Source organism: Chrysemys picta, chromosome 22 (genome assembly GCF_011386835.1).
Source record: "Chrysemys picta bellii isolate R12L10 chromosome 22, ASM1138683v2, whole genome shotgun sequence".
NCBI lineage: Eukaryota > Metazoa > Chordata > Testudines > Emydidae > Chrysemys > Chrysemys picta.
Genome location: NC_088812.1, coordinates 19,954,515 through 20,096,787, shown reverse-complemented (window position 1 = coordinate 20,096,787; position 142,273 = coordinate 19,954,515). Strand labels below are relative to the sequence as shown.

At 52.8% G+C, this 142,273-nt stretch overlaps 1 protein-coding gene and 1 long non-coding RNA gene across 3 annotated transcripts; one reads left to right on the top strand and one right to left on the bottom strand.

Moving 5' to 3' along the window:
• Positions 1–49,067: 49,067 nt before the first annotated feature.
• On the bottom strand, positions 49,068–64,853 carry LOC135977081 (uncharacterized). The gene is made up of 2 exons (XR_010594435.1): positions 64,375–64,853; positions 49,068–50,362 (listed from the first exon to the last, which is right to left on the bottom strand). It is a non-coding gene; the product is annotated as an uncharacterized LOC135977081 (long non-coding RNA).
• A 66-nt stretch (positions 64,854–64,919) lies between these two features.
• On the top strand, positions 64,920–134,203 carry PPP1R1A (protein phosphatase 1 regulatory inhibitor subunit 1A). Of its 2 annotated transcripts, XM_005296034.5 has the most exons (7): positions 64,920–65,201; positions 96,635–96,695; positions 118,663–118,700; positions 119,876–119,939; positions 122,049–122,255; positions 131,879–132,006; positions 133,247–134,203. In XM_005296034.5, the coding sequence occupies exons 1-6, from the start codon at positions 65,121–65,123 to the stop codon at positions 132,004–132,006; spliced, it is 579 nt and encodes a 192-aa protein (XP_005296091.1). In that variant the 5' UTR covers positions 64,920–65,120; the 3' UTR covers positions 133,247–134,203. The 2 variants fall into 2 exon arrangements, with proteins under 2 accessions (XP_005296091.1, XP_042714867.1); XM_042858933.2 differs by lacking the exons at positions 118,663–118,700; positions 119,876–119,939 and having other exon boundaries at positions 64,981–65,201.
• The last annotated feature ends 8,070 nt before the right edge of the window (positions 134,204–142,273 follow it).

Genomic DNA, 142,273 nt, shown 5'->3' with positions numbered 1-142,273 from the left:
ACCTGCTTCCTGGCTGCTTGTCTGGCCCCTCTGGCTCTGGTTGCTACAGCTCTGCTCCCAGGGCGGCTCTGCTCTCTCTGGGCTGTGCTCTGGCTTTGGGGCTGCAGCTCTGCTCCCAGCAGCTCAGCTCGGGCCCCTGCTCTCTCCTTAGCTCGGCCCCACTCTATCTGACTCAGGCCATTCCAGTTCACACTGAGGACGGGACCCCCTGGCCTCCTGACTCCCTGATTAGCTGCCCGCCCTGTCCATCAGGCTGATCTGGAGCATTGGCCTCTCCCCATTGTTCCTGGGGACTGTCAGTCTCAGGCTCCTGATTTGCCATCGACCCTTCCCCTTTTAGTGCTGGGAGCAGCCAACCCAAACACCCCACTGAGTGTTAGTAAGGGGGCAACAGTCCCCTTACATATGCAAATGAATTTTAGTTCTGCTGTTTCTCTTTGAAGTCTGTTTCTGAAGTTTTTTTGTTCAATGATAGTGACTTTTAAATCTGTAATAGAATGACCAAGGAGACTGAAGTGTTCACTTACTGGCTTTTGTATGCTACCATTCCTGATGTCCGATTTGTGTCCATTTATTCTTTTGCGGAGGGACTGCCCGGTTTGGCCAATGTACATGGCAGAGGGGCATTGCTGGCACATGATGGCATATATAACATTAGTAGATGTGCAGGTGAATGAGCCCTTGATGGTGTGGCTGATGTGGTTGGGTCCTCTGATGGTGTCGCCAGAGTAGATATGGGGACAGAGAAGGCAACGAGGTTGGCTACAAGGATTGGTTCCTGGGTTGGTGTTTCTGTGGTGTGGTGTGTAGTTGCTGGTGAGTATTTGCTTCAGGTTGGGGGGTTGTCTGTAAGCGAGAACTGGCCTGCCTCCCAAGGTCTGTGAGAGTGAGGGATCATTTTCCAGGATAGGTTGTAGATCAAAGCAAGAATCTCTATCAAACTTCAAGACTCCTTATAAGAAATGGAAAGGGAGGTGGATATTTTTTGCTGTTTTTAAAATTAAATAGGCAGCTAGTCTAATATGTGTTGTTTGCCTGGACTGCTCAAGGCCCGAATGCTTGTGTAGGAGGAACTCTTTGAGTTGGCTCTTAAATACCTTCCTGCTGTTTCACATCTGATACTCCTTGATGAAACATAGGAGCCTTGTCTTATAACAGGCTTATTCAAAGAGATACAAGCTACAAAAGTGAGATCTCAGAAGAGTGTTGCCATTTTCATAATGTAATAAAAATACTGTAATGATAAATAATAATTAATAATAAATAGTGTGTAATAAGTATGTCATAAAAACAAATGTTATATTTCCCAGATCACTGCTTTTATAATTTCTACTCGGGTAAAGGAGAAAATCCCTGGAAATATTCATTTTTAGGAGGGGTATCGCGAGACTTGACATTTTAGTGAAAGGGGTTCACAGGTTGTTAAAGTTTGGGAACCACTGGCTTACACACTTCCTTGAAGGCCTGGAGCTAACAGAGGGGCCCAGTTCACCGCTGCTGCCTTTAAGGCCATGAAGTCATTTCCCAGAAGCAAAGGAAACAGAGTGTCTGCTTGATAACACGCCAACACCAGCACCCCAGCCCTTCCTGCGCTGGAGGCAGAGCAAGGGCATTTGCACCAGATTTCACACTCTGGGAGCATTTGACAGGGTTTCATGACATGGGGTTTAATTACAGTCTTACCTGTCCCAGTATGTTTCCCCATTAACTACCCCCTTCTGCCCCCACTGGGTGCCCAATGGATCTGCACCCAGGAGGGTGGTGGTTGGGAGTGTGGATGGCTTGGCATGAACATTGAATAGCATTGGCACAGTGGTGTGTGGTTCCCTCTCCCCTACAGGAGATTCCGTCTCGCAGGTAACTCTGGGAGGCTGGGTGGAAATTTGGGTGGGCCCTGACTTTCGGGTGGGTGGCAATGACAGACTGTGCTAGCTCAGCTTCTCCCCAGACGCCACGCCCTCTTCCTAGCCCTGGTGCCCCCAGACACAGGGCTTCACCTGCCGCGCTGGGCATGTGCATGGGGCTGCTCAGGAATTGGCAAGGCAGAGATGCCGGAGCGTAGTTTTCTGAAGGGCGGGCACAGAGTTCCAGCCTGGATTTCAGATGCCAGAGTGACGCTCCGGGCCCTACACCCCTGCTGAGATTTGGGTGGGCCTGGATGCTAAGTGTGTGGGCCGTGGCCCACCAAGGCTCACCCATGGCTATGCCCCTGCTTCTGACTGGGGTTTTAAGGCTGCACAGCTGCCTGCCTTACACTGTGATAGCTCCAGCAAGCCCGTCTGCCTAACAGCCAGCACCCTCTCCGAGGGTTAGGAACAGCGTATTGCCAGCGGTTACAGTTACCACCCAGCTCTTCTAAGCAAGCACCTTTATTCTTAGATAAATGCATTTCAGAGAAACCATATGAAAAACAAACATATTTAAACACACCCTACAAATCCCAGGCACCACCATTCAGTCTTATGGAGCCCTAGTAAGCCAAAGTCTTTCCAATCTTCTGCAAGGACCTTGGTCAGAAGGTCCTGTCCATTTGCTGTATCAGAAGGAAGGCCCTGAGTCCGTTTAAATACAATCTTTTTATATCAAAAGCCCTTTCTTTATCTCAGAAAAACTCAGTTTGAACCAGTATAAATAGGCCTCCCCCGGGATGGTACCTCTCTGAAGGTGTTTAAAACCCAAGTGATTTCTTGGTAAACCTTAGTCTCCCCTTCCCTCCCCCATTGTTGGTTCCTGGAAGAGCTGTGAGAATCTTCCCCTCTGGAGTTGCATAAAATCCCTGGTCCACAGTGATACATAAACTTAATACAATGTGCTCCCAAAGATATTTCAATATCTGTCCCAGGCTGTGTGGCAGAGGGTTCTACTTGCAGATGGATCTCTGCCTTGCTAGAGGAAGCTGGCCACAGACTTGCATGCTGTTAGTCTGTTCTTACTGCAGGTCTTTACACTGTCAGATGCACCACAAACTGACATCTCCTGCCACTAGAAACCAGAGACCAGGGCCTGGCATTTCTGTGGTCCCCTCATGGTACAAGCTGTAGGGCATGTCAAAAGTTGTTTGAATTCTGGTGAAATCTGATTTTGCAATTTCAAATTTTGATCAAGAACAACAAAATATTGACAATTTCCCCCTTGTTCTTCAGTCTGCGATTTAGTTGGTGTTGGCCCTGCTTTGAGCAGGGGGTTGGACTAGATGATCTCCTGAGGTCCCTTCCAACCCTGATATTCTATGATTCTATGATAGAGCGGTTCATCATTTCTCAATTTCAAGTCTTTGATGAAATTTTGATTTTTGACAAATAAAAAAAACAAACAAACAAGAAAAAAACATGTTTCAGCAAAAGGCTGTGAAGTCTTCCTGTGTTTCAAGCAGCCCTTAGTCATACGACGACTTTCTGGTCTTTTATGAAGCACAGTTTAAAAGTGATACTGTTCTGAAAAGCACCTCTGTCAAATGCCCCTCTCACTCGCCGCACGTATCTTACTTCTCACCGGCTCGTCAGTGACAATGTACATTCTCTTTGCTTTATACACCTGCAGGGGGCAGCCCAGCTTTGGCACTGGGAGACAGATTCTGTTCTGGCTCACACATCAGCAACGGAGCTGCTAGCTATTTCAGTTGCAGGGACAGATCCTCCTCTGGCACCCCCTTTGCATCCATGGACAGATAGTGAGTAACTGCAATTTGCAAAATATTTACAACACTGCTCTAAGCCACTTCCTAGGAACTGGAACTGGAAGTGGCTTAGACTGCACATGCATCTGACAAAGTGGGTATTCACCCACAAAAGCTTATGCTCCAATACGTCTGTTAGTCTATAAGGTGCCACAGGACTCTGTTGCTTTTTACAGATCCAAACTAACAAGGCTACCCCTCTGCTACTTCCTAGGAACCGTCCCCCAGCCCCATAAGGGGCTGCCAGATGGAGCCAGCTCAAGTCGGGGGGAGCTTTGTAATCCCCCAGGTTCCTGCCATGCTGGCCTGCAGAGAAAGCAGTCGGTGAGGTGATCGTTCTGAGCACCAGCCAGTTAGATGCTGCTGCCCTGAAGAGCGTGTGTGTGCCTGTGCATGTGGGTGTGTCTATAAAAACAGAATGGCCCAGCACAGCTGCCTGAACCCTCACTCTTGTTTGTCTCATAATTCATTCATGGACAGTGGTCACGATCCCAGAGTGGAAGCTGGTAAACAAGCCATCTGGAATGATTTAGTTGGAGTTGGTCCTGCTTTGAGCAGGGGGTTGGACTAGATGACCTCCTGAGGTTCCTTCCAACTCTAATCTTCTATGATTCTATGAAACAAGCTGTCACAAACCGGCTCCATCTACTTGCTCCTGTTCCCAGTGCAGTGATAAAGCATGATGTGATGAACCTGGTGAGGATAACCAGAAGTGTAGACACTGACGGTGATTTAGGGATTGCCCTCCCAAGCATACGAAGACTGTTCTGGTAGCCAAGGTGGAAGAGACCATATCTTGGTCCAATGGCTAGAAAAGCAGTGCAGCAACGTATTGTGGAAGGCAAAAGGCGTGATGGGGAACTACAGAAGTCCTGGCTATCCACTACAGCTAAAGAAGCCTCCAGTTGTAACAGCCGTTGTGCCACTGGGCCAAGCTTCAGCAGTCGAGAGAATGGGATTGTCCTAGTGCAACGACTCTCCCGTTTTAATCAACCTCATGCACATGAGTGCCCAGGCCCGGAGTCCTCCCTCAGGGTTAAACGTTCTTCCTTTCATTCGAAAGGCGAAGTTGGTTTTGAAAATCTGGGCTGGAGAACAGAGTTCCACTGTTTACACCGTTACCAATGGATCAAGCACCAGCTAGTGCCGGGAAGAGGATGGGCACAGGCACTAACCACAGCACTTGAGCTGGTAAATACAGTGAGGAGCCTTTCAGTGGGTGTCAATGCATCAATGCTAAGCTATGGAATGACACCAATTTACACACGCTCAGGATCTAGCCCATTATGCTTCTCTGTGCTAAACGGGGGAAGTTCACTCCACTTGCATTGAGACTCTGTGCAGGTAAAAGCACTCCCCAGCCGAGGTGCTGGGTAGCTCTGGGCTGGAATATCAGGCTCAGCCCTGATGCAACAGCTGCATGGGACCACTGGATCTACCTAACTGCAGAGCTGCCCCCTCTCTCTCCCCACAATGCCACTCTCTGCCCCCGGGGAATTTCACCAGTGCAAGTTATTGGGAAATGTTAATATCAAAATCTCAGGGCTGGAGCCTCAGCTGCTGTAAATCAACCTGCTGGAGCTTTGATGACTGACACCAGCTGAGCGATGTGTAAGTAGGGCTCTAGGGCTCTTTGGATCTGCAAGCTCAAATCCTTCTGTTTGTGGCACCAGTTTGCTGAGGGAGACACGGGAGTGAGCACCAACATGAGCAATGCCCTTGAAGCAGCTCGCAGTGTTCGTGCAGACTTTCCTAATGATAACAAAGAGCAACTTCCGACAGCCAGAGGCAGTATGTTCCTAACGATAACGAAAAGCAACTTCCGACAGCCGATGGCAGTGTGTACCAGATGCGACTGAGTCTCACAGGGAGAAAAAGCCAGATAGAGGCAGAACCCTCTGTCAAGGGTGTCGGATACACCTGCTTCCTGGTGCCACCAGATAGATGCAGCTTCACCAGTGGCGCAGGAACAGTTCTGAGCAGGAAACAGGCAGTCCCCTCGGCAGTTGGTTGAGCTGGGGACTGACGATTTAAAGGGAAAGCCACTCCTGTGCTCAGATGAAGGGGAGGCAGAGGCCTGAGCTGTGCACTTTGCAGAGAGCGCCCCTGAACCTCACAAGCAGGGCCGGCTTTAGACCAATTCAACCAATTCCCCTGAATCGGGCCCCGTGCCTAAGAGGGCCCCGCGCCCAAGCCCCGGTACGGCGTACCGGCGTGGCCCAGCTTCCCCAGGGGGCAATTTAAAGGGCCTGGGGCTCCTTGCAGGGGCTGGAGCCCCAGGCCCTTTAAATTGCCATCAGAGCCCCACTGCTGGAGCCCTGGGGTAGGGCTGCGGGGCTCTGGGGGCTATTTAAAAAATCTGGGGCTCCCACTGCCTCTACTGTCCCGGCCCTTTAAATAGCCGCTGGAGCCCCACCGCTTCCCCAGGGCTCCCTTGGCTATTTAAAGGGGCGGGGCGGTAGAAGCAGGGGAGCCCCGGGGCCTTTAAATAGCCCCCAGAGCCCTGGGGTAGCGGGAGGTTCCGGGGGCTATTTAAAGGGCCGGGGCTCCAGCTGCCTCTGCTGCACCCCCTGCCCGCACCAGCCCCGCACCCCCTGCCCTGCCCACAGCCAGCCCCTGTCTCCAGCCAGCCCTGCACCCCCTGCCCGCAGCCAGCCCCTGCTGCACCCCCTGTCCTGCCCGCACCAGCCCCGCCCCCCCTGCCCTGCCTGCAGCCCTGCCCACAGCCAACCCTTGCTGCACCCCCTGCCCAGTCTCCAGCCAACCCCTGCTGCATCCCCCTGCCTGAAGCCAGCCAGTCCCGCACTCCTCTGTCTCCAGCCCTGCCAACCCCTGCCACACACCCCTGTGACCCTGCCTGAAGCCAGCCAGCCCGCCCCACACACCCCTGTCTCCAGCCAGCCCTGCACCCCTTGCCCTGCCTGCAGCCAGACCCTACCTCCAGTCAGCCCCTACCCTGCCTCCAGCCAGCCCCATATCCACTGGTCACCTGCAGTTCCCAGAGCAGTAACCCTGCACACCTGCTTCAATGAGGGGGACAGGGAGCAGCTGGGACCCACACATGTGCACCCCCCCCAGGGAGTGGCGGGGACCCACACATGTAAAACGGAGCTCATTAATAACCGATCAACAGCATCTATGATACAATGTACATAATATATAATTTTATTATTTATATAGTTATGGATACTTGGAAGAAATGAAAGGCTTTTTTTTACATTTTTTTTTTTTTAGTCATCCCTGCCGGGGCCCCGCCGAAAATGTTCGAATTGGCCCCCGCACTTCCTAAAGCTGGCCCTGCTCACAAGGCTCTTACAGCTCCAGAGAACATAAGGCCAGAATGGACAATCACAGCATTCAGGTTTCAGAGTAACAGCCGTGTTAGTCTGTATCTGTATAGCACAGGCCAGAGAAGGTCCCCCAGTCCCCCATGTACTGAGCCCAGTGATGTGTGTTTGGCTAAAGCCCCTTTCAGAAAGGCCTGGATCTAAGCACAGCAGTGGCTTCCCCTTTAAATCCCCAGCGTGTTTGTTCCTATGGTTAATCCCCCTCCCTGTTAAACAGTTGTGCCTTATTTCTAATCTGAATCTGCCTGGCTTCAGCTGCCAGCCATTGGCGCTTGTTCTGCCTTTCTCCGCTAGATCAAAGAGCCCATTAGTACCTGCTGTTTTCTCCCTATGAAGGGGCCTACATGGTGATCAAGTCACTGCCCAGCTAGCTTCTGTGGGATAAACTCAACAGATCGAGCTCTTTAAGTTTCTCACTGTGTCAAGCGTTTTCTCCAGCCCTCAGCTTATTTTTGTGGGTCTTCTCTGCCCCCTCACCAATTTCTCAACACCCTTTTAAAACTCTCCTGGGAATCCTGCTGGGCAGCTGCTGTCACTGTCACTCCAGGGCTGGCAAAGCCCCATCCCCGCAGTGCCCCTCCACACCCATGCTGGCCGGGGCTGGGAGCAGAGGCGAAGCCCCTGGAGCGTGTAAAAGATGCCAGGTTAGGAGTTTCAGTGGGGCTTGCACTCAGGTGCCACAAAGACACACATTTCAGTGGAGCCAACGGCAGCTACACAGGGATTCAGCCAGGACCCAGAGCCCAGGAGATGGTCCCAGCAGGTGGGGACAGAAGTGGGGGCAAGGAAGAAGGAGCTCAAAGTCCCACATTTTATGCTCCAGAAACATCCAGCAAGGTGTGTGCTGTGGGCACAATCCTGTGCACACCTTTAATGCATCCCATAATCATACCAAAGCAAGGGCCTTCATGAGCCCCCACAGCTATGTGCTCTGGGGCTGAAATTGGGTCTGGGCCTTGCAGTACAAAATCTTTCCCCAGAAGCCCTTTCCCTCTTGCTTGACCCAATCCGACTCACCTAGACTGGCCCCCGCTTTGAGTGGCTGGGCCTGGCCTACACTTTCACCAAGGGCCAAGGCTCCTCCTCTCTGCCCACCAGACCCTCTCCCATTGGTCCCAGCAGGTCTCATAAGACATAGAAGGAACCAGGCTCCCCGGCTCTCTGCACGTCCTTTCACATTGCTTTGAATCTGGAGGAGCCGCTGCCTTCAGCTTGGCGACAATGAAAGTCTTTGGGCCTGGCACTGTCAGGCACCTTCTCCAGCTAAGTCTCTGGGGGTGAGTAGGGACGGTTGTGACCCTAATGGACCCTCAGTGCAAACTGGCAGAGAGCCACTGCTCTGTAACGCCTATCAGGCCTGACATGCTCACTACACCTATCACATTGCTGTCACAGTAATTATCTGTAAGGAGTGTTATGTGGGGTATTGAATGAACACTGGTGACACACCGGTCATTAATATCATTCCCTGGAATGTAAAGGGTTATGTCTGTGTACTGGAAATATGTGCTAAAATATGTTTTGGGGGCAGAATGTGATCAATATTCCTTTGTCCACGACAAACTTGTTTATTTGCTTGTTTGCCTGGGTCTCTTATGTAAATTGAGCATGAGGACGCCAGAGACAATGGGCAGCTCATTTGCATCCGAGATCCCCACAGTTATCAGGAGGATGAGGTACCAGCACACTGGAGGGCACCCTGCAGTTTGAACCCCAGAGGGTCATCCTGACTCTTGAGACAAAGACAATGAGCTGTGGGAAATACAAAGCAAAGCAAAAGGGCATCTTGTTATCCAGCAGTGGGGGAACAAAGAGGTCGGCACTTTTTGCACCTATGAATGGTGGATCCCCAGTTATGGGGGTTGGTGACTCTGAAAAGTAATTGTAGGTGAGAAAACTAATTTAGACCAAGCTTGGAGGCTGCTATGGTTATAGGTAGTCTCTTACAAGCAGGGCCGGCCTTAGCAAGAGCGGGGCCCGATTCCTGGGGGCGGGACTTGCGGCAAGCCCTGCCCCCAAGAATCGAGCCACGCTCTGGCCCGGAGCCGCTCGGCGGCCAGAGCTGAGCTGAGCCACGGGGGCCAAGCCAGACCCGAGCCGCACTGCACCGTGGGGGCCGGGCCAGAGCCGAGCCGCGGGAGCTGCACTGGACCCGAGCCGAGCCGAGCCGAGCCGTGGGGGCCGGGCCAGAGCCGAGCCGAGCCGAGCCGCACCGCGGGAGCCGGGCCGGACCCGAGCCGCGCCACGGGGGCCGGGCCGGACCCGAGCCAAGCCGCGCTGCGGGGGCTGGGCCGGAGCTGAGCCGTGCCGCAGGGGCCGGGCTGGAGCCGAGCCAGGCCGGAGCCACTGGGGCCGGCACGCTCAGCCGGAACCGGGGCTGGAGGGAGCTGCTCGGCTGGGGCCTCCCTGGAGCCCTTCTAGCACCCCCCGCCACCCCAGCTTACCTGGTGCTGCCTGCCTGCCCCTGCTTCTTTTCAGACTTCCCGCGAACCTCTGATTCGCGGGAAGCAGGGGCGGGGGAGGAGCAGGGAGCGGAGCGTTCAGGGAAGGGGAGGAGAGGGAAGTGAGCTGAGGGCGGGGTGGAGAGCTGCAGCGCAGGGCCCTCTTAGCGCAGGGCCCAATTCAGCCGAATCAGCTGAATCGGCCTAAAGCCGGCCCTGCTTACAAGTGTGTTATACTTTTGTTGCATTTGTAACCGTTTTCTGTTTCTATTACCTCTGCTTAGTATCACTTAAATCTCTGTTCTTTCTTAATAAACTTAAACACCCCAACAAGCTGGTGTGTATATTGTCTCTTTGGAGATAGAGGACTGGATAATTTCTGGGAGTTTCCAGTGTCAGGGGCTGTATGCTGCAGGGATACTTCTGCAGGAGCTCTGTGGAGTTCGGGAACTGAAGTGCACCCAGGGTTAACCTATAAGGCAAGGAAAGGACTGGCAGAGGGCTAAGGAGTTTGGCTGGCTGGCTAACAGACTAGGGTGGCAGGGAGCTGCCACATAGTGTAGCACCAATAAATCCCTTTTGCTACAGGAGAAAGGTAACAGGGTGACTGACAGTGCTGGAAACCCAGAGGAAGGATAACAGTGGCGTAGTTGGAAGAGGATTTGCACTGGTAAATTAGAATCTAAGAGATTCACAAGTGAGAAGATTAGAAATAGACAGAAAGGTCACAGTTTCATTATTTTCTGCTAGTTTATTTTGAGTGAGGAAATAGAACAAAAGAAAGTATAAAAATGAGCAACAGTGAAACACCCATGAAGTTAGAACTGGCCAGACGGAGTTAGAGAAGCAAATAAGGAACATGAGTACCAAAAATGATAAACCAAACAGAAAGACAAAGAGCGAAAGGCTGAGAGAGCAGAACCCGAGCACCAGAAGTGGAAAGCTGAACACAGAGCCAAAGAGAGGGAGGCAGAAAAACAGCAGCAAGAAGCAGCACACAGCGAACCCTGGAGCTTGAAGTGTGAAGTGTGAAGTGTGAGGAGAGGGACCAACTCAAGATGCTGACAGTGCAGATAGAAGACCTGCAAGCAATAATCTATCCTTCCCAAAACCCACCCAGCTGGGACAAATTGTGCCCCATTTACAAGGAAATGGAAATGACTGTCCTCCTCTCTCCATTGGGGTAAAGCATCACAGGTGTTTAATGATTTAGATGTAAATGAAGCAATGAATTAAGATTTTTTAAAATGTCTCTGTTAAAACGGTTACAGATTACACAAGAAACTTTTTGCCTCAGGTGGGTAGCTATCCCACAGTTCCCGCAGTCTCCGCCGCCCATTGGAATTCTGGGTTGAGATTCCAATGCCTGATGATGCAAAAACAGTGTCGCGGGGGGTTCTGGGTACATGTCGTCAGGCCCCTCCCCCCTGTCAGAGCAACGGCAGACAATCGATTCGCGCCTTTTTACCTGGGTTACCTGTGCAGACAACATACCATGGCAAGCATGGAGCCCGCTCAGCTCAGCTCAGCTCACCGTCACCATATGTCATCCGGGTGCCGGCAGACGTGGTACTGCATTGCTACACAGCAGCAGCTTCTTGCCTTTTGGCAGTGGATGGTGTATTACAACTGGTATCCATCGTCGTTGTACGCCTCAGTGAGTTCGGTCAGAGGCACCTGGGCAGACATGTTTTGTCTCCTGGAGACTCAGTCCTGCCGGCAGTCCTATTGAACCGTCTTGATGATGATGGCTATCAGTCGTAATACAGCATCTTCTGCCAAGCACCCAGAAGATGCCGATGGCTATCAGTCATGCCGCACCGTCTGCTGCCAGCCTAAGGTGTAAAAAATAGATGGACCAAATTTGTTCTGTATTCATTTGCTTCCCCCTCCCTCTCCTGAAATCAATGGCCTGCTAAACCCAGGGTTTTGAGTTCAATCTTTGGGGGGGCCATTCTGTGTGACAGTTGTTTGTGTTTCTCCCTGATGCACAGCCACCTTTGTTGATTTTAATTCCCTGTAAGCCATGTCGTCACTCGCCCCTCCCTCCCTCCATCAGACAATAGTTTCACGCCTTTTTTCAGCCCAGACGCCATAGCACTGGGATCATGGAGCCTGCTCAGATCACCGCGGCAATTATGAGCACTATGAACACCACGCGCATTGTCCTGGAGTATATGCAGAGCCAGAACATGCCAAAGCAAAACCAGGCGAGGAGGCGATTGCAGCAATTGCAGCATGGCGACGAGAGTAATGAGGAAATAGACATGGACATAGATCTCTCACAAAGTACAGGCCCCAGCAATGTGCAAATCATGGTGTTACTGGGGCAGGTTCATGGCGTGGAATGCCGATTCTGGGCCCGGGAAACAAGCATAGACTGGTGGGACCGCATCATGTTGCAGGTGTGGGACGATTCCCAGTGGCTGCGAAACTTTCTCATGTGTAAGTACACTTTCATGGAACTTTGTGACTTGCTTTCCCCTGCCCTGAAGCACCAGAATACCAGGATGAGAGCAGCCCTCACAGTTGAGAAGTGAGTGGCGATAGCCCTGTGGAAGCTTGCAACGCCAGACAGCTACCGGTCAGTTGGGAATCAATTTGGAGTGGGCAAATCTACTGTGGGGCCTGCTGTGATCCAAGTAGCCAACGCAATCAAAGACCTGCTGATATCAAGAGTAGTGACTCTGGGAAACGTGCAGGTCATAGTGGATGGCTTTGCTGCAATGGGATTCCCTAACTGTGGTGGGGCGATAGACAGAACCCATATCCCTATCTTGTCACTGGAGCACCAAGCCACCGAGTACATAAACCGCAAGGGATACTTTTCAATGCTGCTGCAAGCCCTGGTGGATCACAAGGGACATTTCTCTAACATCAACGTGGGATGGCCAGAAAGGTACATGATGCTCGCGTCTTCAGGAACTCTGGTCTGTTTCAAAAGCTGGAGGAAGGGACTTTCTTCACGGACCAGAAAATAACCACTGGGGATGTTGAAATGCCTATCGTTATCCTTGGGGACCCAGCCTACCCCTTAATGCCATGGCTCATGAAGCCGTACACAGGCAGCCTGGACAGTAGTCAGGACCTGTTCAACTATAGGCTGAGCAAGTGCCGAATGGTGGTAGAATGTGCATTTGGACGTTTAAAAGCACGCTGGCGCAGTTTACTGACTCGGATAGACCTCAGCAAAGCCAATATTCCAATTGTTATTGCTGCTTGCTGTGCGCTCCACAATATCTGTGAGAGTAAGGGGGAGACATTTATGGCGGGGTGGGAGGGTGAGGCAAATTGCCTGGCCGCTGATTACGCGCAGCCAGACACCAGGGCGGTTAGAAGAGTACAGCAGGGCACGGTGCGCATCAGAGAAGCTTTGAAAACCAGTTTTGTAACTGGCCAGGCTACGGTGTGAAACTTCTGTTTGTTTCTCCTTGATGAACCCTTCCCCCCATCCCCCTGGTTCACTCTACTTCCCTGTAAACTAACCACCTTCCCCTCCCCCCTTCGAGCACCGCTTGCAGAGGCAATAAAGTCATTGTTACTTCACATTCATGCATTCTTTATTAATTCATCACACAACTAGGGGGATAACTGCCAAGGTAGCCCGGGAGGGGTGGGGGAGGAGGGAAGGAAAAGGACACACTGCAGTTTAAAACTTTAATTCTTTAACACTTATTGAAGGCCAGCCTTCTGATGCTTGGGCAATCATCTGGGGTGGAGTGGCTGGGTGGCCGGAGGCCCCCCCACCGCGTTCTTGGGCATCTGGGTGAGGAGGCAATGTAACTTGGGGAGGAGGGCTGTTGGTTACACAGGGGCTGTAGCGCTGGTCTCTGCTCCTGCTGCCTTTCCTGCAGCTCAACCGTACGCTGGAGCATTTCAGTTTGATGCTCCAGCAGCCGGAACATCGACTCTTGCCTTCTGTCAGCAAGCTGACGTCACCTATTCTCTTCAGCCCGCCACTTGCTCTCTTCAGCCCATGATTCAGCCCGCCACCTCTCCTCTCGTTCATATTGTGCTTTTTTGCACTCTGACATTGACTGCCTCCACGCATTCTGCTGTGCTCTGTTAGCATGGGAGAACATCTGGAGCTCCGAGAACATATCATCCCGAGTCTGCCGTTTTCTCCTTCTAATCTTCACTAGCCTCTGTGAAGGAGAAACATTTGCAGCTGGTGGAGGAGAAGGGAGAGGTGGTTAAAAAAGACACATTTTAGAGAACAATGGGTACACTCTTTCATGTTAAATTTTGCTGTTCACATTACACAGCACATGTGCTTTCGTTACAAGGTTGCATTTTTCCTCTTATATTGAGGGCCTGCCGGTTTGGTGTGAGAGATCACTCACGCAGTGCCAGGCAACAGAATTCAGCTTGCAGGCAGCCATGGTAAGCCACAGTCTTTTGGCTTTTTTAACCTTCATAACATGTGGGAATGGTTTCAAACAGCAGCGCCCTCATTTCCCATACCAAGCACCCGTTGGTTTGGCCATTTAAAATGGGTTTGCAATGTAAAAGGAGGGGCTGCAATTTCCGGGTTAACATGCAGCATAAACCCAACTACCCCCCCCCCCACACACACACCCAATTCTCTGGGATGATGACTTCACCCCTCCCCCACACCGCGTGGCTAACAGCGGGGAACATTTCTGTTCAGCCGAGCAGGAACGGGCACCTCTGAATGTCCCCTTAATAAAATCACCCCATTTCAACCAGGTGACTGTGAATGATATCACTCTCCTGAGGATAACAAAGAGAGATAAGGAATGGATGTTGTCTGCATGCCAACAAACACCGGGACCATACGCTGCCATGCTTTGTTATGCAATGATTCCAGACTACGTGCTACTGGCCTGGCGTGGTAAAGTGTCCTACCATGGCGGACGGGATAAGGCAGCCCTCCCCAGAAACCTTTTTCAAAGGCTTTGGGAGTACATGAAGGAGAGCTTTCTGGAGATGTCCCTGGAGGATTTCCGCTCCATCCCCATACACGTTAACAGACTTTTCCAGAAGCTGTACTAGCCGCGATTGCCAGGGCAAATTAATCATTAATCATTAAACACGCTTGCTTTTAAACCATGTGTAATATTTACAAAGGTACACTCACCAGAGGTCCCTTGTGTGCCCTCAGGGTCTGGGAGCACGTCTTGGGTGAGTTCGGGGGTTACTAGTTCCAGGTCCAGGGTGATAAACATATCCTGGCTGTTGGGGAAACCGGTTTCTCCGCTTCCTTGCTGTGAGCTATCTTCATTGTCTTCATCATCATCTTCCTTATACGCCGAACCCGCTTCCCTGTTGCGTGATTCTCCATTGATGGAGTCAAAGCACACGGTTGGGGTAGTGGTGGCTGCACCCCCTGGCATGGCATGCAGCTCCGCGTAGAAGCGGCAAGTTTGCAGCTCTGCCCCGGACCTTCCGTTTGCCTCTCTGGCTTTGTGGTAGGCTTGCCGTAGCTCCTTAATTTTCACGCGGCACTGCTGTGCGTCCCTGTTATGGCCTCTGTCCTTCATGGCCTTTGAGACTTTTTCTAATATTTTGCCATTTCGTTTACTGCTACGGAGTTCAGCTAGCACTGATTTGTCTCCCCATATGGCGAGCAGATCCCATACCTCCTGTTCAGTCCATGCTGGAGCTCTTTTGCGATCCTGGGACTCCATCATGGTTACCTGTGCTGATGAGCTCTGCGGGGTCACCTGTGCTCTCCACGCTGGGCAAACAGGAAATGAAATTCAAAAGTTCATGGGGCTTTTCCTGTCTACCTGGTCAGTGCATCTGAGTTGAGAGTGCTGTCCAGAGCGGTCACAATGAAGCACTGTGGGATAGCTCCCGGAGGCCAATAACGTCGAATTCCGTCCACACTACCCCAAATCCAACCCACAAAGGCCAATTTCAGCGCTAATCCCCTCGTCGGAGGTGGAGTAAAGAAACCGGTTTAAAGGGCCCTTTAAGTCGAAAAAAGGGCTTCGTCATGTGGACGTGTCCAGGCTTAATTTGATTTACGGCTGCTAAATTCAACCTAAACTCGTAGTGTAGACCAGGCCCAAGAAAGTGTTTCTCATTTGACTCCACTGAACAGATGAGAAACAACTGCCCTAAGCAAGGGTGTGACGGAGCAGGGAGCAGGGCAGATTTAACCTGGGAATGTTGCAGGGGGATTGCAGTGAGGAGGGGGGACTTCCCTTGAAGGAAGCTACCTGAGCTGTAACCTGAGCCAGGAACGGGGGTGGGGAGAATTAACACCTTCTGCCCGGGAGACTGAACAAAGGAGAGGAGCAGCGGAAGGAGTTTGGAGTTTAGTTTCGGTTTGGGCTGGGTGGTGCAACGCAGGGAACCCCAAGCTGGGGTCTAAGCTCCCTGAACCTCCCAGAGGGACCTAATTGAGGGGGTCTGGTCGTACCTACACGCTCTGCTTGAGACTGTGTTCCTGTCCTTAAATAAACCTTCTGCTTTACTGGCTGGCTGAGAGTCGCAGTGAATCTCGGGAAGAGGGGTGCAGGGCCCTGACTCCCCCACACTCCGCAACAACTGGTGGCAGAGGTGGGATCTACTGCACCCCGTGGACGGCGCTTCCTGCAGTAAGTGACTGGGAAGCAGTAAAACGAAGGGGGATTGACGGGGACCAGGCGTGCTGAAGAGTGAGAAAGAGACGGTTATTACCCCTGGGAGTGTGTGACCAGCGAGAAGAACTTTTGCAGTAACAGGGTCCCCCGGGGGGATCGCAGCGAGTGGTCCCAGGGGCGGACAAGTCTGCAGCTCGACCCTGGCAGAGAGGTGGTAACCTCAAAAAGGGCTGGCACACTAGGGGGCCCCCTGGGAACTGTGGGGAGCTGTGAGCACACAGGCCGGTGAGTGGCCAGCAGGAAGATGTATGCCAAGCGGCTTAAGAGCAACCTGGTAAAGCTGTGCAAGCAAAGGGGGCTGTGCATTGGGAGGCTCACCAAAGACCAGCTCATTGCCCGGCTGGAGGCGGAAAATCACGCAAATGAACTAATCCCTGTGTCTCAGGGAAGCAGCCTGGCAAATGCAGCGCAGGCACCAGTGTCTGTCCCAGCTGGGAGTGGTCAGCCGGCTGCTGAGGGCTTCCCGAGACCCCTCCTTCCTATGCCTAGGGAAAGGGTGGGAAGAAGCCCAGCAAATACCGAAGGCGCCGTGGCCCCCCCGGCCAGCAGGGGACCCTCCCGGCGAAGCTCGCCGGCCAGCAGAGGATCCTCCCGGCGACGTTCAGCATCCGTGGAGCGGAATTGGCTGAAATGAAAGAAAGAGCTAAAACTAAGAGAGCTGGAGGATCGTGAACAACAGAAACAGCATAAAGAAAGACAGCATCAGCATGAAAAGAGACAGCGTCAGCATGAAGAAAGACAGCGTCAGCATAAATGGAAGAAGAATGAAAAACAGAGACAGGAAAATAAAAAACAGCGTCAGCATGACCTGGAACTGGTGAGAGTGAAGGGCAGCGAACCCCCGGCTGCGGTGAGTGAGGGGGGACCCAGGACTGCACGGAGCTTTGATAAGTGCATCCTGGCCCCACGCAAGGAGGGGGAGAACATGGATGACTTCCTGAAGGCCTTTAAGACGGCCTGCGAGCTGCACCGGGTTGATCCCGCGGACAGACTCCGGGTCCTTACCCCCTTACTGGACCCCAAAGCCGTGGCATTGTACCGCCAACTGGGAGAGGCAGAGAAAGGGAACTACAAACTATTCAAAAAGGCCCTGCTACGTAAGTTTGGGGCTGACTCCTAAGATGTACCGGAAAAGGTTCCGGAGTCAAGATAAAACCCCTGAAATATCATATCTGCAACTAGCCGTCCGCATGAAAAGATACGCCAGCAAGTGGGCTGGTGGGGCCCAGACAAAGAAGGACCTGATTAAACTGCTGGTACTGAAGCAACTGTATGAGCGGTGCCCATCCGACCTGAGGCTGTGGTTGGTAAACAAAAAGCCAGAGAACCCGTGACACGCAGGGCAGCTGGCTAATGAGTTTGTAAAAAGCCGGTCAGGGGGTGGCAGGGAGAAGCCCCAAAGAAACAGGCCCGCCGCGATGCAGAGAGAGAGTCACCCTGGGACCTCCCAAAGGGGGAATATGGGGAATCCCCTCCCACGGGGAATGCCCAGCATCAGGGACAACCGACCGGCTCGAGGGGACCCACGGGACATGAGCTGCTATTACTGCGGCCGAAGAGGCCACGTTCGGGCCCAGTGCCCCAAGCTCAAGGAGAGACTGAGCAGACCGAACCCACACCAGGTTAACTTGGTAAAGGCCCAGACGGACGAGGGGCAGGCTTCTCATGCAAGAGGGGCTGGCAGCTTATCAACTGCTCAAGAGAGAGAAGGGCCCCAGGCCAGCTTCTCTGGGGGGCCAGATGCTCCGGATTCAAAGTTCTCCGTTTACAGGGTTGGCGCGGGGCTGTCCCTGCGGAGCAAGTGCCTTGTTCCCCTGGAGGTGGATGGAAAGAAAGTTTATGGATACTGGGACACGGGCGCAGAGGTGACACTGGCCCGGCCCGAGGTGGTGGCCCCAGATCGGGTGGTGCCCAACACCTTCCTGACCCTGACCGGGGTGGGCGGGACCCCATTCAAGGTTCCCGTAGCGAGGGTACACCTGAAATGGGGGGCCAAGGAGGGCCCCAAGGACATGGGAGTGCACCACCATTTGCCCACTGAGGTGTTGATGGGGGGGATCTAGAGGACTGGCCAAGCAGCCCCCAGACCGCCTTAGTCGTGACCCGTAGCCAGAGCCGGCGAGGGGCACTACGCCCTGACCTTGGGAAGGATGTCCCACCGGAGGCACCGAACCCTTCCCGGGTGGGGAGGGAACACCCAAGGACAGGCCTCGGGGTGGCTGGGGCTTCCGTCCCAGCCGACGAGAGGGAGCAGGTCCCCATCCCTTCCCCAGCCGCCGAGTTCCAGGCCAAGTTGCAGAAGGACCCCTCCCTGTGGAAGCTAAGGGTCCTGGCTGACCTCAGTGTGGTACAGACCATGAGGAGAGGATGCAAGGAAAGGTTCCTGTGGGAGAAGGGGTTCCTGTACCGAGAGTGGGCTCCCCCAGGGGAAGTGGAGTCGTGGGGGATCAGGAGGCAGCTGGTGGTTCCCCAGAAGTTTCGCCACAAGCTACTGTACCTGGCCCATGACATCCCTCTCGCAGGGCACCAGGGGATCCGGCGCACCAGGCAGAGGCTGCTACAGAACTTTTACTGGCCCGGGGTCTTCACCAACGTCCGGCAGTACTGCCGATCCTGTGACCCCTGCCAGAGGGTGGGGAAGGCCTGGGACAAGGGGAAGGCAGCATTAAGACCTTTGCCCATCATAGAGGAGCCTTTCCAGAAGGTGGCCATGAACATAGTGGGACCTCTCAGCAAGACGACCCGGTCTGGGAAGAAATACATCCTGGTGGTGGTAGATTTCGCCACCCGCTACCCCGAGGCAGTGCCCTTATCGTCCATCAAAGCAGACACTGTGGCGGATGCACTGCTGACCATTTTCAGCCGAGTGGGGTTCCCCAAGGAAGTCTTGACGGACCAAGGGTCCAACTTCATGTCGGCCCTACTCCGGTGCTTGTGGGAGAGATGTGGGGTCCGGCACAACTGGGCCTCAGCATATCACCCCCAATCCAACGGGCTGGTGGAGAGGTTCAATGGGACGCTAAAAATGATGCTAAAAACATTTATGAATCAGCACCCGCAGGACTGGAACAAGTACTTACCTTACCTGCTGTTTGCGTACAGGGAGGTACCCCAGAAGTCTACCAGGTTTTCGCCTTTCGAACTGCTATATGGAAGGCGGGTAAGGGGGCCCCTGGACCTGATGAGAGACGAATGGGAGGGGAAGGCCACTCCTGACGGAGAGTCGGTGGTGGAGTATGTCCTGACCTTCCGGGAACAACTTGCCGAGCTCATGGGCCTGGCCAGGAAGAATCTGGCCAGAGCCCAGAGGAAGCAGAAGGTCTGGTATGACCGCACAGCACGGGCCCGCGCCTTCGCCACTGGGGATCAGGTGATGGTCCTCATCCCCGTGAGGAAAAACAAACTCCAGGCCGCCTGGGAAGGGCCCTTCAAGGTTGTCAAGCAACTAAACGAGGTAAACTATGTGGTGGAGCTGTCAAACCGGGCACACCACCACCGGGTGTACCATGTGAATATGATGAAGCCATATTATAACAGGGGGAATATGGTGTTGGCCGTGTGTGAACATTGGGAGGGGCAGGGAGATGACCCTTTAGTAGATCTATTCCCTGGGACAAGAGTTGGCTTCCCCCTGGAAGCAATTCCCCTCTCTGATCGGCTAACCCCTGCCCAGCAAGCTGAGATCGGAGGGGTGCTGCATCTGTACCATCAGCTGTTTTCCAACCAGCCTGGACGCACTAATCTGACTGTCCACCGGGTGCAGACAGGATCGCACCCGCCCATAAAATGCTCCCCCTTCCGAGCCACAGGAAAAACTGCTCAGGACCTGGAAAGAGAGGTCAATGACATGCTGGCTTTGGGGGTGATCCAGCTGTCTTCCAGCCCTTGGGCCTCGCCGGTAGGGTGACCAGATGTCCCGATTTTATAGGGACAGTTCTGATTTTTGGGTCTTTTTCTTATATTGGCTCCTATTACCCCCCACTCCCTGTCCCGATTTTTCACACTTGCTGTCTGGTCACCCTACTCGCCGGTGGTGCTGGTCCCCAAAAAGGACGGGTCGATCCGGTTCTGTGTGGACTATCGGAAGCTCAATGCCATCACTGTAGCCGATGCCTACCCCATGCCCAGGCCGGACGAGCTCCTAAACAAGCTGGGAGGTGCTCGGTACCTTACCACCATGGATCTTACAAAGGGCTATTGGCAAGTGCCGCTGGATGCAAATGCCAGGCTGAAATCGGCCTTTGTCACCCCTCTGGGGCTATATGAGTTCCTGACCCTGCCCTTCGGCCTCAAGGGAGCGCCGGCCACCTTCCAGCGCCTGGTGGATCAGCTACTGAGGGGGATGGAGAGTTTTGCCGTGGCGTATATCGATGACATCTGTGTCTTTAGCCAGACCTGGGAGGACCACATATCCCAGGTTAGACAAGTGCTGGACCGACTCCAGAAGGCTGGGCTGACTGTAAAACCGGAGAAGTGCAAGGTGGAAATGGCTGAGGTATCCTACCTAGGCCACCGGGTGGAAAGTGGCTGCCTAAAGCCGGAACCAGCCAAAGTGAAGGTGATCAAAGACTGGCCCGCTCCTCAAACCAAAAAGCAGGTCCAAGCCTTTATTGGGATGGCAGGGTACTATCGGAGGTTCGTGCCCCACTTTAGCGCCATAGCCGCCCCCATCACTGAGCTGTGCAAGAAGGGGAAGCCAGACAAAGTGGTCTGAACCAAGAAGTGCCAGGAGGCTCTCCGGGCGCTGAAGGAGGCTCTGGTCAGTGGCCCAGTTCTGGCAAACCCAGACTTTGACAAGCCCTTTATGGTGTTCACCAACGCCTCAGACACAGGACTGGGGGCGGTGTTAATGCAGGAGAATAAAAAGGGGGAGAGACACCCCATCGTGTACCTGAGCAAAAAGTTGCTACCCCGGGAGCAAAACTACGCGGCCATCGAGAAGGAATGCCTGGCCATGGTGTGGGCCCTCAAGAAACTAGAGCCATATCTCTTTGGGCGTCACTTCACCGTGCACACCGACCACTCTCCCCTGACCTGGCTGCACCAGATGAAAGGAGCCAATGCCAAGCTCCTAAGATGGAGCCTGCTCCTGCAGGATTATGACATGGACGTGGTCCATGTGAAGGGACGTGACAACCTAATAGCGGACGCATTGTCCCGGAGAGGGAGCCCTGAACTTCCCCAGGTCACTGGTCAGAGTGACCCCGCTCAGTTCAGTCTCGAAGGGGGGAGAGATGTGATGGAGCAGGGAGCAGGGCAGATTTAACCTGGGAATGTTGCAGGGGGATTGCAGTGAGGAGGGGGGACTTCCCTTGAAGGAAGCTACCTGAGCTGTAACCTGAGCCAGGAACGGGGGTGGGGAGAATTAACACCTTCCGCCCGGGAGACTGAACAAAGGAGAGGAGCAGCGGAAGGAGTTTGGAGTTTAGTTTCGGTTTGGGCTGGGTGGTGCAACGCAGGGAACCCCAAGCTGGGGTCTAAGCTCCCTGAACCTCCCAGAGGGACCTAATTGAGGGGGTCTGGTCGTACCTACACGCTCTGCTTGAGACTGTGTTCCTGTCCTTAAATAAAGCTTCTGCTTTACTGGCTGGTTGAGAGTCGCAGTGAATCTCGGGAAGAGGGGTGCAGGGCCCTGACTCCCCCACACTCCGCAACAAAGGGGAATCCAAGTTCACACTCAATTCCACCCATATTAATATGCTGTCATAAAACACAGGACCCACCGAGGTACCTGAGGGGGTCTTGAGGAATTTTGTAAGGACTGACCCATTGGAGGTTGGCAAGGAATTTACTAAACTTCCAAGGTGAATGGCAAAGAATGCCAAGGTTGGAGAGACACTGGCACCCAGATTTCTCTGGTCAGGGAAACCGACATGCTCCCTGGGGAAAGTGTAAAATGAGTTAAACCACTTTGCCTTTTGCTAAAGTGCAGTTGAAGTGGGAAGATCTAAAAGGCATCTTAAAGGCTGGTGTACTGGATAGCACTGCAACAAGGTTGCTAATAGGAGTGATATTCTGACTGTGTCCAGAGCTGTTAATATAGCTCTTTTGTCCCAGAAGGGGACTGCAAAAACAGAGAATCATCTGGGACATTTCTCGCCCAGTTTGGCAAAGAAATGCAGTATGCCTCCAGGAATGGAGTGGGAGGTGACAGCAGATATAACTTTGCAGCAGAACAGAGCGCAGACCTCTCCCTAGAAAGCATAAGGGGCATGAATCATCTTCAGCGGTTCACCAGTTAGGGGAGACTGGGAAAGGTTAGTGCAAGAGGAGGGAAGGATGTACAAAGACTCTCCCATGGGAAAGAAGAGTGGGGCTGAGAAGTCTTACAAGTAACTGATTGTGCGCTTGTTAAGCATTGTTAGCCCTCAGCTGTCCTTTTGCAGGTTACTTGGGGTCATGGAGGACATAGGAAAGGTAAAAAGGAATTTTTATTGGCCAAATATTCAGAATGAGGGAAAGAAACATTGCCGGTCTTGTGACTTAGGTCAGAAGTGGAAGAGGCCCCACGAAGCTCTCCTACAGCCCTTACCTGTAATCAAGGAGACATATTTTAGGGTGGCAATGAATATTGTGGGCCTTATGCCCTGGACAACCCAAAGGGGAAAGAAGTATATTTTGTTGGTAGTGGACTATTCCACCAGATAGCCAGAACCAGTTTCTCGAGCTAATATAGAGGCTGACCTAGTGGCAGAAGGCCCTTTTTACTATTCTCAGCCAAGTAGGTTTTCCTAAGGAGATTTTGTCAGATTGTGGGTCAAATGTGATGTCCCAGCTATTCAGTGAATTGTGGCGGATACATGGTGTCAAACAGTTGAGGGTTGCCCCATGGTTTGGGGGAAAGGGACACTGAAATCTATGCAGGGAATGTATGCAGACAAAATGGTAAGTGGCTGGGATGAAATGTTCCCCTGTCTGTTATTAGCGTACAGAGAGGCTCCTCGGGAGTCCTCAGGATTTGTCCCCACTTGATCTCATGTAGGGGAGAAAGGTGACAGGGCCCCTGGATCGCATCAGAGACTCCTGAAAGGTGGCACAGAGACAGAGCCGGAACCAGTGACTGAAAATGTACAGGAGTTGAGAAAGGAATGGAAAGGGATAATGGAAGTGGCTTAAACTAATCTCATGAAGAGCAAAAACACACAAATGCTTGTGAACTCTCATTTGAGGTGAGAGACTTGGTGCGGGAGCTACTCCCTGTAAAAAGGCACCAAATGCAAAACTCACGGGAGGGACATTCTGCCCCACTGACTGTGCACATAAATAGACTTCAAGCTTGCCACGGTGGAGGAACCATTGTGAATATGATTGGTTGGGCTGGGGGGGGGACAGGGCTTGCCAGGGGGGCTTGGCAGTTCGTAGCCTCAGCGCCTCTGGACTTGCTGCATCAGTTATGAACGTAAAAAAAATGGCTTGAGCCCCGGCAGCTAATTGCTTGAGCCCCGGCACCTCTTTCATTACAAATTAAGCACTGGCAGGTATTCTCTAGCCTGCCAGGAAAGCCTCATACAATGGCCATAAGATCAACACTGTGGCACCCCAGCCTGCACCAAGCAGGGCATACCGAGCCACTGGTAAAGTACAGGAACAAATTCACAAAGTAATACAGAGTATGCTGGATATGGGGATAAATAAAGAGGCTGACAGCTCCAGGGCCTCACCTATTGTGTTGCCTCCTAAAAAAGATAAGACTGTAAGGTTTTGTGATGATTATAGAAAGCTTAATACTGTCACCGTTCCTGCCGCATCTCCTGCGCCTGGAACCAATGACATGTTAGTGTATCGTGCTGTTCAGGACAGCCAGAACTGAGAGCTACTGGGTTAACTCTACTTCAGCAAGAGAGAGCTTTGCTGGAGATTAGATTGTGCGTCATCTCCCAGCCAAACCAGCCTGTCTGCCTCACCAGCCAGCTCCTCAAGACTCTGCCATTCTTAGCCTCGCATTGCAGGTAACCTGCATCGCACACTAGTTCCCGAGTTCCCCAGAGACGTCTCCCTGCAGTGTCCAGCCCTCTCCTGGAACACTCACACAAGTTGGTACGTTTGTTGCTCTATTAAAGAAACAATACACTGCACCCATTAATTTAACTGGGGGCTGAGTGACAACCCTTATTTCAATCACAGCACTGTGCTGGTTTATATCAAAAGTAATACAAGCTTATTAAACAAAAAGGCATAGGTTTAATTGGTACCAAGTATGAAGCATAGAGATAAAAAGGGTTGCAAACAAATCAAAGTAAAAATACACTTCTGAGACTAAAACGTGATTTCAGTCTCTTATTCAAAGATGTGTTTTTCCAGCATGAATGGCTGACCAGACTCTCTGGCCAGGACCTTTCACAAAACTCAAAGTGCTCGGTTCCTTTCCATCTTCAGGTGAAGGATAACTTAGGGGTTCGCACCCCCACTCTTGGTAGTCCAGTGACCCTTTGAAATGTATTCTTCTGAGAGGTAGCCCCAGAAAAAGTTTCTTTTCCCTGCGAGTGTGGATGCCGGGCTGTCTGGTGTAGCCTCCATGCTGTCATAGAATCATAGCATATTAGGGTTGGAATAGACCTCAGGAGATCATCTAGTCCAACCCCTTGCTCAAAGCAGGACCAACCCCAACTAAATCATCTCAGCCAGGGCTTTGTCAAGCCGGGCCTTAAAAACCTCTAAGGATGGAGATTCCACCACCTCCTTAGGTAACCCATTCCAGTGCTTCACCGCCCTCCTAGTGAAATCGTTTTCCCTAATATCCAACCTAGACCTCCCCCTCTGCAACTTGAGACTATTGCTTCTTGTTTTGTTATCTGCCACCACTGAGAACAGCCGAGCTCCATCCTCTTTGGAACCCCCCTTCAGGTAGTTGAAGGCTGCTATCAAATCCCCCCTCACTCTTCTCTTCTGCAAACTAAACAATCCCAGTTCCCTCAGCCGCTCCTCATAAATCATGTGCCCCAGCCCCCTAATCATTTTCATTGCCCTCCGCTGGACTCTCTCCAATTTGTCCACATCCCTTCTGTAGTGGGGAGCCTAAAACTGGATGCAATACTCCAGATTTGGCCTCACCAGTGTCAAATGAAGGGGAATAATCACTTCCCTCGATCTGCTGGGAACACTCCTACTAATACAGCCCAATATTCCATTAGCCTTCTTGGCAACAAGGGCACACTGTTGACTCATATCGAGCTTCTCGTCCACTGTAATCCCTAGGTCCTTTTCTGCAGAACTGCCGCTTAGCCAGTTGGTCCCCAGCCTGTAGCAGTGCATGGGATTCTTTGGTCCTAAGTGCAGGACTCTGCACTTTTCCTTGTTGAACCTCATCAGATTTTTTTTGGCCCACTCCTCCAATTTTTCTAGGTTATTCTGGACCCTATCCCTACCGTGACACTCTGTACCTTGGAGGAGCATATTGTAACCCCCATATTCTTCATTTTCATATAATCGTGCTCTCACATATAAAGCATGCCATGTAAGGTATCAGGGGAAAGGTTAGGATCTGCTGAAAGTCATTTCTCTATCCATATATGTGTATCATTAATACATATGAAGTTATGAGAATTGTGTTGTATGGTGGTCACTAAAGCAGTAAGTTGGAAATGAGCCAGATATTAGCTCCCCAGTAGCAACAGCAAGGAAAGTAACCAACCCCCAGGCGGGGTGTCAAATAGCCATCAACAACCATTGTCCAGCAAGGGAGCTACAATGCGATGACTCACCTGCTTGAGGCCCCACCAGGGGAATTGCTCGACCTTCCCTGGAGACTCAGCAATGCCTCACAGACATGCCTGGACTTGTGTTCTACAAGCGCACAGACTGAGAGTATAAAACGGGCAGAGTGGACACATACTGAGCCTTTTCCTGCCCCCACCTATGCTGCAAGCAACCAAGACACTGAGAAGAAGACAAGACTCCAACAGAGGAGACTGGCCTAGGTTTAAGGAACAAACCTGTATACTGAGGACTTCAATATCCAGTGGGGTGAGAAAAACTGCTTAATCTAGTTGCTGCCCAGTCTAATAGGTTGAGAGTTTAGACTGCGTCCTTATATTTTCTTTTCTTTTGGTAACCACTCTGACTTGTTGTGCTTTGACTTATAATCACTTAAAATCTATCTTTATAGTTAATAAATCTGTCTGTTTATTTTATTTGAAGCAGTGCATTTGGTTTGAAGTGTGTCAGAGGCTCCCCTTGGGAGAACAAGCCTGGTACATATCAATTTCTTTGTTGAATTGACAAACTCATATAAGCTTAAAGCATCCAGCGGGCATAACTGGACACTGCAAGACCAAGGTTCCTAGGGTTGTGTCTGGGCCGGAGATATTGGCTAGTGTCATTTGGTTGCAAGTAGCTGGTAGCAGTTTACATGCCAGAGGCTCTGTGTGAACAGCCCATGAGTGGGGGTTCTCACAGCAGAGCAGGGTGAGGCTGGCTCCCAGAGTTGAGAATTGGAGTGACCTAGCAGATCACCGGTCCAGATAACACCAGAGAGGAACGTCACAGTGGTGCAGCGAGCAGGGTGTATGTACGGCTTGTTACTCCAAGTGAAGTTCACACTTTAAGCACTGATATTTGTGATTTTAAGTGAGTCTCAAGTGCGGTGGCTAAGAACAGTCAAGAGGAGGTCACAGTTTTGTTATTTTCTGTTTGATTATTTCGGGAAAGGGAAGTAAGAACAGGAAAGCCGGAAAATGAATGAAAGCAATGAAGCGATTGCAAAGTTGGAGCTTTTTAGGCTTCAGTCTGCAGAAAAAGGGAGGGAGCACCAGAGATTACTACACCTGAAAGAACTGGAGATAAAAGAAAAAGAAAAAGAAAAAGAGGCAGCCAGGGAGGAAGCTGCACACAGAAGGGCTATGGGAGAAAAAGAGAGAGAGCGAAAACACCAACTGGACCTACTAGAGAAGCAGAACCAGAACCCCCCAACCCCAACGACTCCCATCACTCCAAAAATGGGAACACTTATGTCCTACATACAGTGAAGACGATGATATTGCTGAATATCGGACTACCTTCAAAAGTCTGTGTGTAATACATGAAATCCCTGAGGATAAGAGAAATCCTATCCTGATTGCAAAATTAACTAGTAAAGCTTGAAATGTATTTAATGGAATACCTATTGAAGATGCTTTAGACTATTGTACATTTAAAGATACTGTTTTGCGAAGTTTTCAGATTACCCCTGAAACATATAGAGTTAAATTTAGGAATCTTAAGAGGGATATTGATATGAGTAATGGGGAATATGTAAACAAAATGAAAGATTTGTTGGGAAAATGGGTGAGGGGTAAAGAGGTGGCAAGTTCTGAGGGAATGTTGGATCTTGTTGCTCAAGAGTATTTCCTAGGCATGTGTAAGGCTGATCACAAGCAGTGTCTATGGGACAAAGACGTAAAGTCTGTGGATGAGATGGCATTTTTAGCTGATTCCTTTGAACAGACTCAGGCATATGTTGCCTGGCCAAATGGCAGATATTGTGAGGGTGTGCGAAAGCAGAGTCCTCGTACCACTAGCTAAAATCCATGTGGTTTGGGAAGGTTTAGAAAGTGTTTTGACAGTGGGGGTAGTGGAATACCTCCTAGTCGACCTACTCCTTGGTAATGATTTTTTCCGTGTCGCTCAGGTTAAAGTATTTGCCTGAGGCAGGAGGGAGTGTTATGCTGGGAGCCCTGAGGGAAAGGGTAAGGTCTCAGGAACTGCTGAGAGAATGGGAGAGAGTCTCCTTGATTCTTCTGCAGCAGGGGGAAGCCACATGCTTCCAGGGGGGAGGGTGGTTGAGACCAACTCCTGCACTGCAGCTGGAGGAAACACCACCTCAGGAAGGGATGGGGGTGAAATGCCTGCCAGGGAGAGAATTGTCCAGGTTGTTAGCTGCCAACAGGTCGCAGCTGAACCAGAGGCAAACCCGGCTCTAGGGAGCATAGAGCAATGTGTCCCAGAGGAGAGCCCAGAGAAGGGGCAGGGATCTCAGAAACCACTCAGGTGAGTGAGGATTCCGGTGGCTCTGTAACACAGGGAAGCAGGGTGCTTCCAAGTATGGGAGGGGCTGAGATTAGCTCCTTTCCAGCAGAAGACAATATCCCCTCAGGCACAGGGGCAGGAGAGGTGTTGTCTGTAATTAAGGAAACTGTCCCAGTTGTTAGCTGGCAGAGTATTGCAGGTGAACAAGGAATAGAACCCTTCCTAGGGAGCACAGAGAAATGTGTCTTAGGAGGGGGCCCAGAGGAGGAAACTGGGGAAGGAATAGTGGGGGTACAGGAATATCTCTTCACTAGTCCCTTGGGGCAGGATGCCCAGGACACTAGACACTGGGTCAGCATCTGTGCATCCAGGCACTCAGCCTGTGACCCAGGCTTTGAGAAGGAACTGTGTAACTGACCTCCTGGAGGGGAGCAGTCACACAGATGACTTCTCAGGGACAGAGAAAGGGGTGGCAAAGGGTACCCCAATCCAGGTCCCAATTTTTCAGGATGCTATTTCTAATACATTTTTGGGAAGTAACTGTCTCTCTTTACATCAAGATGCAGCTCCAACGCCTGTGACAGCAGAGGAGAGTGAGACCAGGAAATTGCCAGGTGGTAGTTTGTGAGAGTGCAAATGACCCCACTGACAGAGAAGGGGGTGTTTTCCCCCAGGCTGGTGATAGACAGGGTGCAGTTATGGGAAAGCTGCTGGGAAAAGGTGAATCTGATCAAAGGGTAAACACACCTAGCCCAGAGAGCACAGATCACAGCCCTCTAGGGGGCAAGGAAGGACTCCATGCTGGGAGGGGGAAACAGGGTAACCCCAAAAGAGAAGCTGGATTTTCTACATATGTACAGTCCTGGACCTCAGCCCTTAAGGGGTGTAATAGGGGGACCTGGGTCCTCCCTCTCCACTGGGTCCCAGCCCAGGGCCCTGTGGGGAGCAATGTGGCAGGGTCCTCCCAACAGAGAGTCTAAGTCCACTGTCCTGGCTTACTTCCTATCCATGTCCCTTCAGTTTGGGGCATGGCCCATTGTGACCGGGTCCCAGGGGGTCCATGCTGGGATTGCTCAATTAGGGCAAACTGCAAAGAATGGGGCAGACAATCCCCAAAGCTAGTGGTTATTCTAATACTTAGATCCACCAAGCTAGCAACAAAACAGCTTCTACAATACCCTGAAGCCAATACACAGTTCCCCTAAAGCAACCCAGCCTTAAGCTCCCACCCAGACAGCCATGTCAAATATGATGAGGATTACTGAAAATCTTGTTCATCCTGTAAAAAGTTCTACCAATCCTAAAGGATCGGACACATTACCCCCCAAGTTAATATTTCAGATCTTACCCAAATACATGCTTACAGCCAATTCTTATTGAACAAAACTAAAATGTATTTAAAAAGCAAAGAGAGAGTATTGGCTAAAAGAGCATTATACATGCAGATTTGAACAGAGTTCTTAGGTCAGTTTCATAGTAGAGTTGCAAAAAGTACTTTCAGAATTAGCCCATAGGTTACAGTCCAATGTCCAATATCAGGGTGATCCAGCTGGGACTGGAGACCTCAGTCTTTTGACTCAAACTTCCCCTGATGAAGTTTAAGCAGATCTGAGGTGAAAGCATCAGGGCCCAAGAATTCCTTTTATAGTTTTGGAGTTGTTGGTTGTTTTTTTTTTGCAGCCCCTTGACAGCATGCAGTCCTTGGGTGAACAATAGACTTTGAAGTAACCTCCTATTTTTTAAGCATCACTGGAAATTAGCTACCTTGATTAGTATAAGGTAATTAGCCATCTTCAGCCATTTACAGGTAGTTTACTATAGACTTCAAAGAGAAATAAGAACAGTGATATTACTACATTCACAGTTCATATTTAAAAAAGGGAAGAAAGAGAACCCGGGGAACTTCAGTCCCCAGCAAAATCATGGAGCAGGTACTCAAGGCATCTATTTTGAAGCACTTGGAGGAGAGGAAGGTGATCAGGAACAGTCCACATGGATTCACCAAGGGCAAGTCATGCCTGACCAACCTGATTGCTTTCTATGATGAGGTAACTGGCTCTGTGGATATGGGGAAAGCGGTGGATGTGATATATTTTAACTTTAGCAAAGCTTTTGATACGGTCTCCCAAAGTATTCTTGCCAACAAGTTACAAAAGTATGGATTGGATGAATGGACTATAAGGTGGATAGAAAGCTGGCTAGATTGTCGGACTCAATGGGTAGGGATCAATGGCTCGATGTCTAGTTGGAAGCCAGTATCAAGTGGAGTGCCCCAGGGATCGGTCCTGGTGCCGGCTTTGCTCAAAATCTTCATTAATGATCTGGATGATGGGATGAATTGAATCCTCAGCAAGTTTGCAGATGACACTAAACTGGGGGGAGTGGTAGATATGCTGGAGGGTAGGGATAGGGTCCAAAATGACCTAGACAAATTGGAGGATTGGACCAAAAGAAATCTGATGGGGTTCAACAAGGACAAGTGCAGAGTCCTTCACTTAGAAAGGAAGAATCCTATGCACTGCTACAGGCTGGGGACCGACTGGCTAAGCAGCAGTTCTGCAGAAAGGGACCTAGGGATTACAGTGGACAAGAAGCTGGATATGAGTCGGCAGTGTGCCCTCGTTGCCAAGAAGGCTAATGGAATATTGGGCTGCATTAGTAGGAGTGTTCCCAGCAGATCAAGGGAAGTGATTAGTCCCCTCTATTCGACACTGGTGAGGCCACACCTGGAGTATTGTGTCCAGTTTTGGTTCCCCCACTACAGAAGGGATATGGACAAATTGGACAGAGTCCAGCGGAGGGCAATGAAAATGATTAGTGGGCTGGGGCACATGACTTACGAGCAGAGGCTGAGGGAACTGGGCTTATTTAATCTGCAGAAGAGAAGAGTGAGGGGGGATTTGATAGCAGCCTTCAACTACCTGACGGGGGGTTCAATAGAGGATGGAGCTAGACTGTTTTCAGTGGTGGCAGATGACAGAACAAGAAGCAATGGTCTCAAGTTGCAGTGGGGGAAGTCTAGGTTGAATATTAGGAAACACTATTTCACTAGGAGGGTGGTGAAGCACTGGAATGGGTTATCTAGGGAGACGGTGAAATCTCCATCCTTAGAGGTTTTTAAGGCCCGGCTTGACAAAGCCCTGGCTGGAATGATTTAGTTGGGGATTGATCCTGCTTTGAGCAGGGAGTTGGACTAGATGACCTCCCGAGGTCCCTTCCAACCCTGATATTCTATGATTCTATGATATTGGGATTGGAAAGAGTATCGAAAAGGGCAACAATAATGATTAGGGGTATGGAACAGCTTCCATATGAGGAGAGATTAATAAGAGAGCAACTTTCAACTTGGAAAAGAGATGACTAAGTGATATGACAGAGGTCTACAAAATCATGACTGGTGTGGACATAGTAAATAAGGAAGTGTTATTTACTCCATTTCATAACAAAAGAACCAGGGCCATCCCTAGGGGGAGTGTGGGGCCCAGGACATAGATGCCGAGTTTGTAATCTGCCGGGGGGTGCTCCACCCTGGCTCTGCCAGGCCCCACCCCCACTCCACTCCTTCCCCCAAGGCCCCACCCCCACCCTGCTCTTTCCCAACCTGCCTCTTCCACACCCAGTTCCGCTGCACCCTCGCTCCTCTCCCCTCTCCTCCAGCGCCTCCTGACACTGCAAAACATCTGATCCGCAGCAGGCAGTAGGCGCTGACAGGGAGCGGGAGGCACTGATTGGCAGGACCCACCAGCAGGCGGGAAGCGCTGAGGGGAGGGGGAGGATCTGGTAAGTGGGCTCCTCCCCCTCTCCCCCTGCCTGCCTCTTGCCTCCCCGTTTGCCTCCTCACCCCACTCTCTGGCCTGCCTCCCATCCCACCTCCCTGCCCAAAACACAGGGCCCAGGGCGGTTGCTGTGCCCAACGAACGGCTCTGACAAGAACTAAGTGTCACCAAAAGAAATTAATAGGCAGCAGGTTTAAAAGAAACAAAAGGAAGAATTTCTTCACACAACGCACAGTTAACCTGTGGAACTCCTTGCCAGAGGATGTTGTGAAGGCCAAGACTATAACAGGGTTCAAAAAAGAACTAGATAAGTATATGGAGGACAGGTCCACCAACGGCTATTAGCCAGGGTGGGCGGGGATGGTGTCCCTAGCCTCTGTTTGACAGAAGCTGGGAATGGGCGACAGGGGATGGATTACCTGTTCTGTTCACTCCCTCTGGGGCACCTGGCACTGGCCACTGTCAGAAGACAGGATACCGGGCTAGATGGACCATTGGTCTGACCCAGTAGGGCCATTCTTATGAGCAGAGCCCCATGCTGTCAGCAGGCTGTGCTGGGTATTACACCGTGCTGGGCATTACCTAGGGATGAGCAGAGCCCTGTGTTCTCAGAAGGCTGTTACACCAGGATAAAGTCGGAGGCACTCTGCTGGCTCGGCTGGAGCGATTCTGGTTTCCTCTGGTGTAGCTCCCAGTAGAATCTGTCTCTTAGCCTTCCAAGCAGCCATCACAGACTCAGCTGATTCCAGCCCATTCATTCAGATTCATCTCTGCTCACAGCTAATGGAGCCCAGAGAACGTCTTCACCTGCAGATGCTGGGGACACCTGTTGGACTTTGGTCAATGGGAGAGTGCTGCAGTAGATTCTGATCTTCCATAACAATGACACAGCACTTGGATGTTATTAACTTGTCATTAAAACGCAACCTGTGCCTGGTCACCACCTAGTCTGGTGTGTGAGCTGCCAGGCACCAGCTCGGCAAAGGCTGGGCATGAGCTGGCCTTCTCAGGGGCAGGTTATCCCACATCTGCTGGGGGTTCTTGCACAGCATCCAGTACTGGCTGCTGTGGGCGATGATCTTGGGCAAGGCAGACCTGGGAGCTGACTCCACCTGGTGATCCCTCTGTCCCTGTGTATGTAGGAGCTGGGCATTACAATGGTCTGTAAAGACACAGTCTCTCGTTTGAGTCCTAAGAGTGGCACAGCTCCAACTCATGACAGCGGGACACTCTGGCATATCCCCCTGGTGTGGCGCTCTAGGGCAGCACTCCTAGCCATAGATCTCAGTGCCTTCATGAAGGAGGGACTAGATCAGATGGGGATGCCGAGGTGCAGGGAGAGGAAGGGATTGGCCTGACTAGGGCTCAGTTCAGTAGCAGAGCTGGGAAGAGAATTCAGGTGTCTGGACTCCTACCCTACAGGCCTACCATGCTGCCTAAGGGAGCTAAGCCGGGGGGGACCAAGATAAAGTGGAGGGTGGGGCAGCCTGTGCCAAGAGGATGAGGGGTGGCAGCATTGCCCCTGCTCCAGAGCCTTACTGCCCCCATACTGCTGCACTGCCTGGTGACACATCCCATCCAGAACCAGATCAATGGTGTGGGACCGCAGGGCTCTGTGCTGCCCGTCCACATGGAAAAGGGAGTATGGGGTCGAACGTGGCTGGAGGCCATAGTCCCAGATAGTGGAATTCGCCCCCTGCAAAGCCACAATGTGCTGACCCGACACCATGCTGTTCAGCCCCTCCCTGCAGCCCAGCCTCGCACAGGGAGGTGGAGGGGACATGCTAGCCCTGGGTAGAGTTGCCAATATTCTATTTGCACAGAACCCAATACCCTACCCCCGCCCCTTCCCTGAGGCCCCACCCCTGCTCACTACATTCCCTCTTCCTCAGTGGCTCACTCTATCCCATCCTCACTCACTTTCACTGAGCTGGGGTAGGGGGGTGGTGTGCGGGAAGGGGTGAGGGCTCTAACTGGGTGTGCGGGCTCTGGGATCGGGCCAGAAATGATTCAGGGTGCAGGAGGGGGCTCCGGGCTGGGGCAGGGTGTTGGGGTGTGGGAGGGGTTGAGGGCTGCGGCTGGGGCTGTGGGTTCTGAAGTGGGTCTGGGGATGAGGGGTTTGGGGTCCAGGAGGGGGCTCCAGGCTGGGGCGTGGGGCCGAGGGATTTGGAATGTGGGAGGGGACTGCAGGTTGAGGCAAGGGGTTAGGGTGAGGGAGGGGGTGCGGGCTCTGGGGTGGGGCTCAGTATGAGGGGTTTGGGATGCAGGAGGGGGTTCCGGGTTCGGGGGGACTCATGGCTGGGGCAGGGGGTTGGGGCTCAGAGTAGGGATGGGGCTTACCTCAGGCAGCTTCTAGTCAGTGGTGCAGCAGCTATGCCCTGGAAGCATCCAGCAGGTCTGGCTCCTAGGCGGAGGGGGAGCGGGGCAGGAGGCTCTGCATGCTGCTGTCACCCCCAGGCACCTCCCCCCAGCTCCCATTGGCCGCAGTTCCCAGCCAATGGGAGTGCGGAGCCGGTGTTCGGGGTGGGGGCAGCATGTGGAGCCTCATGCCCCCTCGCCCAGGAGCCAGACCTGCTGGCCGCTTCCGGGGCACAGTAAGTAGCCGGGACAGGTAGGGAGACTGCCTTAGCCCTGCTGCGCCACTGACGGGACTTTTAATAGCCCGGTTGGCAGTGCTGACCAGAGCCGCCAGGGTTCCTTTTCAACCAGGCATTCTGATTGAAAACTGGACACCTGGCAACCCTAGGAACAAGGTTCCCATGAGGTGTCCCGCCGGGCAGCCCAGAGGCCTGCGGGCTGGATGCCTCGGGAGCAAGCAAGCCTGGCTTCCAGACTGGCTTCACCACCAACCAGGCTGCAGGAGTTGCATGAGGCTCCTCACTGTCCCCTGCTAACTAGGCCCTAGGCTGCCCACAAGAGGGCCGAACCCTCTCTGCAGCATGTGAGCAGCGTCCCGGGGGACTCAGCTCCCACACAGCATGGCAGGCCGGGCTGCTCTGTGGCCAGTCTTGTGTATCAGACCCGTCCATGGCAGCTCACAGCTTCTCATTGCACCCATGCAGCCCTGCAGAAATCCTGAAATGGACCAGGTTTGGACCTGGCAGCTTGGGTAGGCCCATTATAGACAGACCAGCTGCCAATGACCCCAAGGACAGGGATGATGTATCAGGCCCATTTCTAGTTTTTCTGCTTCTGGAGCATGACCCTGTCCCCGGCCTCTGGTCCCCAAACAGCCAGGGCTGGGCCAGCTGGGCCCCTGACAGCCCTGTGTGAGCTATCTGGTGACAGTGTGATGCAGGGCTGGAGGTTAATGACTCCCCCTTCCAGGAAAAAGGGAGGGAGCCTGGGACAGCTGCAGAGGGAGGATACTGTCACCCAGAGCCGGGTTTATAGTGGTGCCATGGAGCTGGGCCCATGCTCAGAAGGGGCTCTGGGCTGTGCCCTAAGATCCTGCTCACTCGCTTGCTCCTCTCCACCCCCTGGCCCCACCCGCCGGCTTCTCTCTGCCTCCTGGCTGGATCCCAGTGCATCTCTGGCTCCAGGCAGTCTCTGCTTCCCACCACCTGTGGGGCCCCACCTGTCTCCCTGGAGCTGAGCCGCCTGGGACTGATGCAGAAGCCTGGCCAGTCTTGGCCAGTTGGGCGGGCGGGAGGGGTGAGGAGGGAGAGAGACAGTGTGGGGGGCTTGTCTGGGCCCCTCCAGGCAAGTGGGTCCTGAGGGAGCCCGGCTGGGGCAGGCCCAGGCCTAGCTGATCGCACCACTCCCAAGGGGCTGGAGCGATTCCTGGCCTCGGGACCAGTCCTGGCTGTGCTGCCGGCTCGGCAGACAGTCGCCTCCCAGCAGGGCCAGTGAGTGCACCCGGGAGGCAGGGCGGGGGGGAGTGGGTCTCTGGAAGGTCTGGAGGTGGTGGTGCTGGGCTGTGACGGGGCGGGGAAGATGTGTTTGTTGAGGCACTAGGGTGTGGGGGCTTTGTGAGGGGTCCTGGGCAGTTCTGGTGAGGCTGTGGGCAGGGGTGGTGTTGTGCAGGGCACAGTGCATTTGTGGGAGGGTCTTGGGGGGGCGCTGGGCATAGCAGGTCCAGGGAGGCTCTGGCCATAGGGAATCGGGGGGCTGTTCAGAGGTTGGTCAAGGGGTGGGAGTGGCACAGCATGGGCCCACCCCTGAGGGGAAGGAGCATGCTGGCAGCACAGGGCCGGGAGGGCCATCGTGCATCTGGCAACTGCCGATTTGTAAATAGTGCCCTCGCACTGGGCTGGGCTGGGCTGGGCTGAGTGGGGCCGCCCCTGCCATGCCATGCTCCAGGCTGGCCCCTCGCTCTGGGGACCGACACCCGCACCCGAATGCCATGCTCCATTGCCTCCATGGGGGCCCACAAATATGTTTGGCGCTGGGCCCACAAAAGGTTAATCCTTTCCTGCTAGTCCCACCTCTGCCCTTTGCACCCAGCTCCGCTGACACCACTGGCCCCTGTTAGTGATTCCAGCCACCAAAACTGACCTGGCTCTTTGCAAACATTTACTTTCTGATTGTGTTCCCTGTACCATGGCCCAGCCCTGCATGGGGCAGACACCACAAAGGCCCCAGCTCAGCAAAGGGTCCAGAGGGGGTTTGGCTGGGAGGTAGGCGTGTCACACTCTCGCCTGCACAGGCGATGGGCTGGGCCTGCCCTGCGCAGGGGAGAGTGTAACCCGCCTACCTCCCAGCCAAACCCCCTCTGGACCCTTTGCTGAGCTCCACACCCCACTTCCGCATGGCCCCACCCCATAGCAAGATTATCAGCGGGGTGGGGTGGTGAAAGGCAGCCCTGAAGAGTCCTGCGATCCTTCACCTACTGCCCGCTGGCACCTGAAGATGCTTTGAAAAGCCCCTGATCTGGAGCGATCCACAGCAGGCAGAACTGCCCTGGCAGCATGAAGCCAGTTTGGGAACTGCTTGCCCCATGAGAACATGGGGTTTGCACCCCCTTTGCTAGTCCCAGCTGTAGATTTCGGCCAGGGGCTGAGACTAGGGTTGCCAACTCTGACTGAAACTATTCCGAGAGATTATTTTTTTCCAGCATGACACAATGTCATTTTCTTAAAATATCCTATTAAAATCTCTTGGATTGCTTTCAATAGTCGCCAGGAGATCAATGCCGATTCCGGGAGACTCCAGGCCAATCCTAGCTGAGGCTCGGTTAATCAAGACACAAGATTTGTTTCCCAATGAAACATAGGGCAGAAAAGCCAATAGCTCATAGCACTAAACCTGGGGTGGGAGTGGGATGGCTTGTCCGACACCAGAGATTGAACTAGGTATCTCCCCAGCTAAACGTGGGAGCTGTGAGAGGCAGAGGGCCAGGCTGCTTAATGGTAACATAACCAACTCATCTCCTGTGTAGGTCAGGCACGGGGGCCTGTAACACGCCAGTGGGTTCCCTAGGCAGCTATGAGCTGCAGAGCTGGGTCTTGTCTGTGTGGCTGCACCTTGGCATTTCCAAGACCCAAGTGCCACAGGTGCTCTTTGCTGCTCCAGTGACAGCAGAGACTCCAAACGCAAGGGGAAGGGCAGGAGGCCAGCAACGAATGCCCTGTGTGGTAATGACTCACCGGCAATACAGCGGCAGGGCCCTTCCATCCTTCGCTCTCTTATTCCCAGCATCCCTCTCGCCACAGCAAAGACCCACCGTTACCATGATCTGACAGACCCAGGTTTCCTACCTCCCCCACTAGAGGCTGCTGAGAGCATCCTGCTGAGAGCATCCTGCGCTATCTCCTTGGCATGGTTCTGCCCATGGTTCAGAGACACAGAAACAGATTGGTTTTGCCTGACAGTGTCTAGTGCCCTGCTGTGATGAACTGGGACTGTTCTTACTGTGGTCTTTGAATGCTGACAGGGGAGTGTGGCTAGGATAGTCTGCATTGGGGGATGGGAGACTGGCCGAGGGAGAATACCTGAGCATGTAACATGAGAACCCAGGAAAGGATTAGAGGCCAGGTGACACCTTTGTCAACTGAACAAAGGCGGTGGGAGGGATCGCTGAAGGGAGAGTTTCAGAAGCTGGCTGGTGAGATGGCTGGGAGGCAGACGGGGCTCTGACCTCCCAAGGGGGTTGGGGTGCCCTGAGACCCCAAGATGGACCCAACTGAGGGGGATCCTGTTGTCTGTGCCTGCAAGACCTGTCTTGGACTGTATTCCTGTCGTCTAAATAAACCTTCTGCTTTACTGGCTGGCTGAGAGTCATGGTGAATCGCAGGGAGCTGGGGGTGCAGGGCCCTGAGTCCCCCACACTCTGTGACACCTGCTATTAGTGCCATCGCTGGGGTGGATTAGCATTAAGCAGGGTTATTACAGTAATGCCAAGGGAGCAACCAAGAACCAGCCCCATTGCACCAGATGCTGCACAGAGAGAGGAACAGCAGCTGCTGCCCCCAGGAGCTCATAGCTCACACTGGGAGAAAGGAAGGGTCATTGCCCATTTTCAGATGGGAAAACGAGGCCCAGGGAGATTGGGTGACTTGCCCATGGTCACACAGGGAGGCTGCAGCACAGCTGGGAGTGGACCTGGAGTCCTGGCCCAGCCCCACAAACCCATTCTTCCTTGAGATGACTCCCTTCCCTCATGCACAGAGCATGAGCCAGGCTCCTTGCCTCCTTCCACACACCCTGGCTCCATAGCTCATAACAAGGCCTCCTGCTTCCCCTGGATCTCCTAAGGGCCTTGCTTACATATACTGCAGCCCTGAACCCCTGGGGCCCATCTGGGCTGGGGACCCAGCCGGCTGTGGGGCCAATTGTGATGATTCTGATCCATTACCCACGTGTGCCTCTCTGGTAGCTGCTCTGCCTTCAGTGTGGGTATTCTAGGATCAGAGATCAAAGCCTGGCTCATGGGCTGTACCCTCAGTGAGCTCACTGCAGGCATGGCCAACAGTGACCCTCCTGCAGCTCCTCCGAAGTCCTGCCTAGCGCTCTACATTCATGGAAGGGGCTGCACCCACACTGCAGGCGAGGTGGGTATATCTACACTTTGAGGCACTAGGCACCTCTGCGCGCAGCTGTGCTCCTCACGCCGCCATGGGCACATTCTGTTTTTAGCACACTAATCAGAGCCAGCACGGGATGTCTCCTCAAGCTGGGATTTACAGCTCCAAGTGTTGCCAGGCCCTGTGTCCTCAGGGGTGAGCTGGGGAGAAGCAGCTGGAGAAGGGGGCGCTGGGAAGGGCTGAGTCTGAGGGCTACGGCTAAGGATGCTGGGGAGGACTAGGAAGGAAATGGGGATCTGGCCAGGTCGCAGGGAGCTTTGCTCTGCAACTCTGGTTCCACTCCTGGCTTCTTTTTCCTGCTCTCTACAGCCAACACACTGACGCCATGGAGCTTTTCTAAATGATCCATTGTTCCGGAGTACAGTGCCTGGGGCGTCCTGCGGAGGGCAAAGGCACAGCCCTTGGATCTGCAGAGGAGGCAGGGGGAGGGCAGGGCAGGCCCCAGGTTCAAGCGGCCCCAGCACGTCCTGCCCTGAGCCATACATCGGCAGGTGGCAGACTCGTCAAATCAGGATCCCTCATTGCAGCTCTCTGAGCGGGCAGAAGACAATGGTCTCCTGCCCTCCCTGTGAGAGACCCAGACCAAACAACCCTCCCCACTCCTAAAGCTGGTCAGAAACCTCCCTTTGGTTTGAGCTCTCCCACAGGGGCCTGGCAGAGGCACAGTGCAGGGGTTCTGGGTTATGTGCCCTGCAGCCCTTTCCAGAACTGCTTGGTCCAGGCCAGGACATTGGGCAGCACAGGCTGGGTGGGAGGGTCTGGGGTCTGCAGGATGCATATGGGCCTAGCAGCCTCATGTATTTGTCCCCGTTGTTCATCCCTACAAGGGAGTGTAACCCTTCTGCCAGTGGAACCGGCAGCAACCAGGGCCAGGTTCAATATCTAGGGGTTCCTTTTCAAGAATACAACACAGAACCATCTCGAGCTCCCATCCAGTAACCTGGGACAATTACACACCATCCCTGGGTGCCTCTGAAAGGCAATACTTCCCCACTCGCAAGCACAGAGTCTGAGTGTAGAAAAGCACCCGGGACCCTGCTCCCACCTGGCAGCACCCAGGACCCCGCTCCCTGCTGACAGCTCCAGGGACCCTGCTGCCCCCTGACAGCACCTGGACCCCACTTCCCACCAGCAGCACATGGGACCCCACTTCCTGCCGGCAGCACATGGAACTCTGCCTCCCCTGGCCCCAGCATCTCCCGGGACCCTGCTCCGCGCTAGCAGTGCCTAGGACCCTTCTCCATGCTGTCAGCACCTGGGAGTCGGGACCCTGCTCTCCACCAACCTGCAGCCACTGGAAATTCAACATCTCCCCTCAGACTCTCCTGACTGCAGATGCCAGCAGTCACCTCCCCACGCCTCAGGCCCTGCAGAAGCCAGACCGCCCAGTCACAGCCAGCGGTGCGGCCTTGCCTTGTGTGTGTGACTGGGGGGAAAAGGGGGGTGAGTCACTCACTTTCCCTCGTCTCACACTTGGCTGTTCAGGCAGCTGCTACTATTGCACTGGGGACAGTGAAAGGCTTTGTGAGCTCCCCCCCCCCCGCCCCCATCTCCTCTCAGGTTACTCGCAAGACACTGAGTCATGGGCAGCGGTGTGCACTGCAGGCAGCCGCTAGAATAGTGCATCTTGGAACCAAGTCATCACATCATCATCTAGCCCGTGCCACAGGGACCCTTCTAGGTGTCTGTCTGTCTGTCTGTCTGTCTATCCCTGCGATGTGTATACAGCACCGAGTGCTGTGATGCAGAGCCCAGAGACTGTCTCAGACCCGCGCTTAGTCGTAGAAGCATGGTGGTGAACAGCCCCTGTAGCCATGTCACAGCCAGAGGCCAATGGGCTGGGTGCAGCCTGTCCGACTCAGGGAATCGGGCTCTGCCTGCCCATCCCGCCCCTCTGTGACATAACCCCTGCCCCAGAGAGTTCACAGTCCAGACAGACAGATGGTGGTGCTCCAGGGCAGGGAGGAATAAAGTGGCAGACCTGTGCCCCATCATAACCCATAGAGGCCATTACAACCAGGGCATAAGCTAGGGTGACCAGATGTCCTGATTTTATAGGGACAGTCCCGATGTTTGGGTCTTTTTCTTATATAGGCTCCTATTACCCCCCACCCCCTGTCCCGATTTTTCATACTTGCTGTCTGGTCACCCTAGCATAAGCCCTCGGGGCTGCACTAGCTCTCACTACTGCTGCCCAGCAGAGGACAAGCTGCCTCCACCATCCAGCGCACAGAGGAACCTGGCTCATCGTGTGCAGAGTGGCTGGGCCCAGCACCCCATACTAGCCTGCGCTGGGCTCAGGATTTCACACCTGGCAAAGAGGTTTGCCATGGTGTGTCAGAGAGCTTCACGCTCAGGCTGACACGCAGCCCTGCGCTGATGTGTGTGAATGGAGAGAGGCGGCTCAGTCACATGCGGGGGTGGGGAGGTTGTTTGCGCTAATACGCACTTCTCTCTTAACTGGATTAGTATCGGCTTGGATTTTTCCATCCCCTTTTTCCTCTGAGAAAGGCTCCTTTCACCAGCCTGGCTGCTAGTCATCCCACGGCCCTGCCTCGCTCCAGGGGGACCTGGCTCAGTGACTCATTGGGAAGATCCTTTTTTGTGAGCTTAGATGTTTGCTCTCTTCTCAGAAATGCTGATTTCTGCAAATTGATCCAGGGCCAAATCCTGCCTGTGATATGGTCCCATGCACTACCTGACTGGCACAAGGAGCTCAGAGCTGCACCAATCCACACAGAGGAATCCCAGGCCAGTAACCGGCTCCCAGTAGATGGTGTGATGTCCTACTTGGGCTACTGAGAACAGTGAACCACTGTGTTACCCCTCCCAGCCTCAGCAAGGGAGAGCTGTGTCAGCTCCCAGACACACCAGCTGGCCTGCCCTGCCAGCAAACTCCCCAGGCCTCTGCCAGTCCAAACCTTACCTTGCAGGTAATAGGCCCCCGTTCCTGAGTTCCCCAGAGACATCTCTCTGCAATGCCTAGTCCATCTCACTGGACACTCACAGAAGTTTTTTGCCTCCAACGCGACAGCACATCCACCAGCCTGTTAGTTTAGCTGCAGATTTACCGTCATTGTAATAGACAGCACTGAGCTGCTTTTGTAATAAAACGAGAATAAGTTCATTAACAAAGAACAGAGGTGTAAGTGATAATAAGTAAGAAAAAAGAAACAGATAAAGAAGAAACAGGTATGGTTACAAGTAAAAAATAAAAAATAATATGTGACCTGGTGACTAGCGAAGTTACAACAGACAATAAAGGGGGGAGGGGTGCAGATTGGGATAAGCAAAGAACACATCAGAGATCTTCTGGCCAATTGGAATGAATTCAAATCAGTGGGGCCAGATGCTATTCATCCTAGGCTGCTGAAGGAATTAGCTGAAGAAATCTTGGAGCCATTGGCAATAATATTTGGAAACTCATGGATAACAGGAGAGGGACCAGAAGACTGGAGAAGGATTAATGTAGTGCCCATCTTTAAAAAGAGGGGAAAGGAGGAGCTGGGGAACTATAGACAAGGACTACGATATCTGGGAAGCTACTAGAGCAATGTATAAAACATCCAGTTTGTGAATACCTGTAGGATGAAGGGGTGATCACTAGCAGCCAGCATGGATTTACCAAGAACAAATCATGCCAAACCAGCTTGATATCCTTTGACAAGGTAACTGATTTGGTGGATAGGGGGAATGCGGTGGACATAATATAATATACCTGGACTTCAGCAAGGCTGGACACAGTCCCACATGACATTTTGATAAGTAAGCTGGAAAAATACAGGCTTGGCGGAACTGCCATTAGCTGGATATATAATTGGTTAAACAACCGCAAACTAAGGCCTTCTCTACATTACCACTTAAGTCGACTTAAGTTATGTTGCTCAGGGGTGTAAAAAACCCACCACCTGAGCGACATAACTTACATTGACTTAATACAGTGTCTACACCGTGCTATGTCTGCAGGAGACTCTGTCCTGTTGACATAGCTTCCGCCTTTCACTGAAGTGGATAATTATGTTGACGGGAGGATACTTGCCCATCAGTTTATCGTGTCTTAACCAGACCAGCTAAATCGATGCTGCTGCAGCACTGTTGTTATAATCTGCTTATGCACTGCCTGTGTGACGCTCTGTACCTCAGGGGAACAACCTACACCCCCATGTTCATCTTTATAAAATGATTGTGTGGTATCCAATGCAAAGTTCGTCATGTCGGGTGTCTTTGGAAGGCTCATAATGCACTGAGCATGGTTGTTATAGTGATGTTATAGTAATTGTTATAGGAAGGTTATAGGTTATAATTTCATGTATATAGTTATGAGGCTGAAAATGTATCCTCATGGCTTAAAGCAAGCCCAGACAAAAACTCTCCAAGAACAGAGAGGCAGTTCACACCTCGTCAGGGCATCCATGGGACAAACCCAGCCAGCCTCACAAGAACAATGGACGCTGACTTAGGCCTTGGCTACACTTGCGAGTTGCAGCGCTGTAAAGCCACCCCCAGCGCTGTAACTCACTCCCCGTCCACACTGGCAAGGCATTTGCAGCGCTGTATCTCCTTGGTTGCAGCGCTGCATGTACTCCACCTCTCCGAGAGGAATAGCGAGTGCAGCGCTGCCGCTGCAGCGCTGCGGCACCAGTGTGGCCGCCCAATGCGCGGTGAATGGCCTCCAGAATTATTCGACAGTATCCCACAATGCCTGTTCTAGCCACTCTGGTCATCAGTTCAAACTCTACTGCCCTGGCCTCAGGTAACCAACCATGTGACCGACTCTTTACATTCCCTGGGAATTTTAAAAATCCCCTTCCTGTTTGCTCAGCCCAGCTTGGCGTGGAGTGCTATCAGCAAATCTTTCCAGGTGACCATGCCTCCAGGCGCCAAGCGAGCCCCAGCATGGAGCAATGGCGAGTTGCTGGACCTCATCAGTGTTTGGGGGGAGGAAGCTGTCCAGTACCAGCTGCGCTTCAGCCGTAGGAATTACGATACCTTCGGGAAGGTATCAAAGGACATGATGGAAAGGGGCCATGACTGGGACGCCCTGCAGTGCAGGATTAAAGTCAAGGAGCTGCGGAGTGCCTACCGCAAAGCCCGCGACGCAAACGGCCGCTCGGGTGCTCCCCCCGCGACCTGCAGATTCTACAAGGAACTGGATGCGATACTTGGGGTTAACCCCACCTCCACTCCAAGCACCACCATGGACACTTCAGAGCCGGTGTGGGGCGGGGGAGGAGGAAGAGGAGGAGGAGGAGGAAAACGGGAGTGTTGGTGGTGGGCCGGATGGAGACACCCCGGAATCCCTGGAGCCATGCAGCCAGGAGCTCTTCTCGAGCCAGGAGGATGGTAACCAGTCGCAGCGGCCGGTACTTAGTAGAAGACAAACAGAAGAGCAGGTTCCCGGTAAGCTTTTATTTTTATTTTTTTTTCAGGAAGGAATTTTTTCGGTGCGGGCTCTTTGGGAGAGGAGGGTTAAGCATGCATGCCTAGATGCGGAATAGTGCATTGATGTGGTTTATCACATCGCGGTAATCAGCCTCGGTAATCTCTTCGAATGTCTCATCCAGAACGTGTGCAATGCGCTTGCGCAGGTTTATAGGGAGAGCCACCATGGTCCTTGTCCCAGCCAGGCTAACGTGTCCGTGCCACTGTGCCGCGAGGGGTGGGGGGACCATTGCTGCACACAGGCAAGCTGCATATAGGCCAGGGCGGAAGCCGCATTGCAGTAGAAGACCCTCCCTTGCTTCCCAGGTCACCCTCAGCAGCGAGATATCGTCCAGGATGAACTCCTGTGGAAAATGTTGGGACAGTGTTCAGTGTAGGTGCCCCCTGAAGCTGTTGGCTCTCCCCGAGGCACAGAAACCCAGAGCACAGTGCAGCCCTGAAACAATCAGTCCCCATTACTCACCATTTTGAGGCTCCCGTGGGATATGTGTGCTCTGTTTCGGACGGGAAAATTATGCTATTGTGTAGACCCTGTGTGTTTTCTACTCCTTAAGTGCGGGGGGAATCATTACTCTGTCTGGTATAAACAATGCTGCCTCTGTTAAATGTTATGTTTTGCCTATACAGCTGCATCAACCTTGAGACCTCAGCCGTCCCTCTTATCGCCTGCTCAGAGACTGCAAAGACTCAGGAAGAGACCGCGAAAAAGCAAAGACGGCATGCTGCAAGAAGTGATGCGGCAATCTATTAAAGAGAACGAGAAGGCACAGGACTGGAGGGAGAGAGAAAGCAGGATCCGCCAGGAAAACGCAGTGCACCGGTGGCAAAGCACCGTGCACCGGCAGCAAAGCACTGATAGGCTCATCAGCATCCTGGAGCGCCAAGCAGATGCATCAGTGCCAAGCAGATGCATCAGCATCCAGGAGCTGGTAGCCATGCAGAAAGAGAAGCAGTACCGAAAATGCAAACGCCACCCCCTCTACAGCCCTTGTCCCAAAACTCTTTCCGTTGTGCCCCACTGTCACCTCCAACCCACTTTCCCCAACTTCCGTGTTCTTCACGCCACCCGCTGCCTCCAACACCAGTATCTTCACCACCCAACCCTGAAGACCACGACCCTTACCCTCTGCACTCAACCCCCATCACCATGCAGTATAGCTGCCCTGAAGTGCAGCACTCACTGCACAGCACACCAGACAGAACATATACGCCACTCCACCCCCTTTTTTCTTTTCAATAAATGGACTCTTTGGCTTTGAAAATATTCTTTATTATTGCATAAAGTAAAAGACTCCTTAGCCCAGGAACTAAACAGGCACTGCAAGTCTGCTTGTCTGCTAAGCAGACACTGATTCCTAAAGATTGGAACTACTGCACTTCACTCCTGTGAAGGGCACCAGATATCACTGCTGGTTTTCAGCCTCAAATTGCTCCCTCAAGGCATCCCTAATCCTTGCAGCCCTGTGCTGGGACCCTGTAATAGCCCTGCTCTCTGGCTGTGCAAATTCAGCCTCCAGGTGTTGAACCTCGGAGGTCCATGCCTGAGTGAAGCTTTAACCCCTCCCTTCACAAATATTATGGAGGGCACAGCACGCGGATATAACCGCGGGGATGCTGCTTTCGGCCAAGTCCAGCTTCCCATACAGAGATCGCCAGCGGGCCTTTAAACGGCCAAAGGCACACTCCACAGTCATTCGGCACCAGCTCAGCCTGTAGTTGAACCGTTCCTTGCTGCTGTCAAGGCTCCCTGTGTAGGGTTTCATGAGCCACGGCATTAACGGGTAAGCGGGATCTCCAAGGATCACAATGGGCATTTCAACTTCCCCTACCATGATCTTCCGCTCGGGAAAAAGTCCCGGCCTGCATCTTCCTGAACAGCCAAGTGTTCCGAAAGATGCGTGCGTCATGCACCTTTCCAGGCCAGCCTGTGTTAATGTCAATGAAACGCCCACGGTGATCCACAAGCGCCTGGAGAACCATAGAGAAATACCCCTTCCGATTAACGTACTCGGATCCTAGGTGGGGTGGTGCCAGAATAGGAATGTGCGTCCCATCTATCGCCCCTCCACAGTTAGGGAACCCCATTTGTGCAAAGCCATCCACTATTTCCTGCACGTTACCCAGAGTCACGGTTCTTCTGAGTAGGATGCGATTAATGGCCTTGCAAACTTGCATCAACACGATTCCGACGGTCGACTTTCCCACTCCAAACTGGTTTGCGACTGACCGGTAGCTGTCTGGAGTTGCCAGCTTCCAGATTGCAATAGCCACCCACTTCTCCACTGGCAGGGCAGCTCTCAATCTCGTGTCCTTGCGCCGCAGGGTGGGGGCAAGCTCCTCACACAGTCCCATGAAAGTGGCTTTTCTCATCCGAAAGTTCTGCAGCCACTGCTCGTCATCCCAGACTTCCATGATGATGTGATCCCACCACTCGGTGCTTGTTTCCCGAACCCAAAAGTGGCGTTCCACGGTGCTAAGCATGTCCGTGAATGCCACAAGCAATTTCGTGTCATACACGTTACGCGTCTCGATAGCATCGTCGGAATCCTCACCCTCACTCTCACTGTCACTTTGGATCTTAAGGAATAGTTCAATAGCCAAACGTGACGTGCTGGCAAGACTCGTCAGCATATGCCTCAGCAGTTTGGACTCCATTTCCCGCAGACAGATCACACTGCACAGAAACCATTGAAAGATGGCGCCAAAGGTGGACGGAAACAAAGGGATTTCCGGGATGCGAAGCGATGCATCATGGGGCATTGGGACAGGACCTAGAATCCCCCGCACCCATGCCCCCTTCCCACAACCCACGGCGCCAGAATGGGAAAAGGTGGTCTGTGGGATAGCTGCCCATAATGCACCGCTCCCAATAGCGCTGCAATTGCCGCAAATGTGGCCACGATAGGGCGCTGGGCAGCTGTCAGTGTGGACAGGCTGCAGCGCTCTCCCTACTCAGCTGCACGAAGTCAGGTTTAACTCACAGCGCTGTACATCTGCAAGTGTAGCCAAGGCCTTAGGCAGCAACAAAAGAATCTGTTAGGCCCTTGAGGGAGTCACCCCCTTCCTTTGGTCAGTTTGGGACTGCGATGAGGTAATGCTCACCTGACTCTGAAGGGGAGGGGGGGCAAAGCCAAGAGGAAAGAAAGTACATGATAAAAGGGATAAAATGCTCTCTCTCTTCTGACTACATCTACAGACACTGCCACCACCAAGCGACTAAAATGCTGATCAAAGGGGAGAGCCTGACTGAAAAGTAACCAGCCAGCCTGTGGTGAGAAACATCTAAGTTTGTAAGGACATTGAAAATGTTAAGATCAGCTTAGAATGTGTTTTGCTTTTATTTCATTTGACTAAATCTGACTTGTGCTTTGACTTGTAATCACTTAAATCTATCTTTATAGTTAATAAATTTGTTTGTTTATTCTACCTGAAGCAGTGCGTTTGGTTTGAAGTGTGTCAGAGACTCCCCTTGGTACATATCAATTTCTTTGTTAAATTGACAAACTTATACACGCTGGCAGTGTCCAGCGGGCATAACTGGACACTACAAGACAGAGGTTCCTAGAGTTTTGTCTGGGACCAGAGATATAGGCTGGTATCATTCGGTCACAAGTAGCTGGGAGCAGTTACATGCCAGAGGCTGTGCATGAACAGCCCCGGAGTGGGGGTTCTCACAGCACAGCAGGGTAAGGCTGGCTCCCAGAGTCAAGGATTGGAGTGGCCTAGCAGATCACCGGTCCGGATAACACCAGAGGGGAACGTCACAGCCTGCCAAACACATTTTAAGAACATATGTCCAGCACACATCTGCAATTCTTGGTAGACACCCCAAACGTACATCACACAATGATTTTTGGGACCAGCATGTCACAAGTTTATATAGAATACCTTGTATGACACCTTTTAACTACAGATTATGACAACAGTGTGTTGGGGTAATGAGGATGTCAGGCCAGATGTGAGTTACAGTATAAGGGGCCCTCTACCAATTGGTATTGAGGGGCTCCCAGAATCACAGATTAGTTTAGCTGGGGGTGTGCTGGGGCAGGAGAGGGTGCTGCTGTTACAAGATGGGCTTGGTTAGAACAGCCCTGGGGTTGCTCTATAGACACCAGGGACCTTGGGATCGGGGGTGTGCAAAGGCCAAAAGCCAAAGCCAGGGATCAGGGTTATTCCGTGTCAGTATTTGCCAAATGGTTTGGATGCTCAATCTTCAGCCTGACTGTGGGTCAATCGCAAACCGCCTTCTTCGAACGTTCGCTATTCGTGTTCTGTGATCGGTCACCTAAGCCATGTAGTTCTGTTTCTGCTTCCTGACTGAATGGCTGGGAACTTTGGAAACAGGAGAACCGCTGCTGACAGATACCAAATAGAACTGCCTGGGGAGATGGATTTCACTGGTGTGGGGCTGATTTACACAACTGGGGAGCTATGCACAGCAATGGACAAATCCAATGACATCTGTCAAGGCAGATCCCCCACTCTGGCACTTCGAGTGCAGAAGGTGGGGGCTCACAAGGATTCTAAAAATTAATACTGGCCACTCCAGGCTTGTATTAAACTCCCAAGGTTACAGTTTCTCTCTGACCTTGGATGGGTAGATGCTGCCACCACGCAAATGCTAAAACCCTTCTGAAACCAGAAAAGTGCACTTGAGAATTTCTTCTTGTAGGGTACCCTCAAGGCCTTTCACCCCCCTCTGGAGAAAAGCTGAGAAAGAAAAACAATGGAAATCAGCTGTTGCCACCAACTAATTAAACAACATGTGCACAAACCTCTTAGGACACCAAAATTCCAATCCTGTTCTTAAAAAAAGTAAATTTTATTAAAAACAAAAAGAAAGAAAATACATCTGGAACTTAGGCTTTTGCTAGATTTAAAAAACTCACTTACAAAATTTAAACATCAAGAATAACCTTGAGGTCCAGCTTAAAGGCTACAAGCAAAATAAAAAGCATCTGGGGTTAGCACAAAGGAGTCCACAAGCCAATAAGAAATAAAAGAAATAACCCTAATTGTGTCTTTCTAAACATTCCTTGATTACTTACATATTTGGGGTTTCAGATAAGTAGGGTTGAGCTATGATTTGATGCTTTTTCATACTTGGTTTTAAAGCTTTTTACAGCATAGCTTCAGCCCTGTACTGCTCTGTCCCCTCTTTCAGAGAACCACAACACACAGACAAAGGGAATTCCCCCCCCCCCCAATTTTAAAAAGTTCTAGCCCTCCCAATCGCTCTTTTGGTCAGGTGCCCACTCCTTTCCTTTTACCTGTGGACTTGTTAACCCTTTACAGGTAAAAGCAAGTAGAGAACAGCTACTAAGAGGAATTTTATAGCTAACTGGCTGGCTGGGTATCCATAAAAGGGAGCTACCCCCCCACACACACACCTTCATTTATCACAACATCCTAAAACTCCTGATGCCCTGGGGCTCACCGATGGATCTACAGATCCCTGGAGGTCCCCTGTACACTCATGCATAGCAAAGAACATGAGCCTGTGAACTGTAGTGGAACCAAGTGATCCCAGCCCATTCATGGGGGACACAAACCCCGCTTTACCTGGAATCTGACCCCTCTCCCTCTGACTCTTCCCCTTAACACCTCACCCAGCGCTCCATCCTTTAGTAGCCATTGCACAGGTCTTAGCGGGCATCCTCAGTTCTGTCACAGGAAGATTGACAGGGCCAGAGCCTCAGGTGGTACAAATCAGCAGGTCCATGAAATGAGGGGAGCTGCACACGTTTACACCAGCAGAGGAGCTGTCCCCGTGTTTATGCACTTTATAGCATGTGGGTAAAGAATCTGACATTCAAGTGTCATTTTTTTGGTGATAGAGTTATCCTTGGATTCGTCCATTGTTATATCTGGGACAGATCCCGGGCTGGTGGAAATCAGCCCTGCTCTGGTGATTCCAATGGAGCGGTGCAGGAGACAAAGCATTCAGTTCAGACTGATCTTCTTCCATCAGTCTTTAACATCACCCTCAATACCTGGTGCTTCTTTTGCTTCTTCAGACAAGTCTCTGGGCCAGGGACCTTCCAGTATGTATGTGTGCAGCCCCTAGCACATTGTACCCATGCCGGGGTCTGGAGGTGCTACGAATAATAAAGAAGAAAGAGTGATGGTTCATTTCCACTGTGACACTTTTTCAGCTGCCACCAGTTGCTGCTAGATCTATTTGGAGGATTCTGGCTGAACTTCCAGTCTCCTGCCAGAGCCCCAGACATCTGGAGAATAGCAGGAGGCAGTCATTTATCCATTGCAGGTCTTCTGCACCTCTTAAGCTGAAAAGCTGCAGTTAGATACTTTAATTGAAACCCAGTCTCTGTTGCCCTGGGGGGCTACTGTTGGTGGAGCTCAAATCTGAAAATCTTGATGAAAGTTTTCTAACGTGGGTGCCTGAACTTAGACTGAAATCCTGATCTATGCGTCTGAAACACTAGTCTGATTTACCCCTGATCTGCACCCTCAACCCCCACCGAAGGCAATAGGAGCGGTGGGTGCTGCTCAGCACCTTTAAAAAACAAGCCATTTATTTAGGCTCCCAATAGTGGATTTAAATGTCTGAGTTTGAAAATGTTGATCATAAACCTTTGCCCTTCTATAGTCGCCCCCATACAAGGATCTTACAGCACACTAATGAATTAAACCCTACAAAACATCTTCTATCTATCCCCATACACATCTAATCTATCTATCCATCTGTCTATCTATCTCAGCGGGAATTGGATCTATCTTTCTTAGGTGTGTAGGCATTTGTACTCTGCTCATATTGTAGTCATTGAGCACCTGTTATCTCTGCACATTACTTTGCATTATGGATAATTTAGCAGGGCCTTGGAGTCTGTGAATCCCCTACAAATTTGCTCTAACTGTGAGTTCAGCTGTGAGAAGTGAGTGAACATTCATGGCATGTCACAATAACCTGTAACAACAACTATTGATGGGAAAAGGTGCAAAAACAAGATGGACAGACTGCATTAGTATAAACAAAAAGGCCTCCTGATATAACTCATGGACTGTGTTAAGATTATGACTGGCAAAGAAGAGGAGTAGAGGACCAGACAGAAATCAATTAACCAAAATTGGTGTGTCAGAAATTAGGCCTAATTGGTGGCCCAAGTGATGAAGGGATGGGCTATTCCACCCATCACTCCCTTTTGGGTCCTGAAAGAAAGAGACTGGGAGAAAAATTGGCAGCTGGAGTGAGCTGCACCATCACGGCTGCCCCTCATCTCCTGGGACCCTGCACCTTTGTCATCCTGATCCTCAGAGACGTTCTGATCAGACTGGGACAGAGAGCCGGAGCCAGATGACACGACCACCTTCACTAGCTCCAGCTGACTCCCAAACACCACCTGGGATGTGACACTTTGTCTCCTCCCCACTCCCCAAATATGTCCTTTTTCTTCCCCTCCCCACCCTTATTTCTTTTTTTCTCCATTTTGTCTATCTAATAAGAGTCTGGCTTAGCCACCAAGACTGCAGATTTTGCAACACTGCTGTGAGCCTGTGACCAGACAAAGGCAGCTGAAAGCAGTGTCCTAAACAGGCTGATGCTAGTGCAGGTTTGCCAGGTCTCAGAACAGCTGATAAGACCATGTGCTGGGCCTGGGTTTTTCCAGCAGTGAGGTTGCAAATGAAAGTCAACTTCAGAGACAGAAGCTGCATTTTCATAGAATCATAGAATATCAGAGTTGGAAGGGACCTCAAGAGGTCATCTAGTCCAACCCCCTGCTCAAAGCAGGACCAATTCCCAGCTAAATCATCCCAGCCGGGGCTTTGTCAAGCCGGGCCTTAAAAACCTCCAAGGAAGGAGACTCCACCACCTCCCTAGGTAACGCATTCCAGTGTTTCACCACCCTCCTAGTGAAATAGTTTTTCCTGATATCCAACCTGGACTTCCCCCACCGCAACTTGAGACCATTGCTCCTTGTTCTGTCATCTGCCACCACTGAGAACAGCCGAGCTCCATCCTCTTTGGAACCCCCCTTCAGGTAGTTGAAGGCTGCTATCAAATCCCCCCTCATTCTTCTCTTCTGGAGACTAAACAATCCCAGTTCTCTCAGCCTCTCCTCATAAGTCATATGCTCCAGACCCCTAATCATTTTTGTTGCCCTCCGCTGGACTCTTTCCAATTTTTCCACATCCTTCTTGTAGTGTGGGGCCCAAAACTGGACACAGTATTCCAGATGAGGCCTCACCAATGTCGAATAAAGGGGAACGATCACGTTCCTCGATCTGCTGGCAATGCCCCTACTTATACAGCCCAAAATGCCGTTAGCCTTCTTGGCAACAAGAGCACACTGTTGACTCATATTCAGCTTCTCGTCCACTGTGACCCCTAGGTCCTTTTCAGCAGAACTGCTACCTAGCCATTCGGTCCCTAGTCTGTAGCAGTGCATGGGATTCTTCCGTCCTAAGTGCAGGACTCTGCACTTGTCCTTGTTGAACCTCATCAGGTTTTTTTCTGCCCAATCCTCTAATTTGTCTAGGTCCCTCTGTATCCGATCCCTACCCTCTAGTGTATCTACCACGCCTCCTAGTTTAGTGTCATCTGCAAACTTGCTGAGAGTGCAGTCCACACCATCCTCCAGATCATTAATAAAGATATTAAACAAAACCGGCCCCAGGACCGACCCTTGGGGCACTCCACTTGAAACCGGCTGCCAACTAGACATGGAGCCATTGATCACTACCCGTTGAGCCCGACGATCTAGCCAGCTTTCTATCCACCTTACAGTCCATTCATCCAGCCCATACTTCTTTAACTTGGTGGCAAGTTTCTATCTTTGCTGTTCTTTTCTCTCCCCCTTTTGCGTGTGTTTGTGTTGTAGGAACCAGGATTGGACTTGAACAACAGCAGCAATGACAGCTCCAGCCCAGCTCAACTTATTTCTTCTCTTTTCCCCAAAAAGGACAGTTATTACCCTCTTTGATACAATTTAAGAGACTGTCAGACAAAAGTTTATTTTTCCTTTAAAAACTCTCTACAGCTAACTGGGAAAGTAACAAGGGATGTTGTTACAATGAAAAGCTTATTAATACTGCATATTTCAAAGGCTTTCACTGTTTTTCTTTCTTTTCTGTAACTTTGGTAAAAGGTTAAAAGGATTCAAAATGGTGTGTTTGCCATGGCACTGAGCAGGCTGAGGTCTCTGTATACCAACCTCTGAACCTTGTTTAACACTCTTGAACATTGAACAGTGACGGGGTTATATTAACACCTTTGACTCTTTGGCAGGGCCGGCTCCAGGCACCAGCCTGGCAAGCAGGTGCTTGGGGCGGCCGCTCCGGAGAGGGGCGGCACATCCAGGTATTCGGCGGCAATTCGGCAGATGGTCCCTCACTCCCACTTGGAGCGAAGGACCTCCCGCCGAATTACCGCCGCAGATCGCGATCACGGCTTTTTTTTTTTTTTTTTTTTTGACTGCTTGGGGCGGCCAAAACCCTGGAGCCGGCCCTGCTCTTTGGGCCCATAGATTCCATCTAGGGTGACCAGACAGCAAATGTGAAAAATCAGGATAGGGAGTGGGGGGTAATAGGAGCCTATATAAGAAAAAGACCCCAAAATCGGGACTGTATCTATAACATCGTGACATCTGGTCACCCTAATTCCATCTAAATTAATACAACACTTCATGGGCTATGGGGAGAACTAGATTGTTTGTCTGCATTTCCCTCAACATGTTTGCAACATTTAAGACCCTCACTACAATCCAATCTCATGCTTCAGGGATTCAGCCAGTCTCCTCCAGGAGGCAGGAAGGAATTTCTTTTCCATACACAACTGGTCAGATGTATTCTAGAGTTAGGTTTTTGTTTTCATCTTCCTCAGTCTGAAGCATCAGGGATTGGCCCCAGCTGGAGAACGGGCACCAGATGGAATGGACCAGTGCTCTGAGCTGATCCAGACAATCCTCCGTCTAGATGCCTGGCTGGTTGGTCTTCCTCATATGCTCAAGGTCACACTGATAGTGTTCAGATTTGGGGTGAGGAAGGAATTTTCACCCAGGTCAGATTGGCAGGGACCGGGGAGGGGGGAGGTCACCTTTCTCCATAGCATGGTGCAGCGAATGTCTGGGCATATCCCATCTCTTCAACTCCCTACCATTGCAGGGGCCTCAGGCACTGGTGGCACATCGGTTTCTCCTGTTCTCTGCCTGGTGCGTGCAACAGTTTAATCTCCTGAGGACTGAAATTCTTTAGCCTAACCCAAGTTATTGGGCTCCATACAGGCATAACTGGGTGGAATGTAATGGCCTGTGCTACACAGGGGCTCAAACTAGAGATCTAATGGTCCCTTCTGGCCTTAAACTCTATGAAACTATTACATTAAACCCACTGTATAGACAAAGAAACTGAGGCACTGGGCGAAAAAGTGACTGGCTCAAGGCCACCCAAATGCATCAGTGGCAGAGCTGGGAATATTCAAGGATAATGTATAAACTCTGGCATGTGAAAGACCATCTTTATTCCCACTATTCCTACACATGGGGTTGGCTTGTCTCCCGCTCACCACTCTCAGCGGCGTGCTGGCTGGGCAATGGAGGAGCCCAGATAGGGACTCTGGCTGAATCACTTACTCTTAGTCTGGTAGGGGCAGACACAAAGCAGAGGCAGTGTGCTCACCCCCTGTGGGTGGCAGTGTGACCTAGTGCATAGAGCACTGGACTCAGGAGACCTGGATTCTATTCCCAGTTCTGCGACTGGTTTGCTGTGTATCCTTGGACAATGCACTGCCTCTGTTTCCTCATCTGTGAAATGGGGATAAATAATATGACCTCCTTTGTAAAGTGCTTTGAGATCTGCCAATGACATGTGCCTTATTATGATCGTTGTTCAGTTCGGGGAGGAAACAATTGCTTTCCATTGCAGAAGAGACCCTTTAGCCCCTCCCCACCCCCCTGGGCAGAGATGAGAGTCCTCCCACTGCAGGGCCTGGCTGGGAGCAGCAGAGATGGGAAGGGTTGTGCAATCTAGAGTGATGAATAAGATGCCAGCCAGGGCCTCCCTGTGGTGGGGAGCGTCACACAGCTGTTTGCCTGGTTCCGGGCACAGCTGATGCTCACTGAGGATCAAAGCAGGGAGAGAGCACCAGCACAGCCCAGAGCTGCGTGTTAGAAGTTCCCTTTTCACATGCAGGGAGACACATGTTAAGCAGCCCCCCTCCTCCTCCCCGCCGCCTCCGCCTCCACCGGCCAGCAATCAGCAGCCTTCTACTACAGGACTTGAATGAAAGTTCAAACTACACTGCATGGGAAAGCTTGTGAGGCTGCAAAGTGGGCTGGGGGGCCTGTAGGCAAGGGAAAGACAATCAGAAGATGCTGCTTACCGCAAGGGTCTGAAGAGGAAGAGGGACTGGGGGTGGGCTGGGACTGCCTCAATCCAGGTTCAATTCCTAGCTCTGCTACAAAACTCTGTGTGACCTTGTCCAAGTCAGAGTATCTCTCAGTGACGTGTGTAAGGTGGTTATGATCTGTCTCTGCAGACAAGGCCAGAGAGGCAACTGCAGGGGCCATGTCTGTGTTGCAGGGACTGACTGCACTTCTAGAGGCCTGTGCTGGCTTGCTGTCAACCCTGGAGGGATTCTTAAGGGGGACAGGAAGACACCAGCTACTGAAAATGGGACTTCCACAAGGAGGGCACAAAAAGGAGCCCAAGGAAAAAGGGTGATAATACAGTGAGACTGCATGATACAGCAGCAGTGTAGCCTGGAATATCCGTAATAGGAGCAAGTCCCTTCTGGGCTACCCTCCCTCCCCCTCATTGGAGGAGATGGAGGCAGTGGACCACTCAGCCATGCTGGTGTTTTTCTCTCCCTCCTCGAGGGGCAGCAGCAAAAAAAAGGCAGAGTGAGGCAGCACTTGGATTCCCTACTCACGCAGCAGGCCGGGCACTGGGCTCAGCTCTGCTGTCAGATAGAATGATCTGCGGGTACATGTAACCAGCACACCCACCCACTGACAGGTTCTGCTCATAGACTCATAGACTCATAGACTTTAAGGTCAGAAGGGACCATTATGATCATCTGGTCTGACCCCCTGCACGCTGCAGGCCATAAAACCATCCCCGCCCCTTCCCTGGACTCTGCTGCTGAAGTCCCCAATCCTGTTATTAGTGACCTCAATCGGCAGAGACCCTCCTGCTAGAGATCCCTGCCCCATGCTGCGGAGGAAGGCGAAAAACCTCCAGAGGCTCAGCCAATCTGCCCTGGAGGAAAATTCCTTCCCGACCCCAAATATGGCGATCAGTAAGACCCCAAGCATATAGGCAAGAGTCTCCATCCTGACCCCTTTTAGCCATTATGCTATTTACCTACCATTGCTTGGTTTTCCTTGACAACTATGTTTTACCATTAAACCATTCCCTCCATAAACTTATCTAACTTAATCTTAAAGCCAGACAAGTCCCTCGCCCCCACCGTTTTCCTCGGAAGGCCGTTCCAATATTTCACCCCTCTAACGGTCAGAAACCTTCGTCTAATTTCAAGCCTGAACTTCCCCACGGCCAGTTTATATCCATTCGTTCTCGTATCCACGTTAGTACTAAGCTGGAATAATTCATCTCCCTCCCTTGTATTAATCCCTCTAATATATTTAAAGATAGCAATCATATCACCCCTCAGCCTTCGCTTGGTCAGACTAAACAACCCAAGCTCCTCTAGTCTCCTTTCATACGACAGGTTTTCCATTCCTCTGATCATCCTAGTGGCCCTTCTCTGCACCCGTTCCAGTTTGAGTTCATCTTTTTTAAACATGGGAGACCAGAACTGCACACAGTACTCCAAATGAGGTCTCACCAGCGCCTTGTACAACGGAAGCAGGACCTCCTTATCCCTACTAGATATACCTCGCCTAATGCATCCCAAGACAGCATTGGCTTTTTTCACCGCCACGTCACACTGTCGACTCATAGTCATCCTGCGGTCTACAAGGACCCCTAGGTCCTTCTCCTCTTCCGTTACTTCTAACCAATGCGTCCCCATCTTGTAACTAAAATTGTTATTGGTCATCCCCAAATGCATCACCTTACACTTTTCACTATTAAATTTCATCCTATTTCTGACACTCCAATTCATAAGCTCATTCAAGTCTCCCTGCAGGATATCCCTATCCTCTTCCGAATTTACAACGCCTCCCACCTTCGTATCATCCGCAAACTTTACCAGCCTACTCCTGCAATCGGTTCCGAGGTCAGTTATAAATAGATTAAATAAAATGGGTCCCAAAACCGAACCTTGGGGAACTCCACTGGTAACCTCCCTCCAACCTGACAGTTCACCCTTCAATACGACCCGCTGCATTCTCCCCATTAACCAATTCCTTATCCATCTCTGGATTTTCAAATCGATCCCCATGTTTTTTAGTTTAACCAATAATTCCTCATGGGGTACAGTATCAAACGCTTTACTGAAATCCAGGTATATTAGGTCCACCGCATTTCCCTTATCTAATAAATCCGTTACCTTCTCAAAGAAGGAGATCAGATTCGTTTGGCACGATCTGCCCTTCGTAAAACCATGTTGTAAATTATCGCAATTGCCACTACCCTCCAGGTCCTCAACTAATTTCTCCTTCAAAATTTTCTCTAACACCTTGCACACTACAGATGTTAAACTAACAGGCCTGTAGTTACCCGGATCACTTTTTTTCCCTTTTTTGAAAATAGGAACCACATTAGCTATTCTCCAGTCTAACGGGACCACCCCCGAGTTTACAGATTCATTAAATATTATCGCTAACGGGCCCGCTATTTCCCGCGCCAATTCCTTCAATATTCTCGGATGAAGATCGTCCGGTCCTCCCGACTTAGCCCCATTAAGGCGTTCAAGTTTTGTTTCTACCTCGGATACGGTAATCCCCCATCCCGAACGCCCCTCTGTAATGGTGCTAGTATCCCTAATCCCTTCATTGGCCTCATTAAACACCGACGCAAAATATTCATTGAGATATTGCGCCATGCCTAGATTGTCTTTAATCTCCTCTCCGGCAATAGTCTTCAGCGGACTCCTGCTCTCAAGGAGTCAACAATAAGGAGTGATTATTGCCATCAAAATTGACTTTGGGCACCTCAAGCTGGGTGCCCAAAAACAGAGACACCCAAATCACAGACCACTTTTGAGATACTGAGCCCGGTGTGGGCAGCGCCAACTACCATCGCTGGCCAGAGGACGGCTGCTCAGCCGAGTAACATCGCTGGCCAGAGGACTGAGCAGGGGCAGCGGAGCCTTCTCAAAAGTGGGGGGGGGCAGGGGCCCCTGCCCCTCTGTGGCCCCGCCCCCTTGCCCCTGAGGCTCCGCCCCCAGGTTCCCCACACCCAGGGCAAATGAAGGGTCCACGACTCCCCATAGCTGCAAGCACAGCTCTTATCCCAATTCGGCTCTGGCCAGGGGGCGTGGCCTTGGAGCCGCAGCCTGGTGATGGTAAGAGCTGTGCAGGCAGATCTCAGGAGCCGCAGACCCTCCACCTGCCCTGGGCAGGAAGCCTGGTGGGCAGGGACACAAAGCCGGGGGCTGCTCTCAGACCCCACCCCCACCCTGGGCAGGTGGCGGGTCTCCGGCTCCCCAGAGCTGCCCAGACTCCAGCTGCCAGCCTGTCCGGGGGGCGGGGCCTAAGGGGAATGGGGGAGGAGGGGTGGCAAAAAGTGGATGGGCCAGGAGTACTCATTCTCCTTGGGCACCTGCCTCTCAGCAGCCCAGTCACACCCCTCTTACCACCCAGGGAGCTGCCATTGCAGCTGGTACACTCTCCCACACTCATGCTGGGAGTAGGCAGCTGCAGACTCGCTCCTGCCAGCTCCGGAAACCAAGGCCTTGAGAATGGAGCAACCCCTAGGGTTACCAAATTTCAAGTTCTCAAATAGAGGACACTGCTGGAAGGAGGAGGAGATAGAGGGAGCATTTGAGGAGTGCTGGAGGGGGTACCTGCGGCAGGGGTATCTACTGGAGATGGGCTGCCAGTGATGTGGGGAATGGGCTGGCTTAATGGGGGAGCCCCAGCTGCTGCTTCTGCCCTGCTGCATGTGGGGCTCCTGCTTCCCTCATATTCCCCTATCCCCTATCCCCTTCTCTTCCCCATCCCCCTTACCCACTCCCACATCCCCTCTCTCCCCCCACACCCACATCTCTCTGCCCCATTCCCCTATCCCTTCTCTTCCCCTTGCCCTCTCCCATCCCCCTGCCACTTCCCCCTTTCCCCCATATCCCCCACCACTGCCCCCCTTTCCCTGTCCTATCCCCCCGTGGGCACCACTCACCATTGTACAGAAAACATGATGGGACATCGGCCCAGCACACATAGAAGGTGAAGACAACTAGCACTAGGACCCAGGAGGCAGCAGCCAGCTGCAGAGGCAGGAGAAGCAACTCCTGACTTCCTCCTCTGCTCCTGCCTCCGGGCATCTGTTGGGGGGCAATACCCCCCTCAAACTGCACTCATGGACTCTGGCTGACACTGCTGGGTCCAAACCTGCGGGGGAGCTGCCGTTGCACTGCCCCTTTTTTGCACCGCTGCTGGCTCTGCGCACTGGGCGGTTGCCCTTCTCACCCCGCCCTAGTTACAGCCCTGCCATCTGGCCCTCGTGGCTTATTACTGTTTAATTTATCAATTTGTTCCAAAGCCTCCTTTACTGCCACCTCAATGTGGGACAGCTCCTCAGATCTGTCATCTAAAAAGACTGGCTCAGGTCTGGAAATCTCCCTCACATCCTCTGCAGGGAAGATGGATATAAAGAATTCATTTAGCTTCTCTGCAAAGGCCTTGTCTTCTTTCCCTGCTCCTTTAGCACCTCAATCATCTAGGGGCCCCACTGATTGTTCGGCAGGCTTCCTGCTTCTGATGTACTTAAAAAAAATTGCTGTTAGTTTTCATGTCTTATGGTAGTTGTTCTTTTCTTTTGGCCGGCCCTGCCTAATTATGCTTTTACACTTCGACATGCCAGAGTTTATGCTCCTTTCTATTTTCTTCAGTAGCATTTGACTTCCAATTTTTAAAGCATGCCTTTTTGCCTCTAATGGCCTCTTTCACTCTGTTGTTTAGCCATGGTGGCATTTTTTTGGTCCTCTTACTATTTGTTTTTTATTTGGGGTATACATTTTCTTTCTGCCTCTATTACAGTGTTTTAGGGTGACCAGATGTCCCGATTTTATAGGGACAGTCTCGATTTTTGGGTCTTTTTCTTATATAGCCTCCTATTACCTCCCACTCCCTGTCCTGATTTTTCACCCTTGCGGTCTGGTCACCCTACAGTGTTTTAAATAGTTTCCATGCAGCTTGCAGGCATTTCACTCTTGTGACTGTTCCTTTTAGTTTCCGTTTAACTAGCTTTCTCGTTTTTGTGTAGTTCCTTTTTTACCGTTAGATGCAGGGCCAGCTCCAGGCACCAGGCAACCAAGCACATGCTTGGGGCGTCACCTGGTAAGGGGCGGCCAATCTTGGGGTGGCGGGGGGCAGCGCGGCGCCGCGTGGCATTCCACGGGGGGGGGCGCTCTGGCGGCGCGGCGCTTGGCGGGGGGGCGGCGCGGGGCGCGGCACTCGGGGGGGTTCCGGCGGCGCGGCACTCGGCGGGGGGGGGCACTCCAGCGGCGCGGTGCGGCGCTCAGCTGGGGGGGGTGCGGGGCGCGGAGCTCGGCGGGGGGAGGTTCCAGCGGTGCGGCGCTCAGCGGTGGGGGACGGGCTCCGGCGGCGCGGCGCTCGGCGGGGGGGGGAGGCGTGGGGCGGGGCGCGCTGCTCGGCGGGGGGGGGCTCGGCGGGGCGGCGCTTTTTTTTTGCTGCTTGGGGCAGCAAAAAAGTTAGAGCCGGCCCTGGTTAGATGCATGCTGGCTGGAGGGGCTAGCCCCAGCCCTGCCCCTTTTGCCCAAGGCCTCACCCCTTCCATGCCCCCTGCCAGAGCCCAGAGCCCCCCCCCTCACTGCAGCCCCCACTAGCCAGCCCCAGAGCGCCCCAGCCCCGGAGTACTGGGAGGGCAAGCTGTGCAACCCCAATCTCCCCAGCCCTGGAGCTCCAGGAGGGTGGGCAGTGCGGCCCTAGTCTCCGCAGCCCTGGAACCATAGGCGCTGACTCCGTGGGTGCTACGGGGCTGGAGCACCCCCAGGGAAAAATTGGTGGGTGCTCTGCACCCACCGGCAGCTCCCCGCCCCCCCACCCCAGCTCACTTCTGCCTCCTCCCCTGAGTGTCCCCACTTCTCCCCCTAGCTCTCACCGCTTGCTGCTGCAAAACAGATGTTTCGTGGCGGCAAGCACTGGGAGGGAGGGAGGGAGGAGTAGGGGGAACATGGTGCGCTCCGGGAAGAGGCGCGGCTGGGTGGGGATTTGGGGAAGGAGTCCAGTAGGGGCAGGGAGGGGGTGGAGTTGGGGTGGGGACTTTGGGGAAGGGGTTAGAATGGGGGCGGAAGGGGGCGGGGCCGGGGGCGAGCACCCACCGGTGCCGGGAAAAGTTGGTGCCTATGCCCGGAATGCCAGGACGGTAGGCTGCACGGCCCAAGCCCGGGCCATCCTGGGAGACTGGAGCCATGCTGAGCGGAAGCATGAGGGAGGGGCCGAGGGCGGAGCATGGGTGGGGCCACGCCTGGCTGTTTGGGGAGGCACAGCCTCCCCAAGCCTATGATAACCGTTGCCCATGGTTAGATGCTACTGTGTTGGGTTTCTTTGTTATTTCCCCCCGCTACAAGGATGTTATGTTTAATTACATTATGGTCACTTTAGTGAGTGGTTCAGCTATATTCACCTCTTGGCCCAGATCCTGTGTGTCATTTACGACTAAATCAAGAATTGCCTCTCCACTTGTGGGTTCCAGAACTAGCTGCTCTAAGAAGCAGTCATTTAATGGTGTCTAGAAACTTTATCTTTGCATCCCATCCTGAAGTGACCTGTTCCCAGTCAATATGGGGATAGTTGAAATTCCTCATTATTATTGGGTTTTCTGGTTTTGTACCCTCTCTAATCTCCCTGAGCATCTCACAGTCACCATCCTGATCAGGTGGTCGGTACTATATTCCTACTGCTATTCTTTTATTATTCAAGCCTAGAATTTCTATCCATAGAGATTCTATGGTACTGTTTGATTCATTTAAGATTTTTACTCTATTTGACCCTATGCTTTCTTTCACATATAGTGCCACTCCCCTACCAGCACAACCTACTCTGTCATTCCTATATATTTTGTACCCTGGTATTACCATATCCCCATAATTATCATTGTTCCACCAAGTTTCTGTGATGCCTATTATATCAATATCCTTTAGTATTTAGACTTCTAGCATTTGTATACAACACTTACAAAATCTGTCAATATTTAGTTGTCTGCCTTCATGTGATGTAACTGAACGGAACTCATTTAATTTGACTGTTTCTTTTCAGTTCCTACCTGTACTTTATATTCTTGTATTCTCTCCTCTTTAGTAGGATATAGAGAAACCCCTTAAAGGAATTCCCTTAAGGAATATCTCTGTCCAAATCATGTACTCCTCCACATCCGTTCCCCCAGCCCTTAGTTTAAAAACTCCCCTACAACCTTTTTAATTTTCCATGCCAGCAATCTGGTTCCATTTTGGTTTAGGTGGCCGGAGGACCAGGGGTGGCTCCAGGCACCAGCGCACCAAGCGCGTGCCTGGGGCGGCAAGCTGCGGGGGGCAGCCTGACGGTCGCCGTGAGGGCGGCAGTCAGGCTGCCTTTGGCGACATGCTTGCGGGAGGTCCGCCGGTCCCGCGGCTTCGGCGGCAATTTGGCGGCTGGTATGCTGAAGCCACGGGACCGGTGGACCTCCTGCAGGCGTGCTGCCAAAAGCCACCTGCCTGCCGTGCTTGGGGCGGCAAAAAACATAGAGCCGCCCCTGCGGAGGACTGAGCCCCATCTGGGCAGCGCTGAGCGCCATCACTGGCCGGAGGACTGAGCCCTGTCTGGGCAGCACTGAGCGCCATCACTGGCCGGAGGACTGAGCCCTGTCTGGGCAGCACTGAGCGCCATCACTGGCCAGAGGACTGAGCCCTGTCTGGGCGGCACCGTGCGCTGTCACTGGCCAGATTAGTCTAAACCCCAAACCTTCCCAAAATTTTAATGACACCAGGGCTGTGTCAGAATGTCTATTTTCTGCTGGGAAAGTCAGGTTCAATTCTGCTCTCTGTCCTCAGCAGAGAGTGGCAGCCCTGGGCTGAGCAGGCCTCTGAGACGTCTTCACGATGCTTTCGGCCATACAGCACGTTCCAGTGAAAACCCAGTTAGCCAGGAACGTTCCAGCCAGCCCCCTGCACATGTTGCCTGCACGCAGTGAGAAAAGGGGCCAGCAGCTGAACAGGTGTAAAGCGGCAAAGCTCCAGGTCCTCACTAGCCTTGTGGCCGGGTACACCAGCTCTGGCACTGCCCCAGGAACTGAATTAAAGCCACTGAAACCCAGGCAGCACTTTACAAGCTCACTCAAAGGGATGTGGGAACGAATCTAACCCTAACTTCCCAAATTGCAGCCCACGACTCTCTGCTCCCTGACGCTCCGCCAGCTCACACAGACAGGGCTCTGTTGGCCCAAAAAGGCCATGATGGCTTGGGAACTGCCAGCCCAAGAGATGCCCTCTCCCTCTCTGTGATGCCTCCAATGTCCAGATGCTCTCGCAGGTGTGTGTGAGACAGGAGGCTCTGGATTCCCCCAGCACCACTCTGGGCCTGAAATAGCCCTTCATAGGCAGGCAGCAGAGGCCATCTCTTTGGGCAGGAGGTTGTGGGGGAGGGGTTTGGGCAGGGACATGGGGGGGGCACCACACACACAATTCTGCCCCTGTGGAGCAGGTGAGAGAGAGAAATCACACATGCCTTGTAACTGGACGGTGCCAGGGCACCATGGTGACAGGGGCTGCACAGGAGCTGGAAGAGAACAGACTGGCCTGGCCTGGCCTGGATGGGGTGTCCCAGGATGCTGGCGGGAGTTGCGAATAATTGATGTTTTGGTTTGGTGGCCAAACCAAAAACGTCCGCCCCCCCCCCCCCAATCATTTTGGGTTAAATGAAATGTTTTGTTCAACCTAACGTCTGTTCATCATTTGCTTTGGTGTGGGGGGGTATTTGGCCCTTGCTTTGCTTTTTTAAATAATTTGGTGGAATTTCAAACAAAATCTAACCTTTTGGAGAAAAATTTGAGCGAAAGACATTGGCTCCACCCGAAATGGCGTTTAAAGTATGTGTCCGAAAATGGCACCTGGCTCCTCAGGGCAGTTCTGGGGCTGCTGTTTCCCCTGTTCTGGGGCTGGTGTTCCCCCGGTTCTGGAGCTGCTTCCCCCGACTCTGGGGCTCTGCCCCCCAGCTTTTGCACCGCAGCCGGGCCCTGGTCCTCACTTTGCCAGGCCGCCGGCTCCGCCGGTAGCTTGCGGGTTCTGTATCCCGAGATCATAAGAAGCGTCCGATGAACCGGGCAGAAGTGGGGGCCTCATCCTGCACCCTCACGCCAGCATGGGACGGGGTCTGCGCTGTCTGCTCGCGCCAGGCTCCTTACACCGCGCCAGGGCGCCCCGCGCCCGGGTGATGGGCGTCCGAGTCGGAGACGCTCAGCACCATATTCCCCACCCATTGTAAGGAGCGGGCCCCATCACCTCGGGTGGCTGCCGCTGGCTGGGAGGCGGAGGGTTAACGCACCGGGAAGCATGTGTGTGTGTGTGTGTCAGGGGGAGGGGGCGGAGGCCCGCGCCAGACCAGCCAATAGGCACCGGCTGCTTCTCCAGCTCCCCGAGCGGAGGCTCCGGGACTGAGCGAAGACTGACAGGGGCAACCTGGGCCAGCGCGGCGCGGGGAAGGGAGGGGAGCCGAGCGCAGGGCGCGTCCTTCTCTCCCTGCCGGTGTCTCTGGGAGAGCGGAGCTGGAGCCCCCGGCGATGGAGCCCAACAGCCCCCGGAAGATCCAGTTCACCGTCCCGCTGCTGGAGCCGCATCTGGACCCGGAGGCAGCCGAGCAGGTGGGTCCGGAGCGGAGCTTTGTTCTGCGGGGGCCGGTTCCATGGCGATGCGCCCGGGGAGCGACCCTGCGGGCTCCCGGGCGCGGCACGGCAGAGCGGGCAGGGCGCGCACGGACCCTCCTGCGACCGGGGCTGCCAGCGCTTCCGGGCGGGGGGCAGCGGAGCCGGACAGGGCTGGAGACTCGGACCGGCCTGACGGAGCCAGGGAAAGGACCCCTAGCCTGCCCGGCCTGCAGGAGCTGCCCCGCCAGGACCCACATACCTGGGGGGCACGGGAGGGGGCCGCCGTGGAGGGATCTGGGGTTTGAGTCGCGATGTGTAGTGGGACGGTGTGTGTGTGGTGGGGGGCACTGGGGTCAGAGTATCATGCAGCATGTGTGGTGGGGGGGTTGTCTGGGGTGTTGTGCCGGTTGGGGGGGGGTGTTGTGCCAGGTGTAATGGGGGTTGTGTGATGTTGTGGGTTGTCTGGGGTGTTGTGCCGGGTGTGCTGGGGGGCTGTGTGATGATGTGTGGTGGTGTGGCTTGTCTGGGGTGTTGTGCCAGGTGTAGTGCCGAGTAGGGGGGTGTTGTGCCAGGTGTAATGGGGGCTGTGTGATGGTGTGGGTTGTCTGGGGTGTTGTCCCGGTGTGGTAGTATGTGTTGTTTGGGGTGTGGTGGGGGGGCTGTGTGATGGGGTGTGGTGGTGTGGGTTGTCTCGGGGTGTTGTCCGGAGTGTTGTGCCGGGTGTGTGTGTGTGTGTGGGGGGGGTGTTACCCCCCAGGGAGGCTCCCCTCGAGCGCAGCCTGTGAGCTATGACTGGTGCTTCCCCTCGGCGGCTCAGCCGGGCCGGACGGTCCGACCCGGCTGTTCTCAGCGCCTCCCCCTCCCCCGGGCTGCCCGGAGAGCGGGGGGAGGGTTTCACGGAAGCTCCGCAGCAGCCCGCACAGTGCAGCAGCCCCGGGCTCCCCCAGGGCCGGTCTCAGCAGCGCCCGAGTGAGCCCAGAGCGGCGAGTGACTCCGAGGGGAGCAGCACCTGGCCCTGCCGTCTGGGAACGCCTCGGGCTCTTCGCTGTCCCGTGCCAGCCCCGCGCTGCTGGACTCAGCCATGGGCCAGCGCCCAGCTCAGCGCAATGGCATCTGGTGAGCCGAGGGTCAGGGTCTAGAATAGTAACGTGCGGAACGTGGCTCTGCCCCTCCCCCCACGACCCCTGCCCCCTGCCTCGCTGAGACTCCAAGGTTCGCTCCGTTTTGGCTCTTGCTGGCAGGGATCCAGGGCGAGACCTTGGCCCCGGGGACGAGGCAGAGGCTCTGGCTCGCATTTTTAATCCATCCTGTCCTAACAACATGCTGAGCAGTGGGGGCTCGGGGCTCGGTGACAAGGTCCAGCCCCCTTGGGAGTTCTGGGCGGGCACAGAGTGGAGCTGGTGGCAGAGGCGGGGCTGGCATGGCATTATTGTGCAGGCAGGGTCAGCACCCTGGGGCGGAGGGCCCACCTGTAGGGGCCTGAACTCTGGCCCAGTTCACTGGGCTAATGGCATCAGATCAACCTAGCACCAGCCAGCCTTCACGTGACTACTTTGCAGCAGCGGCCCAGTCCTTTGGCTGCCGGTCCCCATTTGAGCTGGAACAGCAGTGGGATTGTGTGTCAAGGAAGACGTCAGGAATGAAATGGCAAAGGCCAGGTCAGGAGAGGACTAGGGTGTATTAGTAACGCTGAGTGTGGAGAGCTCAGACTGGGATAGCAGGGGGCTGTGGGTCAGGACTGAGGGGCACCAGCAGAGCTGACGGGGGGAGTCTTGGGGTGGCATAGCAGGGGCTGCAGGTTGGGATTGAGGGCACTAGCAGTACTGTGTGTGGAAAGTCCAGGGCTAGAATAGCAATGAGTTTCTGGCCCTCCTGGTTGTGGAGAAAAGCTTGAAAATGTGACCCAAGCACAAGTGAAAGGCTCTGGAACCAGAAGGCAACAAAACAGAAGCCAGCAGTCATTAATTTAAAAACAAACAAACATGATTTTTGAGCCAGTCTCACGATTTGGAGACGCCTGGCGTTGGCCATGCTCAGCTGGGGCTATCTCACCTGGGAAGGGATAGGAGGTGTGGTGCAGAGGGAACTGCTCTGACCCCAGAACTGCTGTTCATTTGAGGAGTTGCAAAGGCTGGTCCCAGACAGGCAGGCAGGCAGCACAGAGCCCAGCTGGGCGGTAGTTACCACCCTGGGACCTTCCAGTCCTGCCTTCCATGAGAATGGAGTGGAGATTTTCTTTTACAGGAACTCCGTGCAGTCCAGTGGCTCTCCTCTTGCATGGCCGAGCATCTTAATAGGTTCCAGGGCTGAAGCTCATGTGCTTTCCTCTTGGTTCTGGGGACAGGAGCCCCAGCACTGCATCTTTGTGGCCTGTGTTCCACCAGCAGGATGATACTGGGGTGTCAAAGATGTGGGATTGTGAAACATGGGCCGTCTCAGCACCGAGTGTCTTGCTGTCACTTCCCAGAGGAGCTAAACGCTGTCAGGCGCCATCTGTGTCACTGCTGCACAGTTCATTTGCAGAGAGGCTCGGAGAAGCTGCTGTAGGATCTCGCCAGCAGCAGCCGGGGTGGAGGCTGGGGGATATGCAAATAAATGTGAAACTGATGCAGGGGGTAATGCACTGGGAGGAGGGCCGGGGGAAGCAGTGGAAATGGCACCTTCCTCACCCATCCTGTAGGAGAGCTGCTTTGTCTGAGCTAGGAACAGGAGCTTCCACCTCCCAACTCCTCCACACCGTCTGGGCTGAGAGTCCTTTCCAGGAGGAATGATCATCTAGTCTGAACTACTGCGTAGAACTTCCCTGAATTCCATTTTTAAATATGTGTTCCCCAGGTAGGTACCTACACACTATGATCGAGTCACCCCTTTGAGTAGGTCTAGTGGGCTTGAGTGAAGTGAATGGGAGGCAGGACTCCTGGGTTCTAGTCCCAGCTTTGGGAGCGGAGTAAGGTCTAGTGGGTTAGAGCAGGAGGGCCTGTGAGACAGGACTTGTGGGTTCTAATTCTGGCTTGGCCACTGATTCTCTCTGTGACGCTGGACAAGTCCCAGCCCCTATCCATGCCTCAGTTTCCCTGTCTGTAGATTGGGTTCAGTGACCTCTCACAGGCAGGGATCATGGATGTTTGTAAAGCGCTAAGGTTCAGAGTTTCAAGAGTGCGGAACCACCAGCAATGGAAGGTGCTGGATGCCGAAGGCCTGGCCAGGGGCCCTGGGGAGGCTGGAGCATTGTCCTTGTCATCACACTTTCCATGATCCATTCATTCACTTTTGCAGAGTTTTGTTGCTGAGACAGGTCACTTCTCACTAGGCAATCGACACTGTGCTGCGTGGGGAGAGGCACTTGGCCCCCTAAACTCTCCTCTTTAACCCCAAGGGAGCCCCTGAGCTCACACAGTTCAGAGGCAGCTGGCCGAGCAAGGGGAGCTGCAAAGTCCCTCTCTTGGGCTGGAGGGGAGCAGGCCATGGGCGGGGGGGTTGGGAGGGTCAGGAGGCAGCCTGTTGGGGGCCAGCAGGTAGGAGGCTTTCCAGGAGCAGGGGACTGAGTGGCTGTTTAGGAAGAGGAGGAGGGAAGCAGGGGGTTGGGCAGAGCGTGGGGTTAGGCTTGGGCAGAATGAGGCAGGGGCAGGACCTACTGAGCAGCAGGGAGGGGAACACTGGATAATCCAGGGCCTGTCCAGTCGGTTGATAGGAAACATCTGGAGCTGCTGTCTGTGCCGTACCATGGGGGCATATGTGCTGCGGACGTGTTCAGTGAGTGCTGTGTGTGGCTGTGGCTGGGCTGTGTGGGCCGCCAGGCACCCAATGGGGTCAGCAGTGCCGTGCCAGGTAACCCAGCCTCATGCATTGAGGCACCAGCATGCATCTGTGCAAACCTCCCAGGCACTGTGCGTTCATGCTGGGAACTACAGTGTCTGAGAGCATCAGCCGAGGGACACAGGGCAGGGTGGGTGATGAAGCTGGTGTGATGCTGGGAGTCCGGCTCCAAGTGGTCAGCCCCCTTGGGTGGATGAATCCTGCGCCAGGGCCATCCCGGGCCAATTCACAGCACTTTTGGGGGATGTGAGACTCTCCTGGGGGCTGCCTTCCCGAGCTTCTCCTCAAAAGCAGAATGAAGTCTTTAGCCCTTATGGCTACGAGATGCCCTCGGAAGTGTGACATGAGCGTCAGCAATGCAGCACTGTCTGTCTGAGTCTACAGAGACCCTGGTACGGTCACACTGTGTGAACTGACCCTGTTCCTTCCCAAGGATGTTGACTCTGGAGAGTAATGATGATGGTTTAAATGTCAGCACTGTTCACTACTGATCAAAGCAGCTGGTGAAGGGGGAAGACGATCATGTAATGGAAGGATGGCCCTGTGCAGGGTCTCATGGGCATCTTGAGGGGATGGAGCCTAGTTTGTGGGCGAAGCCTGGGGCATAACAGATAGCTTTTTTCCCAGTTTGACCCCTGGTTCTGAACATTCACAACAGAGACTCAAATCAGGAGTCTCCCAAGGTCTGTGAGGAGCAAATCGACCAGGAAAGCCAAAGGCAGTGACTCATTGCGGGGGAGGAGCTGGTGCTTGCTGGGAGAGCCAGGGGCCTGAGTGGGATCTCCCTGCTGGGTTGAGGAGTTATTGGGATTGGCTTTGTCTCCTGCCTGGGCAATGGAGCCATGATGCCTCAGCCAAATTTTCCTCCCAGTCCAGTGGTGCTGAGCCCAGGCACAGCCAGGCCACGGCCCCTCAATTGAGCTGCCAGGGCTTTCCCTGCCCAGATGCCGGTCCTTCTCAGGAGCTGGTGCAGGAGAGGATGCCTGAGTGCCAGAGCATCGGGGGTGAGAGTCCTCCCTTCTCGCTGTGTAGATGCCAGGTGGTTCATACCGTTTGCTCCATGTGTGCTTAAAACAACAGAGGTCCAGGTCTGCTCTGCTAGAACATGGTCGAAATGAGGTTATTGGCCAGAAATCCCCACGGAGGCTGCTGTGCTGTCATCCTCCACCACAGAAGTGGCTGCATTTCAGGGTTGCTTTTTGCATAAGGACTTTGCAGTGAGGAATGTGAGGTTCCTAAAATAAATCTCTCTCTTGGTCTGGATTTTGACTGGCCACTGGCAGAGGGTGGGTTAGTGGAGCTGCCCGTTTCCCCCAGTCCCTCCCACTCACAGAGGGATAGAAAAATGACCCCACCCCCCCAAGATGGGCCCAGGGCAGTGTTTGGACCCAGCCCCAGGCCTGGCTCCACATTCCAGACCCTCCAGAGGCTGGAGTGGGGCTAGATCGGGGCTTTGCTTGAGGCCCAACATACCCAGACCTCCAGATGGCCATGGGGGTGCTGGGGTGAGCAGCTCTGTGCAGAGGGAGGAGAGGCCCTGCCTGCCACGAAGCCTCCTTCTTGCTGCCCTGGCTTCTGACTCTACTCGGGTCCATCCTGACCCTGCCTGGAGGGTGGGAGCTCCCTTCCCTCTGGGGGCATCAGAGGCTGGCTGCTCCCTCTCTACATTCCTGCAGCTCATGAGCCCCCATGGTCCCTCCAGGGCTGTCACAGCCTGTTTCATGCTCCTCCCACTGCCTTCTGGCTCTTGAGCAGGTAGCAGGGCTGGAGAGGGAAGGGGAAGCCCCGGGGATATGGGAGAGACATGGAGCCATCAGCTCCTCCCTGCTTCTCCAGCTCCTTAGGAGCGAGCCTTCCCTGATGTGCTGGGGTCCCATTCTTCCCAGCAGCAACCCATGATCCCACAGTCACCTAGTGATAGCAGGAGCATGACCCTAAAAAGGTGCAACATCAGCCCAGCTCATCTGCCAGGGGCTCGAGAACATAGGTCACAATGGAGGGGCACGGCAGAGTTGTGGAGAGGGGAGCCCAGGGCTGCAGGTCAGGACCGAGGGGCACTGGCAGAGCCATGTGCATGGCAGGTGGGCGGCCCAGGACTGGGTTAGCAGGCGTCTCTGAGTTGGGACTGAGGGGCACCGGCATAGCTGTTGGGGTAGGGTGGAGGTTAAAGGTTGGGAAGCAGGATCCATTATTTGAGCCTCTGTGTCACTCAAATCCCAATGTCCATTTGAAAGTTGATGCTAGAAGAATTAGCTTTGAATTGCACTGAAACTGTAAGGTTCAGCCAGTGGAGAGGTGAGTCCAGGGAGGGGCTTGGTTGGAGACAATATCCCCCTGGTAGTGATGGTGATGAGAGGGGGTGGGGCCTGCTGTTAGTCAAGGATGAAGAGAGAAGGGGGTGCGTCAGTTTGCTGGGATTTGGAACTTTGGGAGGTGATGATGTGGTCCTGTATCCCAGGGGCTGAGATGTGGATGCAGTGGGAGCCCCTTGCTGGGCTGTCCCGGCTCTGCAGCGAGGGGCTGGCACGTCACATTTCTCAATCCTCAGTCTCCCTGGCGTGGACTCACAAAGAGGTGTTTTTGCTGTAGAGGTGTGAAAGCTGCTGGTCAATACTACGGTCATTGTTACAGCCGCTGGTGCTGGGGTAACCAGATCTCTACAGTACTAGTCGTGCACCAGGCAAACTACAATTCGCAGGTTCAATTTGCCAGACCCTGTAAGCGTTAGGCCCGGTGGGTCCCACCAATGACTCAGCCGTGGCTGAGCGAAGGGCATTGGACTAGAGCTGATAGGGAGGGGAAATCCCCTTGGGCCAGCGGCTTTAAACAATTATGATTTAAAGTAAAACAATAGCGGTTCCTGTTTGGCTCCTGGGTAGGAGGGGATAGTCCAGCAGAGGGCTCCTCAGGCCCTGTACCCAGGGTGCCCTCCCAGTCTCTTCTAGAGCCAAACAGGAGTTTGCTGGTTTCCAGGCCAGGCTCATGAGTTTGTGTCTCACTGGGACCCCTCTGTACAACCTCTGCCCCATCTCTGCTGCTCCCCCACAGGTTCTGCGCAGACTCGGGCCCCCGTTGTGGTGTCCACCAATTACAGTCCCTTCACATGTAGTGCCCTGGCTGGCTCCTGCTGCAGCCAGCTGTGAATGCCATTCCATGGGGGTTCTCCTGCTGCTCCCTGTTTGCCCTGCACCCCCATCCCTGCTCTCTCAGAGCCAGGTTATTTCATTGGCTGGGTTTCCAGGGGAACATCCCTCCCCCCAAAAACCAAACCAAACACCCTACCCCAAGCAGAGCTCTGACCCCTGCCCGAGGAGCCAGAGACGCCATGATGTCTTCTAGGGACTTGGCTGCTCCTATTGATCATACATAGAAGGCACACAGACACTATGCTGGTGGGCAGCAGGATAAAACCGTTAGATAGATTGGGGTGTCTCTGGGGACAGACAGGTAGATTTGCCTGGGGCCCCGAATAACTGCTTTGGCACCAGGCTGTGGGAACCCCAGAGCCAGCCCCACACCAGGCACCAATCCCTGCCCTGCACCCAGCGCATGATCCTTTGAGCAACTGAGCCAACATGCACAGTGTGGGGAGCACAGCCCTGCCCCCAGGCTCTGCACACCCATTCCAGCGGCCAACCAGCGAGCACATGCTAATGCATGCTAATGTGCTGCTGGCTCAGTGCTGGCCCCTGGCTTACTGCCAAGGTGAATGCTCTGATTTGCAACACAAGCCACTGTCCCAGGTTTGCTTTCTCCAAGTGATGAGCAGGAAAGGCTGCTGCCGCCACCTTTTGCTTTGGGAACCGGTGCTAATTAATGCTGCGCTTGGTCCTTTTGCGCCCATCAGTGACTTAGGAATCGAGCAAATGTTCCCATAGAACCCAGCGCCCATGTCACGTGCTCATTAGGTGAAGGAGTCTGGAGTTTGAACTGTAGCAGAGTATAGACAGCCCAGGTAGGAGCACTCACAGCTCCACTTGGAGCCTCACCCCGGTGCTGGTGACATGTCCTCTCCAGCTGGGACCCTGAGGTGTGTTCAGCCCATGGCCTCTCTGCCTGTTGGTGCTGGCTGTGGTGATAGATGGTGTGTGGCAGAACCAGGTTGAGACCCATCACAACTCACTTCAAGGCACTGAACAGCCATGAAGGTAAAGGCCCTGGGCTGGATTGGAGCTGGTGCCCTAGAGCTGAGGGGCCACAAGTGGTGTAGGTGCTGTCAATTGGCTTTGTGATCTGATGAGTGTGGGGAATGGCACCGCACCGGCCACACTGGTTTAAAGCAGCCAGAGCCCCAGGCTGGCAGCCTTGCCCCCGAGCTCTGGTGTTGTAGTGCCCCCAGCAGGAAACAAGAGACAAGGCTTGAATGTAATGAACATACGCGGGTTCTTTATGGAGGCTTCTGGACACAGACACACCTTATGGGTCTCTCTGGCCCTCCAGTCTGCACTGGTCAGTGCCTGCACACGGACTCTGCAGTCCATACTGCACACTGAAACACTAAGGCTGTTAAAGAGAGCAGAGCTGGGGCCTTAACCTGGGAGCCTGGCCAAGGTCCAACATCTCCCCAGATTCAACATCCGGCTTCATGTCCTGTCCCAGGGCTAAATTCAGGGCTGGTGTAAGTGAATGCAGTTTGTCCGGCTTCACGGGGTGAACTGAGCCCTCTGACACCATGGCTGAGTTGTGGCTCCCTGAGTGGCTGTTTAAGCAGCTGCCACTTTCCACCCCAGAGGAGGCTGCATTTCAGTGCTGGGTGCTGCAATTCCTTTGGGGCAGGAGGCGCTATATGGCTGCAGAACTCAATCCCTGTTAGTTCAGCCCTATTCTGGATACCATCTTCTTCTGCCTCTCCCCTAGGAAGGATTAATGAGATTTATTTCCTCCTAATGTTTTGCTTTGTTCCCATCTTGTCCTCCCCTCCCCTGCTCAGTTCATTGTTTCTGTCCTCCTCCTTTGTGTGTAACCAAACCTCAGATCTTTCCAGGTCACAGTGAGCTCCGCTCGGCTCCAGCCCAGAGGAACATTGTGCAGGAAAAGGAGAGATTCCTGCATAGAGCGCTAGTGTGGGCAGCTTTTCCAGCCACGTGAGGGGACATTTCAGGGGAGGAGGGTAGAACAAAGGGAGCAGATGAGCCTTCTCCACTTGCTCTGGCACCAGCATCTTGCAGAAGCTTCAGCGTATTTCTGAGCCCCAGCCATGCTTGGGGCAGCGCTGTCCACTGGTTAAAGCACCAGGCTGAGAATGGGGTGACCTGGATTCTGTTCCCAGCTCTGCCAGTGCGTGGCTGTGTGACTTCAAGTGAGTCCCTCCTCCTCTGTAGCATGGAGAGGACAATCCAGTGAAGTGTTTTGAGATCAATAGATGGAAACTCTTCTGCAGGGGCTGAGCTACACACGCAGGGACCATCTGTAATGGATAGCTCTGGGGCTGGGGTTCAAACAGCCAGGATTGTGAATGTTTGGGGTCCAAATAAACCAAAACTGCAAAGGGAGCCCCCCTGTTTGACATCCGCTGTAGTTTGGGGTCTCACTCTCTCCGGATGTTTTCACAGCCCTGTGCGCTTCCTGCTGCCATTCACCCCCAGAGGGTTGGGGTGGGGGAGGTGAAGGCTCCAGTTGGGAGTGCGGACTCTGGGGTGGAACCGGGATGAGGGGCTCAGGACTGGGGCAGAGGGTTGGGGTGCAGGCTCTGGGGTAGGGCCGGGGATGAGGGGCTCAGGGCTGGCACAGAGGGTTGAGGTATGTGGGGGGGCTCTGACTGGGGTTGTGAGCTCTGGAGTGGGGCCAGGGATGAGGGGTTTGGGGTGCAGGAGGGTGCTCTGGGGCTACAGCAGGGAGAGAGGACTCCGCCCAGCTGCGTGGCCACGCAGCTTACAGGGAACTTAGGTGGGTTCTGGGTTCGGCTGCCGGGTAAGATGGGCCCAAGAATGGCCACTCCTGTGTTCAGGGAAGGGAAGCATCTCAAAAACCTGTTCTCCTCTGAGCAGCATCCCCTGACCCTGCTCTCGCAGGCCTGTCTAGCATGGGGTGCAAAGTGTTTGGCACCCAGGAGCTGTCAGGAGTTGACTCACAGCTTTCAGAAGTCTTGTATAAATAAGACCACACGGCCTCCAACACGTGCTGAACCAGTCATGGTCAAGTCCAGGGCACAAGGGTATAGGTATTGCTCCCATCCTGCTGGCACCCATAGGGAGAATTAAGTGATGTCTAGGCTCCCTGTAGGGATCATCTTGCCCAGCCAATGCACGATAAAGCTATGGCCTGCCCTGGCCACCTTGGGTGTGAAAATGGGTTAGTGAGCAAGTTTTAAAACAGGCCTTTATTGTGTAGACAGAGCCACAGAGGTGATGCAAGTCAGAATTAAGGAGCATCGGCAGAGCTGCATGTGGGGAGCCCAGGGCTGGGCTATCAGGGGGCTGTGGGATGGGATTGATGGGCACCGGCAGAGCTGGGTATGGGGAGCCCAGGGCTGGGATAGCAGGGGTCTGTGGGTCAGGATTGAGGAGCACCGACAGAGCCATGTGTGTTGGAAGGGAGCCCAGGGCTGGGATAGCTTGGGGCTGTGGGACAGGACTGAGAAGCAGCCCCATAGCTGTGTGTGTTTGGGGGAGCCCAGGGGTGGGCTAGCAGGGATTGTGGGTCAGGACTGAGGGCATTGCATGGCTGTGGGTCAGATGTGCCACCATTGCAGTGCACCTGCCTTACCCAGCTCTGCCAGCTCCTCCCTTTTGTGGAAATTAAATACAGCAAGAATTGAAAGTGAAGAGAATTAACAGTTTGGACGTGGCTGCGGCGAGTGGGAATGTTCGCTCATGTCCCGTGGCCCCCTGCTCTCCCCTCCCCAGTCTTGTCCTCCAAGGCACGCGCAGCCCCCAGTCACCGCAGGGCTGGACTGGTCCTGCGCTGATTGAGCCCAGGTTGCAGTCAATGAACAGGCGCCGAGTTCGATTCCATTCGCATGCCTCTGCGCAGATGGGCAAATTACCCAACTCCGCGAGGAGACGTCTCATTTAGCAAGTGCCGCGCTGGGAGCAGACTCGGCGCAGGTGCAGGTGCAGGTTTGCCAGTGCGGGGAGCGGGGCTGGGAGCTATCTCACTGCGCAGCGGGCACGGTGCCAGCCCCAGCAGCTCCCCTCCCCCGGGAGTATTTTAGTTGCAGGTTTATTTTTATTTCACCTTTTCTGAGTGGATTCACTGCTGAGAAAGCGCCTGAACGGACCAGCCCTGAGCTTCCCCTGGAGTAGAGGCACTGCAGGGTGAAAGCCCCCTGGCACTAGCCGGGGGCCCCGGGCTACTGAACCTTCCATCCCCCAGGCTGGCCCCCTGCACTCACGCGCTCTGCCCTGGACTTGTGCTGAATTGGGCTTCCCTTGCTGAACAGGTCTCCTGCCCTTCTGCCAATGCAGGCCCTCCCTGGGCCTGGTGCTGAACAGGCCTCCCACTGCCCCCCTCCCTCCACGTTCGGGCTCCCTGTCTGGGCCTGGCACTGAAAGGGCCTCCTGCCACCCCCTTCTGCTAGGGTTACCATACGTCCGGTTTTTCCCGGACATGTCCGGCTTTTCGGCAATCAAACCCCCATCCGGGGGGAATTGCCAAAAAGCCGAACATGTCCGGGAAAATGCCGGCCAGGCACTTCCCCTCCCGTGGCTGCTCTGCTCCTCCCCTGACTCTTCGGCTCTGTTTAAGAGCCGAGCTGCCCGAGCGCTATGGGCTTCAGGCAACCCCCTTGCCTCCGGACCCCAGCCGCCGGCTGGGCACTTCCCCTCCCGGGCTCCGGTGGCGCAGGGTCCGGAGGCATGGGGGCTGCCCGAAGCCGGTAGCGCTCGGGCAGCTCGGCTCTTAAACAGAGCCGAAGAGTCAGGGGAGGAGCAGAGCCTCCGGCCGCGGCGGCTCTGCTCCTCCCCTGACTCTTCGGCTCTGTTTAAGAGCCGAGCGCTACGGGCTTTGGGCAGCCCCCATGCCTCCGGACCCTGCGTCGCCGGAGCCCGGGAGGGGAAGTGCCCGGTCGGGGGCGCAGGGTCCGGAGGCATAGGGGCTGCCCGAAGCCCAAGCGCTACCGGCTTCACGGTTTGCTGGGCAGCCTCCAGACCCTGCCGGGCTCCAGCTGTGCTGCGGAAGCGCCGGCCGGGGGTGCAGGGTCTGAGGGCTGCCCGGCAAACCGTCAAGCCGGTAGCGCTCGGGCAGCCCTTTTCGCGTGGCTGGGAGTGGGAGGGAGGAGGGGGCGGGGAAGGGGCAGAGTTGGGGTGGGGGTGGGAAATGGGCAGGGCCAGGGCCCGGTGGAGGGTCCTCTTTTTTTATTTGTTAAATATGGTAACCCTACCTTCTGCACCTGCACATCCTGCCCAGGCCTGGTGCTAAATGGGTCTCCTGCTGCCACCCCCGTCCCCGTCTCTCTGACAGGGGGTACCCCTTAGGGCTAGTTTGGGGGATCGGCAACACCTGGGAACTTCACTGAAATCCCAGTGCTGCTGTCTCATGGGGTCAGTGAGTGCCCTGGGGAGGAACAAACCTGGCCACATGGGCTGGGTTAAAACTGCTGCCTGAGGGCCCGGGGGAGGGGGGGTCCAGGGGAGGATGTTCTCTAGCTTGTTACCAACCCCCTGCGCCGTCTCCACTCAGCCATGTTCAGCCCCAGCCCGAAGCAAGTTCCGCCCCCCTCGCATTGCCCTGGTGCTCTCTGGCCCTGCCACTTTGCCCCTGACCCCCAGCCCACCCTGGGCCAATCAGCTTATGCTACGGGACTAGGGGAGGCCATGGACACGCTGTCCCCCGAGAAGGTGCGAGGATCAGCCCTTCCTGGCAGCAGCACCCCAGCTCCTCCCTCCCTGCCAGAGCTGCCAGCGCATCTGGTTCCTGCCGGGCCTGTCACTAGCGGGGCCCTGGCCATCCCTGTGCGCTTGGTGTGGTGCAGCCTGTCCGGGCTGTGACCGCTTCTCCAGGGTCCTCTGAAACCCCCAAGCCTCTGAACAGCTCCAGTGATTCCCCCTTGTCTCTCGCAGGGACACTGACGCTTAGGGTCCCTTTGCTCCCTGCCCCTCCCCGCACTCCTGCCCTGGCCCCCCTCCAGTGTTGCCTCATCAACTGCAGCCCCGTGGCACCAGGGTCCTGCAGGTGCAGCACAGAACTAGCCCCCAGGACTATTGCTCCACACGCGCCCCTGCCCATGACCCCGGTCCCAGGATAGGGCACAGGAGCCATGTGCTGATAGGGTTGTCAACTTTCTAATAGCACAAAATGAACAACCTAGCCCTGCCCCTTCCCTGAGGCCCCACCCCCGCTCACTACATTCCCCCTCCCTCAATGGCTGGGGCAGGGGGTTGGGGTGAGGGAGGGGATGAGGGCTTCAACTGGGGGTGTGGGCTCTGGGGTAGGGCTGGGGGTGAGGGGTTTGGGGTGCAGGAGGGGGCTCTAGGCTGGGGAGGTGAGTCTGAGGGATTCGGAATGTGGGAGGGGGCTGTGGGTTGAGGCAGGGGGTTGGAGTGTGGGAGGGGGTATGGGCTGTTGGCTACGGCAGGGAGTTGGGGGTTTGGGGTTGCGGCACGAGCTTACCTCAGGTGGCTCCCGCTCAGTGGGGCTAAGGCAGGCTCCTGTCTGTCTTGGCACCGTGCTGTGCCCCAGAAGTGGCCAGCAGGTCCGGCTCCTAGGCAGGAGGGCCAGGAGGCTCCACATGCTGCTCTTGCCTGCAGGCACTGTCCATTGGCCATGGTTCCCGGCCAATGGGAGTGCGGAGCCGGTGCTCGGGCAGGGGCAGCACGTGGAGCCCCTTGGCTGGCGCTTCTGGGGCGCAGCATGGTGCCAGGACATGTAGGGACTAGCCTGCCTTAGCACTCCAGCACCGCTGACCGGACTTTTAATGGCCTGGTCGGCGGTGCTGACCGGAGCCGCCAGGGTCCCTTTTTGACTGGGCTTTCCGGTCAAAAACCGGACACCTGGCAACCCTATGTGCTGATCTGGCCACTGGCCCAGGCCTGCCTCTGCCCCAGCTTGGCCCCATGGGTGCTGTGGGGATTTCTGGGGAGGGATTATTCAGATTAAAGGCATGGCCCTCACCCTACAGCCCAGTCCAGCTACCATGGAAGTCACTGAGGGCTTAGCACCGACCTCACTGAGGCCAGAGCGAGCCCTTCAGGAGGCCTCAACTTTCCCCTCCCTGGGGTCTGTGTGGAATTGGCGAGAAGACGCCCTGCCTGAAGCCCTGCTCTGCAATCTCAGAGCAGCAGGGGCCTATAGCTAGATGTCCTCCTGAGGTCCCTTCCAACCCTGATAGTCTATGATATTCTATGATTCTATGGCTCTGCTGGCAGGGAGGGGCAGCCAAGGTGCTCCGGCCCTGCCGAACTTGGCCTGGACACCCTGCCCCGGTGTCAGGCCTTCCATCCCCGTGTCTCAGGGCCCTTCATCCCCCCCCCTCCTGCACCTGGGCCCTACCCCTCCCCACCTCGCTGCTGGCTAATGCCCTCCCCCAGTAGTTGGGCCCTTCCCAGCCCTGGGCTCCTGACCTCCTGTAGCCCTTCTCAGTCCTCAGTGCTGACCCGCCCCCACCCCTAGTACTGAAGGGTGCCAGCACCTTTCCCTTTGCTACAACATCAGCAGCAGTTTATTAATACCAGGCAGTTAACCTGCACTCCCCCTCCCGCACCTGAGTGATGGGGAAAGGCCTTGACCTGGGCTTGTTACAGTTGATGCCAAAATTGCCAATACTCCTATTGACCTCACTGGCTCAGGAGCAGCTCCAGGTCTCTTCCAAGGAAGCCATTTAACCTGCCCCCTCCCCCCTCAGCCAGTTGCCTGGCAGCACTTCTACCTTGGCCACATGTGCCCCATGGGGAAGGGGCAGCAGAGGCTCTCTCGGCGGGGAGGCGGGGCGCAGATGCGCCACCTGAGCCATATGCTGTGGGCTCAGACAGGCAGAGCAGGGGCTGGCTTTCTGACTTCATATTGCAAGATTCTGCAGCTCTCCTCGCTGCTGATCCCATGTGTGGCTGGGCCTAGGCTTGGGGCAAAGCCAAATCCTGCTCAGACCCCTGGCACCATCACACCGCCATCACGGCTGGCACTGGCCTGGCGCAGGAAGCAGCAGTGTGGGGAGCTGACAGCACAGGAACAGCATCACTTCCTGTGGCTCTGTTCAGGACTGTAGGCAGGAGGGGGCATCGCCCCTGGGTTGGGGCTTAGCTGTGTGATTCGAAAGCTGAGGGAGGGCTGGGGAAGGTAGTGCATAGCTGAGACCACAGCTTGGCCCTGCCACGAGCTACCGGGCAGGTCTGTGTTTCCCAGCCAGCGCCAGCGCTCTGCTCGAAGGGCATTTGAATGTCTCCTGAGAACTGCTGAACAAACAGCCCAGCCCGTCTGTGGCCACTGCTGCTCTCTGCCTCTGTGTGACATGGTGACAGTGGAGCACAATGAAGGCCAGGGCTTTTTTGGGGGGGAGGGGTTGGTTTAAAGCAGGCCTGGGGCAGACGAGACTGGCACCAGGAGGTGGGATTTGCGGGGGGTCTGTGTAGTTTTTGGTATTCTGCACACTGTGCCTTTAAATGGCAAAGTGCTGTGGTGTGTGCAGGGCCAGGCAGTCTGCTGCGGGGAGGTCAGCGCTCTGTGAGAGGGGACACACGAGGGGCTTGCGCTCCCAAGGAGACTTCCCACTGCTTTGCTGCTTCCCTGCAACAGGATGGAGGTGCCTGTTTGGCTCTTTGGGTGGGGGAAGCAGGAGAAGCCAAGGGCTTGTCACAGTGGGTCAGTCCAGGGGCCCATCTAGCCTGGTATCCCGTCTCTGAGCATCCCAACCACCCGCTGCTTCAGAGGGAGATGCAAGAAACTCCCGCAGAAGGGAATTATGGGATAATCTGCCCCCAAAGACAGTTCCTGCCCAACCCCCATTAGCTAGGGTTTGACCAGTGTTTCCAGGCCTGCCAGGCCTCCAGGTTATGGACACTGTTCTCACACTGGATGCTCTTCTTACCCAGAGAAAGTTTGCTCCTTTGTAGAGCCCTGCTCAGCTTTTGGCCTCACTGCTGTGCTGTGGCAGTGAGTTCCACAGGCCACGTTGTGTGATTTGGAGAGGAGAATGAAGGGGCCTGCAGAGGATCTGCCATGCACTGAACAGCCCCGTCCTGACTGGCAGGGTGGCACCTGCCGTTAGATAGTTTGATCCTGATGGCTAACGAGTTCTTCAGAGTCTAATCAGGGTGGGGGAAGGGCAGGGGCCTCTGCGCAGGGAGAGCGAACGGGGAGCCAGGGTCAGGTTGCTCCATCACTGGGTGTGTCTGGCTCCAGAAGCTTTGAGAGAGCAGCACTGCAGTGGGGTCAGGGAACCTCTGGTCTGGGGCACTAATGAGCAGATGGAGAGCATCCTTCCCTGGCAGTGGGGCCAGCCTGGCCACTGAAGCAGGGCCCGGTGCCAGCGCTGGGGTTGCTTGGTGCTCTCACTGTTACAGATCTAGCGTCCCTGGGTGGGTGTCACTCAGCACCACCGGGGCTAACGCTTCTTGTGAGTCCTCCCCCAGCACAGACAGGGGCTTGCAGCACTTGTGCCTTCCTGTGGCCATACGTGTCTTACTGTGTCGCCTTGTCCCCTGTTGGGCATTCAAACCTGCCAGCCAGGCATGTGCATGGGGCGCCACCCATCGCCAGGGGTGTGCTTCCTGCAGCCAAAGGGGCCCACACACACACACTGTCCCACGCACACGCACACTGTCCCATGCGTACACTGTCCTGCACACACTATCCCACGAGCACACACACACTATCCCACGTGTACACTGTCCCACACACGCTGTCCCACACGCCCATGGGCACACTGTCCCACGCACTGTCCCACGCACACACTGTTCAACGCACACACTGTCCCACACGCACATGCGCATACTGTCCCACAGGCACTCTGTATACTGGGCCAGGTGCCCGAGAGGGAATGAACAGAACAGGGAATCACCAAGTGATCCATCCCCTGTCACCCATTCCCAGCTTCTGGCAAACAGAGGCTAGGGACACCATCCCTGCCCATGCTGGCAAATAGCCATTGATGGACCTCCATGAAGCCATCTAGCTGTGTTTTATGGCATTCTGTTTATTAATAAAATGCTCTTTTCTCTCTGAAGCAGAGACTGGGAAGGAGGAAACTGGAAACTTCCCACTTCCCACTGCCCAGGCCACCAAACTAGAGGAGCAAAAATAACATCTTGGGGTTCAAATACATTTGTTTAGAAGCGAGGGTTTGGGGGAGGAGCTAGGAGGGGTATTGAGGCACGCGCCCCTCCCCTGGTGCCCAATCACCAGCTGGCGTAGGAGGGTGCAAGTAGCATAAATACCCTTCGGTAGGAGCCAGGGCCCACACCATGCCAAGGGCTTTAAGGGGACAGTCATGCCATGCCCAGTGCTGCTTGGGGCCGAAGGACAGAGTTTGGGAGAGGAGAGGGTGTGATGCTGGGATGGGGCCCTGAGCTACCGTCTCACACCCACCAACTGGAGAGACACCCACGTTGATTCCTCCAGCAGCTGCTCCTGGTTTCGCCAGGTGAAAGGTTGTGCACAGGGCAGAGGGGACACTGCTTCAGCATGGCCTGCTTGGCTGCTGTCACCAGAATGTCCCCGGGGAGGAGCAGCAGGGACGGGGACTGCACTTCACCTGGGACATTGCCGTGGTGGGGTGGGAGGGGGCTGCCCGCGCCGTGTGCCCCAGAGCCGTTGTGCTGGCAGAGAGAACGGCAATGAATGCAAATCGAGGAGGGAAGCTGATCGGTGGGGCACAGGTGGAGGAGGGAGGGATGCTGGGAGGAGTCAGGGAAGCAGGCCTGACATGTAGGGGGTGGGAGGCAGTTTCTGGACATACGGAGGGCCAGCTCCATTTGAAAGCTGTGGCCTTAGGATAGCGGGCCTGATTAGCAATGACACTAAGGCCCATTTGGGCCATGCTGGCAACACGAAGGGGCCTGGATGAGGGTGGGAACATCCCCCTGAGAATTCCCTGTAAGTAGGGCACCCCTCGCATAGGGAGTGGAGCAGGGCAGCATCAGGGGCAGGGCACTTCTGCTCAGCTCTGCTCCCCAGCACCCATAGGAAGCCATGGAGCAGAATATGAGTTAGAATAGCCCTGAGGTGGCTCTAACTCACACCAGAAAGGCTGGGAAGGCTGCCCTAGGCTTCAGGAACACAAAAGTGGCTCAACGCCCCTTGCCCTTTAGCTCTGTCTCAACCTCAACTGCACGAGTGGGGATACGGACACGGTGTGAGCTGAACGATTGGGAGTATGGACCCAGCGTGAGCTGCATGATTGGGGATACGGACCCAGCGTGAGCTGCACAACTGGGGGTATGAACACGGTGTGAGCTGAACAATTGGGGAGTATGGACCCAGTGTGAGCTGAACATTTGGGGGTACGGACCCAGCGTGAGCTGCATGACTGGGGATACAGATCCAGAGTGAGTTGCGTGACTGGATGTATGGACCCAGTGTGAACTGCATGTATGGACCCGGCGTGAACTGCATAACTGGGGCTACAGACACAGCATGAGCTGCATGATTGGGGGTATGGACCCGGCATGAGCTGCATGTCTGGGGGTACGGACTTGGCATGAGCTGCACAATGGGGGGTACGGACCTGGCATGAGCTGCACAACTTGGGTACGAACCCAGCATGAGCTGCATGATCAGGGGTACGGACCTGGTGTGAGCTGGACGATCAGGGGTATGGATCCACTGTGAGCTGCACGACTTGGGGTAAGGACCCAGCATGAGCTGCACGATTGGGGGTATGTGCCCGGCGTGAGCCGCACAATCCAGAATACGGACCAGGCATGAGCTGCACGACTGGGGGTATGGACCCGACGTGAGCCGCACGACTGAGGATATGGACCCAGTGTGAGCTGCATGATTGAGGGTACAGACCCACTACAAGCTGCATGATTGGGGGGGGGGGTACAGAGCCGGCCTGAGCCATCAGGCAGTTCCACTCAACCCTCTTGCCAAGCTGTCCTGCAATGAAGCATGAGTATCAGCCTCAGGGCAGGTTGTTAGGAAGCAGGGCCCAACCCCCAAACTGGCTGTGAGTGCTACACTGAGATTTCACCAACCATTAAGTGTAAATTCCTCAGGCACTGTACCAGCCTTAACGTGGAGTCACAGCCAGTCCCCCTGGGTACTCCCATCTATCTCACCACCCAGGTGAGCATCCCTGTGTGACAGATGGTCCCTTACACCAAAGATTGCAGCAATAGTCAGGTTACTCCCAGTCACAAAAAAACAGCCACTTACCCATGGCACCTTAGATCAAAGACAATGCTTGTATCCAATCCTATAATAAACTATATACAGATTTATTAACTAGGAAAATGAAACCAGAGAGTTTTTTACAAGAGTGAAGCAGGTAAATAAACACGCACACACAAACACACACACAAGCTACAGTCTTAACTTTCAAAAGGGAATAGAAGCTTCTATAATAAGCAAGATTTAACTGTCCCTTAGGGCTAACCCAAGCTAAGCACTGGGGATCCCTGTCTTATGCCTAGAAACCTTGCCTAAAAACCCAGAGTCCACACAGCAGTGAGATACGATTCCTCTTTGTCAGGGTTTTATTCCCCTCTCCCCTTGTGCTTTGAGTTTCAAACTTAGCTGATGGGAAGAATTCACTTGCAAGGCTCATCTTCATGGGTGTGTGGAGAATAAACAACAAAGTCTTTTGTCCTCTTTATGGTTCCACTCTGGAATGTCTGGTGTCGATGGACCTTCTTGGTCAGGCAGGGCTTGACACCTTCTGTTGGAGACCAGCATTTCCCACTAGTTAATGTCTCTCTCCTGGCTGGTGATTTACACAGTTCAGAGGCTCACAAGTCAAATGCTCAAATATTACCTTACGATATGGGATCCAGAGGCTCTCAGTGAGATTAATGCTGCAGCAGCTCACAAACATCCAACAGAATCTAAACACTAAACACATTCTTATACCCGATACCCATTGTAACCGCACAGCACACAGGCGAGCCAGACTGATCCAGCTGTGTACTTGCCAGCATCCAGTTGAGGGTGAAGCCACGAGCATCGGAACTGGCTGTCCAGCTCCTTGGGCCTGCTGGCCACACAGCCTGTCCCTTGCCTCCCCATCTGCAGGGAGGGAGGGAGAAGAGATGTGCCCTATAAGCCAGAGAGCAGGGAGAGCACAGGTGCTCTGCTGGCAGCATGGAGGCATTTCCATTACCCCTCTCTCTGCCTCCAGTTTAAATCCATGACTCTTTGAAAAGGAATATTTGGTTAATGACCCCCCAGCTGTGTTCTTCTCCTGCGGGGGGGGGGGAGCGAGGACAGGCCCTGGGCATTTGGACTGGCGTTGCAGGGGTGCCCTGCATACCATATATGGGTCATGCTCTCCCCAGAGAGCAGCCCCAGAGAATTCAATGTGAACAAGGCCAGAGGCTGGCCCTGAGTCTCCCTCACACCATCCCTTCTCAGCAGAATGGGAGTCTAGCCCTGCTTGACCCCTCCCCACCCAGCTGAGGGGAGCTGCTGGCCCCTGGTGCCCAGTGCAAGCTGAGCTGGCGTGGTGTCTGGCTGCACAGACCCAGAGCAGGTGCTGTCACTGCCTTTTGTTCTGGGTTTTGGTCCTGTTTTCTCAGTGCCTCTGATCAAACACCAGGCGCGTCGCTTTGGGAGCTGCCGCGTGTTGCGATGGTGTCTGATGCCATGGCAGGTGCAACACGGGGAGTGCTAGTATCTGTCAGTGCTGTCAAGCCATCATCCCTCTACTCCACTTTCTCTAGCCAGCAGACAGGCTGGGCCAAATCCCCTCCCTGGTGAACCTGCATCCTCGGAACTTGGGGAGCCAGGTGTGAACTCGGGGCTCTGTGCAGACTGCTCATGGTGCAGGGTGCTCAGGTCCCATGGTGAACCTGGGCTCCCATGACACGTAACCTTGTTCCGGGCCAAGTCTGGGTGCAACCACACTCTCTGCACCAGGGCAGGTTTACAGCCAGATCCTCAGCAGGTGCTAGTTGGCATCACTTCTTTGGAGTCCCATTGCAGAGCTGGCCCTTGCCCTTGCAGCCTGTTTCTCCTGCCATCTGCCCAAGCAGAGCGAAGCCGAGTGCACGGGGCAGGGCACAGCCGGGCAGAGCCCTCACAGCTCTCCTGGGAGTAGAGGGGAAAGACGTGGAGGCTGGTGGCGGATCCTGCAGCACACACTGCCTGCGCCCACCTCACCTGGGTCCCCTGTCGCAGGCAGTATGTGGATTCCACCCCCCACCCCCCCCAGCCCTCAGCCTTTGCTCTCCATTCACACCTTTCCTGTGGGAACATGCGATAATCGAGTAATTTAATCACCAGGGAAACATCCATTTTTGTATCTTTTTAATCTCTGCTGAAAATTCAGATAGTGGGTTTCTATGGCAACTAGTCTAACAAGGAGAAGAGCATGAAAGAGCCCCTCCCCCAGCCTAGTGGGGAGGCAGGGAGGACCCAGATTATTACTGCATAAGGACCAGAAGTGTTTCCCTCCCCACTCTCTTACTGAGCTCCAGCCACCAATCCAGGTCTCATGAGCATCTCCTCAGGGCACTGAAGAGTAAATGATTCTACTGGAAATCAGCATTTGGAGAGATTCAGGATTACGAGCGCAGGCCCAGAGAGTCGGGTGCTTAGCAAATACAAATAGGAGTTGGCACGTGAGGTGAAGAGAGAAGAGGGGTGAGTCGTTCAAATGATGACCTGGGGCTTGGGAGATCTGCTCTGGCACTGGTGCCCTGGGTGGCAGTTGGCAAGCGGCTTAGGGTCAGATTTGTAAGGGTATCTAAGGCCCTTAAAGATGCAGGGAGGTGCCTTGCACATATCTGCATCTTTAGGAGCCCAGATATCTTTACAAATCCAGCCCTTAATGTCTGTAGGCCTCAGTTCCCCCTCTGTGCTATGTGGATAATGGCCTGGCCTGCCTCCCAGGGGGTGTGAGGAGACATGGTGAGGCGGGTAAGATGGTGAGGTGCTGAGATACTCTGGTGATGGGGACCAATGACACACCTCGTGGTTGCTGTGCAATCTAGCCCCCAACAGCGCCTTACGAACGAAGGCAATTCTGCCCCTTACGGCTCTGCAGTTGCTCTCTACAGTTATTGAGCACAAAGTGGGTTCCTCTCATCTCTCTGCTCAGCAGATTCTTTGGGTCTAATGTTTCCTCCCTCTTTCCATCCCTATCGCTCGCCCTCTCAGCCACCCCTGCCCCGTGTGTGGGGCTGCTGCCAGAGGACTGTTTCAGGGAGGATGCTGATATTTGCATAGAGGCCCAACCCAGTGCAGCATGTACAAGACTTTAGCTGTGAGTAGGCCTTTGGAAAGCCACTGGCAATAACTGCTCCATTAGCAAGGAGGCAGGGCCACTCCACATCCCATCCCCGGAGAACCTCTGGGGAGGGGTGAACCCCAGCAGGTTCCCGTCTCCACAGGACAGGGTGTGTTACCCCAGCTGGAGAGGGGCCATGGTCACCTTTCCTTGAAGGTCAGACGATGTTGGGTCTTGGGAAAGGGGAGAGAGGTAATTGTTTGGCCCTTTGGAGAGAGGACTGGGTATGGATCCAAGCTATCCTGGTGCTGTGATCAGGCGAAATTATAACCAACTGAAAACAGGGTCCTACGCTGGGAAATGTCAGGCAGCCTTATCTATAGGTGTCCCTGCAAGCTCTGCCTGTAATACCTTTCTGCTCCATGAGCCCAGAGAGAAGGGATAGCGCTAGCTATTCATTGTATAACTCCAGCCTAATTTTGCCCATCAAGGGGTAATGGCAAACCAACATGGTAGACGACCCTGTGCTTCAGGATCTCTCAGCTCAATGCCCCGCTCCCCACCACCTTTCATGGATGCCTGGGTGTGGCTATGTGCCCAAACAGCAGCACCGCTGAGGCGGATGCGCCAGTCTCTCCTGCTGCTGGATGGGATCTGACAACCTGCCCCAGTCAATAAGGAAGGGTCTGTTGGAGCTGGTGCCTCTGCAGTCTCTGCGGGGGAGATGGTGCTAACAAACCGAGCAGAGAACTCCTCAGATGGCACTTCCAGAGCCTACTGCAGCCAGCTAATGGAGCAAATTGCTAAGTCCATCTCTTTTCCCATCACCCTGACCAGGCTGGGGAGGGAGCAGGGAACTTGTGTCCACAGGGGCTTTAAGGAATCAGATGCTTCCCTGGCTAAGACAGAGCACCTGTTCCAGGCCCACCCTGCACAGCCAGGAGCGGGAGTCCAGAAGGCACTGAAGACAAGGCTGAGCAGGTTGTATTTCTTGAGCTACAGTGCCCCAGGCCTGCCCCGCACCCCAGCATTTGCATCGGACTCACTAGTAACAATTTTAGTTACTCTTGTGGCTAGGCGTGTGGACTCCCCACACCGAACCCCCAGCTTGGTGGGACAGGGCATCTGCCACTGCATTGTCATCCAGCACAGATCTCCTGAACCTTGCCGGAAATCCCCCTGAGCCCTCTGGCCCTGGGATGCAGACTGTCTGTCCTTCCAAAAGACCCACTCTGGCTCAGCCAGCTGTTACTATGCTCGGTACAGGAATCGCTGTGTGAGGTTCTCTAGAGGGCTTGTGTTATACATGTTCATAATTAACCCTTCTCACATATAGATCTGTGACTCTCTAACAGGGTATGTGCCTGGGGCTGTTGGCCCTGGGCCGAACCCTGCTGACGGCCCATGGCAAGGGTCATTACCTGTCATAGAAATGCCACCAGTTCCCACTTTAGCACAGGGCAAAGTGTTGTTATGCTAATTATGATGTATTGATACATCAGATCTCCCTGGTGCTTTGTCTCCTGGTGCCTGACCGAAGGGACCCCTCATCCAGGGCAGAGCTGGCTTTATGCTACGGAGTGAATTTTGTACCCTCCCTACTTGGGATAATGAGCCCAAGTGAACTATCCCAGTACCCAGCCCAAGCTGCGGGATTGTATTGAGAAATCTGTAGCTTTGGCTGGTTGCCACATAAATATTTTAGTACAGTGCAGGATGATGGAGCGTGTCGTGGGTAGGTGCTGGCCTGGGGCTCAGGACACCTGGCTTCAGTTCCTGGCCTCACCTTGGGCATGTCACTCAATGTCTTTGAGTCTCAGTTCCTCATCTGTAACATGGGACTAAGAAGAGCACTGTCCTGGCTCCCGGGATGTGTGGAGATAACTGCATGACAGATGGTGATGAAGGGGAGAGAGCACCAACCATATCACAATGCTGCCCCCGGTAACATTCTGGGTGGTTTGGACGCTCTTCCGGTGGCCCAGATCTCTTTGCCTGTGGACACGGTCACAGCTGATTACTAGGCCTTGGAGAGCCGGAGTATTGATCCTGGAGACCCTGCTGCCTCAATGTCATTTCCGGTTGAATAATCTCCAGTGGGTCTCATTGGAAAGAGCAACTGGCTCCAGTGCCTCCGATAGTGCCCGACAGAGAGAGGGAGGCATGGAGTCTGATGGGATCATCTCTGTCACAGCTGCCTTCATTTTCCAACAGAAATGGACAGTTTGCTTTTTGATTATATATTGATTTCAATTTCCAAACTAGAATCCACAGTGAGCAGCAAGCGGCCATTCTCAGGGCAAATCGACAAGGCCAGAGGATACCTAAGCACCCCTGAGATCCCTCCCCCAGGATGGCTGCGGCCCAGCATGCAAATCCATCTGTCCTAAGTGCAGAAAGCCAGCTACTGACAACAGAGCCCGCTGGGGAACCATGTTAGGCAAGAGGCATTCCTGGCCAACAGGGGGCTAGCACCAGGGCACATTCACCTGCCGATCTGCTCAGGAGGGCTGGAGATTGAAGGGCAATGGAGGGAAGCAGGACTAGTTGCTTAGGAAGTGGCTTGCAGCTGGGATCCAGCTGCCCAGAATTCCCCCAGGGCTGGGCGATGACCCAGGCTGGCTCTGATCACTGGTGACATGAGCCCAGTTTGTTTTGTTTGCTGCAGAGAGTGAACTCCAGCCACCCGGGAGAATCCAAAGGCCCCACCTGGCCGATTGACTCCAGAGACAGAGGAGTGACAGGCAACGCCGGTACCTTGAGAAGGGCTCTGCCCGAGGGGCCGAGATGGGGAGGAGAGAGAATCAGCCCAGCCTGGGCTGCTATTGCTGCCAGTGATGGCCAAACCCTCCCCTTGTCACCACTGTGCCACATGAGAGAGGACAGGATTGGGGAGCAGGAAGTGCAGGGATCTCATGCGGGTTGCTGGGGAACAGGCTGTATCACGGCATCGAACAGGGAAGACGATAGTTCTGCTGGGGGAGCAGGAGGGGCAGGAGGAGAAGCAGCCCTGCTGGAGCTGGGATGGTCTATAGCAGAGTCCATGCTGCATTCCCCCAACCCTAACCCCAGCCCCTCCCCCACTTGTGGAACAGCTGGGCCCTGGGCAGATCTGCTGCTGCGAATTATCATCTGAAGACTTTAGACATCGTGGTCCCGTCTTGATCACATTGACTGTTTGCTATCCAGGTCCGGGGGCGGGATTGGTCACATGACATCGTTCCTGTTCTCTGCCAGGAGAACGTTTTTGGGAAGCAGGAGAAAAGCGGATGGGGAATAGTGACCGCGGCTCTTTCTGGTTTCACTTTTCACTCTTCGCGTGAACCGCTGAGGAGTCATAAATGTTTCTGTGCATGAACTGGCTGTGTGGGAGTTTCTGGCTCTTTTCTGGGACAAGCTACCATGACCGTTCTCTAACCCAGCACTGCCTCGCTCTGCCAGGGACTCACTCGGCTACTACCATCTTTCTGGGTTTGCTCATCCCATGCTGCAGCCTCCTGAGCCACAGCACCATCTCTGTGAGGGCCTCGGGCAGGTTTGAGGGATGGTGGCAGTGGCAGAGGCCCACAGGGCACAGAAATGGCTCAAAGGAGGGGAATCTTCTTTCCACTTAAATATTTTTCCCTCCTCCCTTGGAAGCAAGAGGGACACAGTGTGGCTAAAGGGTGTGTTGTTAACCAGGCCTCTGCCCTGCCTGCCAGCCAGACTGTGCTGCGGACAGTTGGCTCAGTCTGTCTGGCATCTTTGCAAGTGAGAACCAAACGGGGATGGTAGAAAATCTTCCAGGGATCCCAACGCCCTGGCTGAGCCTCAGGGCCCGGAGCAGGTAATGGCAGCTGGGGGATGGAGCTGGGGCCTGTGTGTATTGTATAAATAACACACTGACGGTGTTTTGGGACCTGTGGTGCAGAAGGGCCCTGCTCTATGTTCCCCCCAGCACTGATCGATACCATGGCTCCTCCTGATATTGATGGGAGGCAGGCAGCAAAGTGGAAGTAGCCTGTGAAAGCAGGAGCAGTCTGGGCTGCTCTCTGCTCCATGGTCCAGCCCAGCTGGAGGCTCAGAGGAGCGGTATTGGGTGCAGCCTCTGCTCAGTAACTGGTTCAAATCCAGCCTGCTCAGAGCAGCCCTGGCTGGAGGTTTAGTTACTGCCTCATTCTTCCTCCATAAAGTGAGCTCTCTAACGCACAGTGGATCAGTATCCACACAGGCTGTGTGCAGACATCCTCCCGGCTGAGGCTGCTGATAGCTTTCAGCACGCGTGGGTCTCAGAGGGTTTTACAAACAGGGGCTAAGAACCATCCGAAAGCCAAACAAATTCAAATTGCCGAAAAGGCGCAGATTTGTAACTGGGCGGGAGATTAACCATTGGAACAACTTGCCAAAGGAAGGGCTGGAGTCGCCACCTCTTGCTGTCTTCAGATCCAGTCCGGAGGCCTTTCTGGAAGGGGCTTCAGCCAAACACACGTTCCTGGGTTCAGTACAGGAGTAACTGGGGGACACTGAATGGCCTCTGTGACACAGGAGGTCAGACTAGATGATCTGAGAATCCTTTCTGGCTTTAAATCCTACAAGTCACCCCTGGTTTACAGAAGAGGAAACTGAGGAACAAAGCAGGGGAACTGACTTATGCAGAGCCAGATAGCACAACAGGGAACAGAACCCAGGAGTCCATTTTGAAGTACTTGGAGGAGAGGAAAGTGATCAGGAACAGTCAATATGGATTCACCAAGGGCAAGTCATGCCTGACCAACCTGATTGCCTTCTACGATGAGATAACTGACTCTGTGGATATGGGGAAAGCAATGGACGTAATATATCTTGATTTTAACATATATATATTTAATTTTGATACAGTCTCCCACAGTATTCTTGACAGCAAGTTAAAAAAGTATGGATTGGATGACTGGACTATAAGGTGGATAGAAAGCTGGCTAGATCGTCGGGCTAAACAGGAGTGATCAATGGCTCGATGTCTAGTTAGCAGCCGATATCAAGCAGAGTGCCCCAGGGGTTGGTCCTGGGGCCAGTTTTGTTCAACAGCTTCATTAAATAACTGAATGATGGAATGGTTTGCACCCTCAGCAAGTTCATGGATGACACTAATCTGGGGGGAGAGGTGGACATGCTGGCGGGAGGGATAGGGTCCAGAGTGACCTAGACAAATTGGAGGATTGGGCCAAAAGAAATCTGATGAGGTTCAACAAGGACAAGTGCAGAGTCCTGCACTTAGGACAGAAGAATCCCATGCACTGCTACAGGCTGGGGACTGACTGGCTAAGCGGCAGTTCTGCAGAAAAGGACCTGGGGATTACAGTGGATGAGAAGCTGGATCTGAGTCAACAGTGTGTCCTTGTTGCCAAGAAGGCTAATGGCATATTGGGCTGCATTAATAGGAGCATTGCCAGCAGATCAAGGGAAGTGATTATTTCCCTCTATTCGGCACTGGTGAGACCACATCTGGAGTATTGCGTCCAGTTTTGGGCCCTCCACTACAGAAGGGATGTGGACAAATTGGAGAGAGTCCAGCAGAGGGCAACGAAAATTATTAAGGGGCTGGGGCACGTGGCTTACGAGGAGAGTCTGAGGGAACTGGGCTTTTTTAGTCTGCAGAAGAGAAGAGTGAGGGGGGATTTGATAGCAGCCTTCAACTACCTGAAGGGGGGTTCCAAAGAGGATGGATCTAGACTTTTCTCAGTGGTGGCAGATGACAGAACAAGGAGCAATGGTCTCAAGTTGCAGAGGGGGAGGTTTAGGTTGGATATTAGGAAAAACTATTTCATTAGGAGGATGGTGAAGCACTGGAATGGGTTACCTTGAGAGGTGGTGGAATATCCTTCCTTAGTGGTTTTTAAGGCCTGGCTTGACAAAGCCCTGGCTGGGTTGATTTGATTGGGGTTGGTCCTGCTTTGTTCAGGGGGTTGGACTAGATGACCTCCTGAGGACTTTTCCAACTCTAATTTTCTATGATTCTATGATGCCTGGCCTGGGGTGTGACTTGCTGGACCTCCTTTGACTGGGGGGGCGAGATTCTGCATCCCACCATGTCCCTTTCACTTCTGCCAGGAGGGGAAAGGCCCTGTATGCAGCTGGCGCAGGGACTGAACTGACAACCACAGGCCCCTCCACCGGCCCCAGGGTGGGGGGTGCTGGAGCAGGCTGGGACTGGAGGAGGCAGGCCAGCTGTGGGAGGGACCAGGGCTGTAGGGAACACTGCTATGGCAATTCTGGGTGGTGCTGCTGCCCACAGGCAGCTCACCCTGGGCTCCCGATGGGCAGCACAAGCTCAGCTCATCCTGGCTGTGATTGGCCACCAGAGCCCCATGGTGCTGAGTATGCACCCTGATTAGTTGACCAAAACTTTTTAAAATGGGGCACAAGCTGCATCTTTGGGGCAAAGAGCAAATGCTTGGCATTGGTGGGTGAAACCCACTGCCCCCCTGGGCAGCAGCACCAAGGACAGCCATCCCCACAATGTCCATGTGAATCAAGGCCCCTTTACAAGGTTGTCTGCAGGGGTTGAACCTGGCCAGATGGAAAGCAAAGACACACAGATGAGATCAGGGCCCCACATCATTAGGGCTGGATGGGCACTTCCTGCCCCAGGGAGCTCACACTCTTAACTAGGCAAGACAGACTAACGTTATAGAATTGCCCTATGTTACACATGAGGAGCTGAGGCCCAGATCCACAAAGGTATTTAGGGTCCTAAGTTCAATTGAAAGCACCCTGAAATCAGGGGAAGTTAGGAAACTGAATATTTTGTGGCTCTGGGCCTAAGGGATTTGCCCAGGGTCACACAAAGCACCTGTGGCAGAGCCAGGAATTGCACCCAGAATTTCTGAGTCTCAATACAACACCTTAAGTACAAGGCTATAATTCTATCCTGGTCAGCTGCCTCCCCCAGCTGTCATGGGACCCCACCCCAGGGCTAGTCAGGTTTCACTCTTGATGCCTCTCCATCCAGCCACCTGTCACCCAAACTAAACAAATGTAAATGATCAAACAGCGCAGGTGGGCTCCGCTCTCTATGCTGAGCAATGGACAGCGCCCGGCTTTGGTGTGATCAATTTGTTAAATATGTCCAGGTAGTTAATGGCTGTACCGTGCTTTGAACACAGCAAGCACTCGGATTAAATGATTAATTAATTACCCTTGTTGAAGTGCTCTGGCGATGAAGAGCGCTATTAATAAGAGGCAGCCTCGTTGGAGGAGGAAGAGTGGAGCTAAACAGGACCACAAACAGCTCAGACATCGCCAAGTGTTTATCAGCACTGGGTATAATTAGCCCACGTACCTTATTATAGTCAATATTTTCCATGTTTGCCAGGAACTGTTCAAGGCATTGATTTTAAAGGACATCTGCATCCTGCTGAGCTTGTTGGAAGCTGCCTAGGCTCCAAGCCAGCCAGCCACGGAGGAACTGATGGTGCTAGAGAGAGACATCAGGGAGCAGCTCCTTTGCTGGAGCTCTGCTGATTGACACCCTTGCCTCTAGCTACATCATCTCAAGACTCATTACTGTTTGCATTCCCGTTGCACCCAGGTGCTGGGTACTGTCCAAACACCTCACCTGCCCCAAAGCTCACAACCTAGCAGGCACCCTAGAGGGGAGAAGGGAAGGTTCGTGATCCCCAGAGCCCAGCTGAGGCCCAGAGGGATTATGTGATTAACTCAAGGTCATACCAGGAGGCTGTGGCAGAGCTGGGAATTGAGCCCTCATTACCACAGTCCCAACAACCTGCCTACAAGTCCAGCCTTCCTCCTATCCAGTGTTGCCTCCTGAGCCAGATTTTCGAAAGACCTCAGCTCCCATTTAGATGCCAAGAGAAGTGGGCCAGATGTTCAAAAGAGTAACACATAGATCCTAAACTCTAGAAAGTAGAAATCCCTAGCTCTTGTCTAGTGCTTTTCATCAGTAGATTGCAAAGCACTTTACAGGTAGGTCAGGATCATTATCCCTATTTTACAGATGGGGAAACTGAGGCACAGAGCAAGGAAGTTGACTTTCCAAAGGTCACCAAGCAGGCCAGGTGCAGCACTATCCACTGGGTGCCACTACCTCATTATTTCTGTAATCCAATGGATCTGCAAGCTCGCTGCCCTGGGCTGATGCAATGATTGTATCAGTTATAAACTATATACGGCTCCCTTGTCACTTTTTCAGCTTTTTCTTAAAGAGACGGTGTTCTTCATTGTCTGTGCCCTGGTCTACACTACAAACGTATGTCGGTATCACTATGTCAGTCAGGACCCCTGAGTGATGCAGCTACACTGACCTAACTCCTGGTGTAGACAGCGCTATCAACGGGAGAGCTTCTCCTGTCGACATAGCAACTGCCTCTCAGGGAGATGGAGTACCTACACTGATGGGAGAAGCTCTCCCGTGGGTGTAGGTGGTTTCTTCAGTAAGTCTTGCAGCTCTGTAAGCATAGACAAGCCCCGTGTTACATATGGGAATAGCGGAGCTGGCTGGGCAATCATTTCCCCCCTGTGAGAAGTTTAGCTGTTCTGCTACAATTTTCCTTTGAAAAACAGTTTTGTTTCTGGTGAAAAACTGAAAAAAAAGTGGATTTAAACCAAAATATCTCAGCTTTTGGGGTTTTGTATTTTTGACAAAAACCCAATTTTTGATGGAAATGGAAATTATTTTTTTGAAAATTTCCATTTGGTCCAAAAATCATTTTCCATCAAAAAATATTTATGGAAAATTTTTGACAGCTCTAGTCAATATTGCTGCATGTTGCCATGTTAGATACACTAACAGAGGAGTGAGACTGGGCTTGTGGTTCAAGACAGGAGACCTGGATTCTATACTCATGTTTGCCAGCAATTTTATGCGCGACCTTGGGCCTCTCTTGTTCCTCAGTTTCCCCATCTATAAAGTGGTGACGATGTTCTTTCTCTATCTGCCCAGGAGAGGAGTCATTTATATTTGCCAGGTGCTTTGGGATCCTCAGCTGGGAGTGATACAGAACCAGAATCCCAGAGTGAATTCCCACCTCCTTGCAACTTTATGGGTGTATGAAATCCTCCCCCAGATGCAGATTTTGGGGCTTGAGCTATTTCTAATTAATGCTGTACTAAATATCAGCCCACCTGCAGCTGCTGTACAAGAGATACATGGCCAGGGTGTAGTAAGTACCTACAGACAGGTAGCACTAGGCCAAACAGCAGTGCCTCTGATGGATGGAACCACGCAGCAGCCAGTTTCAAACGGCTTGCTGCACCCGGGCAGTGGCAGGCTGGCACCACGTGTTAGCTCTGTCTCTGGGGTGCTGCCATATTGTATTGCTTTGTCTCCTGTTGCACAGCTGATGTTTAGAGATTATTTTTGTGCCCTCTCTCTGTCTAGATCCGGAGGCGCCGGCCAACTCCAGCCACCCTGGTTCTGAGCAGCGACCAGTCGTCCCCAGGTGAGATCTGTAGCCAGCGGATGATTTGCAGGAATGATTTGCAGGATTCCAGAGACCATGGGAAACTGGTTTCCTTTCTCAGGCCTGGCCCTGCGTCTGGGTGGAACTTGCAGAGCCCAGGCCCATATGCCCGGGTCCTCTCCAGGCACACCAACCCCATTCCCTCCCCTACCGGCTCCAAAACCTGCTCCCCATTAACGGGGTCCCCAGCCCCTGGCCAGCCAATGGGCCTGGGCAAGGGATCATGGTTGTAAGGTCCCCACATCCGGAAGAGCAGTCCTGGGTTCTGGCCGTGCGCCAGTGTTGAATTTGTAGGCACCACTGCTCTAGTACTGCCCCACAGCGCATATCCCCAGACTCGGGGGAGGGGGTACTTGCTCCCTCATCAGAGGGAGATTTCCCCTTCACCTTCCCTTCCGGCTGCTTCCCCACCCCCACCAGCACCACCTTGCTCCAATCCAGGCTGCACTTCCTGTTCTGCTCCCAGGGCTGGAGCAGTCATAGCGTCCCTGGGGGCTCAGCCCCCTGCCTCACCCTGTCAATCTTCCGTCTCCTTTGGAAACAGCTGCCTCTGGTATCCGAGAGGCCTGGCCTGCACTGTCCCATCCCAGGAGCCCTTTGGCAGCATCTCCCTGCGCCAGGCAGCAGCTGCCTGGCTGAACTACATGTCCCTGGGATCTGTCTGTCCGTCTGTCTCTTTGTCTGTCTAGGGAAATGTCAAGGCAGCCGCCTGCCCTCTGCTTGCAAGGGCTGCGTCTGACCTGCAACGTGACGTGTAGACTCTGACAGCAGCCATGGGGCTCCCAGCCTCTGGGTTGGGGGACAGGGATGTGGCTGGCTGCTGTGCTACACTCCCCCTCCTTGAATCTCTTCTGCTTCCCTCCTCTCCTTCTCCCTCTCCCTCTCCCTCCTTCTCTCTCCAGCTCTCTCCCTTGCTCTTCCGGTCTGTCTTTCACTGTGCCTCCCTCCCAGCCGCATGTCTGGCCCTTGCAGGCCGCGCCCAGGGCCTGTCAGGGAGGGGGTGGAGTTTCCTCTGGGCATGGGGTGACTGTGTGCACCAGACACGGGGGAGCGAGTTAGCCGAGGTTGGCATGAGCCATGCGAGTGGGTAAGAAAGCAGCAGGACTCAGACTGCACTGCAGAGGCCAACGACGGCAATTTCCAATGTGGACCCCACAGTCTAGCCCTGAATCCTGTATTGAGGCTCTGAAATACATGGCCTGATTGTTCTTGCTTCTGACTTCCCAGTTCTTGTTGATTCGAGCGGGAGGGGGGTGATCAGCACCTTTGATATCAGGCCACTGATTTCGAAGGGGCTTGTGTTAAGGCATTTTGCGACCTGCATGTGTTCAGATGGTCACGGTGGCTGTATCGGCAACCCTAAAAGTTTACAGCTCATGAGCCTGTCTGAAAAATCATGGATTTTATTTTGTTTTGTTTTGATCCAGGGACTTTTCCCCCCCTTCCCCCGTGGTTTACAGTGTAGTCAACTCTACCACCGTCATCACGAGTAAGGCAGGTTTGGTCCCTCCTGCTGGAGCTCTTGTTAGAGGTCCCAACTAAGAACAGGGCCTGGTCATGCAGGACACTGCACAGACAGTCCCTGCCCCCAGCAGTTCACCGTCTCACATGCAGCATGGTGGTACATATAGTGCAGTGGTTCCCAAACTGGGGTTTGTGAACCCCTGGGGTTTTGTGAAATGTTACAGGGGGTTCTCAGGAAAAAAAAATCCTAATGGCGGACAGAGTTGTCCCTAGGGACTCTGGGCAGCACGGGGCCAGCAGCCCAGCGCCCCTGGACTCCCAAGAGCTAAGCAGATCAAAGCAAGCATATCTATCACACTGAGATTTAAACTTCAAGACTCCTTATAAGAAATGGAAAGGGAGGTGGGTATTTTTTGCTGTTTTTAAAATTAAATAGGCAGCTAGTATAGTTTTTTAAATTATTATGAAGAATAAGTTTAAGCTTTGTTGTAACGTGCGCTGTTTGCCTGGACTGCTCAAGACATGAATGCTTGTGTAGGAGGAACTCTGAGTTGGTTTCTAAAATACCTTCATGCTGTTTCACATCTGATACTCCTTGATGAAACATAGGAGCCTTGTCTTATAACAGGCTTATTCAAAGTGATACAAGTTACGAAAGTGAGATCTTGGAAGAGTGTTGCTGTTTTCATAATGTAATAAAAATACTGTAATGATAATAATAATAAATACTGGGTAATAATCATGTCATAAAAACAAATGTTATGATCACTGCTTTTATAATTTATACTCCGGTAAAGGAGAAAATCCTTGGAAATATTCATTTTTAGGAGGGAGCTCGCGAGACTTGACATTTTAGTGAAAGGGGTTCACAGGTTGTTGAAGTTTGGGAACCACTGATGAAGTGTATAAGCTGGAATGGAGATTCGCCAAACTCATGTCATGTCAGGGCCACCTAATTTGAGGGGAACAAGTTTCAGACAGTACTTGAGTCCTAAAAAAGGAGTGCCGGAGCCCCCAGCACCAGCTCCCCACTCCGGAGGAGAAATGGCAGCTCAATAACCAGTACTGTCAGGGAGCTGATCAGAAGTACTGGAATGCTGTTCTGGAGCATTTTGGCATGACTGAATTGCTAGTTCTAAGCCCAGCTACACTGCGATTCAAACCAATGACCAAAAGGCTCATTGATGACACTCCAAGTTGCTTTCTGGAAAGATACATTTATTAAATTCCTGGTGCCCATGGAGTAATCCTAGGGTTACCATATCTAATAAATAAAAAAGAGGACCCTCCACGGGCCCTGGCCCCGCCCCTTTCCCCACCCCTAGCCCCGCCCCAACTCCACCCCTTCCCCGCCCTAACTCCGCCCCCTACTCCCTCCCACTCCCAGCCACGCGGAAAGGGCTGCCCGAGCGCTACCAGCTTCACGGTTTGCCGGGCAGCCCCCAGACCCTGCGCCCCCGGCCGGCGCTTCCCCAGCGCAGCTGGACCCCGGGAGGGGAAGCGCCCAGCCGGGGCGCAGGGTCTGGAGGCTGCCCGGCAAACCGTGAAGCCGGTAGCGCTCGGGCTTTGGGCAGCCCCTATGCCTCCGGACCCTGCGCCCCCAGCCGGGCACTTCCCCTCCCCGGCTCCGGCGGCGCAGGGTCCGGAGGCACGGGGGCTGCCCGAAGCCGGTAGCGCTCAGGCAGCCCGGCTCTTAAACAGAGCCGAAGAGTCGGGGAGGAGCAGAGCCACCGTGGCCGGAGGCTCTGCTCCTCCCCTGACTCTTCAGCTCTGTTTAAGAGCCAAGCTGCCCCAGCGCTACCGGCTTCGGGCAGCCCCCATGCCTCTGGACCCTGTGCCGCCGGAGCCCGGGAGGGGAAGTGCCCGGCCAGCGGCTGGGGTCCGGAGGCAAGGGGGCTGCCTGAAGCCCATAGCGCTCGGGCAGCTCGGCTCTTAAACAGAGCCGAAGAGTCGGGGAGGAGCAGAGCCGCCATTTTCCCGGACATGTTCGGCTTTTTGGCAATTCCCCCCGGACGGGGGTTTGACTGCCGAAAAGCCGGACATGTCCGGGAAAAAGAGGACATATGGTAACCCTAGTAATCCTGCCCCTGAATTGGCGCTAGCTAGAGAGACTTGGGCAAGGAGCAAACTCTCAGCTGTTTGCAACAGCTCCTCCAACGAAACTATATTGCAAAGCTAACAACAATAGAGCATTTCTTCGAAGGCTGGACGCTGCTCACTCACTGGGAAAAGAACTTGTAAGACTGTGCGTAATAGCACCACCTGGTGACTGCCACTAACAACACAGAACTAGAGCTGGGTGAACTTTTTCAGACAATAGTTCAAGGGTGGCCAAACTTACTGGCCTTTCGAGCCACATACTACAATCTTCAGAAGTTCGAGAGCCGGGGCACACCTTCTGGGAGCCAGAGGTTGGGGCTTCAGCCCCGCTCCTGTTGAAGGCCCTAGCCCTGGCAGGTGCACCCTGCAGGGTTGAAGCCCCAAGACCCCCCTCCCCGTGCACAGAAGCCCCGAGACCCCCACTCCCTGCTGGGCGGAAACCCCTACCACACCACCCTGCTGCAAGCCAGAGGTCCCAAGCTCCCACCTCTCCAAGTCTAGAAGGTGGAGAATGGGAGATGTGAGGGGGGGGACTCTGCGAGCCTCACTTTAATGGTAAAAGAGCCACATGTGGCTCGCGAGCCACAGTTTGGCCACCCCTGCAATAGTTTATTCAACAAAAAATTCAGTTTTAGGTTGACTGAAGCTATTCATGAATTCAGGCTGAATTCGGCAAATCATTTCTGCCGTTAAAAAAAAAGATTTTTTTTTAAAGTTGAAACTTTTTACACTTTCAAAATGAAACATTTTGACTTTTACTTTCAAAACGATGTTCTATTTCAGAATGTAGCTAGAGTAACTTAAAAAACAAAATGAAAGAGGAAAAATCACCTGAAAACAAAACAAAAAACCTGAAAATTTTCTGGTTTGGATCATAGAATCATAGAATCATAGAATATCAGGGTTGGAAGGGACCTCAAGAGGTCATCTAGTCCAACCCCCTGCTCAAAGCAGGACCAATTCCCAACTAAATCATCCCAGCCAGGGCTTTGTCAAGCCGGTGCAAACCAAACAGAAATTCTGATTTTTTGGTTCAGCCAGTGAATGAAAGAATCAGTTATTCGTCCAGCTCTATATAGATCACATTGTTACAGTGTTTTCTGGATGCCTGCCATAAATTTTCAGGCTGGTCAATTCCATCAAATGATTTTTGATGGAAAATTGGGTTTTTGTCTAAATAATAGCAGACCAAAGAGTCTGCTTTCTGTCAAATAACCAAACACCTGAAAACAGAAATATTTCAATTCAGAGAGCCTGCTGCAGGCCTCATGGGAGTTCCTCATCTCCCCATTCTCCTCTATGAGCTGGGTACACAAGGACTTCATTATGGCAGAAAGGGCTCTAGGGGTTATAGTGGACCACAAGCTAAATATGAGTCAACAGTGTGATGCTGTTGCAAAAAAAGCAAACGTGATTCTGGGATGTATTAACAGGTGTGTTGTGAGCAAGACACGAGAAGTCATTCTTCTGCTCTACTCTGCACTGGTTAGGCCTCAACTGGAGTATTGGGTCCAGTTCTGAGCACCGCATTTCAAGAAAGATGTGGAAAAATTGGAGAGGGTCCAGAGAAGAGCAACAAGAATGATTAAAGGTCTTGAGAACATGACCTATGAAGGAAGGCTGAAAGAATTGGGTTTGTTTAGTTTGGAAAAGAGAAGACTGAGAGGGGACATGATAGCAGTTTTCAGATATCTAAAAGGGTGTCATAAGGAGGAGGGAGAAAACTTGTTCACCTTATCCTCTAAGGATAGAAACATAGAATCATAGAATATCAGGGTTGGAAGGGACCTCAGGAGGTCATCTAGTCCAACCCCCTGCTCAAAGCAGGACTTAATCCCAACTAAATCATCCCAGCCAGGGCTTTGTCAAGCCTGACCTTAAAAACCTCTAAGGAAGGAGATTCCACCACCTCCCTAGGTAACCCATTCCAGTGCAAGAAGCAATGGGCTTAAACTGCAGCAAGGGAGGTTTAGGTTGGACATTAGGAAAAAGTTCCTAACTGTCAGGGTGGTTAAACACTGGAATAAATTGCCTAGGGAGGTTGTGGAATCTCCATCTCTGGAGATATTTAAGAGTAGGTTAGATAAATGTCTATCAGGGATGGTCTAGACAGTATTTGGTCCTGCCATGAGGGCATGGGACTGGACTCGATGACCTCTCGAGGTCCCTTCCAGTCCTAGAATCTTTGAATCTATGAATCTATGCAACTGCTTCCCCTCACCAGCTGGGAGATGCTGTCAGACCAGAGCCTGGCCTATAGAGGGGAATGGGAGTTTGGAGCATTCAGACTACAGATCCCATGAGGCATTTCCAAACTGAAATACTTTGTTTCCCACCAAAAAGTTGAAATTTTCTTCAAAAAACAATCCCATTTTCCAATCGTTTCTCCTAGATTTTTCTTTACAGAACTTGGTGCCACCGTTCCTAGCGCTCACCCCTCCGGGCCTGTCCCTGCTGGATAGCTTCCTCCCTTCTGATACATGCAGACCATTAGCGGGTCTCCCTTTGTGTTAGTTGGTTCAGGTGAGAGTGTTTTCTGTTGTTGGCCAAGCTAGTACGACTCCCTTTGGCTTGCTTTTTGTGCCCAGCTCTGGGGAAGGAGTCACCGCTTGCTAATTCCTATGGCAGAACTAGGGTGACCAGATGTCCCGATTGGGACAGTCCCAATTTTTGGGTCTTTTTCTTATATAGGCTCCTATTACTCCCCACCCCCATCCCAATTTTTCACGCTTGCTGTCTGGTCACCCTAGGCAGAACAGCCAGGGTCACTCTCACACTCACGTGTTGCATTAAAATGGCAGCTGCTGCTTGGATTTGGGTTGCAATCCCCGCCCCCATGCAATGCTCTGCTCTGCTCCATGCCTTCAGGGGCCAGGAAAAGCCTGGCCTGTTTCTGGGAGCAGCACTGCTGGCAGAGTTAGCTGCTATTCCAGCTAAGGCCCCAGCTCCCTCCACTCCACTGACAAATGAGCTGTGACACGCTACTGAGACCCACAGAGAGTTGCAGTCTTTTAAAAACACTCCTGGGTGATCAAATATGAATGAGCTCGCAATGCCACAGCCGCTCACTCCCTCACTCTGAGGGGCTGAGCAGAGCCTCCTTCAGATGGAGGGAAAGCAGCTGGGGACCAGCGGCAAGCAGATTTTCAAATGTCAAGTCCCTCACTCCGGCCGGCGCCATTGATTTGGATCCAGATTTTAAACATCCCAAAGCCCCATGGCATTTGGATCTGGGGGTTTGGTTCGGCCCGTTATAAATGCCAGAGCCAGTGAGGTTCCTAGAGCTGCACTGATTAAGTCTCTGCAAACAAAAACTAATTGAATGCATGGAGCTGAGAGGAGCTGGCAGGTGGACCAAGCTTATTTATGCTGTAATTGGTCTGTCTTTCCTGCTAACCCCTTTTCAGCCATGATACCCTCTGATGCACACAATGCAGGTATTCTCCCTGCAGCCAGATCTCAGGGAGAAGGCTCCACACTTTGTCTCTTACCATGAAAGGAGCTGGCAGACACGCTCCGTCAGCCAGGGTGAAATCTCCCTCTCAGAGAGATGGAAAGTGACAGCAGGAACGAAATGTTAATGATGGGAGGTTTAGCATAGCCAGAGCCACACCAGGCCCTGGCTGCCCTCCGTGATCCAACTCATGGGTTCTGCAGGGCTCAGGCATCCTTGCAGCCTGTCACACAACTGTAGAGAGAGGGAGTGGCATCCACAGGACTCTTGCATTGAGCTGTGTGAGCCGCCATTGTGCCAGTGTCTTTCTGTGACGATTGCCTCCTTGTTCTCCAGAATCTCAGTTTTCATTAAAAATATAGTAAGGGCCAGATCCTCAGCTGATGCAACCCGAGCACAGCACCAGTGCAGTCAGTTATCAGCGAGTGTAACAAATGCAGTGAAATTCACTTGAGTGTGCACAGACTGGAGCACTGGCTGTAGGAGGAGTGAACCGCCCCCATTCAGCTCAATGTGTGTTGACTCTGAAGCCTACTAATTACATTTAAAAGGAGCAGGACCATCCTATTATGAAGCTCTGTGCACTGGGTCTTCTTTTGGCGTGTCAAGGGGGTAGCGCTTGGTGGCTGTTTGTGGGTGGAGCCTGGGACCATCTTAGGTGAACAGCTTCTTATTACAGTGATCACTCAAGCACCCTTGTCTGTTGGTTGTGTCTCATCCTATAGTAATGTGACCTGCGTATAGCATCCAAGATCAGGGCCTCTAGGCATGACCACACCTAAATAACAAATAATAACAATACATTAATAAGAAATTATTTTTTCCACTTCACCTGCGCTGCATGATAGGATCATGGAGGCTCATTTTGATGGAGAGTAGGCTCGTCCATTTTATTCAGGTTAGCTGCTGCTGGGGGAATTGTGTTCTCCACAGTGGCTGGCTAAGCCCTGTCTTCACGAGACAGTTACATTGATTATACTTTACCCCACTGTCATTATCTTGACTTTTATTAGCACAAGCCAGTGCCTCCACACTCAGCAGGCACACATGTGGCAATTGTCGTACTCCTGGAGAGACACGGGTGGGCACAGAGCTTCCTTCTGAGCAAGATACGCACCAGATGTGAGCACTGTAAGATCCTTTAATACTTTGCCAGGTATGACAGAGGTGAACTTAACTAAAGTATGTTTCACACAATGCCACCTAGTGGCTGAACTGTATAATACAGTTTAGCATTCCATTAAATCTCCCCCTTTAAGTTATAGACTCATAGACTTTAAGGTCAGAAGGGACCATTATGATCATCTAGTCTGACCTCCCGCATGATGCAGGCCACAAAAGCTGACCCAACCCCTTTCCCTTGACTCTGTTGTTGAAGTCCCCAAATTCTGTGATTTAAAGACTTCAAGTCGCAGAGAATCCTACAGCTAGCTTCCCCCGCCCCATGCTGCGGAGGAAGGCGAAAAACCTCCAGGGCCTCTGCCAATCTACCCTGGAGGAAAATTCCTTCCCAACCCCAAATATGGCGATCAGTAGAACCCCGAGCATGTAGGCAAGATTCTCCAGCCAGACCCTCATTGGCCATTGATGCTATTTACCAGCGATGGCACGCTGTTGATTTGACTAAAATCATATTATCCCATTAAACCATTCCCTCCATAAACTTATCTAGCTTAATCTTAAAGCCAGACAGGTCCTTCGCCCCCACTGTTTCCCTCGGAAGGCTGTTCCAATATTTCACCCCTCTGATGGTTAGAAACCTTTGTCTAATTACAAGCCTAAACTTCCCCACGGCCAGTTTATATCCATTCGTTCTCGTGTCCACATTAGTACTGAGCTGGAATAATTCCTCTCCCTCCCTGGTATTTATCCCTCTGATATATTTAAAGAGAGCAATCATATCCCCCCTCAGCCTTCTTTTGGTTAGGCTAAACAAACCGAGCTCCTCAAGTCTCCTTTCATACGACAGATTTTCCATTCCTCTGATCATCCTAGTGGCCCTTCTCTGTACCCGTTCCAGTTTGAGTTCATCCTTTTTAAACATGGGAAACCAGAACTGCACACAGTACTCCAAATGAGGTCTCACCAGTGCCTTGTACAACGGAAGCAGCACCTCCTTATCCCTACTAGATATACCTCGCCTAATGCATCCCAAGACCGCATTGGCTTTTTTCACTGCTACGTCACATTGCCGACTCATAGTCATCCTGCGGTCTACCAGGACTCCAAGGTCTTTCTCCTCCTCCGTTACTTCCAACCGATGCGTCCCCAGTTTGTAACTAAAATTCTTGTTAGTCATCCCTAAATGCATCACCTTACACTTTTCACTATTAAATTTCATCCTATTTCGGTTACTCCAATTTACAAGGTCATTCAAGTCTCCCTGCAGAATATCCCGATCCTCCTCCGTATTGGCAATACCTCCCAGCTTTGTGTCATCCGCAAACTTTATCAGCCCACTCCTACATTTGGTTCCGAGGTCAGTAATAAATAGATTAAATAAAATGGGACCCAAAACCGAACCTTGAGGAACTCCACTGGTGACCTCCCTCCAACCTGACAGTTCACCTTTCAGTATGACCCGCTGCAGTCTCCCCATTAACCAGTTCCTTATCCACCTCTGGATTTTCGTATCGATCCCCATCTTTTCCAATTTAACCAATAATTCCTCGTGCGGTACCGTATCAAACGCTTTACTGAAATCGAGGTATATTAGGTCCACCGCATTTCCCTTATCTAATAAGTCTGTTACTTTCTCAAAGAAGGAGATCAGATTGGTTTGGCACGATCTGCCTTTGGTAAAACCATGTTGTAATTTGTTGCAATTGCCATTGACCTCAAGGTCCTTAACTACTTTCTCCTTCAAAATTTTCTCCAGGACCTTGCATACTACAGATGTTAAACTGACAGGCCTGTAGTTACCCAGGTCATTTTTTTTCCCTTTCTTGAAAATAGGAACCACATTAGCTATTCTCCAGTCCAACGGTACCACCCCCGAGTTTAAAGATTCATTAAAAATTATCGCTAAGGGGCCTGCTATTTCTCGCGCCAGTTCCTTCAATATTCTCGGCTGAAGATCATCCGGTCCGCCCGACTTAGTCCCGTTAAGGTGTTCAAGTTTGGCTTCTACCTCGGATACGGTAATCCCCCCTCCTTTATTCCCCTCTGTCACGCTGCCACTATTCCTAAGCCCTTCATTTGCCTCATTAAAGACCGATGCAAAATATTCGTTTAGATATTGTGCCATGCCTAGATTATCCTTAATCTCCACTCCAGCTACAGTCTTCAGCGGTCCCACTTCTTCTTTCTTTGTTTTCTTCCTATTTATATGGCTATAAAACCTCTTACTATAGGTTTTAATTCCCCTCGCAAGGTCCAACTCTACATGGCTTTTGGCCTTTCTCACTCCCCATCTCTACATGCTCTGACCTCAATAAGGTAAGTTTCCTTACTGATCTCTCCCCTCTTCCACTCTTTGTACGCTTTCTGTTTTTTCTTAATCGCCCCTTTGAGACGCTTGCTCATCCAGCTCAGTCTAAATCTCTTGCCTACTAACCGTTTTCCCTTTCTCGGGATACAGGCCTCCGACAGCTCCTGCAACTTTAACTTAAAATAATCCCAGGCTTCATCTGCTTTTAGATCCATAAATATGTTAGCCCAATCCACTTCCCTAACCAGTCCTCTTAATTTATTAAAATTAGCCTTTTTAAAATTGTAAACCCTAGTCTCCGATTTAATTCTGTTAATCCTTCCATTTAGTTTAAACCGAATTAGGTCATGATCACTCGAGCCAAGGTTGTCCCCTACAACCATTTCCTCAATGAGGTCCTCACTACTCACCAAAACCAAATCTAAAATGGCCTCCCCCCCTTGTCGGTTCAGCTACTACTTGATGAAGGAATTCATCAGCAAGCACATCTAGGAACATCTGAGCCCTATTATTGTTACTAGCATTTGTTCCCCAATCTATATCTGGGAAGTTAAAGTTTCCCATAATTACACAGTTCCTATTAGTATTTACTTCCCTAAAAACATTAAATAGTTCTCTGTCCATATCCAGGGTAGATCCCGGCAGTCTATAGCACACCCCAAGCACTATCCCAGGGGAGGCTCTAGTAGTTCTTTTACCCAGTGTGAGTATTGCCCAGACAGACTCTGTCTTATCCATTCCATCAGTTATTATTTCTTTACAGTTTACCTCATTATTGACATACAATGCCACCCCCCCACCTTTACAGTTCTACATTCCTGCCATTTACAAAGTTTACACAACCATGCTATCTTTGAAGCTCAGCATGTATCAGTCTGTTAAGTGCCTCTGAATCACAGTGATTTTCTAATTACATGACCCAAATGCATAACAGCTTGCTCATCTGGCTGTCCATTAATTGCAATGACTGGTTATGTTCAGTTTGGAATCCTTGCGTCTACTTCTTCTGCAGCCGCCATCTGTAGAGTTTGCTCTGTTGATCTTGCTGAGGAACAAACTGTAGATGACAATAGTTTCTGTTGAACTTTCCACTGTTGGTCTTGATCACATATGATCTGGGTGATGAATTCTTTTTCTTTACAATAGCTGGAGCTATCCATCCTTTTTCTGCATCCAATTTGACACAAACACAGGACCCAGCTGTTCTCTGAGTGACATCTGTTGTAAAAGTGTTTTTAGGGACTTTTTGCCTTTTTATCAGATTTGACTACTGTCTTCATGTCTGGCCACTTTCAAGATAGTTTCTGTTCCAAAGTTGGAACAATAGTTCTGAGCTGTCTTCCCATCAGGAGTTGTGATGGACTATATCCAGTAGCCACTATTGGTGTTGATCTGTAACTTAGAAGAGCAAGGATGGATCTTCCCGCTGTAGGATTTTGTTGGCTGTCTATACAGCTTATTTCAGCCTCTCTAATCAATTGTGGCTAATGTGGGTTAAGTCTGTTTTCAACTGTAGCTTCTGTGAAAGATTTTTATGTGTTAACCCGGTCTCTTATAAAAGAGAGAGCTCTTATAAAACATTCAGCATTTCTCAGATGAAAACATGCTCTTTCATAAACCACATTTCTCTGAGGTATAAAATATGCATCAGACATAGCCAGAACCCTTTCATAGTCATCTTTGTGACTGTCTTCAGTAAAGTCAAAGGATTTGCCTGCTGCCCAATAGCATAAACAAAGAAAATACCTGAATATCTTCCGTTTCACTGTGGAACTTGGTAGCAATGCAAAATCTTGCAAAATATTGTGTTCAGTCTGTCCATTCTGAAGGTTTGTCAAAGCTGAAGTTCTCTGGGGCATTGAAGAGTGGCACTTTGATGAGATCCTGCAACCTTTGTTGCTTTGTTCCTTCTGTTTCCAACTTTTGTTGCTGTTTCCCTTCTGTTTCTGTTCTTAGTGTATTTCTGACGCCATGTCATGCTCCTGTACCAGACACGGTCCGGTCACAGAGCTTCCTTCTGAGCAAGATACACACCAGATGTGTGCACTATTAGTCTATTCAATGCTCCGCGATGTATGGCTGAGGTTAGGTTAAATAAGTTAGGTTACACACAGCACCGCCTAGTGGCTGAACAGTATAATAGAGTTTAGGATTCTATTACAGTAATGGACTTGCTATTACATCCCATGCTGCACTCAATCATGTTAATCCCAGAATCCCCGGCACTGCTCCAAACAGCAATTCATTGTGGGTGATTTCACGTGGCCTTCTGGGCAGGTGCCCAGGTAACATGCGACCAGACGACTAGCGAAGTTACCATGGACAATACAGGGGAAGGGGTGCAAATCAGGATAAGAAAAGAACACATCAGAGGTCTTCTGACCAGTTTGAATGAATTCAGATCAGTGGGGCCAGATGCTATTCAGCCCAGGTTACTGAAGGAATTAGCTGAAGCCACTGGCAATAATATTTACAAACTCATGGATGACAGGAGAGGTCCTGGATGACTGGAGAAGGGCTAACCTAGTGCTCATCTTTAAAAGGGGGGAAAGGAGGAGCCAGGGAACTATAGACCAGTCAGTCTGACTTGTTACCTGGGAAGCTACTGCAGCAATGTATAAATAGGGCCCTACCAATTTTCGGCCATGAAAAATGCATCACAGACCGTGAAATCTGGTTTCCCCTGGTGAAATCTGGTCTTTTATGTGCTTTACCCTATACTATACAGATTTCACAGGGGAGACCAGCATTTCTCAAATTGGGGGTCCTGACCCAAAAGGGAGTTGCAGGGGGGTTGCAAGGTTATTTTAGGGGGATTGTGATATTGCCACCCTTATTTATGCACTGCCTTCAGAGCTGGGTGGCTGGAGAGTAGCGGCTGTTGGCCGGGTGCCCAGCTCTGAAGGCAGTGCCCTGCCAGCAGCAGCGCAGAAGTAAAGGTGGCAATACCATACCACGCCATCCTTACTTCTGCACTGCTTCTGAAGGTGGCTCTGCTGCCAGCAGCAGTGCAGAAGTAAGAGTAGCAGTACCGCAACCCCCCCCCCCCCCACACACACAATAACCTTGTGACCACCCCACAACTCCTTGGGTCAGGACCCCTACAATTACAACACTGTGAAATTTCAGGTTTAAATAGCTGAAATCATTAAATTTACAATTTTTCAAATCCTATGACCGTGAAATTGACCAAAATGGACTGTGAATTTGGTAGGGCCCTATGTATAAAACATTCAATTTGCAAATACCTGGATGATGAAGGGGTAATCACCAGCAGCAATCATGGATTTACCAAGAACAAATCATGCTAAACCAGCATGATTTCTTTCTTTGAGAGAGTAACTGGTTTGTTAGATCATTACCTGGACTTCAGCAATGCTTTGGACAAAGCCCCCCATGACCTTCTGATAAGTAAGCTAGAGAAATGCGGGCTCAACAGAACTACCATTAAGTGGATACATAATTAGTTAACTGCAAACAAAGAGTAACTATGATGTCAGATTGGAGGGAGGTCTCAAGTGGGGTTCCACAGGGATCTTTTCTGGGACTGGTGTTGTTTTACATCTTTATTAATGACCCGGTTGTAGCTATAGAAAGCATACTGATCAAGTCTGCAGATGACACAAAGCTGCGGGGTGGGGGGTGGGGTGACAGGTTCCCTGGGGTACAACCTGGAACTAGAATACCGCTGTGCCCCTTAACTCTCCAGCCTGGGCTGTCTCACACAATGCTTTGCTAGTGACAAGCAGCAAACCCCTCCAGGCGCTGTTACCACTCAGTACAACAGCATGTGGAGCCCCACACCCAGCTAGATTGCATGAAGGCACCGAAAGCCTCTCATCAATCACACAGAGAAAGGCACCAGCCATTTCCCCTCAGCTCCCTGACCTTGCACCCCTGAGCTGTACCATCTTGCCCAGATCAGAAGCCAGTGTAAGTTTGTAACCCAGTCCACCCCTCCCTCAATGTGGAGAGGATATGCACCAGCTTTTGTATCTGAGCTGCGGTTTTCTAAGCACTTCAAGCAAAATACACAGTTTTAGGTAAAATATAAAACAAGTTTATTAACTACTGAAGGATAGATTTTACATAATTATAAGTGGTAGGCATCAAAGGACAGAGATGGTTGCCAAAGAAAATAAAAGATAAGTGCACCGTCTAAATCTTAAGCCTTATTCCACTAGGCAGTATTTAGATCAAGTAATGTTCTCACCCCACTGAAGCCTGGACCGTCTCCTCAGATGAGCTTCGTCTTCTTGGCGTTCTGGTAGTTTCCAGCGTAGGTGGGGAGGAAAAAAGCCAAGACATGGTGCTATTGTCCCTTGTTTGATACCTTTGGCCCATGTATCTGGCAGACACTAGCCCAGGCATGTCCTGGTGGGCTTTGCCAAGTCACAGTGATCGAGCAGTTCCCATTGTGTGATGCTTGCATAATTGAGTCACACAGTTGATTAATGGACGGTCAACAAACACCCACCTGGGCAGGGACCCTTTGTATGTCACTAGCAGACTGACAGCCTATTTCAGTAACAGCCATACAGCACAATCTCATAACTTCATACACACTAATGATATACACATTTGGACAGAACAATGGGTTCTAGCAGATCATGACTTTTCATATGATGCCTTACATGGCATGCTTTGTACGAAATATCACAACCATATATGAATGATGAATATGAGGGTTACATTGTGTCATTCTGAGGTAGAGTGTGTCACAGGGGCAGTGGCATAGCTAGGTGGAGAGAACAGGGGGGGCGGACATAAGAAAAGGCGCCACCCGCTGTGGCGCTTGTACTCACCGGGCGGCGCTCCGGGTCTTCGGCGGCACTGAAGGACCTGCCACCAAAATGCCACTGAAGACCCGGAGCAAGTGAAGGATCCGCCGCCGAAGTGCTGCCGAAGACCCGGAGCGCCGCCCAGTGAGTACAAGCGCCGCAGCGGGTGGCATCTTTTTTTATGTCCGCCCCCCCGTTCAGAGTAAAAATTAAAAAGGCGCCAAAAAATTAAAAAGGCGCCACTTGTGCTCAATGCTCAGCGGCCACTCCACCTGTACCCCCCAGCTACACTACTGCACAGGGGTTGCCAATACTTTGGAGGATAGAACTAAAATTCAGAGAGATCTTAATAAAGTGGAGAACTGGGCTATAGACAAGAAAATCAACAAAATCAAATTCAACAAAGACAAATGTAAGGTGCTAGACTTGGGGGTGGGGAGGAAACAAGCGCGCAAATAGAGAACGGGTTGGCAGCCGCACTGCTGAAAAGGATCTGGGAGTAGTGGTGGATTACAACCTCAACATGAATCAGCAACTCGATGCTGTTGCAAAAAAAGCAAATGCAATTTTAGGTGCATTAACAGAGGCATAGCATGCAAGTCACGGGAGGTGATAGTACCACTCTACTCGGTGCTGGTTAGGCCTCAGCTGGAGTACTGTGTCCAGTTTTGGTCACTACTGTATAGACAGAAATGTAGAGAAACTGGAAAAGATCCAGAGGCGAGCGGCAAAGATGACGAAAGGGATGAAACGCCAGCCATATGAGCAAAAGCTGAAGCTACTGGGTATATTTAGTTTGGAAAAGAGGAGATTAAGAGGGGGACATGATAGTGGTCTTCTTGTATATTTGAATGGCTGCCATAAAAAAATGGCGAAAAGTTGTTCTTTCTTGCCACAGGGCAGGACAAGAGGCGATGGATTTAAACTACAGCATAGCAGATATAGATTTAATCTCAGGAAAACTGTACTGTAAGAACAATAGGACCGTGGAACAGATTCCCTGAGAGGTTGTGGAAGTTCCTTCACTGGAGGTTTCAAAAGGAGGCTGGAGCCATGTGTCTGTGATGGTTTACACACAACAAATCCTGCATCTTAGCAGGGGGTTAGACTACATGACCCTTGATTCTAACCCTATGACTCTATTATTCTAATTATGGGAGAGAGGTCAAGCTCCCCAAATCCCCCATGTAACAGCTGATTTACTTGTCTATTGGCAGGCTCTTCAGCAATATTTCTACGGCCCTGGCCATAGGCCTGTTTGGGAAACTCCTCCTGGGGCAACCCCACCTGGTGGAGGTGCTAGTGGCTCAGCCACGTTATTCCCACCTTGTCACCAAGACCTGCATCACAGTGGTTAAAATGCTGGTGTCCTCTGACAATTAGCCTAGTGTAGACACAGTCAGAGAGGACCAGCCTGTACTGTGTGGCATCTAATATGAGGCCCAGTTTGCTGAGCCTAGTGTATTTGCCTTCCATCTCACACTGTACTTTGTCTAGATTAGGTATGAGAAAATCAAACAGCATTGCCTTACTAGAGGTCCCTCTTACTGACGTCTGGTCTGCACTAGAAAATTAAACTGGTTTAACTGTCAACCTAGGTATCACCTCTCAGGGAGGAGGAGGGCTTCTCCCGTCACCCTAGGTAATGTCAACACTGAAGCACTACAGCGGTGCAGCTGTGCTGCTGTGTTGCTGTAGCATTTTAAGTGTAGACAAACCCTGAGACATTAGGGGCCATTGTGATCATCTAGTCTGGCCTCCTGTACAGCACAGGCCAGAGACCTGCTGTGAATTAATCCCTAAAAGGAGAACTTTTAGACAACAATCCAATCTGGATTTGAAAATTGCCCATGATGGAGAATCCACCATTGCTACAATGTCATAACAATGTTCTTTCTTTCTTTCTTTCTTTCTTTACCCCAGCGCTTCAGAGGTCTAGGAAGGGGAGAGGACCAAGGGCTCTATTCATGGGCAGCAGGTGAACCCCCCCTTCGGGGAGGCTAGTCTGCCATCTTTTCCAACTGAGGCCCTACTGAGCTCCCCTCTCACACACACATCCTTGGCCAGAGCCCCTCCCCCTCTCCTGGCCTGCCTGCTCCAGTCGCTCTGGCCAGCCTGACCCCAGGTCTGGCCCAAGCCGCCCCAGCCTGCGCCAGGCCCTAGCTGCGAGACAAACCCCTAGCTCCAGGCTGGGGCAGGAGCTGAGCCTCTGCCAGCTTCGGAGCCGGGTGAGGGGGGAGCGTGGGCGGGGCCACAGTCTAGATTAGGGGAAATTTAGCCTCCCTTGGCCTATGATACCCACCGACCCTGACTCCATTGAGGACCCTCCTGAGGACCACAAGCTCCTGCAGCCTCTCAGTGAAATTCTGGTTACCATGGCAACACCCTCTTTTGTTTCCCAGGCAACCGAGATGCTACAGGTCGAGTACTCATTGCTGAGTGGGAAAGTGTTTTAAAACTGGGGGATTTTTTTAGTCTGTTGGAGCAGATATTGTCATGGCGACAGCATCCCAGCTCGGTCCTGGCGGGAGGTGGAGAGACACAGGCAGAGAGCCCATGGAATCTCACACATACACACCCTCCCCTGCTGTGCAGATACATGCTCTCCACACACACTCTGTACACACCCCACACAGACCACCACCCACAAATACACCCATTCCATAGGCTCTCTGTACAAAGAGAGAGCGCGCACACACACACACACACACACACACATATATATGCTCTGGGAGGCTAATGCTGTCCCCACGCTGTCCCTGTGCCTGGGAGGAGAGGGGGCCACTCACCCAGGCTGCCCAGCAGGGACTCGGCTCTACAGGCTCTGACCTCACCAGGGAAAAACGGGGAACAAATAAACCAAGCAGGCTGGGCCTGATCCTGATCTCAGCAACGCTGCTGCAAATCATCAGCAACTGGAGCTGCCTCAGTGTGGGTCAGGGTGAGTCCGGCAGCATCAGGCCTGCTGTGCCGTGTGTCCCATGCCAGCATGGGCTGTGGTGCCCTGGCACAGAGACTCCATTGCTGGGCGCTAGGAGCCAGCATGCTCCCTGGGACTGAGCCAATGCATTCACCAGCAATAAACTGAGACTCCTGGCTAGGGCATGACCGGCTAGGGTGACCAGATAGCAAATGTGAAAAATCGGGACGGAGGTGGGGAGTAATAGGAGCCTATATAAGAAAAAGACCAAAAAAACGGGACTGTCCCTATAAAATCGGGACATCTGGTCACCCTACATGACCCGCTGCTGCCCAGCCCAGTTCTCAGTGGTGGCAGATGACAGAACAAGAAGCAATGGTCTCAAGTTGCGGTGGGGGAGGTTTAGGTTGGATATTAGGAAACACTATTTCACTAGGAGGGTGGGGAAGCACTGGAATGGGTTACCCAGGGAGGTGGTGGAATCTCCATTCTTAGAGGTTTTTTAGACCCAGCTTGACAAAGCCCTGGCTGGGTTGATTCAGTTGGGATTCGTGCTGCTTTGAGCAGGGGATTGGACTAGATGACCTCCTGAGGTCTCTTCCAACCCAAATCTTCTACGATTCTATGATTCTAAGTGGGCACAAAGTGCTGCCGTGCTGAATGGGTGGTGTTTTGCACCCACTTTGCAGTGGTGGGAATGACACATGAGGGGCGTGGTCAGTCTGGCCCAGCCTCTGGCTGCTTGATGGGGTAGGAAGAGTGTCTGAGCAAATAGCCCAGCTGTTTCCCGCTCTGTAGACCCAGGGTTGAGCCCTCTGACCTGCCCCCTCACTCGTTGGGTGCTGCAATGAAGTTAATCCATATTTCTGCAAAAAGAACAGGAATACTTGTGGCACCTTAGAGACTAACAAATTTATTAGAGCATAAGCTTTCATGGGCTACAGCCCATTTCTTCGGATGCATAGAATGGAACATATATTGATTCATAGATTCATAGATTCTAGGACTGGAAGGGACCTCGAGAGGTCATCGAGTCCAGTCCCCTGCCCGCATGGCAGGACCAAATACTGTTTAGACCATCCCTGATAGACATTTATCTAACCTACTCTTAAATATCTCCAGAGATTGGGATTCCACAACCTCCTTAGGCAATTTATTCCAGTGTTTAACCACCCTGACAGTTAGGAACTTTTTCCTAATGTCCAACCTAGACCTCCCTTGCTGCAGTTTAAGCCCATTGCTTCTTGTTCTATCCTTAGAGGCTAAGGTGAACAAGTTTTCTCCCTCCTCCTTATGACACCCTTTTAAATACCTGAAAACTGCTATCATGTCCCCTCTCAGTCTTCTCTTTTCCAAACTAAACAAACCCAATTCTTTCAGCCTTCCTTCATAGGTCATGTTCTCAAGACCTTTAATCATTCTTGTTGCTCTTCTCTGGACCCTTTCCAATTTCTCCACATCTTTCTTAAATGCGGTGCCCAGAACTGGACACAATACTCCAGCTGAGGCCTAACCAGAGCAGAGTAGAGCGGAAGAATGACTTCTCGTGTCTTGCTCACAACACACCTGTTAATACATCCCAGAATCATGTTTGCTTTTTTTGCAACAGCATCACACTGTTGACTCATATTTAGCTTGTGGTCCACTATAACCCCTAGATCCCTTTCTGCTGTACTCCTTCCTAGACAGTCTCTTCCCATTCTGTATGTGTGAAACTGATTTTTTTTTCCTAAGTGGAGCACTTTGCATTTGTCTTTGTTAAACTTCATCCTGTTTAACTCAGACCATTTCTCCAATTTGTCCAGATCATTTTGAATTATGACCCTGTCCTCCAAAGCAGTTGCAATCCCTCCCAGTTTGGTATCATCCACAAACTTAATAAGCATACTTTCTATGCCAATATCTAAGTCGTTAATGAAGATATTGAACAGAGCCAGTCCCAAAACAGACCCCTGCGGAACCCCACTCGTTATGCCTTTCCAGCAGGATTGGGAACCATTAATAACAACTCTCTGAGTACGGTTATCCAGCCAGTTATGCACCCACCTTATAGTAGCCCCATCTAAATTGTATTTGCCTAGTTTATCGATAAGAATATCATGCCAGACTGTATCAAATGCCTTACTAAAGTCTAGGTATACCACATCCACAGCTTCTCCCTTATCCACAAGACTCGTTATCCTATCGAAGAAAGCTATCAGATTGGTTTGACATGATTTGTTCTTTACAAATCCATGCTGGCTGTTCCCTATCACCTTACCACCTTCCAAGTGTTTGCAGATGATTTCCTTAATTACTTGCTCCATTATCTTCCCTGGCACAGAAGTTAAACTAACTGGTCTGTAGTTTCCTGGGTCGTTTTTATTTCCCTTTTTATAGATGGGCACTATATTTGCCCTTTTCCAGTCTTCTGGAATCTTTCCCGTCTCCCATGATTTTCCAAAGATAATAGCTAGAGGCTCAGATACCTCCTCTATTAGCTCCTTGAGTATTCTAGGATGCATTTCATCAGGCCCTGGTGACTTGCAGGCATCTAACTTTTCTAAGTGATTTTTAACTTGTTCTTTTTTTATTTTATCTGCTAAACCTACCCCCTTCCCATTAGCATTCACTATGTTACGCATTCCTTCAGACTTCTCGGTGAAGACCGAAACAAAGAAGTCATTAAGCATCTCTGCCATTTCCAAGTTTCCTGTTACTGTTTCTCCCTCTTCACTAAGCAGTGGACCTACCCTGTCTTTGGTCTTCCTCTTGCTTCTAATGTATTGATAAAAAGTCTTCTTGTTTCCCTTTATTCCCATAGCTAGTTTGAGCTCATTTTGTGCCTTTGCCTTTCTAATCTTGCCCCTGCATTCCTGTGTTGTTTGCCTATATTCATCCTTTGAAATCTGTCCTAGTTTCCATTTTTTATATGACTCCTTTTTATTTTTTAGATCATGCAAGATCTCGTGGTTAAGCCAAGGTGGTCTTTTGCCACATTTTCTATCTTTCCTAACCAGCGGAATAGCTTGCTTTTGGGCCCTTAATAGTGTCCCTTTGAAAAACTGCCAACTCTCCTCAGTTGTTTTTCCCCTCAGTCTTGATTCCCATGGGACCTTACCTATCAGCTCTCTGAGCTTACCAAAATCCACCTTCCTGAAATCCATTGTCTCTATTTTGCTGTTCTCCCTTCTACCCTTCCTTAGAATTGCAAACTCTATGATTTCATGATCACTTTCACCCAAGCTGCCTTCTACTTTCAAATTCTCAACGAGTTCCTCCCTATTTGTTAATATCAAGTCTAGAACAGCTTCCCCCCTAGTAGCTTTTTCAACCTTCTGAAATAAAAAGTTGTCTGCAATGCAGTCCAAGAATTTGTTGGATAGTCTGTGCCCTGCTGTGTTATTTTCCCAACATATATCCAGATAGTTGAAGTCCCCCATCACCACCAAATCTTGGGCTTTGGATGATTTTGTTATTTGTTTAAATATATACACACATACAGAGAGCATGAACAGGTGGGAGTTGTCTTACCAACTCTGAGAGGCCAATTAAGTAAGTGAAAAAAAACTGTTTTGAGATCCCCAGCCGGGCAGGGACACTATGGAAATACAAAGGATTTGTATGGTTGGCGGGGAGAGGGTTAATGGTTTGAACGCAGTGTGTTATAAAGCAGCTGATGATGATCCCCAATGCTGGATCTGCTCCTGGATGTGATCAGTTCCTGGAGTCTTCTCTCTATTAACCTGTTGCTCCTTTTCTCTTCCCCCCCCCCATTCTTTTTCTCCCCATTTCCACATGCCCCCTCCGCCCCACAGAAATCGACGAGGACCGGCTCCCCAACCCATTGCTGAAGGTAGGTGCCTCCTTGTCTCACGCACCCTCCTCTGTGGTTTGGAAGGGGCTGGCAGGCCTGCACACGGGCACCCAGTGTGGTAGGACTCCTGCATGCCTTGCATTTCCTAGCAGGAACATACCTGAGTCTCATGTTCCTGGTCAGCCCAGAGCAGCAGGGCAGAGCGGTTCTGTCAGTCGGCTCAGCGTAGCCTGATCCCTGGGCCCAGTGGGCCAAGAGCCTGCCATTCTTGGAGAACAGTGGTGTAGGGAGCACGGACGAGGAGAGGCCATTGGGCTAGTCCCAGGACCCAGCTCCCCCGGGCAACTCCAGACCTGAGCTAGCAGGCAGGAGAGACCGTGTGTGGGGGCAGGGGTAAAGGAAGTGTGGGAGGCTTTGTGTGGTGTGTGAATGTGCACGTGCCTAGCTGTGGGGGAGTGGGCATGTGCGGGGGTGGGGGCTGTGGATGGGTGAGGGCCGTGGAAGCAGACAGACTGCGTGCTCGGGTGTCGGGAAGGAATCTTGGTTCTCTCTGAGCTCCAGGAAGGATTTATATGAAATCTGTAACCAGTCCCCCGTATGTCCCAGCTGTGACAGTGAAATGAGCCACACCCAGGAGGTGCCCCCATCAGCCTCCAGTCCCATCTGCAGGCAGCCCCCAGCCCTCCTAGCCACTCCACAGGCTCCCTCACCAAAGCTCTTCCAAAGGGGTGGGGGAGTGAGCGTGCATGTGCACCTCTGTGTGCAGTAGGTTGTAGGGTGTCTGGGGGTGCACTTGGGGCTGGAGGAGGGGGACGTACAGGATACCAGCACTGCTCTTGATTCATTGTAATCAGCCGATGTCTGGGGCTCCTTAGCTATAGCAGGGCTGCCAGCTGCTCATTGCTCCATTGAGAGCATCCAGCAGGCTCAGAACAGACCACACTGCCCCTCCTGCCCACACATCCCTCTCCCTGTGCCACCCTCCCAGGCTGAACATGAGAATGTGGGCAGGTCCCAGCAGGCATTGCACCATCCTGACCAAAAGCACCCTGGGACCTGTGTTGTGGGGGGCAGGAGGGGCAGTGTGGTCTGTTCTGAGCCTGCTGGATGCCAGCCCCACTCCACAGCAAACTACCAACGCTGGTGCCTCTAGCTCTGGTTGCTCTAGTGCCGTGCAGTATCCTGTTGTGACCTGGCCTTCCCTCTCTTTGCAGCCAGGTCTGTCCATGTCGCCCAGACAGAGGAAGAAGGTCCCCCGCACCACCCCCACCATGAAAGGTACCGTGGCACGCCCTCCGCTTCCCGCTGCTGTTGGGAGGCACGAGGACATGCAGCGGGCACATCTCATGCCTGCTTCTCTCTGGGAAATGCTTCTGTCCTCTCATGCTTCCTTCATCCACCCCGTCTTCCATCTCACATTCCCTCCCTCTCCCTCTGAGCCTTGCTCCATTTCCCTGCCAACTGCCCCCTTTGTCCTCCCCCAGTCTTGTCCCATGTTCATACCAGCAACATCTGGCACTAGGGGCCTCTGGAGAGAATAGGCGCTTGCTTGTATTCATTCTGCACACAGGGAAAGAACAGCCCCGTTCCCTTCCTGACATTTACCAGCCAGCGAGCAGTTGGTGTTATATAAGGCAGGGGAGTCCTGCCCATTTCACTCCAGGCTGCTACTGTGCTCACAGGCCAGCGTGCCTTCCCCCATTCTAAAGACGGGGTCACTTGAAGGTCTGGGAAGTGGCTGTGGGTGTGGGTATCCAGGTCATCGCCCATCCCCTCCAGCTTGAGATGTGTGGAGCTGTGAGCTGGGCTTGGACCCATTTTGAACACTTATTAAGCACGCTGGGTTGCTAAACTGAGTAGCCATATAGCTTGACGGTGTGTCCCAGTTCCACTCCACGGTTGATGATGCAGCAGCTAACATGTCGGTGGAGTTATTTTTAAATGAATAATTGTGTTGCTAGCAGTATAAGAAAAGAAGGCGTGAGCTAAGTATGTGCTCTGAGCTTGCAAGCTAAACAGTACTAGGTATAGCCTGATCTCGGATGGGTGCCCAAGGGGAGCTCAGGTGCTGCAGAAGAAGTGGGGTTGGTGATGCCATAGGGGGCGCTCTGCTCTCTGAACCTGTGTTGGTGGGGGGTGCAGATGCCCTGGTGTTGTTCTCGGGGGGTGAAGCTCTGGCGTTTTGTCTCAAACACGGCTACAATGAATCCACCCTCTGGCTTTTGTTCTTCACCTCCTTCCTACATGGTTGTGTCGCAGTGCAGTGAGGCTGTTGAACAGCTGCTGTGCTCCACCCCAAAGGTGGCTGCATTTCAGTGTGTGCAGGGTGAACGGATTCCTGTGAGGATCTCCAGGTGAAAGGTGCTGTAGAAAGGATAAATCAATAAGGGACTTGCAGAGCCCGGAGCCTTCCCTGACTTAGACCTTCCCAGTCCATCCGCAGTGAGCACCTCACCAATTGCAGCCAGCAGAGCAGCAGGGAATCTGCATGGCCCCATCTCCACTCCTCCCCACCTGGTCACGGACTTTGCTCCCTTCAGAGCCTTGGCTGCTGCAGTTGCCCTCAATGTCCTCCCTGCTGCCTCCCAGCACATGGGACTCCAGCCCCTCTTCCATGTCCATCTCAGGACTGGACTGTCGTCTTTGTTTCTAACACCCCCCTGCTTTGCCCTCCCTCCCCTGGGGCCTGGGGCCCTGGGGTTAGAAGCTCTGTCACTTTTCACCAGTCATCTCTCTCTACTGCCTGCCCTCCCATCACCAGGAATCAGCCTCCTCTGTCCCTTGGCAGGGCCCAGCCATTGTTGGCACAAGAACCTTTTCCACAGCTCATTGCCTCTCTCCACCTCATGCCCTGTCCCTCTCATCTTCACCTCTGCTGAGAACCTGGCTGTGTACTGGCTTCACCCTGCTGTGTCTCTCCCTCTGCTGGGCTGATCCTGTACTTGTTCAGGGGCACGGTCCCGCTGGGGCCTAGACTCATGGACCACAGAGCTACTGCCACTGTCCTGATAGACAGGACATAGGGGTTAAAACCATCTTGCCATCTCACCCTGCTCACACCCAGTCGCCATCAGGGGATCCGCACCAGGTCTGATCCGGGGCAACTCAGTGCCAGGGACAGGCACCGGGGCGGAGAGGATCAGCACTGGGAATGGGCAAAGAGTGACTCAGTGCTGGAGACGGGCATGGCTTAGCACTGGGGAAAGGCCTGGGGGCTGTCAGGATCAGGCTGACCTGGGGTGACCCAGCACTGGATGTACTGTGCCCCCCATTGGAGAGACACTGGGCATGTGTCCAAGTGTCTGATTACCCACGTGGGCCAGGAGTTCCCCCTTTAGCCCCAAGCCCCTGCGCGTTGCTCACCCCCGGCCTTTCTCTCTCCTGCAGAGCTCCAGATGATGGTGGAGCACCACCTGTGCAAACAGCAGGCGGAGGAGGAGGATGCCAGCCTGGGGAGCCAGGAGCCACACAGCCCCGGGTGCTGCCACCACGGTAACACAGACCCCAGCCACAGCCCCGGGGGGACCTGCCCCCTTGCCCAGGCCAAGACCAGGCTGGAGTCTCAGGAGGGCAACCATGCTGGACCAGACGGGAGTGAGTATAACATGGACACACAGGAAGGATATTAGGGTGCCCCCAGTGATGTCCTCGGTTGGACAGAGTCCATCCCCGGGCAGTCAGCACCTGCCCCCTCTGTCTGCCCTGCTCTGCGCCAGGCCCATTCCCCCCCTTCTCCATTGTCTGGCACCTAGTGCCTCACTTGTACCAGAGCCAGGCAGGTGTAACACGCAGCCTGCTGCGCACACACTGGTGTCAGTGCCGCTGCCACAAGCAGGTCAGCGGGAGCTGAGCCCCGAGGCAGAACCTGCAGCTCATCTGGCTTCCGAGCTCAACCCAGGCTCCTCCAGATTCTGGGGCAGGCGGCGGCCTCTGGCTGTGGGGAGTTTGGGGAGGAGCCCAGCCTGGCTGCTCTATCCCATGTCTGCTCCCAGCTCCCAGGAAGTATGGGCCCGTGGGTGATTAAATGCGGCATTGAGCTTTGCTTTGTGTCCCTGGGCCTGCATGTCCCTCTCTGTCTCAGGTACCATCACCATGGTATCTGGGTGCCTCACCTTCTTTAATGCATTTACCCTCCCAGCCCCCTGGGGAGATGGGCAGGGCTATCCGCCCCAGGGTACAGGAGGGGACCTGAGGCATGAGAGGGTTTTACCTCCCCATGAGATACCCCCTCAGCCCTGGCCATGAGATCAGTTCAGCTGGGACCATCCCCTCCTCTCTGACCCAAGAATTGGAAACCTCCTATCCTGTACCGCAAGGAGGCATTTACCATAAATATCCTCATAAAGCCCACATACAAGCACACAATATTCAGCCAGGCTGAGCCTCAAAGCCCTGCAAAGGAGCAGCTGTGGGAGTGGAAACATAGTGCCTGTTACCCTGACAACAGCTTTTGCTTAGCAGCAGGGCTTTAGGTGTGGAAATTCACATGACATATCTCAGTAATAACCTTAGCTCTGACCCACAAGCCCCAACCTCCTTGTGCCCTGTGCTGGTGCTATGTGGGGCAACCCCCCTTTTCTCTGCCCCCTGCCCCACGCTACCCTCTCCCCGTGGTGCCCTCCACTTTCATGCTTCTCCTGCCACCTTCAGTGTGTCCTGCTTCCCCGCCCTGATGGGCTAAGTGAAGCCATGTCTTCGAGAGGCTGTGGGAACGAGATGGAGGGCAAAGGCCTTGGGTCTGATGGCAAAGAGAAAGGATCTGCAGCAGTGGTGGGAACACTGGCCTCTAGTGGTCACAAGGAAAAGCTGCGGCTACCCATCAATCCCACCAGCCGCTGAACAGGCTGAGTGATAGACCCAGGTCACAAGGCAAGAGGCACAGGAGTGTCTTGTCCAGATCAGCGCTATTGGCGAGCGCACGGGAGAGCAGCTGGGGCTCTGGATGCTCCAAGGGGCCATGATGCAGCTGGGGGAAATGCTTTAATCTCTTCCCGCCCTGATGAATCATTCACTGGAACAGCCTTTTAACAAATTCCTCCAAAACCCTCATCAAATATTTACCATGAAATTCTGTCCCCCTCCTGGCAGCCTGCAAAGCAGGACACACACATCACTGACTCCAGAGCAACTGATGCAGCCAAACGAGAACCGGTTCCCTAGCTTCTCACTCGCTTTCTGATTTTTGCTGCTTTGCCTAAGTGCAGGATGGATGCACAGACACCACAGACTCTCCTGCAGTTTCTGGGGCAGAGGGGATGCTGCTGGAATCGGAGACAGAACGCCTGGGTTCTATCCCTGGCTCTGTGTGACTTTGAGCAGATATCATCCCCTCTCTGTGCCTCAGCTTCCCCTTCTGTATTGCAGGGAGATGTTCACTCCCTGCTTGACATGGGACTGAAAGCGAATATCTTCAAAGGACTTTGAGATCTGCACAGGGCTCTTTTTCTCTCTCTGTCTATCTTTACCTATCTACTCTTCCATCAACAGCATGGCTACCCCATCATGGCATCATTGCTCTATGGTGGCATGTCCATTAGTCATTTCATTGTCCCTAGGTTCCCACATCCTTCAGGGACATGATGGGAAAGCAAACAGACACACAAGCTTTTCAAAGGAGTCTAAATCCAATTGTTCATTACTGTAGATAGTACAAGAATTACCCAGCGCTAGACAAATTAACATCGCATCTGGACGCATTTCCCTGCCTCAGTTTCCTCACCATTGTGGAGCATTCTCTGGACTCCTCTAAGGAGCCCAAATACCTCCTTCTGCACATGGCTTCTCCTCCAGATCATGAAGTCTTCTCTTATTCCTGCAACCAGCTTCCTTCTGCTTCTTGTCTCCCCTCTCTGTCGCTCTCTGTCTCTCTTTCTCAAATGGCCAGTGAGAGACCTTTTCTCTTATAACCCCTGGTCCCCTTTGTCAGATGACCTTCCAATCAGCCTCATCTGGTGTGCCTTGGGCAGCAGCCATCTCTTTGTTCACAGATGCTCCATTTGAACAGAAAATCATCAAAGTTTAACGACCCTCCTTTGCAGTGGTGTAGCCAGGATCTAAGAGCAGGGGAAGCAAACATAAAAAAGGCGCCGCCCCCTTGGCTCCTTCTCCGGCCGCTCTGCCACCCCATTGGCTGCCGGCTGCCATGATGCGCCCCCCCCTTGCTCCTCTGGCCACGGCTGCCGGCCACGCTGCAGAAGGGGGTGTGTGTCTGTGCCTCCTTTGCAGGGCTCTCCCAGCCCCGGGTGGGTTCTCGCTGCCCCCTGCTCCTGCGGCCTCCCCGGCCCTACCCTTCCCTGGGACTTTGCCTCCCACACCAGCCTTTGTGTGCGGAGGAGGGACAAGTCCGTGCCAGGAGGGAGGCTGGATTTTAGGGCAGGGGAGCAGCCGAGCGCTGCATCTCTGATTACAGAGCCGGGTGGCCAGCCAGCGGCTGCAGAGGGTTGCGGCGGGGGCAGGGGTCTCCTGCTTCTCGCGAGCCCTGCGAGCTGCCTAGGTCCCGATCGGGGCCCCTGGGCCCGGGACAGGCAAGGTCCCTTGCCTCCGTGTCTCAGTGCGCCGCGGGTGGGCGCGTCTGGGGCTGGGGCAGGAGCGGAGCTCACTGCAGCAGGCTCGGGCCACGCGGGACCTGCCCGCGCCGGGGCTGAGCTTGTGTCTCACTCAGACGCCAGGGGGCTAGAGCAGCAGGCGAAGGAAAGGAAAGAAGACTTATTCCAATGGGACAATGGGCCTGTGCAAGGAATCTCACAGCTGCTCTGCCTCCTCCGGCCGCTCCCGCTGCCCCGGCCCATTGGCTGCGGGCCGCCCCGCTGCACCCCCCCTCGCTCCTCTGGCCGCGGCTGCCGGCCATGCTGTGCGGGCTGCCATGCTGCGCCCCCCGCTCTGCCTCCTCCGGCCACACCCGCCGCGCCCCCATTGGCTGCGGGCCGCGGTGCGGGCCGCCCTGCTGCGCCCCCCCTCGCTCCTCCGGTCGGGCCGCCCCCTCCCCATGGCTCCTCCGGCCGTGCTGCCCCCCTTGCCTGTAGGAGGTCAGCGCCAGCCGGCAGGCGCGCCACTTTTTGAAAACGTGCTGAGGGGAAGCGGCTGCTTCCCCTGCACCCCACTAGCTACGCTACTGCTCCTTTGTTAGCCCTGTGCCAGGACATGAATTTCTCCAGTCAGCTCCTGTGCATTTTAGCTCCATATGGAGACATATGGCACCACAGACGCCCACCATTCAAAGTGGAGTCTGCAGCGTGTTACAGATACCCATAAAGTTTCCAAAATCAAACACAGAATTCATAAACTGTACACAGAGAGACAAGGTGGGTGAGGTAAATGATTTTAGTGCACCAACTTCTGTTGGTGAGAGAGAAGCTTTCGAGCTGCACAGAGCTCTTCTTCAGGGCTGGGAATGTGCTCAGCGTGTCACAGCTAAATACAAGATGGAACAGATTGTTTAGTGAAAGTAAATACATATTTCAAGGGACTATTCAAGGTGAAGTGACATGGGGGGAAGTCATGGGGGGAAGGACGGGGGGGCAGCTTGGGTGAGGAAGTTGTTAGTGGGTTACAGATTGTTGTAATAAGCCATAAATCCAGTGTCTCTCTTCAGTCCACGGTATTTAGTGTCTAGCAAAGTTATGAATTTAAGCTCCCAGGTTCATCTTTTGAAGGGGTTGTGCAGGTTTCCTTGGAGAATGAGGACTGAGAGGTCAGGTATAGAGTGATCGTTTTGTGCAAAGTGCTCAGCCCGAGGTAATGTGCTGTTTTTCTCTTTCATCATTTTCCTGTGTAACAGCTGCATGACAGCTACAACTCCCTGGGCTACTTCCCCATGGCCTCCTCCAAACACCTTCCTTATTCTCACCACAGGACCTTCCTCCTGGTGTCTGATAACGCTTGTGCTCCTCAGTCCTCCAGCAGCACACCCTCTCACTCTCAGCTCCTTGTGCCTCTTGCTCCCAGCTCCTCACACTCGCACCACAAACGGAAGTGAGCTCCTTTTAAAACCCAGGTGCCCTGATTAGCCTGCCTTAATTGATTCTAGCAGCTTCTTAATTGGCTCCAAGTGTCCTAATTAGCCTGCCTGCCTTAACTGGTTCTAGCAGGTTCCTGATTACTCTTGTGCAGCCCCTGCTCTGGTCACTCAGGGAACAGAAAACTACTCATCCAGTGACCAGTATATTTGCCCTCTACCAGACTTCTGTACCCCACTGGTCTGGGTCTGTCACAGCCAGAAGAAGGCATTCAGGAAAGATTTCTTTCAGAACATGTTCCCTATCAAGTATGGGTTGTAATTTTTTAATGATGCCCCATACAGATTCTAGTGTGGGATGGGAGGTGACAGCTAGGGGTGTGTGGATGGAGGGAGTTTTATTTCCATATACTTTTTAGGGTATCTGGGTGGCCCATTCCAGGATGTGATCTACTTCTTTGATGGAGTGTCCTTGTTTGGGGAAGGCAGTTTTAAATACACCACAAAACCAATGATATACCTGATACACAGACAGATGACCTAAACTCGCTCATAGATTTCCACCACAATTTCAACAACCACCACCCATCCATTAAACTCTTTCTAGAAAACTCCCACACCAGCACCAACTTCCTGGATATCACGCTCTGCTTCAGCAATGGAACCCTACAGGCAACTATATACAGGCAACCCACAGATCACCACATTTTGTCTACACTACAAATTTCTTCAGTATAACTTTGGAATAATCCACATCCCTGAGCAACGTAAATTACACCGACCTAAGAGCCAGGGTAGACAGTGCTATGTTTGCAGGAGAGCTTCTTCTGCCAACAGACCTACCACCTCTTGTGGGAGGTGGAGTAATTAAGCCAATAGAAGAGCTCTCTCCCCTCAGCTTAGAGCATCTGTGCTTATGTGCCGCTGTAACTGATTTCATGTAGATATAGCCTTACCTTCACAGATGCAGTAACCACCCCAAGCACACCAAGAAATCTACAGCCAGGCACTCAGATACCAAGAATATGCTCCCAAGGAGAAAGTCCGGGATTCACATCTTAACACACTTAAAACTGCCTTTACCAAACATTGTATCAAGTCAATTGCATCATGGAAAACCTGTAGACATATCTCCACCGCTAAGATGATGAACACCCCCCCATAACACACCTTTCAAGATCCATGAGTCCTACACAGGCGTATCATAGAATCATAGAATATTAGGGTTGGAAGAGACCGCAGGAGGTCATCTAGTCCAATCCCCTGCTCAAAGTAGGACCAATACCAACAAAATCATCCCAGCCAAGGCTTTGTCAAGCTGGGCGTTAAAAACCTCTAAGGATGGGAGATTCCACCACCTCCCTAGGTAACCCATTCCAGGGCTTCACCACCCTCCTAGTGAAATAGTGTTTCCTAATATCCAACCTAAACCTCCCCCACTGCAACTTGAGACCATTGCTTCTTGTTCTGTCATCTTCCACCACTGAGAATAATCTATCTCCTTCCTCTTTGGAATCCCCATTCAGGTAGTTGAAGGCTGCTATCAAATCCCTCCTCACTCTTCTCTTCTGCAGACTAAATAACCCCAGTTCCCACAGCCTCTCCTCATAAGTCATGTGCTCCAGCCCCTAATCATTTTCATTGCCCTCCGCTGGACTATCTCCAATTTTTCCACATACTTTCTGTAGTGGGGGGACCAAAACTGGACACAATACTCCAGGAGTGGCCTCACCAGTGGCCTCACCAGTGTCCAATAGAGGGGAATAATCACTTCTCTCGATCTGCTGGCAATGCTCCTACTAATACAGCACAATATGCCGTTGGCCTTCTTGGCAACAAGGGCACACTGCTGACTCATATCCAGCTTCTCATCCACTGTAATCCCCAGGTCCTGTACTGCAGAACTGCTGTTTAGCCAGTCAGTCCCCAGCCTGTAGCAGTGCATGGGATTCTTCCATCCTAAGTGCAGGACTCTGCACTTGTCCTTGTTGAACCTCATCAGATTTCTTTTGGCCCAATCCTCCAATTTGTCTAGGTCACTCTGGACCCTATCCCTACCCACCAGTGTATCTACCTCTCCCCCCAGCTTAGTGTCATCTGCGAACTTGCTGAGGGTGAAATTCATCCCATCATCCAGATCATTAATAAAGATGTAGACCAAAACCAGCACCAGGACTGACCCCTGGGGCAGTCTGCTTGATACCGGCTGCCAATTAGACATCGAGTCATTGATCACTACCCGTTGAGCCCGACAATCTAGCCAGCTTTCTATCCACCTTATAGTCCATACATCCAATCCATACTTCTTTAATTTGCTGGCAAGAATACGGTGGGAGACCGTATCAAAAGCTTTGCTAAAGTCAAGATATATCACATCCACCAGTTTCCCCATATCCACAGAGCCAGTTATCTCATCATCGAAGGCAATCATAACATCATAGAAGGCAATCATAACATGTGGGGCACCCAGGGCTGGTGCAAGGAAGTTTCGCACCCTAGGCGAAACTTCCATCTTGCGCGCCGCCCCCCCCCGCCCTGCGGCAGCTCCCCACCCCCCCTGCCCTGAGGTCCCCCTCTGCGGCAGCTCCCCACCCCCCCTGCCCTGAGGTGCCCCCCTGCGGCAGCTCCCCACCCCCCCCCGCCCTGAGGTGCCCCCCTGTGGCAGCTCCCCACCGGGGAGCTGTGTGGCAGCTCCCCACCCCAGCTCACCTCTGCTCCACCTCCTCCCTGAGAACACCACCCCCGCTCTAATTCTCCTCCCCTCCCAGGCTTGCAGCGCCAAACAGCTGATTGGCGCCACAAGCCTGGGAGGTGGGAGAAGTGGAGCAGCGACGGCGTACTCGGGGAGGGGGCGTAGCAGAGGTGAGCTGGGGTGGGGAGCCCTACAGCAGGTCCCCCCACCCCACCCCCACCCTGAGGCAACCCCGCGGCAGCTCCCCACCCCCCTGGCCCAGGGAGCCGTGCGGCAGCTCCCCACCCCAGCTCACCTCTGCTCTGCCTCCTCCCCGAGCACGTCGCCCCTGCTCTAATTCTCCTCCCCTCCCAGGCTTGCGGCGCCAACCAGCTGATTGGCGCTGCAAGCCTGGGAGGCGGGAGAAGTGGAGCGGCGACTGCGCACTCGAGGAGGGGGTGTAAGAACGCTATAAAAAAAATTGGGGGCACCACTTTTTGGTGCCCCCAAATCTTGGCGCCCTAGGCAACTGCCTAGTTTGCCTAAATGGTAGCACCGGTCCTGGGGGCACCTCATCCAGTGCACTAAATGGCACAGTAACAATGATGTGGGTGTAACTAGAAGAAGTGGGCTGTAGTCCACGAAAGCTTAAGCTCTAATAAATTTGTTACTCTCTAAGGTGCCACAAGTACTCCTGTTCTTCTTTAGACAATCACTGCGCTCTCCAATGAACTCACACAGGAAAATGATAAAAGACAAGAACATCCTGTCACCTGTGGATGAACACTTTTCACAAAATGATCACTCTATATCTGACCTCTCAGTAGGGTTGCCACCCGTCTGGCCTTTACCACTCCGGTTGTGGGCTTCTGTGTCCAGGTGCCATTTAGGGATGCCAGGTGCCTGGTTTCCAACGAAAAGGGGACCTGACAACCCTAAATGGCACCCTAACTAAAAATCCAGTTACCGCGGGGTGGGGGTTAACCTACGCCAGCCCCTCATCAGCCGTGACTGCCTCCTACCTGCAAGCAGGCTCCTTGAGAGGATCCAGCGAGCAATGCGGGGAGGAAGGGAGAGGAGCGAGCGACAGGGCAGGGTCTTGGGGGAAGCGGCAGGGATGGGGCCTTGGGACTCCAGTTACAGGCAATTAGAAAGGTGGCAATGCTACCTCTCAGTCCTCATCCTCAAAAGAAACCTGCACAACCCCTTCAAAAGATGAGTTTAAAGACGAGTGGGAGTTTAAATTCCTAACTTTGCTAGACGCTAAAAATCATGGACTGACGAGAGACACTGGATTTATGGCTTATTACAACAATCTGTACCCCACTAACCATTCCCCCCAGCTGCCTTCCCAGATATGATTGGAGAGGTGTTAACAGGCCACTTCACCTTGAATGGTCCCTTGAAATATGTGTTAACTACTTGTGCTAAAGAATCTGTTCCACCTTGTATTTAAGCTGTGACCCCCCCCCCCCCCCCCACCGAGTAAGTTTCCCAGCCCTGAAGAAGAGCTCTGTATGGCTGGAAAGCTTGTCTCTCTTACCAACAGAAATTGGTCCAACAAAAGATATTACCTCCCCCACCTTGTCTCTCTAATATCCTGGGACCAACACGGCTACAACACCACTGCATATCAGCTATACATAGACAGCTTCCCTAAATCATCCCACCTGAATTTGGTCCTGGCATTCCTGGCCCCCCTTCGGTCACCATTGAGGATTGGACCTGGGATTCTAAAGCACTAAAAGCCCCATTTCAGCTAACAGGATAATGGCCCTAGTTGGAGGTGGTAGTAGATTTTTATCCTCTTAAATGAATCAGCCACTAGAGGGGGGACTCAGAACACTGGGCTGGGGGACTGGGCTGCAGTGGCTCTGGCTGGGTACCTGCCCCCTCCCTTCGATTCTGAAAAGCCCTGTCAGGTCCCTGGAACAAGGAAGCCACTTAGGGCAGCACTGAAGGGCTCCCATAGCCTATGTTAGGGGCTATGCTGGATAGAGGAGGCACAAGCCCCTGACCCTATGTCTTGGCATCAGTGCCTACCAGGGGGGCAATCTGGCTCAAAGAGCTTTGTGCAGGGCAGCCCAAATCCCTTGGTACTCATGAGAACAGTGTCCAGCCCACATAAAGTCATATCCCAGTGACCTCCACTCAGTCACATCTCCGTGGCAGCCTCTGTCTGCACAGGAAGGAGGTGGCACTCTAAGGCAGGCTGAGTCTGGAACTTCCTGCAGCATGGAGATCCCTGGGGCAGGCTCCATCGGCAACATCCTGCAGGGCAGGCCGCAACGGGAATGTCCTGCAGCATGGAGATCCCTGGGGCAGGCCACATTGGGAACGTCCTGCAGGGCGAAGACCCCTGGGGCAGGCTGGGATGGGAACGTCCTGCAGGGCAAAGATCCCTGGGGCAGGCCACGTTGGGCACATCCTGCAGCATGGAGATCCCTGGGGAAGGCTGCATTGGGCACGTCCTGCAGCGTGGAGATCCCTGGGTCAGGCCGTGTTGGGAATGTCTTGTGGGGGGCGGGGTTGCACCTTGGAGCAGGCCATGTTGAACCCCGTGCTCATGCTCCTTGGGCCTGTTTTGTGCAGAGGAAGAATCGACAGGAGCTTGTGCAAAAAGTGAAGACAATGGAAGGCCAGGACTGTCCTCAGAGAAGCAGCATGTGCATATACTACCAAAGGACTCCTCAGGCAAGCAGGCTCCTGCAAGTGACTAGGTAGGAACCCATGGGAGGCTGGGGCAGGAATCATCGAATCATAGACGATTAGGGTTGGACGAGATCTCAGGAGGTCATCTAGTCCAATCTCCTGCTCAAAGCAGGACCAATCCCAACTAAATCTAACCTGAACAGGCTGACCTGAGCAGACCTCAGCTAGAATAGTGCATGTTGCTGCCATATGACAGAGCAGGGAGAGAGAGGGTGTGTTTGGTGATAGATTGATCAACGAACTGATGAGAATCCCAAGAGGACACAGATACTGGGGCTGGCAGCACAGACAGAGGAGAGAGAAGTTAAAAGCTGCTAGGTCTGGCTTGGCTCTGTGGTCACTGGGTGGGGAGAGGAAACACACAAGAATCCCGTGGGCTGTGAGTTTGCTTGCCCAGGGACATGGTAACGGGTGTGGGGCTTGACTGACCCCTCTGGGCTTGGCTCACAGCTTTCCCGTTGGCTGATGTCGATGTTGGGCCCTGGACACAGGAGCTTTAGACTGACCGTTCGGAAACAGAAGAGAGCATCCCTAGTGGCCCATTCATAATGCATGTGGTCACCAGGGGGTGCTGCTGCACTGCCCTACGAGAGTGCCCCTAAAGCCACTTTTTAAATCCACAAGGTTCTTTTTTGGCTCATCTCAGCTGCCCCCGAACTCCAGCTCCATGTGGCGCCTATGAGATAAAATGGGGACAGGTGCCCACTCCACACATGCCACCACCACAGTTATCGCTACTGGCCCCCTCCTGGGCAGCCCCAGCAGCCAGGCCAAGGAGCAGATGAGCCCTGGAGTCTGAACCTCAGCTCAGGCTGGGTCTTGGGGCTCACCCTCTGGGCTCTAAGGGGAGGCATTATTTGACTTAGGCTGGACACCTCCCTACCACCCATGGCAGCCTTAACTCTGCTCCTAGTAATGCCACCCTGCCTTCACCCCTTCTGCTCTCAGCTCTGCACTGAATCACCCTACCAGTACAGCCAGTGGCTGTCCCAACCCTCCCCAATCCCTAGTGCTGGGGGACCATTGTCTGGGGAACAGGCATGTGCACACTGAGGAAATGGGCAGAGTTAAGGTTACAGGGCATGGTCTGTGGTGTTCAGTAGCCGTGGCAATGGGAGGACATGTGCCTGTAGCGGGAGGAGCAGCAGGATGAACTGGGAGGCAGCTTGGCTTTTCATTGCCTTGCTTTTGTGGGTTCATAGTGTGGGTCCCAACCCCAATGTTTGTTGTGTTAATACCCTCCTGTAGGTGGCGCTCTGGTCCAGGTGTGAGTGGTGTTTCGAGGACAGAGGCAGGGCAACGCGGCAGGGAGGAAGGAAGATGGAAGATCACTGGGTTGTGTGTGGGGGGGTTAATGATTGTTTTCTAAGATTACAATGGCTGTTTGGGTGTTTGTGATTTTTTTTTACTGCCGCAGAGAAGACGCCCTGGAGAGGGAAGGGGTAGGCTGAAATCTAGCCCCACCAGCCCGTCCTGGCTCGTGGTGGTTGGGGCAGCCCGGCACAAGTGGGGCATTTCACAGTAAACACAATGATCCTGGGCGGGATTGACAGTGCCGGGCGTGGACATGTAATTCCAGGCAGAGTCCAGAGAGGGTGAGGTCCCCCTTGCACAACCCAGCCCAGCCCAGCCCAGCCCCTCACACCCTGCATGAGACCAGAGCAGGAGTGTAGGAATGGCTGGGTCTTGTGCCAGGCCACCCCCTCACCCAGCTGACACTTGGTGAAACTACGACCTGCCCTGTCCACACTGGGGGTTTGAAGCATATTGTCAATCATGGTTTAAACACACCTTTGTGCTAGTGTGGACAAGTCCCAAGGAGCACAGCACCTAGGGGAACACCCCTTTCTCCCCAGCCACACAGGAACCCCCTGCAGCAGAACCCCAGTGCTTTCCCCTCACCCTGGGTCTGACCAGGGTCTTTAACCCTACAAGACTCCTGTCATCCTCAGCCAGGTCCCAGGACAGGTGGGCCAAGCTGGGACCAGGCTCTGCTGACCCCAGGGCAAGCCTGGGATGTGAGCATGCAGCGTGCCCCGAGCCTGACTGCCCTTGCCCCTGTCCAGCGGTGCAGGAGGCTGAGCCCTGCCCGGTGTGTCTGTCATCGCCAGCACTCAGCCCTCTACAAGCCCCCGTCGTCACCACAGCTTTGGCCATCTGGAGCACCAAGCCTGTCGTGTCAATCAATAAACTGATCTCATGTTAGTGCCTGCTGCTCATTGCACCTCTGTGCTGGGGACGGAGTGCGGGAGGGAACAATAGGCTCTACCAGACGGTGATCAGCCCAGTCTTCCAGTACTAGAGACTGCAAAGGAAGGGGTAAGAACCCCCGCTGTAGCAGACGGATGATAATCTGCGACACCCGCCCCCTGTTGCCGGCCCAGATGGGCCCCGAGGGGGCAACAGGGTTCGTTGCCCGGTGTGCGCCGCACCAATAGACACATCAGGGGTGGAGAAGCAAACAAAGTTGATTTGAGATCTCAAAGTGGTGCAGGGAGACAGGCACGTCTCAAATCAAGCACAGAACATACAAGCAAGTGTTCCCTTTTATATTCCAAGCTGTTTGTGTGTAAGCTTTGTTCTGTTTTCTCCCTCAGACTTCTCCCTACCCAATAGCAGTTACAGCAGGTACACATTGGGCATGTTAGAAACTTTCCACTTCACATGCTTATCTTTGACCTTGCAAGCTCTACGCACTAGGCCTTTCCCTCCCACTTTTCCCCTGCATTATCACTACCGTTTCTGTTAGTGCGAGCAAAACTGCAGCTGTCTGCTAGAAAAGCTGACCGTTACATATTCTGCTTCAGCATAGGCTGTTAGCATGGAGGTAGGTTAAAGTTCACAAGATGGAGTTACTGTGGCTCACTTAGACCCAGAGCAGGGAGGTTTCATCGGCACTTATGGCCTTCCACCCCCTCCCCGAGTTACCTGGTAGCTATGCCTAGTGACACCAACACTCCCCCCCGTGAAGGTCTCATCCTGCTCTTTAATGGTCAGTGATCAGCTTAGTTCCTGAAGCAGGAGGTTGAATAACCCTTCCCAAAGGTTTGGTCTCATTATTTATTCATAGTCAGTCTGGCTGTTCTTGAATCCACATAGATGTCCAATCCCTCTAGATTCACAGATTTCAAGCCCAGCAGGGACCACTGTCTCTTGATCTCAGTGAAATCCTGTTGCAGGGAGTTCCACAGGCCGAGCACACGCTGGGTAGTAAAGCATTTCCTTTGATCAGTTTTGAAATTCCTGCCTTTAATTTGTGGGAAGGAAAGTGAAGAAAATAAAACCCAGGGAAGCAAAGTCAGGATCAGAGCTGCAAGAACCACTCCAAGCCACTGTGATCCTGGCAACTGCCCCTTCCCTGGCCTCAGGGGCTGTTTGCAAACACGGGGGGCAAGTGCTCAGTCTTAGTGACTCTCCAGCTCCTCAGCAGATAGATTCCTATTGGGGGTGAGATGCAGGAGGATCTGATGGCCGACCGGGGCCCCATCCGGTGCAGCGGCTCTGGCTGGGAGGCCTGGAGCCCCCAGCTCAGAGCAGCGTCTCACGCCTGCCACCCCTGCACACACCCCAGCTGGCTGGGGGACATTGGTGCCGGCCAGCCTGAGACGAGCTCAGACAGTGAGTGATGGAGAAGCACCAGGCACTTTAGGGGATGAGGAATGGAGCAGTGCAGGAGGAACTGCATAGTCCATTGGCTGAGAGGGACAGTGCAGGGAGCTCATTGGATGGGAGGGACAGTCCAGGTAAGGCACTGGCTGAGAAGAGACAGAAAGGGTAGCTCATTGGTTAAGAAGGGACAGTGAAGGTAACCCATTGGCTGAGAAGAGACAGCAAGGGTAGCTCATTGGTTAAGAAGGGACAGTGAAGGTAACCCATTGGCTGAGAAGAGACAGCAAGGGTAGCTCATTGGTTAAGAAGGGACACTGCAGGGAGTTTGTTGGCTGAGGACTTTTATGCCTCGTATCTCAAAGTTCTTTTCATGTCCTATAAAGCCCGGTCAGATTCCATCCCCTGGGCTGCTGGAGCCAGACCCCTGGGCTGGGGGTGATGGTGGGTGGCAGCCCTGGGCAAGGGCAGAGATGGGCCATGGCTCCGAATTTCAAAAGTGCTCAGCCCCCAGCAGGTTCCATTGAGAATAACAGGTGGGAGAGCCTCCATTGTTCTCACTGGGGTGGGGGAGCTGCCATTGTTCTCACTGGGGTGGGGGGGCTCCATTGTTCTCAGTGTGGAGGGAGAGCCTCCATTGTTCTCATGGGGGGAGCCGCCATTGTTCTCACTAGGGGAGGAGCCTCCATTGTTCTCACTGGGGCAGGGAGCCGCCATTGTTCTCACTGGGCTGGGGGGGCCTCTATTCTCAGTGTGGAGGGAGAGCCTCCATTGTTCTCACTGGTGTGGGAGCCGCCATTGTTCTCACTGGCGTGGGGGGCCTCCGCTGTTCTCACTGGAGGGGAGCTTCCATCCCCTGCTAGCACTGGGGCAAGGGAGTTTGTCGCTGCTATTCTGGGGCTCTCCTGCTGCCCCCTCCTCAGCGCTGACCAAGCACAGAAATGCCTCCAGCTCTCAGGGCCCCTGCTCTCAGCCCTGCCCTCACAGCTCAAGGGCATTAATATCCTGGGGGGTTCAATGGATGGCAGGCCCCATCCTGTGTCTCCATCGCAGCCAGGAGGCCTTTGGTGCAGCCAGCTCTGAGCTTGGTCCCAGGCCCAGCCAGTGCTGCTGCCAAGGGTTTAGGAGAGGAGCAACAGGGGCGCCTGCTGGCTGGAGAGGGGAGGCCTGGCCCAGGCACTAGGAAATGAGCAGTCGATCAAAGGCGATGCCCTGTGATTAATGCCCTATGCTATCAGTAGTAAAGATGTGTATCTTGACCCACAGCACCCCTCTGCCCTCACCACAAGACCCCATTCCCCTCCCTAGGCTGGGCATAAAGCCAAGGAGGCCTGACTCCCAGCAGCTAAGAACAGCCATACTGAGTCCGGCCAATGGTCCAGCTAGCCCAGTAGCCTGTCTTGCAGCAGTGGCCAATGCCAAGTGCTTCAGAGGGAATGAACGGAACAGGGCAATTTAGAGTGAGCCATCCCCTGTCGTCCAGTCCCAACTTCTGGCAGTCAGAGGTTTAGGGACACCCAGAGCACGAGGCTGCGTCCCTGTCTATTTGGGCTAATAGCCATTGATGCACCTACCCACCATGAACTTAGCTAACTATTTTTTGAACCCAGTTGTATGTTTGACCTTCACAACATTCCCCTGGCAATGAGTTCCACAGGTTGACTGTGTGTTGTGTGAAGGACTTCTTTATATTAGTTTTAACCCTGCTGCCTGTTAATTTCATTGGCTGACCCCTGGGTCTTGTGTTATGTGAAGAGGTAAATGACACTTTCCTATTCACTTTCTCCACACCAGTCATGATTTTATAGACCGCAATCATATCCACCCTTAGTTGGCTTTTTTCTAAGATGAACAGTCCCAGTCTTTTTAATCTCTTCTTATACAAAAGTATAAGTTCCATATCCCTAATATTTTTTGTTGCTCCTTGCTGTACTTTTTCCAATTCTAATATATCTTTTTTAGCTGGGGCAACGACAACTGCACGCAGTATGCGAGTATCCATGTACCATGGATTAATAGAGTGGCATTATAATAGTTGCTGTTTTATTATCTATCCCTTTCCTAGTGGTTCCTAATAGTCTGTTCCCTTTTTTGACTGCCGCTGCACATTGGGTGGATGTTTTCATCCACAACTAGCCACAGTGACGCCAAGAGCTCTTTCTTGAGTGATAACAGCTAATTTAGACCCCCATCATTTTCTATGTATGGTTGGGATTATGTTTTCCAATGTACAGTACTTTGTATTTATCAATATTGAATGTCAGCTGCACTTTTGTTGCCAGTCACCCAGTTCTGTGAGCTCCCTTTGTAACTCTTCGCAGCCAGCTTTGGCCTGAACTGTGGAGTAATTTTGTATTGTCTGAAAATTTTGCAACCTCATTCCTCCCCCCCACACACACCCCGGCTTTTCCAGGTCATTTATGTTGAACAGCACAGGTCCCGGTACAGCTCCTTGGGGACCCTGCTATTTAGCTCTCTCCATTGTGATAATGACCATTTTTTCCTATTCTTTGTTTCCTATCTTTTAACCAATTACTGATCCATGCAAGGCCTTTACCTCTTTTCCCATGATAGTTTACATTATTTAAGAGCCTTTGGTGTGGGACCTTATCAAAGGCTTTCTGAAAGGCTAAGTACACTGTTTTGACTGGATCACCTTTGTCCACATACTTCCTCTCAGAGAATTCTCATAGATGGGTGCGGGATGATTCCCCTTTATAAAAGCCATGTTGACTCTTCCCCAGCATATGTGTCTGATAATCCTGTTCTTTTAAAAAAATCAGCATTACACTAGCTACCATCCAGTCATCTGGTGCAGTTCTGTAATTTCACATTTGAGTTCCTTCAGAACTCTTGGGTGAATACCAGCTGGTCCTGGTGATTTATTACTGCTTAATTTATCTATTTGTTCCAAAACCTCCTCTATTGACATCTCAATCTGGAACAGTTCCTCAGATTTGTCACCTAAAAAAGAATGGCTCAGGTGTCGGAATCTCCCTCATATCTGCAGTGACGACTGATGCAAAGAATTCATTTAGCCTCTCTGCAGCAGCCTTGTCTTCTTTGTGTGCTCCTTCAGCACCTTGATCATCCAATGGCCCGACTGATTTTTTGCGGGGCAGGCTTCTTGCTTCTGATATACTTACAAAAAAATGCTGTTAGCAAAAAATCCTGCTCTAACAATTACACCCCACTCCCTTTCCCGAGCAAGGGTTAAAATTAGACATGAGCTTTTTCTTTTTAAAAAAAAATCACTGTTTCTCTCTCCTGTCTTGCCCTGTGAAGTCTTTTTCTCTCATTTGGTCTCTTTCCTTTTGGGGGCCTTTTAAAAATTATTTCCAAAGCCAGGGGACAAAACAACAACAGAAACCGTTTTAATTCTCTTTTGTTTTTTATTTGTCCTTCACATAGTTCTTTTGATTAGTTCCTTAGTTTCATTTTTACATGCGCACAGTTTGGGTTCAGCATCGGAATGTGGAGCTGTTCAAATAATAACCAGTTTCGAGAAACAAAGAGTAACGGCATGGTAGAAAATGATGCCCGAAGTACAAACACGTACAGAGAATACCCACGGCGGAGGTGAGCTCGGGTGTATTTACAGTGCAGGGCAGGAGAGGTTAGCAACTTGTGGCCATTGGGGCACTCTGCAATCTTGTACGACCTCTAAGCAGCGACCAGGTTAAAGGTCCTCACAGCTGAAAGAGTCCCCCCTAGGGAGCCAGTTTGATGAGGTCAGTCCCAGGTACGCTCATGATGGGGAGCTGCTGATTCTGGGCCTGCTTCTGTCTCACCTAGCGCCTGATCCTGAGAGGTGCCGAGCCCTGCTGCCTCCCATTGGCCTCAGACACAGTGCTAGTGCTCTCTGGGACAGGCCCTCAGGAAGGTTTTACTTGGGTGATTTTCCATGGTGTGGGCAAGAGCAGGATGTGGCCCGGGGTTGATGCTTGGGTGCTCTAAGAACAGGCCATTGGCTCTGAGTGGGGTGGGGGCTTTGTCTCCCTTTGCTCTTCCTCTCTGGCACCTTTGCCCTCCCACCTCCCTGCAGATCAGACTCAGCCCCCAAACAAGCCCTCACTCTGCAAAGTGGGGCAACATCACTAGTCCAATTTTAGAGAGGAGGGGACTCAGCACGGGCCATGGGGTGACTCTCCCAAAGCCACACAGTACGTCAGCAGCAAAGATGGACCCACGCAGCCCCCCGTTTTAATCACCAGACACATTCACTCCCAGAGCCTGAACTAGAACCAATGTCCTGAGTCCCATTCTCCCATTCCAACCACTAGATGTCCTGACTCCCAGTCCCACCTCTCTAACCCCCTGCTCCAGGTACCACGCCTCTCCCAGACCTGGGGGTCGCACCCAGGAGTCCTGACCCCCAGTCCCACTGCTCTAACCCCTGCTCCAGGTACCACGCCCCTCCTAGAGCTGGGCTAGACCCCAGTGGTCCTATGGCTTGAAGCACCAGGAGCAAAAGTGGTTCATCAGCCACAGCTTCCTTTCTAAGGGCAGGGCCGAGGCTCCCTCTGGGGTGAGTGGGATTCTGCAGGTGCCACTGAGTCTAGCGCAGGGGCCGGGGGGGTGGGAGCGCCCCATACCCAGCTCTCTGAACTTTGGAGACATGTTGTGAGCTGCCCTCTCCTGAATCCATGCGTGTCCGGGTCAGCATGCAGCAGCCAGCTCCCCGCAGGGACCAGGGACATCGGTGTCTCCCACCAGGCCAGACAGCCCCGAGCAAGACAGGCCAGCCCAATGTAGAGGGAGGGCTCCAGGACTGGGCTGAGGCCCAGGGTGCCCAGGACACCTGGGCACCTGGGATGTGGGGTGGCCAGGACTGAAGCCCCGACAACCAGGGCCCCTAGCTCAACAGGTGAATAATCCAGGGGACGTCAGACCATCCACCTCAGCTGAGCCAAAGGAAAATCTGCTCCAGGGACCAAGTGCCCAGCCCTTATAGCAGGTATACCTGTCCATCCCCCCCGCACGCACACACAGAGCGCCCAGCCCTTATAGCCAGTGCACTCCTCAGAGCATGCAGCTCCCAGGCCCTATAGCTGGTGCACCTCCCTGTCCCGTCACCGCGCCCAGCCTGTATAGCAAGTGCACACACCCCCAAGCAGAAGCTCCCAGCCCCTACAGCGGTGCACCTCCCCCTCCCTCCCAAGTGCCCAGCTCCTGTAGCAAGTACACCTCAGGGACCCTCCAGAGCACCTGGTTCCCAACCCCTCCCCGAGAGCGCGGCTCCTGGCCCCTATAGCAAGTGTACCTCCCAGCCACCCCCCAGGGTGCCTGGCCCTTATAGCAAGTGTACTTCAGCCTCACCCCCCCAAGTCCTTGGCTCTCTGCTCTTCAAAGCATGTGGCTCCCAGCCTCTATAGTGAATACAGCCCCAGCCCCCCCGCATGGACTCTGGCCCCTAAGCATGCAGCTTCCAGCACCACCCCCACCAGCCCCAGCACAGGGCAGCCAGCCCCTATAGCGAGTGCACCTGTCGGCCCCCAGCATGCACTGCAGGACAGGCTGTCATTTTAGTGGAAGGGTTTCTTGGATCTGAAGCCCGGGAAGCACCAGGTGTGGAGCCCAGCGCCCCACTCACACACCCCATCCACGCATCTCAAAACACTTGACCACCAGCAGTGAATTTAGCCTGGCAACCCCCTAGGGAAGTGTCATTAACACCTTAGACAGCAGGGGAAACTGAGGCAGGGGGTAACTTGGCCCTGGTCACCCTACAAGTATGTATGTAAGAGAGGAGTATGACTGCTCAGAGCTCCGGTATGATACTGCAGAAAAACCTGAGAGTCTCTGGATAAAGTTGAGAAGTGGGAGCAACAAGGGTGATGTCGTGGTTGGAGTCTGCTATAGACCACCAGACCAGGGGGATGAGGTGGACGAGGCTTTCTTCTGGCAACTAGCAGAAGTTGCTAGATCGCAGGCCCTGGTTCTCATGGGAGACTTTAATCACCCTGATATCTGCTGGGAGAGCAATACAGCGGTGCACAGGCAATCCAGGAAATTTTTGGAAAGCGTAGGGGACAATTTCCTGGTGCAAGTGCTGGAGGAACCAACTAGGGGCAAAGCTTTTCTTGACCTGCTGCTCACAAACAGGGAAGAACTAGTAGGGGAAGCAAAAGTGGATGGGAACCTGGGAGGCAGTGACCATGAGATGGTCGAGTTCAGGATCCTGACACAAGGAAGAAAGGAGAGCAGCAGAATATGGACCCTGGACTTCAGAAAAGCAGACTTTGACTCCCTCAGGGAACAGATGGGCAGGATCCCCTGGGAGAATAACATGAAGGGCAAAGGGGTCCAGGAGAGCTGGCTGTATTTTAAAGAATCCTTATTGAGGTTGCAGGAACAAACCATCCCGATGTGTAAAAAGAATAGTAAATATGGCAGGCGACCAGCTTGGCTAAACAGTGAAATCCTTGCTGATCTTAAACGCAAAAAAGAGGCTTATAAGAAGTGGAAGATTGGACAAATGACCAGGGAGGAGTATAAAAATATTGCTCAGGCGTGCAGGAGTGAAATCAGGAAGGCCAAATCACACTTGGAGTTGCAGTTAGCAAGAGATGTTAAGAGTAACAAGAAGGGTTTCTTCAGGTATGTTAGCAACAAGAAGAAAATCAAGGAAAGTGTGGGCCCCTTACTGAATGAGGGAGGCAACCTAGT

Coding starts and splice junctions, on each gene's coding strand:
- PPP1R1A (XM_005296034.5), top strand. CDS start 65,121: ATGGAGCCCAACAGCCCCCGGAAGATCCAGTTCACCGTCCCGCTGCTG. Junction 65,202..96,634: donor ACCCGGAGGCAGCCGAGCAG/GTGGGTCCGGAG, acceptor CTCTCTGTCTAG/ATCCGGAGGCGCCGGCCAAC. Junction 119,940..122,048: donor CACCACCCCCACCATGAAAG/GTACCGTGGCAC, acceptor TCTCTCCTGCAG/AGCTCCAGATGATGGTGGAG.